Below are 138,489 nucleotides of genomic sequence, written 5' to 3' on the forward strand. Positions count from 1 at the left end.
AGGATTTCACAATCTTTGCAACAACATATATAATAAAAGATCATTAAGATCCGGTTAGCATATGCATTTATTAATTTTTTTTTAAATACAAATCATTCAATTGACATGAACAATTAAGTTCACGTTAAGAGTACTGATCATACCAACTCAATTATTGGGTTTGTTTAATTAACTGAAAATATATGTATCTAGTTATATATTTTTAAAGATAATATCAGATAGTCATAAAATCATTAAATCTTGATCTACCAATTTGTAGATAAGTATTTCAATTCTCATTAGTATTTCTTATATGTACATGCCTAAAAATTCTTTATTGAATTAAAGAATCCTTTTTCTAACAATTTTTCTTAGCTTCTTTGTAAATGCAAATTATGAATGGTAAAAGGAAAGGAAAAATACATTTAAATATTCAAGACTAGAAATGCTTTCAAAATCATCAATAATCTTTCAAGTTCCTTGTAACCAATTGCCTGTTTTAAACAATTCATTTTTCAGATGTGGTTTTGTGACTATCCGCCCTACCCCAATCTAAGCGATGTCTTAAACATCCATGGATGATGCGGTTGCCCCTGGCTGCTAGAGACCATCCGCCCTACCCCCCCATAAATGCGGAAGAAATGGAGAAATCCCACAAAACAACTCAGGTCCTGTTTGTTAAACATGCCAATCTATATTTTATCGAGTTTTTGTACTCTCTTCTTAAGATGGCATCTAGACTCAAAGGAGTTTCTTCGAAATCGCTTAGATTCTTTCTACATCATTTTCAGTTAATCTATAAAATTAGGGACAAATTTAGATGAAATTATTTTAGTGAAATTTGTAAAAATTTTTAATATAAATGATTCAATCAAAATTTTAATAAAATCTATATTGATATATTGATAAAAATTCAATATAAATATTAATAATATGTATAAAACTATTAAAAATTTCATTTATAATTCAAATTTAAACAATATTCATTTAATGGTAAAAATTCTTTCAAAATTTTTACTAAAAATTAATTATCTAAAAATATATTAAAATTTATTAAAAATTTTTTAAAATTTTACACACTTAAATTAAGTAATACAAATTTTCAATATATTGATTTTAATTTTTAATTTTAATTTTAATTAAAAATTTTATAATTTTACTTAAAAATTTTCATTTAAATCTTCCTCGTAAAGTTAACTATCCAATTTATTCTAGTTATCATTTCATTTTGTAATATGTTCCGATGAAATTAAAAAAAAAAATTTCCACACGTCCGCGCTAATAATATTTCTATCCATTTAAATGTATAATGTATACTAACTTTATGCCACCAGTTTAACCGATAACCAACCAAGCTACGAAGTCAACTTCTTGACCTAAAACAATTAAAACTGGTCGTGGTTGGTTTCTTGGTTACGTTGTCTAAATAAAAGAGCTTCATTATGAGTCCATGTTGAGTTTGACATTAATTAGAACTAATTAATGCACTGCCATTGTCCGATCAGCTTCAATCATTACAAAAAAAAAAGTTGAATGAGAACCAGATTAAGTGGGAACAGTGACCTTGTTTTATTTTCATATACTACTGGAGTAAAATTTGTTAGAAAATGGAAAGGATTTAAAATAGATAAATGAAAAAGAACGATTGAATTCAACCCAGAGTTATTGGCCAGCAAACAAAAAGTTCGACCCAAATTTATATAGTCTATGCCATTGCGGGCCATGTTCGATATCCAAAACTAAAACCAATCTAGGTAGTGTGGGCCTCTAGACCAGATTGTAAGGCGGCTATATAACTTTAAGGCCCATTTGAAATATTTGTTGGATTGTAAGTTGCAGACTATGGCCAACCCATATTCATTTACGTATTTTCAATTGGAATATTTGAGAGGCCCATGGTTATATGGTCTGATGATTTAGAGCCAGATAATATTGTAATAGCAACTCCTGATTTTAATTCAGATGGAGATTCTTTCAAAGATGACCACCTTTGAATCCTTTTGTTACATTTTCTTCATTTATAGACTTATAGGACAAATCTCAACGTACCAAAGAAGATTACCAATAAATCATGCGGAACGATGCTTCACGCCTGAAATTTCACTAATTGATGGAGTATGATAAGAAGGCCAAAGATTCAAATAATAATGAAATAAAAATAAGACCAAAAAGAGTGGGTTCTTTACCTGTAAAAACAATATTCAGTGCCTTGAAAAGTGCAAAACCCACTAAGTTCATTATATCCGTTAAACAAATATAAAGGAGCAGTATCATCCTTGCAATCTCCATTGTTTTGACCCTAAGATATTGGGATGGTGCAAATGCAACATATGTTTTTGAGTTAAAGACACATTAAGTTAATCTAAAAAAAATTAAAAAATGAATGATTAATTTCAAGAACAGAATAAATGTTAGAATCAAACACTTTTTTTTATTATTATTATTATTATAATTATAATTGGAATTCCAATGTCAACATTCTTTTCCTTCTTGTAGAGGAATCGTGTGATTTGCTTTCCATTAAAAGCTTCTCTTCTTGTTCCCTAAGCACTATATAAGTCTATAATGGTTGCTTTTAGAATAACTTTCCAAGTCGTCTAACTCTCACTTTTCTCATGTGAGTGATGCACAAGCAAAAAAAAAAAAAAAGCATCGCTTGCATGTTTCTCAAGTCTACAACAAAATTCTTTTTCCCTATTCAATGTAAAACGTTGCCACCAACGGATTAGTCAATCAATCTGGTTCACTTTGCCATTTCAATAAGTCATTCCCCTTTACTCCCCACTTTGTGTCTTCGAGTAAAAGGCGTACTTAATTTGTCGACTGCTGGAAATTTTACTTTGGTTAATTGCTTAACTTCACAGGAACAGAGTAGGAATTTTTTTGAGGGGTCAAATTAAATTTCATATAAATAAATATTAAATTATAATTTATAATGCACCAAACAAAATATAACTAATTCTAACAAACTTCTTTTTCAATATAAATAATCAAACAATTATATAAAAATAATAAAATATAAAAACAAACATAAATAATTAATAAATTACACGCTTCAAATTGTAATCACAAATTAAAATAATACATCACAACCCTTACATGATAAAAAAAATTTATACAAATTTTTTTCTCTTTTAAACTACCCGAGAAGGAAGAAGGAGCCTATACAACCCTTTAATATTTGTTTTTTAATGCTTGGAAATCAACCTAAGTAGTTTTGTTGTTGGCTTGAAGTTGAGGATTTGAAGTGTTGGAGAAGGGAATTTAAAAAGTTAAAAAAAAATGTATTGTCCAAGTTCTCAATCTAACCCAATCTCAATGGGTAATTGGTTTATTTTTGAAGTAATTAAAAGTCCAAAGATTAAAAAAAAAAAAAAAAACAACCAAAGATTACAAAAACCCTTATTATTATTATTATTATTATTATTATTACATTTTAATCATCCCCTGCCCCCAGCCCCTAACATTCTTTTCGTTCCTCTTCGCCATGTACTGAATTGAAGTTCTAAAACTTGAAAAGTAGAAGCCATTAAAATATTTCATCAGAATTCATCTATATGTATATATTATTAATGTTTTTAGATTAACAAATATTGCAATGTTAGTATATTTTAGCATACTTATGGCATCAACAAAGACATACTAACAACAATAAGATTATAAGACAAAAATTAAAACCCCGATTATTTATATGTTTATTTATATATATAATTTGTTTTTTTGCCTGCGTTGATTGTATAATTTGCACCAATATTTAATCCCACTGCCTCCCGGAAGTCTATTTCCTAGCGTTTGGTCAGCAATTTCATGTCCAAATCTAGCACCTAACTTTTGTTACTAGTAATGCATTAGCATATATTTGTGAGAAACTCATTCAAATTTTTTTATTTTTCGTCCATGAAACAAAAATTTATGACTGTTCAAAGCTAGATCGGTACTTTAATATTAATCGGGCAAAACACAAGTGATATTTAACGTTTAAAACTAAATTTTAAAAAATGTATGATTAAGTTCATGATCATGACCTTTCACCTTATAGAATCTTAATTTTTATTTTTGTAAAATTGGAAGTGATTATTAATGATTTGGAACAATTTAATAAAGCATGGAAGTAATCAACACGATGAGAACAACTTATATATATTGTACAATAAATATGTAACACTGAAAGCAGGATAAAACCAGCTTAAAAAATATTATACAACTCTTAACAAAAATTATATAACAAATAGAAGTATATATAATGTAAACTGAAATTTATAAAAAAAAATTAAAAATTTTTTTATTCAATTCGATCTTCAATATTTACAAATTTTCTTTTATTATCCCCAAATAGCTATTTCTTTTGTATCAAGAAACTAGTTTCCAGCTCTAACAAAAATATTATCAATCTCTCATCAAGAATAAGTTAAAGATGAAGAAAAATGATTTTGTAATTAAATCTCTATAGAAATTGATGCTATATATTGAATTATTTTGTTATTTTTAATTTTTTTTAAAGTCAATTTTTTAAAATTTATTTTGATGTGGAAACCACCGTTTCGACGGAAGAATAAGTCGAAATCTTAGGGTCGAAGGCACCAGTAGACTAGTAGTACCATCCAAGCAACGGCTCCGAACAAAAAAAAAAAAAAAAACTGTGAAAGTTCTGGAGAGGCTGACTCTGTTTCCAGAGTCAACCTAAAATGACTGCTTCGTTCCAACGCCTAACCCGATTAACGTCTACTTAATCTGACGGACGCCACCATGACTGCTTACTCTTCTGTAAAAAGAAAAAAAGAACATTTCGCAATGTTAAATGCTGACTGTCTCAGTCAGGCTCTATTCCTACAGAGATGCATTGATTCCAACCTTTTCCTCTACCTATCGCCATTCATGCATTTTCTTTCTGGGCTAATCAAACACGATACCACCACTTAACTAAAGATAACATGATTTGCTTGTTAGATAAATTTAGAATTATGAGAGTCAAAGTCTTCTGGAATCATGCAGACCAATGCTTATATATTGTTATAAACCTTCGCCGTTAAGCTTTGTTTTCCATGTGAAGGACATATATTTAAGTCTACATTATAAATTGTAGAGTTGGTGGGGGTTGAGGTGTGTAGTATTACGAGTATGACATGACAGGGGCGTGATGAGTGATGACAAAGAGGAAGTAGTTTGTGTTGTATTATCATATATATATATATATATATATATATAAAAGTATTTTAAATATTTTTTAATAAGTGATTGTTTTAATCGGTTAAAGTCGTTTTTTTTAATAAAGAGATCTTGAGTTCGAATCCTGTTGATGATCGAATGCACGACTTATAATCATTTGTCTTAAATTATCAAGTACGATAAATCTTATTTTGATCTGGATGACTGAATAATCTATCTAATTCGAATTTTTTTTACTTAAAAAAAAAACAATTAAAATAGTACTATTTTTGAATAAATGAATATTTAAAAGTTGATAAATAGTCTTCGGAATGAAAAATAAGCAAAGTAATTTGAATGACAAAAGCTTAATAACAATTTGTTTTGGACATTCCAATGTCATGAGATGGGCAATTGAATGTCATACAGAATTTTACATTTTTTTTTGGTGAAAATTTACTTACGGTATCCGAATATCATGGCTTGAGCACTTGAATGTCTGGTGAAAATTAAAAAAATTTATTCCTTTTACATAATATTTTATTCAAAAATTTGCGATTCTTCGCTTATTAATACCTCTTGAAACCTATAAATACTTCTATTAATATTTATTTTAATATACATTTACATTAAACAAGAACCATATCATTTTTCAATCTTTCAAAAATAATTTTATTTTCTCTAAACTTATAAATATTTTTATTAACGTTTTATTTTAATATACATTTACATCCAATAATCATTTTATTTTCTCTCATTCTTATTCTCTGATTAGGTTCAAATATGTTTAATAAACTTTTAAAGTACAATTTTTAATTTTTTTATTTAGACATTACATTTTGGTTTTAATGTTCGTATAAGTAAAATTGTTATCATAAAAAAAAATATCTAGCATAAATTCCTTCTCTTTAAATTAGATTACATTAATTAACCCTAAATCTCTTTAAACTCTAACCGAAACTCAGTTTTCAGGTCATTATCTGAATGATCTCAACCTTTTCAACGAGAGACAGTTTTAAGGAAAAAAATAAAGTATGTTCCACAAATGTTGGGTGAGAAAGGTCGCAGAACAACTCAACTGAGATGGAACGAATTCGAAACAGTCACATTTATGAGGTACCTGTTTTTACGGTACAAATTTCTGGAGACCTTTTATTCCCCTTTATGGCCTTTCTAATGAGTTTTCATACTCGTTAATGTTAATATTACTAACAAAGATCCTCTATTGTTGGAGATATAATATTTTTCTTTGTTTTAAGTAGGATAATAAAGTGGTTATGATAAAAATAAAAATAAAAATAATGAAAAATATGGATTTATTAAATAATATCATTTAATCAATTCAATGTTTTGATACCCGTAAAAATTAGAATTAAAAAATCATAATTTTTATTATAAATATGTGTATGCGTATGTTGTACATAAGATTAAGAGTTAGATATGATAATTTTTTAATAATTAATAAAAATTATCCTTTTTATTGATAATGTATAATACATAATATTTTGAGGGATAAAATAAGTAACATGATAATAAGATATCTAACAATTCATCCTACCTAATAAGATTAAAATAATCTTTTTTTCTCACTAAATTAAATCATTCATCTTGTTTGCATTCATTTTTTCTTTTTAAGCTTTGCTTCGTTACATGAATGAAAGGGGATAAAAATGAAAAGTTTGTTAATGCATTGGTTACATTTCATAATAATTTTCTAATTTTGTAGCTTATCTATGTGATTAACAAATTTTTTATCCCTAATTTTTTTCCATAAAAAACAAAATCTTAACCTTGGAATAGGATAATTTTATCCTAACCTTGTCCACGACCACACGCACCAAATTGATATTTGAGTTTTCTAAATTGATAAAAGTAAAATAAGATTTAAATACAAATTTTGAGTTACCATTAGTGCCATTATTGTAAATGTGTTTATATATGAACAATGCATGTGAGATTAATAAATGATTTTTTTATAATTTTTAAAATATTTTAAAACATTTAATTTTGGAACATCGTTTTGAAATTGAATATTAATTTTATGAATGAAAATGGGGTAAAATTTATAAAGTACTACTCTTACCGTGTGTTTACATGTTTAATTATTAAGCATATATTTTGTAAAAGATAACAAGGAATGAAGGAAAGATTGATTGTGTTGATAAAATTTAAATATTTAATATATAAGATTTAAATTTGATTTTAATTATCAATATTTTTTTTATAAAAATTGATTATTGTTGAGAATAATCCTTATGGTAAATTATATGTAAATCAAACATCTATTCTAACCTGTACAAAGGAAATGTAAATCAGCCATCTTTTTCTAACTCTGAACCGATGAAATGTCGCTCGCCCTAAACTTTCTTTAAAAAAAAAAAAAAGAGACTAGAGAGGAATATGTGCATTTTTTTCACCAATACGTTTCATTTTTTCAGTCAATTAGAGGGTTGAGTGAAATGGTTTCCCCAATTTGATACAAAGTTGGGTCCACGCCTGACATATCGATAATCCAGTGAATCTACCCCTAGCTAGTTCTAGATCACAATCGGCTACAGGCGTCTAACATCAAGACATGTGAATCCATATCTTGGAAACCCGAATACCCGATCCGCATATAATAATGTCTGGTGAAGTCAAGTGGATTCCAGACTGGAAAAAGCAATACTGTTGTACGGACTGCAGTTGAGCTCACCGAGGCACACGCTTTACAAAGCAATTTAGTAATCATACTGAATAGCGTTGGCAGGTAGGCAGGCAGGTAGGGACAGCTGTGGTGGGCAGCGCCGTACCGGGTACCTCCACAACGCACCGTTGCGCCCTCAACGTGGACTTGATCATACAGTTCTTGTATGCTATCCACTTGGCTGCTCACCATTGGCTTTAATGGGACTCTGTGTCTGGGGGCTCTCTGGTGTTTTCTGATCTGAGAGGTCAGAGCTCACTGGATTTTCTTTGTTCATCTTTGCCTTTTTAGCCACCTCATTTTCGTGTAATTTTAAATTTTTATATCTACGTGTTAAATGTGGAACTAAAGGACAAAGAACGGTCGGATGGGCTCCATAGATTTGGCGGGACGCGGTCCATCTAGGACAATTTTGTCGATTAAAAAAAACCTTAATTATTCGAATTTTATCAATAAAAATTATCCGTCATTATTTTAATTGTGCATCTAATAAATCAGTCATTTGACGGAAATTTTGATTTTTATCCATATTAGAGTATTATTTTGGAGACAAATTAAAAAGTAAAATGTGGGGACATAGCAATAATTCTGATCACGGCTAACTATGAGAAAGAATATGTCACATGCCAATGCCTGATTTCAAGAGCCTTTTATGTTTTTTCCATGCTACAAAATGTTAAATCAATACAGGCAGCTGTGTTTTTTGAATCCTAGTTTGGTACTACAACCGTACATATATGATCTAACATTACCTCTTTCATGATTTAAAAAAAAACTAAGTTTCGTTTGTTTCAAAAAAATAATTTTTATATTTTTAAGTGTTTATTTAATAAAAAATTAATTGGTTAAAAAATTATTTATCAGTAAAATTATTTATTAATATTTTTAGATATAATTTTACTTATAAATAATATTATATAAATAAATAATACTATATTAATAAATAATATAATAATAAGTATTATTAATTTAATTAATAAATTTTATAATAATTTTATAATATATTATTAAATAATACAAAGAATAATAAATAATTTTGTTTTAAATATTTTTATATTAACGTAATATTTTAATATTAAATATTATTATTAAAATATAATTATTTTTAATATAATAATTTTAATAATAAATAATTTTAATATATTTTAATCAAAAATAATTTTTAATATTTTAATAGTTATATTAATATTATTACAAAAAATTTCAAAAAACAACGAAACAACGAAAAATTTTTTTCATTAATTCATCCCAAAAACATAAAATATCTTTTTATTCAAAAAATATAAAACCTTTTCGGAAATTATTTTTTTAGAAGTTATTTTTTATGAAACAAATGAAGCTTTATATTTAACTTTTTAAAAAATAATTCTAATTTTATTTTTTCAAAATATAAAAATCTATTTACTATAAAACTATTAAATAATGTATTTGTAAAACTTTTGTGAGTAATCAAATAAATGAATTATGAAATTTTTATCTTTTATATTGCTTGTGATACTTTTTATTTTCATAAGATTAGTAGATGAATATGTGTCTAATCGAGTACTTAAACATTTGACTACTTACTTTTTTTTAAAGCTTTTCTCAATCCTTAAAGAAAAACTGAAAATAGTATTACATGAATTTATGTTTTTGCAGGACAGATTTGTCATTAGGAAACTAATGTACTGTGAATGGCATCAATTCTTCCACGGGAAAAAAAAAAAAAATCAAAGAAACGTAATTCAGAATTTGAATTAATTAGCTTGTTCCAATTAGGAGATTAACTCCCATAAAAAAATATTTTTTTTCTCCTATAATAAATATTTTTTTATAAATGAGACAAAGCGCTTTCTCAATCAGGATAGCTGCCAATACTTTGATAGCTTAGATATACATGATTATGAATCTATAGTCAGTAACATCCTAAATCATTACATCAATCACAGTTTTAACCAAAAATCGTTTTTCTCTGTTGCCACAATTATAAACCATTTTCATCTACAATACTAGGCACATTTTATTGTTCAATTTCAAAGTCACACTTACATGCATCTCAAAATATAAGAAAATAAGATGAACAACATAAAATATATATATTTTTTAATTATGATTTAAGTTTAAATTTGAGATTTTCATTTCAAATTTTCATTTCAAAATCAATGATTTAACAATTTATTTGAATTAATATTAAATATTAATTGCTGTATTTTTCACAAAATTTTCATTTTTTTACTTTAAAAGCAAGTCCCAAGTCATAAGAAATCTGTGCTAGGTCACTAGTTTTTAATCGCTTTAAGTGTAAACATAACCATAACTACAAAAACTCGAAGGAATTATTCTCGTTAAGTTAATATGATGTGATCCATTGGCCCACTTTTTAAAGGAAATAAAACAAAGGTTAAAAGATTAAAAAATTAAGAAATTTATGAATTATAATTAAAAAATATCTAAATTTATATATTTTTTATTATAATAAATTAATTTTTTAATTTTTTTTACATACAATTAAATTTTATTTAAACATTAAGTTTTTTATTAATAAAAATAAAAATTTCATATAATATTAATAAAATAAATTAAAATTTATTACGTGATACAAGTAATATATATACAAATTAAATAAAATATTTATTTATTTATTTTCTCTTTTTTTATAAAATTTTTTTAAAGACTTAACTGATTAAAATTGATTAATTAAATTTTATTATGTAATTAGATATTATCCATTTCAGGATTTAATAAAAAAAGTTAATTAATTATAATTTAAAAACAGTTTTAATTCTTTAATCTAAAAAATTTGGAATTACCCGATTAAGAGTAAGGACAGAATCAATCGGGTTACAAAGTAAAGGCAACCCACCGAGTGGGCTCAGATTGTATCCATCCACATTTGTTTTGTTTTTTGTTTTTTTGTTTTTAATTAAAATCGGATAGTACTAAACACTGATAGAAATAAAATGACGTTTGTAAATTTCCGAATTTACAAAATGAACTGCAAGCCTTCGGGACACAATTGTCATTCTAATAAAAGGTAAGAACAGCTGGATGCTTTTCTTATTGGAATCTATGCCAGAATATATTACTCAATATAAATTTTATCTTTTAATTTTTAAATAGATTTTTATTTCTAATTCTGTTATTAGTACACTCTTTATCCTAAATATTTATAATTATGTTTGGCCGCTGGATTTCTATGATGGAAAAGGCGAAGCCAAGAAAAATTAAAGAAAAGAAAAACAGCTTTTCATCTCACCTTCATCTTTCTCTCTCCCTCCAGTCTCTACCTCTTATCTCTGTTTTTGCTGTCCATCAGCTTCTCTCATAGAGAAAGAGGAGGGGACGGAGAGGGGGAGAAGTGAAGGAAGTGAGACCGTTACACCGGCGGCGCACGGTAGCACAGGGCCCTTTATTCTACGCTCTGTTTCAATTTCCACTGATTCCTTCCTGGTATTGCTTTCCTAACAAAGGTCGCTTCGTTCCCACGGCAAATTCCACTTTGACACGGAGCCCAAAAAAATCGATTCTGAACTTTGCTTCTGACTCCATATTTAGTCGGTTGCCCTTTTGAACTCTGGCGGACCTAAAAGGAACGCTATCGTTCTACTGGTCCTCCCTCTCGGTAATATTAGCAGATCGGTTCGATTTCGAATCTTAAAAAAAGTAAAGGAGAGGGATTTTCAGTATTAAGATGCTTTGGATAATGCGACTCTCGGGGTTCTTTTCAGCTGCAATGGTGATGATTGTTCTCTCTCCGTCGCTCCAGTCTTTTCCTCCGGCTGAAGCCATTAGATCCTCTCACCTCGACAGGTACCTCCGGTTACCGTCGTATCAGATGTCCACTTCACCACACTCAATAGAGGATCGATTTTCTTTTCGAAAAGCCTCCGAATCTCGTAATGCCGACGAATGTGGTTTCACCAACCATAAAATCTCCGGCGTTTGCGATCCTTCTTTAGTCCACGTGGCTATCACTCTCGATGTCGAGTATCTCCGTGGCTCAATCGCCGCCGTTCACTCTATTCTCCAGCATTCATTGTGCCCGGAGAACATTTTCTTCCATTTCCTCGTCTCGGAGACCAATCTGGAAACCCTAGTTCGGTCCACGTTCCCTCAATTGAAGTTCAAGGTTTATTATTTCGAACCTGAGATTGTACGGAACTTGATATCGTCCTCTATTAGGCAAGCGCTTGAACAGCCGTTAAATTATGCCAGAAATTACTTAGCGGATCTGCTAGAGCCGTGTGTACGGAGAGTGATTTATTTGGACTCTGATCTAGTCGTTGTTGACGATATCGCTAAGTTGTGGAGTACCAGCCTGGGTTCAAGAACAATCGGGGCACCGGAATATTGCCACGCAAACTTCACAAAATATTTCACGGGCGGGTTCTGGAAGGGCGAACGGTTTTCAGGGACTTTCAAAGGGAGGAAGCCTTGCTATTTTAACACGGGGGTGATGGTGATAGATCTGGTGAAATGGAGGCGGGTCGGGTACACGAAGCGGATCGAAAGGTGGATGGAGATCCAGAAAAGTGACCGGATCTACGAACTAGGCTCGTTGCCGCCGTTCTTGTTGGTTTTTGCGGGGCGCGTAGCGCCCATCGAGCATAGATGGAACCAGCATGGGTTGGGTGGGGACAATGTGAGGGGAAGTTGTCGAGACTTGCATCCGGGTCCGGTTAGCCTCTTGCATTGGTCCGGTAGCGGTAAGCCATGGCTTAGGCTGGATTCGAAACGGCCGTGTCCACTCGACGCTTTATGGGCGCCTTATGACTTGTACGGACACTCGCATTGATATCACAGCAGGGATAGTCGCCGGTAAATTCCTACCAGGACTGTTTTTTTTTCACTTATTTTTATTATTTTTATTTGGACAATTTTTTTTTTGCATCTTCTTTACTGTGATGATGACCTACTCAATTTTTTCTTCACTTTCAATTTTATTTTATTTTTATTAACTCGTCCATTTCTATTCTATTGTTCCTGCTTCTGAAAATAAAACCAAAAAGAAAGGATATATTCAATTTGTTACAGATTGCATAAAACTCTTTATTCCGAGTGTTTAATGGAGTTGTGCGTTCGATTTAGCACTCTAGTTTTAGAGTTTCAGTTGCTTTCTAGGTCCAAACAGAAAAACAAAGTTTATCCCTTCCGTTGAGGAAGCAGTCCACTTAGTTGCAACCAGGTGAAAAAATATTAAAATGGCCAAATTCTACTTTCTTAAATTTTTTGTTGTACTTACAATTACAAGCAACTGGCAATAACGTATATTAGATTAATGGCGTCCTGGCTGGTATCGGTCTAGGCAATTTTGGGAAAATGTGGAGAAGTGTTTTAGGTAGGGTCTTAAAATAGGGCATAGCTCTATGACTGGGCATATGAGTATTTGCACGCTTGCCTGTTGCTTATATAAATATATATAAACACACCACCTTACTTACCAAATTGAAATTAAGAAATACGAAAATTGAGAAATGAATGAGAAGAAATTTATATTGCTGTAGGTGGAGTGCAATTAGCAAGAAATGGGCTTGGATTAAGTGGGAAAGGACATGTGATCTTTTATTGCGAGTTAGTTGTCCATTTTCAATGGTGGCCGAAAGGGACCGAATGAAGGGGCGAGGGGGCCGCGGTGCCGGCTGGAGAACTAATCTAGGCATTGGAAGAATCTGAAAGTTTTGGATAGCCGCTTGCTTAGTTCATGGGGCTGTAATTTTTATTATTATTTATTTATTTTTGGTGGCTTTGTGCTTTGGTGGCAGCGGCGGAAGACTTGTGAGCTGCCTCCTCTCACTGTTCATTTGCGCACTTAGGTGGCAACGCATATTCTCCCTTTGGCGTCAGATTTGTGTGTGTATAATGTATTTCTTGGTAATTTTTCAGTATTTTTTTAAAATTTTTTTACTCCAAATAAAGTGATACATACACACATGCATGCATTTTATTATAATATTTTATCCACCAAATAAATTATAAAGTAATGATTAATAAGGGGCGATTGTTTAAATGAAGCTAAGAAAGTCGAGCTGCCAAACTAAAATGGTGGCATCGACAGAGGGACCCAGATGTCATTGTAGTGTATGAAATGTCCAAAGTAGGAATGGGGACCGATTCCTTTTGCCCTGGCATCCCACGTGGCCAGGTGTTGGATTTTTGTAGAATCAACGAGTCATCTTACGGTTAGTCAGCCCCATATGATTTGTTCCATTTGGGTAAACTTCGAACTTAATATTGTGGCTAATTGGCTATGTAGCATCAACCTACATGCGCCTGCTTTGCTTCGTAACTATTTCTTTTTATTTTAATGTTTATTTATTTAATTCTTCTAAATAGGACATTACGTTTAGATTTGTTTAAAATTACAGTCTTTAAGAATTTGACTAATATACATTTCACCTAATACTCAACTGATTTCGTAATTACTCTTTTTTTTAACTATAAAAAAGGAATTTATATAAGATACTTTAATTAATCAATTAAAATAAAATTTGACCTGGACATAGTAACAGCTGCTACTGGGCCTACATAGTTTTTGGTGGTAAAATCATAAAAGAGAGATGTGACGCTGGCAGCTTTTGATTCAATTATTCTAAACATATCCTAATCCAGTTATTTTTAATCATTTGGTGAGGTTAGATGATTCCAGAACGAGTGGAGGTCATGGCTGCCGGTGATCCCGCAAGCCAACCCAGATTCATGTAGAAAACCCTGGACTTTATAATAAGGGTTTTATGTAATTTAAGTATTATTGCATAAATATAGGTGAAAAGCTATTATTTTCATACGTACCTGAAAAAAAATGGATTCGGTCGAACTTTCTTTGAGTACCTTGGTCCTTGGAGTAGGTTATACATGTGGATGGAATTACTGGCTGATAATGTGATATGCAGATTTTTATTTCCTCTATTGTTTTCTAAATTCCCACATTGACGAAGAAGTATGTCATTTCGCTGGGGCTGGAATGCCAAAAGATTACATTTTACAAAGCTTTTACAAGAGTTAGCCGGGCCCATAAAACCATCGCAATTGATTTGATTGGTCCCCAGTGGGAGCCAGCGCATTTCTTCCTCATGTAATGATTTATGTAAGGCCCTGTTACACTTGTATCTGCAGTGAAAACGCATGAAAATTGGTTCTTTACCAGAAACCAAAACCTCCAATTTCTACGTACCTTGATTTCGTTTGGGAATTGAGCATTATGCCATCATACAAGGTGCCTGGCATCTTAAGTTGGGTGTGGAAGGATCTGCTGGGAACGACAAGAAACAATTTATTGGCATGAGCTTGTCTGAGAAACCTGCAAACTACGTTGCGTGGTGTTCTTTGTTGCTATAGAACTGTCCTTTTATTCCATGTGCACATAAAACACACCAAGTGTGCATTGAATATGAATGTTGACAGTGATTTTCATGGCTGCCTGATATTAGTAGAATTAGCATTTGGAATCATGTTAGCAGATCAAATCAAGTTTTGCCAGTTACGCAAACAAAGACAAAATAAGTTTGAAAGCTGCTATTCTTTCCCCTTGGAGAGGTTAAAAACAAAAAGACATGTTCTAAAACTATTTATCAGTTGACTGTGGCATGTGAGGGAAGGCCACAAAAGAAGAAAAAAGCTATGTGTAAAATGAGTGTTGAAGCTCGTGAGATCCTGAGAACCTTTACAGCTAGAAACAGCCATTGGTTTATTCTGGGGGTAAAGAGGAAACCATTAGCAATCATTGGTCCACCCTCCCAGTGCTACAAGTACTGGCTTTCCTGCCTAATCTCGAATCAAAGACTCCTGCTTCATTCAAGTGGCGCATATTTATTAGCTGTGTTTTGTACCGGAACATCATACGCGCGCTAATCGAACGGAGGAATAAACTTGAACTATCGTCTTACCGGAATCCAATACGTGGTGTTTGGTTTAGACTTACCAAGGTAAATTTCTTTGTTTGGGTCCAGAAGAAAAAACAAACCAATCCCAAGAACGGGGTGCCATTGACTGTCTACGCCACCTCTACAGTTTGATGGAAACTTCAACCACATATTCCCCATAGAAAAATTTCAGTGTCACCGACAAAACTCACCAAAGCATCATGCAGGCAACTTTTTTTTTTTTTTTTAGCTTTTTTATTATTGGAAGGAAAGTAGTGTTAGACTCAAAATTTACCATCTTAATCGAAGTGACCTTTAATCTTTTTCTCCACCTAAATAACTACAGAAAATTGTAATGACTGAGGCCAGAGCAAAGAGTTCAAAGGAATTTCATTGTCTTGGATTTTAATCATTAACATTAGTAATAGGTTTGCTTGCATGCAATTAATATGGTAGGATCAAAATGCTACGCGGTCTTTTTCTCCAGAAAGCAACCATTCCTTATTTTATCTAGCAGTTACGATGTCATATTCTTCAGTACTTAAAAAATTTTCTGTTCTGCGTTCCAAAAATTAGATGCCTCTCCTTTTTAGAATAATTTCGTCAACTTCTAAAAATTTTATACCATTGATGTATAATATTCAGAATCCAGAGGTATGAGCCCTAATGAATTAGTGATGGTAATTATGATCTATTCAAGAGGTAAGATTTGTTAAATTCTTAGGAAGAGAGATGCCAATACAAGACTCCCCCATCATTATATAAACTGTATGGACTAATATTAACAGAAAATTTGATGATCAAAAGTTTCTTCAAGTTCCATCTTAATCTATTCAAGGAGAATCCTGTAAATTCAATGGTAAAGAGGAATAGACAAAGAAATAGAAATGACAGAAACGTTTTAAAACTGGCTAATAAGGAATGAAGTGACCCAAGCAAGATTTGGGGCTATAGCTGCTAGTAGAGAGGCAAGTGGGATAGATTACACAAGAATGTCCTTGCCACCCCCACCTAGATTATGCGATGTTTTCTACCCCGATTGTGATCAATAGGACCACTTGAAATTTGATGGGACATGTAGCCTTGACTTTGATGGGAGTATTGGCAAGGTACAACTTCAGAATTTATTGAATCTATATCCATAGATGTTCAAACAGGAGATAGCTTAGTGAGCCGGATTGCCTTTACTCAGATTGTAGGGAGATAAGAGCTCATTTCGTGTGGGCATACCCCTTCCATTATCAATTAATTAAGTGGGGCATTATAGCTCTTGTTTCATATTATATCAATGTCCAATTCCTGCAATGGAAGAAATATTCCTTGAAACCTCCTTTGTCATGAAATGGAGAGAAAAACACCAATTTGGCAATTGGAATTGTTCACATTCTAGAAGAGGATGGATCCACCATTCTGTTGTCTTGGTGTGGACTAGAAGATTTATCTCATTGGCGTGCCTTGTTTCTGCCATGTGGATTCAGCCAAGCCATGAGAGTTCTCGGATTCAGTGGAACCATTGAAAAGCATTGACACAATGCAATCAAACAGAAGATAGGACAGTGGTTAGACTAGATTCTTGCGGGCAAGCATACAATAGAAAGAAAACTGATGGCACGATGAATGAGAACAGGTGCCCAGCTTCATATTGGATCATATTTAAATGATAGGCTTACATCGTTAAACAAAGGTGTGGGGCATCTGAAAATCTATTGGAAGGATATCAATCAGTGTGTTAAATCAGGATTCACCCCGGTTGAAATGAAATGATCACAGGTGGGAGTAAGAATCGATTTTCTGTCTTACGTTAATTGAATGCATATATATAAAGTACTCGCAAACAATTTTTGTTCAAGAAATCAAACCAAATCAAAATTTTCATAATGCTGCTTTCTATCATATATATATAAGTACACGAAATCATAAGAAGCCTGAAACTCAATTTAAACCAACAAAAACTACGTCCTGAGACTCTTGAAACACAACCATTGATTCTAAATGCAGAGATGTTAGATAAGAACAACAAAATCAACAACAACAAGCTATTACTGTAAATTTATAATTTCAAATGAATACATTCCATTTCAAATGAATATATCAAAGTAACAAATCTCGAACCAAATTACATTCAATGTGAAAAGGCAGAGAAAATAAACTACAGAACGAAGTTGAGTAACTTCATGCTTTGTGTTGTTGCATGTGCACAACAGCAACCTATTACAGAAATACATCAAGGGAACTGGAACTTCATGTAATCCTGCCTTCCAGATGGAGGACTTATATACACCCAAAGCAAGGAAATAATGATGGAGAGCAAGCCAGACCACACAAAAACAATGGTTGGAACTTTTCCCCTCCTTCCCATCAAACCCTTTGCAAAAGGATAGAGATGGCACAGCACCCAGAAGCTGAAGAACACTCCTCCGACAAGCTTGCTCCACTGTGGAAAGGGGCTGTACATGGTTCTTGCTACACCCACTGCAATTGCAATCGAGTTTACCATCATAATTGTGATTGGAGGAACCATTAAGAAGCTCCATTTTACGATGTATAACTCAGCAAACTCATCATCTCCATCATCTGAGGTGGCAGATTTGGAAGTTAATGTAAATGAGATATCAACTCCTGCTATAACCTTTAAGAGTCCTTGTAGCACAGCTGCAGGATGGGCACTGGTTCCGCCAATCAACCAAAACTGTTCATTTCGCCACCAATCATGAAGTGTGATTCCTGACCATTTGATTTCAAGGACAGCAAGCAGGCATAATGTGATTGTGATGGCCAACAAGAATATCAGGAAGGTCACACTGAGGGTTTGCACTATGAACTGCCCAGAGAACAGAGAAACTGCAGGTAGGATGCAGTAGACTAGGAGAAACATGGAAGTGAAAGGGTACATTCCCACATTGAAATATGCTACTCTTTGCAAGAATTTCATCCGACGACTAGCAAATAGTGCATTGTTCCTCGAAAAGAATATCTCAACAGAACCAGTTGCCCAGCGAAGGACTTGGTGCAGCCTATCTGTTAAATTGATTGGAGCAGTCCCCCGGAATGCATCCCTCTTGGTTACACAGTACACTGATCTCCATCCACGATTGTGCATTCTATAACCAGTCACCACATCTTCTGTGACGGAGCCATATATCCATCCTACTCTTTTTCCCCACTCAGTTTTATCCTCATAGAAGCAAGAGATAACACTTATTGCCTCCGCAACAGTTGCAGCATCCAAAGGTTCACGTGGCACTGCAAGAGAACCTGCTGGCCTGCCTTGGTTTCCCTTCCCTTGCAAATCCTGAAGCAGCCTTCCTTGGTACTCAGCAACTGGGATGGATGCTGCAAGAGAAGTAGAGTTCCCAAACCTTTTAGGAAGAAGCAAACATTCAATATCTGCATCATCATCATCATTGTGTTCCCCATTAATAGGCAATACTATCTCATCTTCTGCTTTCTTTGTCACCTTGGGTTTCCTTAAGAATAACTTGATTTTCCTTCGGCCAAACCACCCATGATGTTCAGTGGCTCTAGGAGGACTAAATCCATAGAGTGCAGTTCTCCTGAAAATGCAACCTGTACCTACATACATTGGACCCTGTAACCCATCAAGAGCTCTCATGCTCACATCAAAGAACACGGTGTTATGATTTGCATATCGGTCATTTGGGTCAATCCCCTCAAACCTTTGTGGGAATTGAACATAACAGATCCTGTCACCACCTCTGTCAAGCATAAAGCACATTCCTTCCCTGAGAGCCAAAGAATTGTGAATGTAGTGATCACAGTCAAGATTGAGGATGAATGGCCCATTAGACATGATAGCACTGGTTCGAACCAGAGCATTCATGGCTCCAGCTTTCTTGTTGTGATCATAACCTGGCCGTTTCTCACGAGACACATAAACCAGCATAGGCAACCTTGTATCAACTTCTGTTGTGTCAATCAAGTTCTCTCCATCTGCTTCTGCACCATAAACTGGTTCTGCATTTGGTGGAGCGAGCATTGCCTGCAGAGAAGAATAAATTTTAGCATTTGAAAATCACACAAATGCAATAACCATTAATTCCATAAATTGAATTCTGAAATATACCTGAATAATCCCAGCATGATCTCCTTTTGAATGGTCTGTCTCTGCAGAAGCCCATGTTCCGGGCCAGTGAGAACCATCTGACATCCAAGTAGCCTTGGGGAGTTTAATAGGGTCTGAAAGATTGCCGCCCACTTCCATCTGTTTCTTCTTTGCTCGAAGCTCTTCATGGGCATTGTAAGCATCTGATCTCCTCCTAATAGAGTCAGGCAATGAGTTAATCCTCACTTTAAATTCATCATATTCTCTCTTCACCCTCCTTCTCTCCCTAACAAAATCAAGCCTCACTTTGTTCTTAAGAAAATCACGCTTTTGCCCAAAATATGCCTCAGGATTTCGAGGTTCTATGTTATGTTTCCGGCAAAATGGAACCCAAATTCTAGCAAAGCTAGCAGTCTCCGCTAAAGCTTCAAACGTCAGAAGAGATCCACCATCATCTGAAAGATAACAAGCAAGTTTTTCTACTGGATAGTCAACAGCTAGGATTGAAAGGATGGTGTTTGCAGTGACAAGAGGGGGTTCCTTTTCTGGGTCAGCCGTGGAAACAAAAACATCAATGCCTGGAAGGTCTGATCTTCCTTTTGGGTTACGAAGGTTTGGAGACTCAAAACGCTCCTTAAGAACCGAGAGGTCAGTTATTCTGTTTACAGGACAGAGCTTAGGAAGCTGATCTAGAAGCCATGAAAAGGCAAACCAAAGCTCACACGTTATGGACATTCCCCATAGCCACATTGCATCACGGTTTGGGTGCCTAATCCTCCATGTAAGAAAGAAACCCAGGGCAACAAGACGTAGTATAATAAGCAGTCTGCATACAAACAAATATAAATTCAAGATGTAGCACCAACCATAGATTCAAAACTAACTTCAACGTAAGATATAGATCACTGCAACATTACTATAAAGAGAGAAAGAGAGAGGTTAAAAACTTGAAGTCACATTGTACTTAATCAACTTGTTGATACTTAAATTCAGATCATTATATTAACATAAGATTTACTATATTTGAAATTAGTTCACTGTTCGTGCACAAACGATCTATAAAGCAAGAAATATCGGTTCACATTCCAATAACCCTTAGTAAAAGAGAATGACCAACGTTACAAAGTAAAATTAATCAACTCGACGAAAATTAGTAGGCAAATAAGAGCTGTTGAATTATAAATTGAATTACCTGTATGGACTGAGAATTGCCGCAGAAACTCCAACCTTCCTAGTCAAAGGCCTCTTACTTCTCTCTCCAAAATCCGGTGGATGCTCAAAGCCATTAGCCCCCGATCCAACCCCATAACCATCTTTAGGCCACACGGCATTTCCATACCCATAAGTCCCTTTAGTCTCAAACAACCACCTCGTATGATCAAAATCCGGTGGATGGTTCTGCCCTTTAAATGATTTCACAAGTGAAAGCCTTTTATCCAACTTGAAATCTGCCATTGAAGGCAAGGGCAAAGCCTGATCTTCTGCTTCAGACCTAACCTCATCTTCATCGTCATCACCATCACTAACATCCTTGTAAGGCTCTTTACATCCAGGACAATTGCCTCCACCACTTCCCACACCATCCAAGTAACAGTCTCTACAAATTTTAAACCCACATTCACATTTGCCTTGAATTGCTTTCTCATCACACCCTTTCATTCCACAAATCAAGCCTGATTTCAACGTCTCAGGTCTTTCCAAGGAGCAATCAATGACATGGCCACGAGTAACGGAATTGTACCCTCCTGTGAAAATAGTACCCGAAATGAAACTCCTCTCAGGCTTCAGCTTCACCCCATCTTTTCCATCTTCATTAAGGCTTGTCTGTGAGGCTGAGATGGATTGGTGATCAGGAGTTGGAGGGATATGGACAGTGTAGGTCACGAATTCTGAGTTTATCTCTTCAACAGGATCGTCTTTTAACATTGAGCAATATCTTCCTCCACTTGAAGCCCTTCTATTTCCTCTGCTCCCGAGAGGACTAGGGGAATTTGGGTTGTTTGAAATTGAAGCACGTGGAACTGGACTAGTCAAGCCCATGCTTCTGCTCCCTGTTTCTTTGCCTCCCGAAGAAACCGTTATCGTCACCGGAGAAGAAGATGGAGACGAGGCCGTTTTCACCATCTTTACTATGAATTTCACTTCTCTAAAAAGACAAAAAAACCCTCAAAAGATACTAGAGAGAAACGCGGAAACGGAGAAAAACCCAGAAGAAAAAACTGAAAGATTCTAAAAGAAAGATGAAAAATTTTTTTGGATTGAGAAATGAATGTGGTGCATTTGCAAGCAGCGGTTGCATTTGAATTTTGAAGTGAAAGGAATTTCTTCTATTAAGAGCCAAAAAGGTTTATATTAACGGTCGGCTAATTTGGTCCGTGGATCTGATAGTATCGGACGGCTACTTTTTAACTTGAAACGGTCGAAAATTTTTTGTTCAGGGCCCAGGAAGAAAAGAAAAGTCAAAAAGTGGAGGGCTTTTAACGTCCAACGGTCGACTTATCTAAACGGTGCAAAAAGATAAAAATTGAGTCACAAATAAATTAATGTCACAAAACTTGTGGGGTCGATGGTTCAAACTTTTGGGATCTGCACTTCCTTTGCAGCAATAATTTATTCGACCAAAACTCAGCGCCAGAAAAAAAAAAAGAACTGATTTTGAAATCATATCCAAAGAAAAACAGTGACATTTTGCGAGAGAGAGAGAGAGAGAGAGAGCGCAGGTGGGCCATACAAACGATTCCTCTAATAATAAGAATAATAAAAAAAAAAGTTACTAAAGTAGAAACATAAAAAAAGACGTAGCATTAGTAGTAGTATGTGAATCTGTAAACAGTTTTTACATATATTTATTAATGGCCAAAAATTAAAAACTAAAGAAGAAAGAGACTTTTACAAAAAAGACGTCCACGTTCCAAACAAAATTAAGACTTTGAGATTGGGATTTCATCTTAATAAATTATATATATTTTTTCCAATTTAGTTAGACAGGTAAAGGATACTGGGAAAACTTGTTTTTCCCCTCTTGGCAAATGAATACATATGTGGAACAACAAATTGCACCCCATTATTCTTTGGTAAGTTGTCCTAGTAAATAGCTTTATGGTACAAAATTAACTAATAATTTCTTTACTCCCAATACATACTAACATATCTCCACAATCATATCTAGGCACCATACTTAAGTTTTCATTTTTTAAGTAAATTCTTTTTCAGGCGAATTAAATATATAAAGGACTATAGAGTTAAGATAAATTAAGAATTAAAAAAGATTATGTTCTTTATATATATATATATATATTTTGCAGAAAAGAGACTTTTCCACGTAAATATTTGTAGATTTAGCCAATCAAGTGTACTCGTCATCAACTAAAACTCGGTCTTCTTTATAAAAAAAAAAAAAAGTGAACAAGTAAAACCAAGTCTTTTGAAAAAATAAAAGGAAATGTAGAAAAAGAAAATCAAAGAAGAGAGCAAAGACCAGTTCTTGCTCTTTGCTTATGCTTGCAAAGTTGCAATGAAGAAGAAAAGAAACGGAATCGGCACTCCACAGCCATTCACCATTTCCATTTCTTTAAGCTCATCTCCTTAAAAATACCAACTTCCCAACCCCTTTTCAACAATTTTCTCTTACATAACCCATCAACCATGGCTGAGGCAGCTGACAAACTCCATCACATCATCATCTTCACCTTCTTTTTGCTTTCAGTTTCTCTCTTTAACACATCACTTTCTCAACCCCAAACCCCATCTCCAGCTCTAGCTCCAGCGCCAGCTTCTGACCCATGCAACGGCATATTCTTATCCCACACGTGCACTGCAGGCTATCGCATCCCTCCCACCGATCCAACCAACCAAGCATACCGTTTCGAGTCAACTTTAAATGTTCTAAACAACGGACGTCACGAGCTCAAGTCTTGGAGAGTGTTTGTCGTTTCAACACAAGGAGCTTTTAGTCTCGGCCTGTTTTTGTTAGGAATAATGACTTAAATATCATAAGAGATTTGTTTGAAATTTATTAAAAATTTGTTATATATTATTTGATGGATAAAAAAATTTATAAAAATTTTTTTTTAAAAGAAATAAGATTTTTAATAGGCAAATTAGACTCGTAGAAGAAGAATTTTAAGAGTAAAAAGATTTTTAATAGGTAAGTTTATATAATTATAGATAGATAAAATCTTTGCAAGATTAGATATGAAAAAAAAAATTATAGAGTTTTATTGGTAAATACCTATATTACTATACAAATTAGTACTTATCGAAATAAGTGAAATGTAAATAAGATTAATTTCAATCAATAAATCTTAAAACGAACAACAAACAAACACATAAATATGATATATGTGTGTATATTAATATGTATTTAATTATATTAAAATGGTACACATGAGTATGCATTTGTTTGAGTTTTAAAATTATCTTTGACTTTTAAAATTGTTTAACCCACTAAGAAAAACTTTTAATAAGCCCTAATAACTTAGCTCACTCCAACACTTAATTCAATTATTTAAATAACATAAGTAATTTCTTTTAAATCATATATAAGTGATATTTACATCATATTTTAAACTACCAACAGTTGCTGCAACGGCAACCCAAGCCAGACCTGCAGTGCTACAAAGCCAGCTCTACTTCTATGACCTGATGCTCCTCTTATTCCTTTGGAGAACAGAACTGTTGAAGCTTTGGAGTGGGCTGATATAAATCAACGAACAGTTCCAAATCCAATGCCATGTGGAGATAACTGTGGAGTTAGCATATACTGGCACTTATTATGAGATTACAGAGGTGGATGGAGTGCAAGGATCACTATTTTTAACTGGGGTGAAACTAGCTTTGCAGATTGGTTTGTAGCCGTTCAATCGGACAAAGCAGTATCAGGCTTTGAAGAAGTCTACTCCTTCAATGGAAGTGTGCTACTTGGCTCCAACAATACAATATTCATGCAAGGTCGTGGGGGATTGAATTATCTTCTGGCAGAAACAGATGGTCGCAATCCAAAAAAGGATCCATGTGTTCCTGGTACTCAGCAATCGGTCATCTCGTTCACAAAGAAGTCTACACCTGGTATTAATGTGGCAAAAGGTGATGGTTTTCCATCCAAAGTATTGTTTAAAGGAGAGGAGTGTGCACTTCCCACTATACTTCCCAACAAAGCTCCAAGGATCTTTGCAGCAACCAGCTTTTTTGGCTTTCTAACACTTGCTCTTCTATTGCTAATGCAGTGATAGCTATTGGATTGGCTTAGTGATTGGATGAATTTGTTATTATAGCTGCTTCAAATTCATTTTTTTCTTTTTTCTTTTTCCATTTGTTCTTCTTAAGGCCAATACATATTTGGGCTTTGGGTTTAGAGGGTGGATTTTTAGCATTAATTGAACTATTACTGCATATAGTTGGATGTACTAGCATTTACTGCATGTATTCAATTATTCATCCATTTTGTTAACTGTATAATCCTCCAAATTTCTGAAGACTTATATTGCGATGGATTGACAGGCAATTTCTTAAAAAGTTAATATAGTTTTTTATAACAATAATCCAAAAGATTTGAGCAAGTTCCTGGCTTTTCAAAGAAGTAGTTTTCACAAGATAAGAAGAAAGAAATGGTAAAAAGAAAAGGTATGTACTCTGCCAAGCAGTGTTTCATAAAAAGTATTACTAAATGGAAATAAAAATTTCAGCACTGACAAAAACAAGCCATGACTAGCTCGGTCCAGAGCTTCCAAATTTCGATGAAAATTTTGAACTTGAAAACTCGTTCCAATATAACCTACTCGCTGCATGTTCTAATTTAAAGAAACAACAAAATGTACCCTTCAAAGAAAATTTTGAATCTAATCTTCTGTCTGACACTCCGTTTAAAACAAGAGAAAACTGCAGGAGAAGTACAGATCGTAGGGAATTAAAATTACTTTTATGAAGAAGAAATTTTTACGGCTAGCCGTCGGGGTTGAACTGATATATATCAGATATCCGTTGACTGCAATCTCTTGCTGCCAAAAACATGAATCAGTATTAACTATTTGATTAGATTATTCATAACCATAAAAAAGTAGCCATAAAATACTGAATGGAAGCAAACCTATACAAATGGTCCACGAAAGAAGTCGTCCTGATCATATTGTCTGACCAAAAGCGAGGGCTCATAGATCAACTGATTATCCACAGCTGAAAGGGGATGTGAAATAAGCTCATTAACATTTCCTATGTTTCTGTACAAATATTCTTCATTTGAGATGGTAACATCACCACCAGGAAAATCATTTTGATATAACAAGTTGGCACGAGAGAGATCATGCAAGGAGAATTCAGTTGGGAGACAGCGACTTGATTCTGAAACAATTGAGTCAAAAACATTGCCCCCTTGATCATGACTTGGACCTGTACTTATTAAATTTTCATTTGCTGATCTCTCAAAACTACTTGATTGTGGGGTGATGTGATTTTGAAGTGGAAGTTGACATGAAGTGCCTGTGGGTTGGAATTGTAGGTTGTGCTGGCGAAATGAAGAGGCTTGTTCGAAAAAGGAATTGGGATCTCTGTTATTAGTCGAAGGTTCACCTCTCTTTTGAAGATGCATGCGGTATTTCTGCAAAATATAATTACATATTATGAGTCTTTTTTTGGTCAGAAAATGACAACCAAATTAGTGAATTTTTCAGGCAAAGTTTAATTAATCTTGAATAATATTGGATCTGTCAAGAAATTTCATTGAAAATAAAATTTTACCTGAAGATGACTGGCAATATTTGCTCTTGTAAGACCATTAACATTCATAGCTTGCATTCGTTCCAAAATTTTCTTAGGAACAGCCTCTGCAATAACATGCTCAGATATGAAAACAAAAGGATGATACTAGTTAAGACTAGAAAACAATTTTTTTTTTTTGTTGGATAAGTAAAAGAAAACAAATTTTGCAAGCAATTGCAGATAAAGAAAATTAATTTACTAATTAGTGGCTACGTTTAATTTCATTAATATATGCTAAAAATAGACAAAAGAAAACTATGCAGTAGAGAAGTTCATACTGTCACGCCCCAGTTGATTTACAGCAGCTACAAACATGTCATGGAGCTCTTGTGTCCAAACCATCCTCTGCTTCTTTGCAGTCGTCACTTCATCAGAGGATCCCCCATCATTATCTTCATCTTCTCTTGTCCGTTTCAGGCTTTGCAGATCTCTTACAGGCATTTGATCAACAGCATTGTTAGCTTGTTCTAATAGCAATAACCTGTCACTAACATTAATGTTCCCAGGCTGTCGAAACTCTCCCAAGGTACGTTTTTTCTTGCGGACCACATGCTGCCAAATGAGTCTAATTGATTCCATGCGAACTGGTTTTATCAAATAATCACAAGCTCCATGGATTATACCTTTCATAACAACTCCCTTTCCATCATCTGAAGACATCACTGTATGACATAAACAGGCCAATTCGAATCAAATATATTAGTCGGATAAAATCGTTCACGTAATTTCGAATGAATTTGCTTGACTTAAATAAATTTATTTGAACAAACTCGAAAAGAAGATGCATCGGACAAAATCCAAGAATCCATTATGGCTTAATAAAATAACATGTTTTAAAGCATGGAACTAGTAAAATCTTATGCAAGTATTTTACTTACTAACAACCGGCAAGTCCGTCTCTAATCCAATGATCTCAAGAAGCTTAAATCCGTTCATATCAGGCATATGTAAATCACATATGACGATGTCAAATCTGTTTTTGTCTTCTCGAACCAAAGCAAGGGCGTCCCTTGCTAGCTGACACTTGGTAACTGAAAATCACCACATGAAATTAGAAAATCATGAGATAAAACATTAATAGTTTCTCATATATATATATATATTTGATAGATATTAACCTAGGAATGCAGAATCAAATCATGTTTTTCATTGAGATTTCAAATATATAAAGAATGAGTTATTGACAACAAAAACATATAATCAAGATATAACCGTGATCAGTTTGCAGTATTTAACTGTAACCCTAATTCATCGTCTAAAGAAAAGGTGAGAGATTTTTTTAAAAAAACTTTGTTGTGTTTTACTTTATTTTATGAGAAACTCTCCAACAACCAGCTGTAAAAATTAACCCCCACCCTCTAAAAAATTCTAAAAATAATCTAAAGTGATATATATTTTTCGCTTTCTGAATTAAAAAACCAAAACACTGAAAAAATAACCCTAATAATTATGAACAAGATGAATGAATAACAAAAAGTCTTTGAAGAAAATTAAAGAATATGGAGTACTGTTTTATAGGAAAAAAAATATATAAAGATTATAAAAATAAAGTCAATTAAACCAATTGTACCTTCATATAAAAGCTTTCGAAGCATTCTTTCTAATACTAGAAGACATGTTCTATCATCATCAACAATAAGAATCTTCAAACCAGCAGGAAATTCACCAACAACATAATTTCCAACTTTATCCATTGCACTACTTTTCTCCAAAACGGATTTTTGTATTTTCTTTTCACCCATTATTCAAAACATCCGATAATAAATTGAAGGAAATAAAACAATAAAAAAAAAGGAAGCAGACACTACTGTAAATACTAATAGCAAGCAAGAAGCTGGTGGCCTAAACTTGTATCCACTCTACAACTTTTGATTAGTGTATTAGATAATCTCCATGTTCTTCAAAAACTTTTTCCTATCTGGACTGTTGATGATCTTCAGTCAGGCAATCGGCGTCTCTATAGGGTTTGTTTGATTTGGTTTGTGAAGGAAGGTGGGGACGAAATCTAGAGGTTTGTAACCCTATGGGTTTTTTTAGAGTTTGAAAAAGAAGTTGCGGTATAGTCTTCAAGGAGCGAAAAAATCTAGGGTCTTTCGTATTATCATTAATAAGAGTAATATTTTCTTATCTTCATTATTTCTTGAGTAATTATCTGCTATATTTAGTTTCACAGCAGGCGTGTTTTCAACCAGCACATGCTCTATATTATTATAATAATAATAATTATTATTATTTATTTATATTACTTTTGATGAATAAGTATTCATTTACTGTTATTCCCAATTATGGCGAAAATATAATAAACATGACTTTTACAATGGAACCGTGCCCATGGGATAGATTCTCATGACATTATTGTTTTACCTATTCAGCAAACTCGTGCCTTTCGGAGGTTTGATTTACGAATACACATACATAGAACTGGATTGTTTATTTCATCTTTGTAAATTAATTAAATCTGGGATGAACTTGACCGTTTATAAAAATTCTGTATAGTTTTTTCATTTGAATGTGTGGATAACTTAAAAATAAATTAATTTTAAAATATTTAAATTCTCATATTAAATGATAATTTTATCTTTTATTTTATATTTTTACCATGAGATAACTTGAGTATTGTGTCATTTTCTACAGAAAATTGATACCTCTTGATTCAGTGGCACCAAACTCAGCCAACGCTTGCTAATTCAAACTCAGCTAACACTTTTATTAAGGCTCCATTTGGATTCTACCGAAGGCATGGTAAAGTGCGATTGAAGCATTTTATGAGTTTAATCGCATCATTTTTTGCATTTGGATAACATGATGAGTCAGTGCAATTGGTGTTTATCAACTGCACTGCATCTTCAGTTTGTGACTGAACCCTTTAAGGTGCAGTGAAAATTTTCAAACTCACCGTAACATTTATTTCCAAAAAATATCTCTATTTAAATTTTTTTGTTTCTTTTTTATCCTTAAAAGTATAGTGCAAGGACAAAAATATCCTTGACATTTAATGCCTTATTTATTAAAAATAAATAGATAAAAATAGTTTTTAACACTTAAAATTTTAATTATTTTTTAATATAATTTAATATATATCAATATTTTGATTGAATACATTTTTAATATATTAATGTTAAATAATATTAAAATATAAATAAAAAATAATTTATTAATCATCTTTAAATTAATATATTTAATAATTATTTTTTTTATTATAATTCATCTTACCACTACCGTAACTCTTGCATCCAAACACATATCTCACTATTAATTTTCAAAATTACAGTAACTAATTCACATCTATCACTATTTTCAATCTCATTAAAATTAATTTCATTGCTCATCCAAATGAACCTTAAATCATACAAATGAACCCTAAATCATGTTTTAGTAGTAAGAGGCCCACAGGCCACAGATAGAGGTGGACCACCTCCAAACAAAGCCTGGCTTGGGAGCAATTTCGTTTTGTTGACAGGCACCAGTCCAAAATATACACTTAGCCCATTATCAACCCCTACTTACAGGTAAGATTAAAGGCTACAACTATGTAGTTTTGAATCAAATGAGGGTCAGCACAATCATGACGCCAGAACATCAAGATTTCAAGACAACCCCAGACTGCCTTCTGCTTTTTCATTAGTTATGAGAAAGTCGCACAAAGAATTGTTACGAGTAAATCTCACCTCATTACAATGTCAAAGATAATACTTGACAATCAAAATTCTAGCACCTATTTGAAAACGTTTTCTAAAATATATTATATACAAGCCTCTTAAGAAAAAAGTGCAGTACAAAACTTTGTTCGCATTCCCCACAGGCCACGACCAATGTGTGTTTATAACACCCTATCAGGATCATCCTCAGGAACATCATTGGCGGTCTGCTGATCTGAATATATACATGATATGATTATGAATCATGTCAAACTAAGATGCTAAGCTGCTGTCAGTACTGTACGAGAACACGATCACAAGAATAATGCTTTGAGGATCAAAAGGACAATCATGATGAAGCATAAAATTACAAGCACTGTCGCACACATCACCATCCCTCCCTTATTCTGTGTTCGTTCAGCCTGCAATTCCAAACATAAGCAACATGATTGTCTTATACGTAACTCTGAAAATTTTCCAAAACCACAACAATCTAAGACTACAGTATCCAGGGGTTGTGGAAGCGCAATTGGTTCAGGATATGGGTGCAACATAAGGGAATGAGTTTGTCCATGTGTGTCCACGCATGAGTGAGAGAGAGGCAGAAATACAGAACCTTCTGGAGCTCCTTGAGTCCCTCCTCAACTGACGTAGCAACATTTTGAATGTTGTAGTCTATCCGATCAACAATTGTGCCCTGATAGAAGATATTAGAAAAATGTATCAGCAAGCATCAAATAACAAAAATTAATAACATAATACAAGGATCCACTCAGACCTGGTCTATCACAAGAACTGAGAGATCTTTCATGATTTGAGCAAGCTCATTCACTGACTTGACAACCTACAAAATGACTATATTCATTAGAAAAGAACTACCATTGAAAGCATAAACAAAACGCATCCAGATACCTGAGTGATCTCTCTTTCCCTTTCTACAGTTGAGAACTCACTCTGCTGCAGCTTGCTCATTTGGTGCTCATTAAAACCCTGCATTAGTCAGCCATCGTGTTATTTATATTAGAACATGAAATTGGTTTAATCAAATCATAAATGATCATAAATGATTCAGGCCTTGCAATCCATTACATACCAAAACATTCAAAAAAACATGTGAAATTTGTTCAAGCATACTACAACGCCTAAAGTATCCATAATTTATGTTTCGTATGAGTGTGACATCCTTCGGATCCACTCAAATTCAAATCACCTAACACCTAAATCCTAGTTATAGAAATCAGTCCACCTATCAAAAAAGTTGTAATACGAAAGTACAAATTAGAAAATGGCGTACCACATCACTGAATTCACTGTCTTCCAATCTATATCTGTTCTCATTCAAGTTCAACTCCACGTCAACACCATCCTGTCCCTACACCACAAAACAAATATACACACAGTTAAATAATGCACATAACAATCAGAGTCACAGAAAGCTTCATAGAGATTAACATCGACCTAAGCAAAAATCAATCCAATCAAACCTCTTTTTGCTGTTGTAGCCGTTTCAAATAAGTTGATTGTTTTCGCCGCAGGTCCACCGATAGGCTCTGAAGGTCTGTAGCAAGTGAACGCTGCCCCAAGAGGAATTTCAAAATAAATAAATATAAGTAGTAAATCAGTGAATAAAATAATCAGAGATTAATTTATACCAAATTCTCATAATCTTCAACTGAAGCTAGAAAAAAATTAACATTGTTGGAGAATAAGAATTAGTAATAATTACCTGTACATTTTTTCTGAGATTGGAATCCTCGGAAGATCCGTTGCTGGAAAGCGTTAACAATCGCTTTTCAGATTTCCTTAATATATCTGTAATTTCTTTGGTTAAAACCTCAATCGCGCGTTGATCTTCTTTGCCGTCTCCAAACGAAGGCATTAAAGCCTTGGAATGAGCTTTGACTAACTCCGCCATCTTGATCTTGGCTCGTTGAATATTTGCCGCAATTTCTTCCGAATCGTCAACCCACGCTGGCGGCAAACCAACTTTAAACGCACCGTTACTGCAACACAAAATAAAACAAAATCAAAGTCGGTAGTAATTATTAAGCAAATATAACAATTTTTTCTATTAAAAAAAAAAAAAAGAGAAAAGAAATGGAGAGGTAGGTAGTTACCTTGAAGGGCAAGGGTCTTCTTCGGTGCTGAGAGGAGTGTAAGAAGAACGTTTGGAACGAAGGAAAGGAGCGTTAACCATTTCAATAACCGGACCGCCCGAACCGGAAGCTGAGTAAGAAAGAGGAGCTCGAACGCTATTTAAGGCATCTCTATGCTTTTTGTATTGGACGGTTCGGTTTCTAGTCGCCATTGCGAAAAAAAGAAAAACGGAGACAGTTGTCGTTGGGAACCAGCAAATAAATTAGAAAGAAAATTGGGAACTTTTTAGGGTTTTGGGTATGACAAAGTGGCGGAATAATTGAAGCTTGAATTGAATTATTATAAGATCAAAGCTTTGAATTGAAGCTGGAAAAAGCTTTGAAGCAAATCCTCCTCTTCGAAAGATGGATGCTGTTCTACTCGTTCCCATACACCTGGGCCAACTAGGAACTGGAACTGGATGCAAACGAAAAATATAATTAGCCACTATAAAAGGCCAACACCCAGTACTTGGGCCGTTCTTTCTGTAGACCTTGGGTTTTATTTGGGCCTCATTTTGGATCTATCCATGTTTGTTAATAATAATTAGGTTTCCTTTGGCAGGGACGTTTTGATGTCGTTTTAGATTCCGGTTATAAAAGGTGGCTGTGACGCTGCCAGATGAACCTTTAATAATATACGAACTGTGTTTTTTTAGGTCATAATATCAATTTCATGAACCAAAATTTTTTTAAATTAATGCTTTATTAGTTATATGTAGAATCAAAGTACTATTCTGTTTAAATAGAGACATACTAATAAGTCTTCAAATATTTAATCTAATGATTAAAAACACTTAAAAAATATTAAAAATTTAATTTCGAACCAAATTTAATTTCTTATATTAAGGTTTTACTCTTCTTATATAACAAAAAAAAAAAAAAAAAAAAAGACATGCTAATGCCAATGACACAAATTTTGTACCATTACTTCTTATCACTACACTTTCCTTTTTCATTACTTAAATTTAGTAGCAATGATGAATCGACAATAACATATTATGGATTGAGTTTTACCTCATTTTCACGTTTTTAAGCAATACATTCATGCTTCCACTTTATAGCATTTAATTATGTTTAAGTATATTTTATTTCTATAAAATTACATGTATTAAAATAAATTATAATTGAATATTTTTGAAGAAATATTATAATTAAATTAAATACATATTTATCCTCTATACTCTATCACTTTTTTACTTTGGTATATAAAATAAAATTTTCATTAAGTACTTAAATTTCAATTCCTTAAGACATATTATCCAAATAACTGTTACTTTCAAACGAAATTAAGTTAAAGTATCTATTGAGAATTTTTATTTTCTAAATATCAAATTAAAAAACGTGACATGAGACAAATATGTATTTAATTATAATTCTCTTTTTTTTTTTTTCTAAACCCATTGATATTTAACACATTTAAGTGGAAGAAATAAATAAATAAATAAATAAAATAACGTATCATTAGACAAAACTTTCGTATAACAAAAAATGAATTTGAAATAAAATTTTCATCTAAAAATGAATTTGAAAATAACAATGATAGTTCTTTGAAGACTAAATATAGATTTCTATCTTTCTGTTTTTCAACTAAAACTGTTATCTTATCCACTGAATTTTTTTCGTTTCTTTTATTTTCTTAACTTATCAAAAGGGCAATGCAGTTGTCACTTTCACCACTCCGAGTCCAGTCCAGTCCTTCACTATGCTTCCAGGAAAATGAATATGTTACAAAGGAAAAGACCTTTTTGCCTTTAAAAAATACATAAAAAAAAGGAAAAAACAAAAGCAAAAAGACAATAACAACCCCGGTCGGAAATCGCACTTTCATGAAACGAACCTCAATATGTCAGTTCGGTAATAAATCAAAATATAACGGACAGAAAAGTAATTAAAAGATTAATAAAATAAAATAATAATCCAAAAAGGTGTTTTTACAACGTGGTTTTTGGGGGTAGTTCTTGATAAATATGCGGGAGTTGCTGGTCATTTCAGAAAGTAGGAATTTGTGTTCGCTATGCATACGGCTCTCCCCCTTGCACCCTTAAAAACAGAAACAAAAGTAACCCAGCTCGTTCCCCGATTTTCATTTCCTCCTCCATTTAACTTGCTCTTTGTCCCTAACCAGAAAGGCGAGAGGTAAAAAAGAGGAAAAATCTAAGAAGCATCCGTGTTAGATTCTTTCGCTTTTAGACACAAAGCCAGCTGACAGTTTTAGAGCGTGATCAAGTTTCTATGGAGGATGATACTTGGAGCTTTGGTTTCTCAGCTTCATCAAGGAGCTACCAGTCCACTCTTAAATCCCAAAGTGGTTAGTTTTTTTTTTTTTTCATTTTGGGTTTTGGTTTTATGGGTTTTGTTTGGTTAGTGAAACGGTGTTTTCTTGTTTTTGAAGCAGATCTTTGTATTGATTTTGAAGAGATTGAAGAAGACGATGAATTGAAGACAGAATACCCCTGCCCGTATTGTTCTGAGGATTTTGATTTACTTGGATTGTGCTGCCATATTGATGAGGAGCATCATCTTGAAGCTGGCTATGGGGTACGCACTTCCCTTCTGGATTTCTTGTTTGGCATAAAAGTTTGTTATTTTTGAAAGATTGTTAGAATTGATATTTAGGGAATTTTTCTGCTCTTCTTGGATATGCTTTACTTTGGTAATTGTGGATAATGGTTAGAGTTAGAAAAGATGGAATCTTTTACTAGCTGTGCATAAGTTGACTCAGCCCAAGAATGCCTTGAATCTCAGCTATGTGAACTTAGCTGATTGATCTTTTAATGCTATGCGTTTTCCACTTGGGGAAAGAGGAATGGCATTTGAAGGTGTTTGGTAATGCAGCTAGAAAGCTTGGTTTGATAAATACATGTTATTAGAACTGAAATAATTTCAATTGTTTTTCTTCCCCCATTATTATTCTAGTGTCACTCATTTGATGAACATGTTAAATTTTTTACCAGCCAACATGTTCTAACATCTTGCATTTTTGTATGGCTCAAATTGTTCTTGTTTACCCATTCTGACTCATTGAAGCTTTTCAAGTGTTTATCGACTTCATCCATCTTGCCAAATTATATGACTTGTATTTTCTTCTGTCACTGGTACTGCATGGATGATTGCTAGAGCTAATGGACAAATTTGTTTTTTTCCTTCACCCTTTTAATGGTTTTTTGTCTTCATTATCAGTCCATTATGCCCATTTTCTTATGAAACTGACATTCATTCATAATATTCTAGCACCATTTTGGTTGCCCTACTTTGGTTTCATTGATTGAAGTTAAGATGTCACAGCATTTTCTCTCTCTCCCTCTTTCTCTCTTTCTTGTGCATGTGTTGGCCTGTTGGCGGGAACTGGGGCTTTTTACATTGTCAGGTTATGTTCTAGCTTATAGAATTTTTTCTAAATATGCCTCATTACATAATATGAAGTGTTCTGTTTGAGAAGAGCAAAAAGGAAGTATTCTTATCAAATATCAGAATAATCAGGGTACTTCTATATAGCTTAATTTTAATTGCATTTTAGACAATCAGCTAATCATTATTGCTTATAATTGCAGGTATGTCCTGTTTGTGGTCTGAGGGTAGGGATGAACATGGTTGACCACATAACAACACAGCATGGGAATATTTTCAAGATATCCTTTTATTTCATTTGAGTTGGAGGTGTTATTCATTTTTCTTTTTTTTTTCTCTTTCTTCAACTCATTTTCCTATTCTAGATTATGTCATTTTGCTTGAAAGGTTTGTCATCACCTCCTCCTTCTATTATTGAATCTCTCTGAAATAGTCCCTTTTATTTTGTAACTTAAATTGCGTGACTATGATGATGGTTTGAGATTCATGACTTGTGTCCCTTGACCTGTGATTACAGTAACCACAAATTAAAATTTTGTAAAGGCGACTCTTATGCAACTCTTTCTTCCTCGAGAAAGGAGTTGCCCAATGCGCATTATCAATCTCTTCTTTCCAGGTCATGGTCTTCAATTTCTTCCTCCAATACAGCACCTGATCCATTGCTTTCATTTCTTTCCTATGTACCTCCAGCTGATTCATCTGAAAGCGTAAAGTCTGCCTCTTCTACTGAAGTGACCTTGGAAGAAAAATGCTCAGATGAGAAAATGTTAGAAAAGTAAGTTATTCTATCATGTTTTAAGATGTTGTCTTCAGTGGTTGAGCTAAGCTAAATCCTTTTGAAACTGAGCTATAACAGCATGATTATGTTATTTTCTTTTCAAGAGGCATTTATATGAGAAAATAAGTGTTCATGAAAAATAACAATGGCAATGAAAAATTTTTGTTTTTCAAATTTCTGGAGCTTAAACAAATGACCACACACCGAAATCACTTTGACTTATATGCTGAGGCAGAAGAAGGGACTAGAAAAATAACCAACAATGGTTGTTGGGAAAATAAGAATGCAAACAATGTGTTTTGAGGTTTTACTTCCATTTAATATTTGACTTAATGCAAGGCTGATAGCAAGTTTTAGGCTCATATAGTCGAGCAGATCTTGTATTTTCTAATTGATTTCATTTGCTTCACAACTTTTGGGACATATAAGAATGACGATGCCTTCTGCTTTTAATGGTATCAGGATAGGAGCATTTAAACTGCAATTGTCTAATCACAACAAAAATTATGCAAGGGTTTACAGTTTATAAATGTGGACTTCTTACAAAATTTTAATGGACCCAAACAATTATGAATTGTGAGTGGTTAATTGTAATACAATAATTATAGATGATATATTACCAGTCAAATATGGTTTTACTTTCTCTTTTTTCTTACTTAAGATTTTTCCCCTTCACCGAATGCGAGTTCATGATAATCTTATGGTGGACAGAGATGCTCAATCATCCCCCTTGTCAGATGTGGAGCACTTGGAGAAGGCGAAGAGGTGCGAGTTTGTACAAGGACTATTGTTATCCACCATCTTTGATGGTGACTTATGAACAAGACAGCACAGAATTGATGGTCCTCTACTTCAAATTTTAACAAATTTGCCATCATCCGTGTTTCTTGTGTTGAACGAACATGCCGATCGTTTAACAGAGAAAGCTAGGATAGATTCAAGAATGTAATGTAATTTATTTGGCAGGGCAATCTTATCAATTAGGCCACAACAGAGTTAAAACTCTTGTATTTTTGCTGTCGTTAAAGCATTAGTGCATAACGTCAATATCAGCTCTGTTTACTTCCTTTTCCATCCTTAAATTGGCTAGTTTATCTGAATTTAAAGCTTCGTAGGCACTAACAAATGTAAGCAGTGTTCAGTAAAGGCGAACAAATTCTTGATGTTGACTGAACACATGGAGTACGGACATGTTGGAATGTATTAACAGCTAAAGCCATTTTAATAAGATTCTTGTGTGTGTTAATGTGCTAAATTGTTTACGGACAACTTTGCCCAACTAACTTAAATTTACATTCACTATGACACAAATCTAAATGATTCCAGTCAAAAGTTCTCAGCTGATTCTGAGACTCAGCCTAATCTGCTAAAAAAAATCGAATTAAACTCTATTAAACTCACTTCTGAGGACGAAGCTTCCTTAACAACCACTTCTTTCTTAGTTTGACATCCAGCGCAAGAAATGTTTTTGCTTTTATTTCATCCTCCAGGAAATCACATGCATCCAATATAAGGTCTTCATCCACGTCCGGTAATGCCTGTACGGCTGTAATTACATTCTCTATTGAGACGGAGTTTGAGTTCCCATCATCCTTCTTCTCTGTTAAAGAAGAAACAGCGGTAGCCATCTCACGGAGAGCAGTGGCCATACGGTCATCTTCACCTCGTGATTTTTTTGAATGAGTAGCATTTAACTGGTTTTCTAATTGACGTTTGTACTTAAGATTAGACCCAATTGTCCTTGAACCCACAGTTGCTGGCTCCAGCACGTCACCAATTTCATCTTCACTGGAAACTGATGCCGCACGAGACTGAGAACTCTTTGTTGCTACCCGAGGCTTCATTTCTAGGACCCCATTTTGTGGTTCTACACATTGAAGGGAAAAGCGGTCACTTTCATCAGGATATAGATCACTGCATATCAAACACAAGTCTTTATAGTATGGCACTGGTCGGGTCATGAATTGTCGTGCATCAGTATGCCCCTGCATGTAAGTACACCAAAGCTTTTGAAATCCCATAGAATAAAGGGAGGGTTACAATATGCATCAAAAGTCTCCATTACTTCTCAGAAGGCTTAATACTTTACCATACAAATAGATAAATAAAATGAAAATAGTAATAATTAAATAAATAAATGAATATAAAAATATATATAATTAAATAAAGGCAGTACCATCTTCCACTTTACCTCTTTATCCTAACAAAACAAAACGACACCATGAATTCTTGATGGTGGATATTCTCTGCCAAAGTCCTCAGCTACATGTTACACTGATTCTATGTAGCTTCTAAGTGTAATTATGTAAGCTTCAGGTATAATAGAAGATAACTGAACATCTTATGGATAATATGGCCTAGACTAGAGGAACTGGTGCAAAAGGTATATGTAACAGGACTGAATTATTTTGCTATAAAGGCACAGTTTGAGTTTTACACATAGATACATACCTTGATGTACTCTTGCCATACACTATCATCAGCTGTCACCATTTGACGAGTATCATCCCAGGCAAATCCATCCAGTTCAAGAAGATTCTTTATGACATTATATTGCCTTCTTAGAGTTTTATAGCGATTCTTTAGTATATCCATGTCATAGTTAAAACCAAATTTTGCATTAAATGAAGCAATCATCTCAATCCATGCCTGCTTGCGAAATACACCATCAATCTGATTGCCTTTCTGCATTTGCTCAAGCATAAGATCAAGGAAAAAACGGTCCATTGGTGGTTGCCAATTCGTCCTAGTACGACTATACAGTGAATTTGTTGTTGCATTTGGCATAGCCTCTGGCGTGTCCTTCAATTCTTGGGGCACAGAGATACATTCTTCATCTACTGCTGCAATTTCATGAACAGGCTCCACAGCTCCCTCATTGACACATTCTGGCTGACTGGCTGATCCAGTTTTGTCCTCACCCAAGTGTGATGATGTCTCAGGCACATTGTCACCTATAAACCAATCATCAACAATATATGAAACCTTCCAACAATTAGATACACCAGACAATAAAGTTAGTAGCATCAAGGATGGAATTTATTACCGGTTTTCCCAGCTATCCTATCTCCATAGATAACACACAAATCATTATAGTAGGGAATAGTTTTTACTCTGTAAGAACGCACATCAGGGTGTACCTATGAATAGAAAACCTGTAAGACCCTATAATGTAAATGTAATACTAAATCCATTAAAGTTATCACATAAGAATTAAGCATTGCACCTTGATATATTCATCCCAGACTTTATTGTCAGCGATCACCATTTGCCGCGTTGCATCCCAGGTAAAAACCTTCTGATTTAAGAGATTCTTAACACCTCTGTACAGATTTCTCAGTGTTTTGTGCCGATTTTTTAGAACATCTGTTTCATATTCAAAATTGAATTTCTCGTTGAACAATGAACTCATGTTCTTCCATGCTGTTTTGCTGAACACATGATCATCAAACCTATTACCTTTATTGACCTGTTCCAACATTAGATCAATGAAATATCGGTCCATTTCAGGAGTCCATATCGTCCTTAGGCGATCCATATTGCCTCGGGCTCGGATACCCATACTTCAACAATGTAAAGATAAGACATTATCAGAAACAACAAATATTTCAAAATTGGGCATGGTGAAATCAATGCAAGAATTATGAACGAACAAATTGATAATTTCAATCTTAAAATTTGGACATGATAAAACAAACAGGGAACTACCCAGAAAAGAAAAGAGAATGTATAACAGAAGAAGGAAGAGGAAGATCAGATAGTTGACCAAAAAATTATACCTTGAATTCGAATTGTGGAAAGGGGGGGTGCTGGGTTTTCTGCAAGTTTAGGGATAAGGTTTTCCAGGACAGTGTTGCGATTACTTCGCGGGCAGGAATAAGACGCTAAGCTTGATCGTAACCAAATTTCAATCCTGATTGGGCTTATCCCAACTCTGGAGTTTTCGCAATTTTCAAGGATAAGGTTGCTTTTGACTCTTTTTTATCTATTACTATTAGATAAGCCGAAGAACTACAAATGTTCTTTTTATAAGTTTAGGCCCAACCCAAAAGCACGCGGCTGATTGGCGGGCCTTTGGGCCTATTTCCTATGGAGCCAGGAGGCAGCGACTTGTATCTTCTGGATTTGTTTAGGGAACAGACTCAGTTCATTTATCCTGCAACCGATGGTAGGTTTTTGCATGCAAACGAAAACGAATTTCCTTTATCACTTATTAGTTTTTGACCGAAGCTTTGGGATTAAATTTGCAAAATACCATATGCCGCCATCTGTTATTAAGCGAGTCACCTGCACGCTGCTTTTTCTAACGTGTGTTTTGGGGAAGAAAAAAATATTGTCCAAAGAAATGGTAAGGCACCAAATGTAGAATTTCAGACTTTTGAGCCAGACACCTAAAGATGAGATACTTCAGCAATATCTTGGGAAACTTTACTGCATAAAAGTTGTGAAACAAACTATGGAAGTGCTCATAACTTGGTTACTGGGACTAGAAACAACAATCACCGGCACTCCAGAATTGTAAAGCTCAAGAAACATTTACGAATACCCAGATAACTTACGAATATTTCCTTTTTTGGAAACTACAGGTATGGGTGCATATGTGCAGATATGGTACAGACATTCAAATTTTGGTCAGTATTTCCAAATGTTCGTAAAAAAGTCATGTTGATGAAGAAAGACAAGGCTGCTTGGCTGGCAATTCACAAGCGTACCAAGACCATAGAACTTGAACTAGCCAGTAGCCACACAGCAAAATAATTGAGTGGTGATATAAATTCCAATGAGCTCATCATAGCTTCTTGGGCCCTGCTCGAGAATATGATAAAACAGCTGCCTCTTGTACCTATCATTTCTGACAGCTGGCAATTTCAATAAACGCAATCTAGTTGCAAATTTTGACCTCCTTTTCCCTTATGGCGCATCTCTGAAGCGACAAGCATTCTCTGTTCTGTTCAACTGAGCCTTTGGACTTTCCTAAACAACTGAAAGAGCTGTTATAGAAAGTTTAAGGTACCTTTGTTATCTCCACTGTGAGTTATGTGATACAAAAAACTGGAAATCAGGAAGATGGACTTGTAAAGGGCGCAGCCAATTGTCAGCTTCTTGTAACAGAGAGCTTGCTTGCTGCCATTCTTTGGAACCATTGAGAGTCAAAATTGAACCTCTCAACTTATAGGAAGCAAGGCCAAAAACAGGTAGAGAAATCTTTGAAGATGCATCAACACCAAAGACTTTCCTACTGCTAGAAGCAGGATACTGCAGCTGACTTTTTCCTGTACCAGCCATAAAATAAGTGATAAGATTAACTCAACAAGGCACATAATATAGCCTCGTAACATAGGTTTATGCCCCATGAATATAAATGAAAGATAAAGGGATATACTTCGAGTACGTGTCGACAGAAAATGGAAGGTCAAGAAAGATGCGTCCAGATTTTGTAGCGTTGGACCCATAGGTATTCTGTATATCGGGTACCTAGCCCAAAAATAACATAACCAAACAAATAGCACGGTAAGATAAAAATAACACAGACTTGGTCAATCCTCAGAAGTAAAAGATGTCCTACCAAGCCACCGAAATCCAACTAGCTGGCAATAGATCACAGCTCCTGTACAACCTGATCTCTGGAAATTGAGATGCAAGACTTGAAATCTGTTGGGTCAGAAAAATGTGCCACAAGCATCCAAGTGAGGACACAAGCAAACATTTGAAGAGAAAGAACTTAATATTCTAAATCACCACTAACATGAACTTGCCTTGTCATATAAAGGTTTTCGATGATGTGGCTGTTCTTGCTCAAAGTATTCAAAAACCAGCAACCCAGGCGACTCGTCAACCTCTACTTCATCACTGGATGAACTCATAGGAGGTCTACTCATCCTGTGGGAGTTGTGCTGCCCCCATACTCCATCAACACCACTTTTCACTCTACTGTCTGTTTCACAGTCACTACTTCCAGCACTATTAGTCTCCCTCGAAGGCTCACCATCCCTATCCTCACTAGGCCTTCAATAGATTGGCAATTTTCAGAATTATCGGTAAGGCAGCTCAAAATCTCCACAGTTTATACAAACATATTATGTAATACCAAGCATGCAGCTATTAGTTGCAAGCAGGTCAGCCAGTGCCCAGAATAAGATTTAACAAACCCAGTATTTCTTATCGTAGATTAAGTGCCTGGATGCAGCTGGAAATAAAACACTTATATTCACAAAGCCAATGATAATGTCTATTAAGCTAACTGTCACAAATACAATTCTGTCAAACAATAATGTCATGATGGAAGAGTGAGAGCAAAGAAAAGCCGTAGTTGTTGTGCAGATCAGATAAAGAGGTTAACAATTAATGAACCATTATTTCAAGTCAATTTGTGTGTAAAAAGTATAAACTTTCAAAATTCACAAGTGCGAAGCATATTCCATTGTTGATGACATCAACATGGCAACTAGGGAACATGTCAAATGAACATTAAGAATCAGTAAGCCAGGAATATTTGAACAAAACACAGGCTTCAAAATAAGTAGATTCATATAATGTAGGAAAGCCAATCAATAATGATCAAAACAAACAGGTAGTTTAAAGATAAAATTCAAGGTTTCTTGTTGCCAGACAATTTGGGAAATTTTTTTTATATATCAACAATGAATTTAAGTAATCACATCATCGCAATATCAAGAGGAAACATAAGAACCAGCAATGTATAAAAATCTAGAAATTTGTCCACTGCCATGTGGTTAAAAGAACACAATGAAAAACATCCAATCCAACTCTATCATATTTACAGGACTTTATGAGTTGAGAAGAGGAAATTTTAGTTAGGAAGATATGGTAGTAAGAAGCTCACCTAGGCCTATGTGGATCAACGTACAATTGTATGCCTGACAAGGATGGAACGTAGTATTGCTTGACAGAATCACTTCCGTTCAACAACAGTGGCACTCCAACTCCATATACACTCCACTCACTAAAACATTCCCATAGGTCACCGAGACAATAATATGGGGATAAATCAACTTCACGAGTTCTCCATCCCCTCAATATTGCCTATAAAACCAAAAAACAAAAGAAAACTCACAAAGGAACGCAATGAAATCAAATACAGAAATTCCTGATTCCAACAGATTGCTAAGCGAATATATATGGAATTTTCTTTCAAACTCTAACTTAAATGTAAACTGAGCAAACGAGAAGCGCCAAATGCCAATTAAACTATTCTACTATTGATAATTAATGCAAAAGTAAATATCTGAGAAAAAGAACTAATTCTTTTATTTCCATGAACAAGACTCTGCAATGTTGTTCTAAAGAAGATGAATCTAAATCTTCTTATCACATTAGGACAAAAAAATGAAAGCAATAGTAAAACCCCACACCATTAATTAGCCTAATAAAGCCAGTTCTCCACAAGATAACGCTTATCTACTATCTCAACTAAATCTCACGTTCCGCCAAACAAAAACAGTACAAATTAGCTCTCCAAGATTTTGCCTTTTTTTTTTCTCAAAAAATAATTCTCAAAAGTTTTATTTAGTTACAATGAAAGTAAAAAAAAAAACAGCTATTTCCTTTTCACAATACCTCAGGGAAGCACTGAGCCGGAACAAAAGGAGTGACCGATTCCATGAGCCGATCCAAATTTGTCAAATTGGCATTCTTCGGCGACGACGGTGAAGAAGGGCAGACCGAGTTAGGCCTCGACAATGTAGACTCGTCCGAATCCGTCCAAGCCTCAGTCATTAAGTCGACCGAGTCATCTCGGCTCTCATTCTTTAACGGTCCCTGTAGCTCCTTTTGCAACGGTCTGTGTAGCTGCTGCCTCTGAAACTGCTGCTGTTGTAATAACTGTTGGTGCCGCCTCACCGCCGGCGGGTTGTAGAATCGGTCCCCCGTGTGAGTTCGGGTCACCGCGAACCCGCCGGAGTTAGACATTCTACTACTATTAATCTTTTATTTTAAACGTTAAATTACTAAAAAGAAAGTTTTGCAGCTTTTGCTTGATCAAGGAAATTGATGGGATGGAGAAGAGATTATGGACTTTTGGAGGGGTATTGAAAGGTAAAATTTTGAAGACGAAAATTAAAGGGAAAGAACCACGAGTGTTCTTGTTTGCTTGATTTTCTTCTTGTTTTTGTGTTCTCGATGATTTTTTTTTTTTTTTAAAGATTTGAAGAAAAAAAGTCGCTTGACTGAGAGAGAGAACTGAAGAGACCTTTACGTTTTGAATTCTGATTTCTCTCTTGTTACTGCTTTTATTTTTTTTGCGGTAAAAATTACCAAAATGACGATACTGGCCTCTTTCTCATTACTTGAATTGACTCGTCCAGATACTTTTTATTTTCAGTACTAATAATTTTAATGTAAAATACTAACAATAAAAATCTTACAGACGTAACACACGAGTCATTTAACAATGGAAGCAATAACGATCGTCCGATCTCAGTATTTACCCTTTTATTTGCTTTGATGGTTTGACCGTGATAATAATGCTATGATGAAGGATGAAAAGGTGATTTCCGATTTTGATTCCATAAATGGTGAAAGAAATTTTGTGAAAGCAACATTCTTAGGGTATTTTGGGAAGAACAGACAAAATCGAAAAATAGCCAAATTGAACATATTCGCCGCCGCTGGTAGCAATAATTTTTGAATTGGAACGAATCGCCTCAGCAGCAGTCATTAATGATAAGGTCGAGCCCACAGTTTTGGGGGTAGGCCCGAATTGCCCATCAGCTTAAGCGACAGATTTGACTTTAACGAATCTCCAAACTTTAGATCTTAATCTCTTGATATATAAAATAACAAGTGAAATCACGTGTTAATCTTACATTTATTGCTTTGCCCCCCAAATAAAATAATGCATGCTCTGTATAAGTATGATGTTTGCTCTTTTTCTAAAAGATAACATCAATTAAGACGAAGTTTTACATTCGTATGATTTGTTTTATCTATTTCATCGTCTCAATATATATATATATATATATAAATTAAGATGAAGAAATTCATTTGGATGATGCTTGAGACAGCATCACCGGTTTGATCTTTGGGTTTGAGGCAGATATTTTGATATTTTTTCATTAGGATAGCTTTTTGTCCAAAAAAGTAACTTTCTTGTTTGGAAAATTATAGGTTTATTTTTTGGGTACTTGTGTGTTTATCCCTCGATGCATTGCACTGTCCGTTGTATCAACCTTGTTTGTGTGCGTAGTTAATGTGAAAGCACAAAATTAAACTGTAGATTTTATTGATTTATTGAATTATGTAGGTAGAAAAAAAGAGGATTTAATTAAACAGAGAAACGAGATGATCATAAAACAATCAATGTTATATCAAGTAGCTATGAAAATTTTGTAAGTCAATATTTATATTTACGACTTTGTTTGGTAATGACTAATGACTTTTTTAAATTCATAAGTATAATTTTTTTTCTTGCACAAATAAGTTCCACCTTTGAAAGTTGGGTTGTTGGGTTTAGGCGAAAAAATTATATTCTCCGCATTTAGGAAGTTAATCAAAGTAAAAACAAACTCTAATTATCTTTGGTGTATTTTTGTTTTTATTTTTTATAATTAAAATTATAAAAACTGAACCTTTATTATTAAAATTAAAAATTAAAATCTTTTATTCATAAATCACATAAATATTGTAAGATGAACAGATGAAACCGAACATACATTGATGTTGTACCAGTCCATTGGGCACCCAATTCCTGCATTTTGTTCCTCATTTAAAAGCCAAGTTTTTATTCGTGTACCCAATTCATACAAAGACTTGTACTGTTAAACGTCATTGCTTTAGGCGATATTATTGCTAGCTCCTAGTTGAAGTGCGTTGTGTCGTAGTTCCTTCCTTCCAGTTGTTTTGTGATTAGTAGTAGTATTATACATCCGGAGTTTCTGATTTGCTTCAGGATAAGACAGTGATCATCGCTTGATGTTTGAAGGCATTGGGACAAGAGTCCCCGCACGTAAAAGACTGTCCCAAGGCCTACAAAGCAGATGGGTGTGGCCCATTACCAAAGCGGCCATGTGAATCCAGCTGGCATTGCTGATTGAACTTAGTGTTCATAAAGTCAGCTGATAGCCGTGGTACATGACCAACGCTCCATTCTGCAACAGCATGTTTTTTTTCACATTTTTAGTACTTAAAAAAAAAAAAAGAATCATTTGCCTTCTAATCAGCTACCAATGGGCTCTTATACTATTATTTATCGTTTATAGGCATATCAAGGGTGATTTAAATATATAAAATAATAATATAAATACGATTAAATTAAAATATTTTATTTTATTTTATATTTGATATATATATATAATTTAAAATAAAATAATGTTATTTATTGATCAAAATTATTTTTTATCAAATTTTATATAATTTAAGTTATTTATATAATTTTTAAAGATATAATAAAATATATAAATTTAATTTAATAAATTAAAAAAAAATTTATGTTAAGAGGATTGGATAATCATAGTTACGATTAATATTTTTATAATTTTATATTCTTTTAGATGTAAATAAAATATATTATAAGATGATTATTATTTTATTTTATCTATCATCTTATAAATTGATTTAAATTTTAAAAAACTAAATATGAGAAACATATATTCTTTTATTTTGATAAAATTTAGTTATCAATAAAAATTACGAAAATAATCAATTAATCTTTAACGTAAATAAAAAATAATAAATAAATAAAATCAATACCAAAACCTTTATATAAATTGAAATCCACGTGTCTTATGAGACGTATTCGATTTCAAATAAAAATAAATTTTTTATTTAAAAAAAAAAAAACTAGAGCTAACTTTTATGCTTTGTTAGTTAGATATAATAGTAAACCACATGTTTGAGAATAAACCAACAAACTCATCCCTTGCGAGATAGAAAATATGCTTGTAGAGACACATCTGATTTCTAAGGGAACATATTCAATTTGCTCTGCATGATTATGTCTAAGGGTAAACTGGACATACCAAAATTTAGCATATGCAACAATTGTAAGAAAATGAACAGAAAAAATAATTAGTCTGTACGAGGACATTGATTATTTTCCAAAATACATTATTTGACTTTTTTGTTGATCACCATGCTTTGACAAATTTAGCTCGTTTGGATTAGAATTACCTTCTAGGGAGGAAATTGAAATTATCAAAATTATTCTATTTTTACTTGTCAAGCTTGAACGACAATCCCCCTACCATATATGTCACATGGTAGAAAAAATTTCTATTCAAATTAATGAAATTACTTATTAGTATAAAGTATAAAAAGTTATTTAATTTTGATATTTAATTTAAACGATTCATTTATTTTTAAAATTTGATATCCGACATATATATATATATTTAAATTTTCTAACCTTTATTCTATATAAAAAAAAAAAAAATCCAACTTCAGTTATTAACTTGGTTTAGGAGTTGGTGGCTTGCAGCCACCGTTACCAGCCAGTCCTGGTTAAGGTTAGGTGAGCTATCCAATTAGGTCAAGGACCAAACATCACAGAGACCCAGAGAGGCCAATCTGCCAGAAGTGTAAAATGTCGTGAGGGTTTTCGTGCACAAATTACTTATTATTATAATAATAATATCATTATTATTATTGGACTTAGAATCGGAGACTTTTTATTCAAATGGGTCCCATGTGGGGCGAATCGTCCGGCTGAGATCTGATAGGCTGATAATAGCCAAAACAAAAGCCCCATGTTTTAAAAATTGAAACCAAAGCCACTCTTTTGTCTCCACAGATCTCATGGCGATTTCTCGATCTTATCGTGTAACACATAACCTCTGGAGCCAATCCTCTCCTTAACAGTTCCCCGATTGTTGCGCCTCCTTCGGATAAAAAAACCAAAAAAAAAAAAAGGATACAAGCGGTGAAGATCGAAACCCTAACTCGGGCGATTCGACTCGTTTGTTCACAAGCCAACGCAACTCACATCCAAAGAGCTATATCCTTTGGCAATGCGACTCTGGTTCTCGGCGATATCCCTCTCGAGAGAGGACTCCTTTTTTTCGGCTAAAATCTTCGCCTGTTTTCAGATTCATTTAGAGAGTTCTAGATATGACGAACGATTCCCATGCCCCTAATTCAAGGGGTCTCCTTTGCAATGCTGGTGCCGGCGCCGCCGCCGGTATGTCAAATATTTCCTCCCCTTTTCCCCTACGCCGTTTATCTTAGTAACTGAATTATGGAGCTCTCGTTTGCACGTGCAGGTGTTATTGCTGCAACATTCGTGTGCCCTTTAGATGTTATAAAGACTAGATTTCAGGTTCATGGGCTGCCAAAACTCAGTAACGCTACCGTTAAACGTATGCGATATTGATTCACTTTCATTCTAAAGGAAGAAAAATACAAGAATGTTTAAGGTTTTTTAATTTCTAACCTTTTGCTTTTGTTTTTTGTTTGATTATTTGACCAGGTAGTCTTATAGTTGGTAGCTTGGAACAAATAATTCAGAAGGAAGGCTTGCGTGGCATGTACCGTGGGCTTGCTCCTACTGTACTCGCTTTACTTCCTAATTGGGCAGTAAGTGTTGTATTCCCTGTTTCTATTTAAGCTGTTCCAATCCTGTTTATAAAGTCTCGAGGAATTCTTGGATGTTATTATCGAATTGGAAAAGTCAGCATTTGTTAACTCAATGGTCTGTGAGGAATGAAGTTGGTTTCTTGTCGGTTTGTGTTGACCCTAAAGTTTATATCTAGGTAACTAGACCTTGAGGAATATGAGAAATGAATATGGATTTTGAGGCTTCGTTGCATTATCAGTAGATTATTTAAATTAAAGAAACAATCCTTTTGCATGTTTGAGTTTTGACAAGCTGAGAATTTCATCGATCTGATTCTTTACTTGCCTGCAATTCCAAACTTGATCAGAAGATAAAGGTTTCTAAGCTTCTTTGCTGTTTACTGTCCTCAATTTTCCCACCTAATTTACAAATTGGGTTAAGTCACAGCTTGTATATACATAGAAACAAACTAAGCCTTTTCCCTCGACATGGGTTCATTTATGTAATTATTCTACGTATAATTTCTCAAAATACACAAAGATGGCCTTATAGAGAAATGTAGATTCAGGACAGAAATGCTCATATCCAGCAAAGATTTAATCATCAATGCTTTTTATTTTCTTTTGCAACTCTGTATAGCTTAAAATTTGAGGTGCCTGTTTGAATACTTTAAGTAAATTATCTAAACAAGCAGTGGCATTACAGCAGTTTTTTTGTTTGATTGAGTAATTGAGCTATATTGAATCTGGAGGGGCAACATTTTATTTGCTATTGAAGCGTTAAGTATCCATTAACAAGGGTGAACCACAAATGTAAAAATCTGGCTTCCTCCTCAATGCATAATTTTGATTTGCCACATAACATGATAATTTTTATACTTGCTATTTCCTATCCCAACAATGCATAATACTGTTAGATTTGATTTTTGAGGAATTTATGGTTGAATTAATTGAAACAGAAAGCCTAACTACTTGTTTGGTTGGATTTCCATGGGTGATTTTGTTATTCCGTATGAAATTATTCTCCTTAATGTAGATGTGTTTCACATGCCTTGCTTACTGAATTTAGGTCTCCCTTTTTTTATCTATTTCTCTTACTCTTGCTCTTTTGGTGCTTGCTTGAATTGATTTAATCCATTCCTTTTGCAGGTATATTTTACAATGTATGAGCAGCTCAAAGACTTTCTTTGTTCTAATGGTCAGTTCCTAAACTATAGGATTCACAATTCAGTCTAAATTTAGACCATTCATTTCTTCCTTTTAGATTTTTTTTTGCTGTGCTTATCATCTTGCACATTTTCTTTCGAATTTCTGACTTAATTCTCCTTCTGGGTGCATGTGTAGATGAGAATCACCAACTGTCAATAGGTGCTAACATGCTAGCTGCATCTGGTGCTGGAGCTGCAACAACCATTTTCACAAATCCTCTTTGGGTTGTGAAGACAAGACTTCAAGTGTGTCTCTCAAGTTTATACTTTATTGTTTTACCATGTAATGACATATGCTGAAAGAAATGAAAATTCTAGATAGTGTGGCATGTTCTATGCAGCAATAGTGACTTATATTAAATTTCTAAGTTATCTTGCCTGGTATTTTATTCCAATTATGGTTTGTTATGGGATATAGAAACTTTAATCTCTATTTTCTCTTTTGTTGCTTTTGATAAGTACCTCTGTCCATGCCCCCTACCAACCCTCAAAAATGTAAAGGCACTGGGGAGCCCATACCAGTCAAGTAATAACCCTTAAGAAGGAACACAAATAAACTGTGGAAAAAATTGATAGGAGAGTGCATCAATGATTTAGGTGCACACAAGAAAGTGACTACCTGCATCAAGTGGGTGGATGACTGATTAGTTTTTTTTTGGCCGTTTGACTTTGCTTTATAGGTGACAGATTGTTTTATGGTAATATCTTTTTGTATTTATAATCAAGTGTTCTTGGTTTGATTTTTTTTTATTTTAACTGTATTATTCTGCTATTTATTTATAGATAATAAATTTAGAGCTGTTGACTTTTTTATGCATTGACATCTGTCCCTTTTGTGTTTTATAGACTCAAGGAATGAGAGCAGGAGTGGTTCCTTATAGGAGTACACTTTCTGCTTTGAGGAGAATAGCCCATGAGGAGGGTATTCGGGGTTTATACAGGTTTTGTATCACCATTCATAAGAATTGATAAATTCATCTGATTTTTTAGCTAAGTTGTTTTTACCTGTTAGGATTTGAGAAATGATTCATTGATGTCTGATTTTTGCATGATGAACAGTGGTCTCGTCCCTGCATTAGCTGGTATCAGTCATGTTGCCATTCAGTTTCCAACATACGAGAAGATCAAATTCTATTTAGCCGATCAAGGTTAATAATCCACATGTTTTTAGTTGAATATACTCATTGAAATATTTTTAACTTAATGGGGCCCTAGCAGATAACACTACAATGGATAAACTCAGTGCGCGTGATGTTGCTGTTGCTTCATCAGTTTCCAAAATATTTGCATCCACATTGACTTACCCACATGAGGTATGATGAATAAATGTTTACAACTCATTTGTTAAGTAAGAAACTCTCAGTTGTTCTGAATGAGGTTGCATGGCACTTTCATGTAAAAAAGGTGGGAAGTGGGAATATGTTCTGATTGCCATAGGCTATGCTAAGAACTTTATTTAGATTTCTTTATCATTAGCAGCTCTTTAATTATGTAAGCTGATGAAACTAACACGGTTACATTTACTCTTGCGTGACATAGGTGGTACGCTCAAGGCTTCAGGAACAGGGACATCACTCTGAGAAACGTTATTCTGGTATGGTTGATTGCTTCAGGAAAGTATTTCAGCAAGAAGGCCTTGCAGGATTCTACCGTGGGTGTGCAACAAATCTTATCAGGACCACACCTGCAGCTGTTATCACCTTCACAAGCTTTGAGATGATTCATCGATTTCTCGTTGACCTTTTCCCTCCTGATCCACAGCCTCACCCATTGTGAGGCATCGCGCTCAAACATGGATATCGCCACTGACGCCTGGCCTAGGACCAGGCAGCTTATACATCATCTTGGTAGTGACACATTTTCACAGTTTTTTTTTTTTTTTTTTTTTTATTTTTTATTTAATTCTTCTGGTAGCTTTTTACCAATATTTATTCGGTCCTCATCTAACCCCTGTAAGATCGAAGGTTCCGGAGGAAGGTGTGGACATGTTATACTGACAATGATAATGACGAAAATGGTGGATCGTGAGCTTAACTTAGCACATTCTTGAAGGATAGGTAGATAATTACAATTATTTATCTTTGCTTATCGTTTACTACTTGCTTGTTATCCCTGTCTTGTTCTATCATCATATTGTTTAACTTTCAAAGTATATAAACTATGTAAAATTGGGGTTAGGCTCCCCACCATTATTTTTTTTTTATCTATTACTTTTCAATACAATTTTGATCACCATCCACGACTTTTACAGTTCTTAAGTGGAACTGACACATGTAAATGGTTTTGATGAGTGTATTGAAAAAAATGGACAAAATAATAATGAAGGGGAGTTTAACTTGTAAAATTGAATGAAGATTGCTGCTAGAAAGGAACTTAGGTTGTGCAGGTACCATGGCTTGATTTGAGGTGGAGAAATTTATTTTTTTTCTGTGAAGGATTCCACGGTATTGATGTTTGATAGTGCCTAAGGTTTGAGCTATTTAGAAGAAATTGGAAGTTTGCTTGGCATTCCAGGAAATTGACCCCAAAATCTAATTCATTAACAGCTGTGTCTAGGAATTAGTTGGAAGGGTGTAAGGTTTTGCATTTGGGTCCTTATATTCAAACTGCAGAGGGCTGATATCACTAGATTGGTACTGCAAAATTATTCTTTCATATATTGTCTAAGCCTGCAATCTAGCATTATATATGATCAATTAGTTTCCTTTTCTATGTTCCGTTGTTCCTTTCCTCAGGGTTTTACTGGTGAACCTTTGGGCTTGGCCCGTATCAATGATCTGATTCATGCTGTGTAGCTAAGACTAAGACCTTGCTTCATTGCTGGTTAATTTGGGATACTCACCCCAACTTAAAAGAGTAACCAAATTTGTCTGAATTGCCGTGTAACTATGACATGCAAGCATATTCAGTCCAGTTCTTAATTTGGGCTTTTGTTTTGGAGACGAATTCAGCTACTTACCCAAGGTCTCGAACTTCCTCCTCAACTCGCTCCCAGGAATGAATGGTAGCTAATTAAGCATTCAAACGCGTTTGCTTTTCTGAGCAAGTTTAAGGAATTTTGGATGGGGATTGCAAATTTGCAAGGATAAGAGTTGTTGGTATAGGGATTTTCTGATGGAAACAAGATACTTATAGTCTGTTACGAAATCACAAAACAAACCATAACAGAAATGCTTGGCTTTAAATACTAAGCCTGAGCCTATAGGTCAATTGTTTGTGTTGAGACTTGAGAGTTCATACTTCAAGTAGAGATCATAAACTCTAGTAAGAAAAGAGAGAACTTTGGCATCATACAAAAAATCTAAGCTCCTGGCTCCCATTCAATATAAATCTCCCCTTAATGCAAAGGAGACTCACTCTCTATTTAATACGTGAGAATATTCATCAGTCATGATCGATCTAATTAATTCCTATTTATTTAACCAATAACTAAATGCAAGTTTCAAAGAGGGATAACCATTTCCTGATCAGCTTGGTTTTTTCATGCGTTGAGCTCAAGTTCCGGATGAGCCCAGCCAACCGTACGTGTTTGGATCATGTTTATATTGTTTATTGAATATCACTCAAAAAAATAGTAGATATATTATTTATTGACTTCTGATGAAATACTAATCCATTTTCTTGCAAATATATTCAGATTAAAATGGATAATCTAAAACGTTATACAAAGGATCATGTATACTCTTAAAAATATACTTCACTTGAAAGCTTTAGGACTATGACAATGTGCTTGATTAATTAGAAAAATCCTCTTACATCTCCATCTCCATCTCAATGCTAGTTATAAGTTTAGTGATAAAGGAGAAAGTGGGCATATATAATTTGACAACTCATTAGCCCTGTAAAGGGAATCCTAAGAAGCTTCATCTTCTCTCATATCAGAAAGACTAAGACAACTTAGAGGCCCCCAATTAGTGGCTCTCCTGACATGCATTCTTTAAAAGGGTATTCTTTCCCTATTTTTGGTAGACATTATTAAGTTATGAAAAGAAACCAAGATTCAAATTGGATGTGATTAACAGTTCATAACATCACATTATTAACACATGGGATTGAGTTAAAAAAAAAAAAAAAAACCCAAATCTCAAGTGTAGAAGTACTGGAATAAATTAGAACACTGATAGCTGCTAGGTCATTGATTTCACATTCCTCTTGTACAATGCTCTAGATTTTTTCATTCTCAGGTTTGTGGGGCTTGGTGCAGGTTTGACACTTTTGAAAATAGAAAAAAATCTACTTATTGTTGTTTCCTTTTTGACATTTTTGTGATGGTACTGTACTGAAATATCAGCAGATTAACATTGCAGCAAGTGCCACTACCACAGTATAATTAAAGGACATGGCTTGGCAGAGGTAAGGGAAGGGAATGTGAGGACAAAAGGACTGCCCTTTTGACCTCTCATCATAGTCTGTTTGATGAAAAGTATTAGGGCTATTAATAGATATAGAGGAGTGCAATGCTTTCATGATTTGTTTGAGAATGCTGGTTACCCCACCCAAAGAAATAAAGGGCCAACCTGTGAATGTGATGATCTTTCTTTATTTTAATTTTTTTAAATGGTTTTCATTAATTTTTTCCTTTGATTAAGGTTATTAAACCAAACATTGCAACAACAAGCACTTGTTTAAAATTTTTTTAGGGCTTCAAAAAACTTAAACTACCACCTACTGGCAAGTTTGGCTCTGTTAAAGAAACTGGCTTTTCTTGGAAACAAAGTCTTCTTTTCTACTCACCCAACAGATAATATTAGCGTTGCTGTTGAGTTTTAACTGATGTGTGTGGTTAGAAATAGGGGCTGGCGTTTGCTTTCCAGATGGGATTGGGATCCAAAATTTCCTTCAAAAGACATTCTAATATCGTGGCCAGCCAACGACAATAATTATCATGATGGTGGATACTTTAACTTTTCCGATATAACATAGGGACTGTTTATTCGTTTACTATGAGGACATAATCCCTAATGTGATAATGGGAAATACCCTAAAGTTTAGCCTTCAAAAGTAACTGCTATTATTAGAGCTGTAAGTGGCGGTTTTTATAGCTTTTTTGGGCAATGGATGAAGAGATGACCCTAGGTGGAAGAATTCCACTCTTTTATTTTTAGAAGATGATCAAGAAAAAGAAATATCGTTCAGTTGAGAACAGTATTTTGAACAAAAAATTTGATCCATCAAATAATAAAAATATATGAAAAAAAAAAAAAAAAGCTAGGAAAAAAGTTGAGCATACCCATATTGAATACATATACTCATATCCTACACTCACTCAGCCCGAGTAACATATCAAGAAAAAAACATGGGTAGTTTAGGATTTCAGGATAAGGTGACGCATGTGGGTGCATTATATGATGTGGCCTCCCATCTTCACAGCATGAACCTGCACATTCCTGCACCAGAAAGTGATGCCCATTTTACATTTCTAATCCATGAATATAATCATGGCTTTCGTTGCCAGCGTCACCAATCCATAGTTGGGTTCGCTTAACATGTGAATCTGAAGGTGTTAAAGAGAAAAAAAGCATTCATCCCACATCATAACTTCAGCCTGTCAAACATTAACTGTAAAGAGAACTTCTTGTTAGTATTGTAATTATAGTTTAACTATTAAACTACAATTTTTTGCTTATTCATAATTAGGAATGGTTAATCATTTGTTTTGCATCATTAGAATAATGCTTTGCTTTGGGATTTGCATAATCTCACACTTTGTCCCAAAAAAATTGGGCCCTAATTCATTCAGAAACAGTATAGCATTGCTTTCACCCCACTTATGAATATTTATCTTTTTTTTTTTTTTTTATGTAGAGGACTCAAGGGCATGATGAACCTTTTGATTTCGCTTCATTTTTAGCAATTCCAGCTAGAATATTCCATTTTGGCTGAAATGAAAACATGGAGTCCCCCCTCCCCCCTAATTGACATTATTCTGGACTGTAGCTTTGTTTCTGTCTCTCCATTTGCGAATTAACTTTTTCCATTTTTTTTTATTTTACCATTTCTAAATAGTAGTCGTTTTATCTTAATTGCTTGGCAATAAGCTTAAGCTGATAGGGTTTCGGTTATGATCGAGGCGTCCGAGTCAACAGGAAATCGTGAGCTGCACGCGCTCAAAGCTGCGGGTGGGTCTGTGCATAACTCAATTTAGCTCAGAAAGTGAAAACGTGAAGCTCTAACTCATGGTAACGGAACTACTTAAAACTATCATGAGGAGCATGCCACGTAGCTACTACGAGGTGGCGTATGCTAGACGGCGACGTCTTATTCGCCTGTCTTGAGACAAATACTAAGATCCTGGTGAATTAAGCAGGACCCGATTCTTGAAAAATAGGAGTAAATAAATAAAGGCCTGCCGAATGCCGGTGAAGTGGGACCCGATAAAGCAGCGCTAAGTGGGCCTCGCCCGTATCCGGACCTGTTCGGTTTGGTACCAAACCAAGGATTTGAATTTTTTGAACGTTGAAGCCTAAGGCGGAGTGAACGTGAACATTAAGCTATACAACAGTTGTATTTTATATTGACCATTTTCTTTTGTTTTTTTCCTTTCCTGTCGGTATCTTCCTTTTCATAAATCAGCCGTACCCAAAAAAATTCAGCTGATATATTTTTTTGAAATACTAATTTCAAATTTCAAATATTGTAGCAATTGTTAATTTATTATCTACCTGCAACATAATTTTTCATATCTCCGTAAAAAAAAATTGGAGAGTTTAAATTTGACTTAGGATTCTCTAATATCCGCACCGCACCGACCCACATCTCCAATAGTGAATTGGAGAGGAATAGCACTAGTGGGCAACTGGGATGTTTTTTTTTTTTTTTTTTTTTTTTTTTTTTTTTTCAGTTTTATCCCTGATCAAATAACAATCGCCAATGCCTTCTTGCTTTTTTATTTAAAAAATTATGAAATTATTTGTTTTAATTTAATATAACATGCAAATTTTATCATTATGCAATAAATTAATAAATAAATATAAATTTTATTATTATATTATTTTAATTAAAATAAATAATTATGTTATAAAAGTGAAAAATAAATAACCTTTAATGTATTAGTTTTTTATTATATTTTAATTATTTATTAATAAAAATATTATTTGATATAAAAATAATTTAATATTCTTTACTTATTTATAAATTTTATAAATTTTAAATAGTTTAAATTTTTTATTACATACAAATACTAATTATTTTTAATCGTTATTTTTTGTTTCATTATAATTTATTTCACGTTATCGTGGTATTTAAATTTAAATATATATTATTATAATAAGTAATCTCATTTTTATTATTATTTTTAATTTTATAAGAAATAATCTTACCATTTGAATTCAAATGGACGCGACTTGTTTACTTAGTCCTCAAGATCATTACGCCCAACATATGTAGTGGGATTTGGTTAATGTTTTCGTTACCTCCTAGTCCTAAGATGACACAAAGTTTATTTGGTAACTGATTTCAACAACCACTTCCATCACGAAAGCTGCCCGTTGCCGGCCAATTGGGGGTGGCCCATTTTTCACGAAAGTATATATTGGATTTATTAGAAAATTATTTTGAAATGTTTTGCTTTCAAACTTTTTAACTAATATTGAAAGCCACATTGTTGGTATGCAAAACAAATAAAGAATATATTTGTGTGGGGGCAAAATGGCTGGTAATTTTGGTGGCTTTTAAACTCAGCAAAGATGTCCACGGCCTCCGGCATGGTTAAATTAAGTGGATCCATAGCATAGTTAAGTTAGGCCAAATTTGTTCCAATATTAAGTAATTTTGGGTTTGAATATTGTCTATGACCTTTTTTTTTTGTTGGCCAGTATTGTTATGACCTCTTATTTGTCTTAATCTCGCATACACATGCTTAAGAGCATCAAAAGAAAGTAAGAAACCGACAAAATTACCAACATCCACCCAAATTTCCGAATGTTTGAATGATCTCTAAAACTGGGGTGGAGGGAATTTTCTTTAAAAGCTAAGCATTTTATTAAACAAAATTTAAAGAAAAAAAGCTGGAAAATACGGGAAGATTCAGTCCACAATATGGGCTCAAATGCAGCAGCAGCAGCAGCAGCGTGTGGAAGAATATAGGAACATATCGATCAAACATGATATATTCCAGCTCTATTGCCTTTCTATTTTCATATTATTTTTTCTTCTAGGTTAGATTTTGTATAAACCCAATTTATTTATTTTTTTCAAATCAATTCAAGTAGTGAGATTGTTGGCTTCGCCTGGTCTTTGGAGGTGAGAGTCTAAGCTTTTACAAGTGGTTGTTGGACCTCGCTGGAGTTTACTTTAAGGGGGGCCATTGCCATTGCCCATTGGCCAACCCAACCAAACTTCCCCATTCCCTCGATTTGCAGAATTTAGTTGCAACCTTAATCATACTTGTCCTTTCCTTATGCTTTGTATTCCACGCGCCCAAGGGAGCACCTAAACACCGCCCCAGCGGCTATCTCCCGCGTTGGATTCAACGACAAAAAGGAGTTCGTTTCTGAAGGGGTGAGCTCCGGAGACAGGTTCGGAAAGAGGTTTGGAGTATGTGAGAAAAGCGAGAGAGGGAGAGAGATTCAAAGAAGAGTGAGAGTATAAAGCAGAGTAAGCTTTCTTTTCTACTTTGTGTAGAGAAAAAAATAAAAAGGGTAATGGAGAATGTGATTGTGTTGTAGAAGTTATGTGTTAATATCAAAAAGGAAACTTCAACTCCAACTTCCCCACAAAAATATCACAGCAAAAAAAACCCACCAAACTTTGCTTTCTTTTCTCTTTCTATATATGTTTTCTGTATTTGTTTTCTTTGTTTGATCTCTCATTTTAAGTTCCATTTTCTGTCATTCGGGTGGGATTTTGGTTTTTGATTGTGAAGTTGTGAGATTTTGTTTTCTTCTTCTTAGAATAATTTGTGGAAGAGAAAATGGCGGCAGAAGGAACATTGTCGTTTTCAGTTGCTTCAGTTGTGGAACATGTACTGCAACAGCATGGAAATCGCTCTAAAGATCTTGATTTGGAATCTAGAAAAGCTGAGGAAGCTGGTACTTTATTATTATTTTTTAAATCGGCGTCTGGGTTCTATTGAATGATGATGAATTTATAATTTTAACTAGTAAAAATGATGAAATTCAATGGAAAATGCTGAAAACTTTGGGTTTTTCTTCTAATTCCGTCTCTGATTCCCCACTTTTTCAGAAATAGAAAAAGAAAAGCTTTTGATCATTGATCATTTACAGTTTTTGAAAATTTAGATGAATTGTGCCATGTTAGTGAATAAAATTGGTGAAAATTAAAAAGAAAAAGAAGCTGAATGTGATGATCTCTTGTGTGGCAGCATCAAGGAGGTATGAAGCGGCTGGATGGCTAAGGAAGATGGTAGGAATAGTCGCGGCTAAAGATTTGCCTGCAGAGCCATCAGAGGAAGAATTTAGGCTTGGTTTGAGGAGTGGAATAATCCTCTGCAATGTTCTCAATAAAGTTCAACCTGGAGCTGTTCCTAAGGTGAAACCTCTTTTTGTTTTGGTTTTTTTAAATTGATTTTCCTTTTAATTATGGTTTATTTCATTGGGGGTGGTTGGTTTTAAGGTAGTGGAAAGTCCATGCGATGCGGCTCTCATACCTGATGGAGCGGCATTGTCAGCATTTCAGTACTTTGAAAATGTAAGGAATTTCTTGGTAGCTGGGCAAGAATTGGGGCTTCCTACTTTTGAGGCATCTGATCTAGAACAAGTATATTTTCCATGTAATTTTGGTTTTCACGTCTATTTTTATAATTCTATTCATTCAAAAGGTTTTATTGACTAATTTATTTATTTATTTATTTTTAATTTGGTTAAAATTCTTCAGGGAGGCAAATCTGCAAGGGTTGTGAATTGTGTTCTAGCGCTCAAGTCCTATAACGAATGGAAGCTCACAGGTGGAAATGGAGTGTGGAAGTTTGGTGGAAATATAAAACCTACCACCACCACTTTGGGAAAGTCATTTGTAAGAAAAAACTCAGAGCCTTTCACGAACTCCTTGCAAAGGACTTCATCGATGGACGACAAATTATCAAATGGTCACTCCAATGAAATTGATCCTAATAAAATGGTTGGTAAGCTTTAACTGTTTAAAGTATTCACTGGTTTTATATTCTACTTGAACAATGAGAAAGAATTTTATGATTTTCCTTATAGTGCAAGCAGGCCAGTTCTGGTTCGTTAAGTATGCTGGTTCGTGCCATTTTAATAGATAAAAAGCCTGAAGAAGTTCCAATGGTAGGTTTTTATTGGCTCATTACTTTCAATAAACATATTAAACTTTATTAGTACTTCTTTGCTTATATAAACTGGGATAGTGGAATGATTGTTCTTACTGTGGTCATCTGTTGGTTTTGCCCTGATCATATGAGTGCAAATCCAGGGATGTCTAATTAACATTCGGGTGCCTTCCACCTTGAGGATTCTTTTCCTCAAAATTCCAATTTTCCTTACTCATTGTGTGTTGACTGCTACCATCTTGCAGTCATTTCATGTCTGCCTGATATTCTGTTAGAACTTTTTGCACTCTTATTATATATCACCACCTCTGTTAAATTTTTATCATAAATGATAGTCATCCTTTTGCTATTTCTGCTACTTATTCAGCACATCTTTGGTTTTTAATAGCTGGTTGAATCTGTGCTCAGTAAACTTGTAGAGGAGTTTGAGCATCGGATTGCAAGCCAATATGAAGTGGTATGTTAGTTTTCATAATTGTAAGCTTCAAAATTTACAGAAGAATAGAAGTCATTTACTTTGTAATTATTGATCTTAACCAACTTTTGGTTTATTATTTTTTTCTCCAAAATGAAAGATGAGGATGACTTCAAAAGACATCACTCCTCATTTCAGCAAGTCTCTATTGAAACAAACTCCTGGGGATAAGAAGGTATATAATGGATCCTCATTTACTTCACAGGTCACTAGATGACTTTTCTTAGATGTCTTAGTGATTTAGCTCGTGTTTCCCTAACTTTTTTTTTTCGTTATTGAAATGATATAGATTGAGGAAAAGAACATCAAAATGATGAAGAAGGAAGATTGCTTTCATAAGAACCTCATTGATGATCAGGAATTAAAAAAGCGATCTCAAAAACAGCAAATGATCTTTGATCAACAACAAAGAGATATTCAGGTGGGAGCTACTTGTGCCGTGTCTTCTATTTTCTTGTCAATTTGCTTACATGACTAGAGCACTTGTATGTATTATAAATTATGTAGGAACTAAAGCATACTATTAATTCCACAAAAGCTGGCATGCAATTCATACAAATGAAATTTCATGAAGAATTCAACAATCTTGGTACGCTGACTGTGCCTTAATAGAAGTATTTATTTGTATTTTCTTGTTTTATGGAAGCATTAAGCATGGTATTTGTCTCTAATTTTAGTTAATGCACTTTTTTATAGGTATGCATATTCATGGGCTAGCTTATGCCGCTTCTGGTTACCATAGGGTTCTAGAAGAAAATTGCAAGCTCTACAATCAAGTGCAGGACCTTAAAGGTAAAATATTGATTTGTCCTTTGCATTAGTTCTAAATTTCATGCTTGTCCTTGTGTTGAGTCCCCAATTGATTAGAAAGGGTTATCTACTTTATCTGACCAGGAAGTATCCGTGTTTATTGCCGTGTGAGACCATTCTTGAGTGGATCAAGTTATCTGAGCACTGTGGATCATATAGAAGATGGAAACATCACCATCAACACCCTGTCAAAGTATGGTAAAGGATGCAAGTCCTTCACCTTCAATAAAGTCTTTGGGCAATCTGCAACTCAAGGTTGCTTCACTAAGAGTTTAATTGCTTATTGATAAGTTTCTGCAATTTTAGCATTCTTTACTTAGCTATATCATCTTGCATTGCAGCGGAGGTTTTTTCTGACATGCAGCCACTGATTCGGTCAGTTCTTGATGGATACAATGTTTGCATATTTGCATACGGCCAAACGGGGTCAGGAAAAACTTACACAATGGTAAGACATGGTTGGATTATTCGCTAAAAGTATGATAATATATTCACTCATATTTGTTTAATGAAATACACCTTTTCCTTTGAACTTACTGGTTTATTGGTTTACACATCCAGGCCGGACCTAAAGACTTGACGGAGAAAAATCAAGGTGTTAATTATAGGGCTTTGGGTGATTTGTTTCTTCTAGCAGAACAAAGAAAGGATACCTTCTGCTATGATGTCGCTGTTCAGATGATTGAAATTTATAATGAGCAAGTCAGGGATCTCCTTGTTACAGATGGAAGTAACAAAAGATATCCTTTTTCAATTTATTTGATTTTACTATCCACAAGGTTATAAAATTAGATCACGTTATTAGTTAGAATCTATTCTTCAGACAGATTGGTAATTTAGAAAAGCTATCTTACTATTCTAAATCATCTAGAACTTGATCAAAAGTTGGCTGATGCTCTGAAAATAAAAGACGAAAAAAATTGAAATTGGTTTAAATATGAAAATGGATGTTGAGTCTCTTAATTTCATATTGTTTGGATGGTTGGTCCTTGCTATTCAATTTTCTATTCAGGCTTATCCTTAATCTATTAATACATTAGAAATATACAACAGTTCTCAGACAGGTCTCAATGTACCAGATGCAAGCCTCATGCATGTTTCTTCAACATCTGATGTTATTGATCGAATGAACCTTGGACAAAGGAATCGTGCAGTTGGTGCAACAGCCCTAAATGACCGTAGTAGCCGTTCTCATAGGTAACTTCTTATTTCTTTACACTGCTTGATCCTGAAATATTTCTTCATTCTGAAGCTAAATTCGGTTTTTATCACTTTGCAGTTGCTTGACTGTCCATGTTCAAGGAAGAGATTTAACATCTGGAACTATTCTCCGCGGCTGCATGCATCTTGTTGATCTTGCAGGAAGTGAGAGAGTAGACAAGTCCGAGGTAACTGGAGATCGACTAAAAGAGGCACAGCACATAAACAAATCTCTGTCAGCTTTAGGAGATGTGATTGCTTCCCTTGCCCAAAAGAATCCACATGTTCCATATAGAAACAGCAAACTCACTCAACTTCTACAAGATTCACTTGGTAAGTTTAAGCTGTCAAAATAATTGCTGTTTCAGTTCTATTTAGAGCTAAATTACTACAGAAGTTTTAATTATATTGGGCTGGAAATGTATTGTCAGGAGGGCAGGCCAAGACACTAATGTTTGTTCACATAAGCCCTGAGCCTGATGCCTTAGGTGAAACAATAAGTACTCTCAAATTTGCGGAGCGTGTGGCTACTGTTGAACTTGGTGCTGCCCGAGTGAACAAAGACACTGCAGACGTTAAAGAACTCAAAGAACAGGTTATTGTATTCTTAGTCACCTCTACATATTGGTTGAGATAGTTGGCAAATGTTCTACTCTCCCTTTTCATAACTTGCTGGAATCATCTTTCAGATTACTAGCCTTAAGGCAGCTTTGGCAAGGAAAGAGGGAGAAACAGAGCAAAGTCGGCATTCTATATCTGGCAGCTCTGGAAAAAACCAAACAAAGGCTAGTGACTTATCGCCCTTTAATCCTAGTGAGCAGATTGGAAATATGTTGGGGGCCAGACAACCCATGGGTGATGTGGGCAACATTGAGGTACTACTTATTGCTTCCCACATTATGATTGGATGGAAATTTTGATTTCATTAATCATGTTGAATACTATCCGTCAGAAGTCCCATATTCTTCCTCATAATTTAAAGATGATATGAATGGTGAAGCGTGAATGATTTTGTTAAATTTAGAATCTCATGACAATATGCCGTCAAGTGATTGAGACTGGGGATAGTGGCCTGATGCTAATTGACATGTGCAAGTTTTTCTATTTCCTTTTTCTCTCTATTAAAGTTGGTTGGAATGGGAGAAATTCTGCAGTGATTATCTTTTTGAAATTTCTTGGCAAATTTTACGAATAATATTAGCACTTAAATGTATCAGGTTTGGTTGACATGCTCTAGAAAGCTTGACTGTTCATATCATCATCATGCATTCTCCAAAGAGACACACATACACACCCATACTCTGTATACCTAGAGGTTAAATTCGAGAACTTCTGCTTTTGCAGGCGTGCACCAACTCTAAATTGAGGCAAAAGAGGCAAAGCTTTGATCTTGATGAGATATTAGCAAATTCACCTCCCTGGCCTCCTGTTATCAGTTCTGCCCAAAACTTTAGGGTTGATGATAAAGAACCGGGCTCAGGTGATTGGGTGGATAAGGTTATGGTGAACAAGCAAGATGCCATTAACAGAGTAGGAAACCCCCTAGGATGTTGGGAAGCAGAAAATAGGAACTTGTCTGATGTCTTTTACGAGAAGTATCTGCAAGATTCTTCAAAGATTTACCCAGAACAATCATATAATATGTTCATGGGGGGTAACAGGTTCAACATGGCTGGTGCTGATGGCATAGATGATCTTGATGCTGCTACCAGTGACTCATCCGAGCCTGATTTGCTTTGGCAATTCAATCAGTCCAAACTTAGCAGCATATCCAATGGGATTGAGTCAAAGACCAAGAAACCGACTTCAAAGTCAGCAAGGAACCCAGAACTGAGGTAAGGCAATATATACTCTCATGTTGAACTGCCAGCATTTTAAGTTCTTGACATGTTACTAAAAGCCAGTTAACTTTTTGCAGCAAAAATTTACATCCTATGTCAGGGCCATCACCATCTAGGAAACTAGCGAATGGAGTTGGCCAGCCTTTGCATCGAAATGGGAGGCAGCCAGCTCCTGCTGATGGGAAACGCAAAACCGCAAGTAGAAAATAACAAGAAAATACCATTATAACCACGTTGGAGTGATTTCTGATTCTTTTTCTTTTATTTTATTTTTTCTTCTATATTTGTTAGAAAGAGAGAGGTATTCAATATACAGAAAAAATTTTTTCTTTTATTGTAATTTTTATGGTGTAGTTAAATGCAGCAATAACTCCAGTTGCTTCTCGTTTTCTAAAGACAAGTTGTGTAGATGCGTCCTGCCTGCTTGGTTTTTTGACGTATTTTGTGTAAAGACTGTTTTCCACCATTCTTTAATGTTAAAAGAACGATTAACCATTCTTGTGGCTGTTTCAATTCCTACATTTCTACCTCAAAGAAAACAGCATATACTGAGTTTTGACTAGCAATGATGAAAGACCATAAACGTTCTCAGTTGGAACTCAATGAGCTTTGAAGTTGCGAATTCACCGAGTACTTAAAAAGTTTGGTAGCTTCATTTGTTTTTTTGAGTGCTGAACTCTTAGTTTTAGTATACTTATACTTGCATAAGATATCTGTGCTGCAACTTACAAGAAGAAAAAAGTTCTATTCTTTAGTTCATACTACATGTAAAAGTTTGAAAAAGTTGCATGAAAATTTTTCCTAACTTAATATCTTAATAGAGACAATAAGAAATTAATAATTATGATTGCAAGTAAAAATTACATTGACATAACTAATAACCTATACTAATGGAGTTGGAGAAAATATATATTTTCATATAGAGCAGTCTTTCCAATTTCATGCATTGTTGTTTGACCATTAAAATCGCTCACCAAGTGGTTTGGCTTAAAGTTCTACATGGGTCCAGAGGCTGTCCTTTTTAGCTGTTTCCGAGTCATGTCTGAGCCTATGCTACTTTCTACGAACTGAGTTAAAAACAAGAGAAAATATCAGTCTCTACATGCATATGATGTATATTACAATTTACAAAAGCTGAATACTTGAAAATATTTGACAATCTGAGCTATGCATGTGATTGAGTAACAGAGGACTTTGGATTGAGTGAAGTAAACGTATTGCAAACAGATCTATTACTTCCATATATAGAAATTGAAAGGCTTTGTTTTTACCATTCTGTCACGAGTCACCTACTAAAACAAAGCCAATGTAGATGAATGGAAAATGGGAAAATAGAATTTAATTACCAGAAGCAACTTTTTCAGATTTGCATTCTTCTTGCGGAATTTCTGCACCTCTAATTCTAGCCCCTGGATATAAGCCTGATGAAGACATCAGATATAAGTAGGGAATGCAAGTAATAATCTTGTGTTTCACCAGAATAACAAAGAAACAAAATTGTTGCATATGGGAAATGGTTCATTTGGAACTCTAAAACAGAATCAAACTGATATTTTCAAGCAGATTTTTTTTAACACTAGAAGACAGTTGTTAAGGTTTTTCGATTACAAGTTGTAGTCATCAGTAATCAGCCACTCAAACGATAAAAAAAATCTGCTATATGCAACAATTTAGCTCTAAGTTACCTTCTTTTCTGCAAATGCACGAGCTGCAGCCTCTCTATTTCTGATTTTATGTAGTTCCTTCATTAGAGCAGCTTCTTTAGAACCCTTTTCAACCCTCTTTCTTCTCTTCCATTTCTTGACATTTTGTTCATCTGTTAGCTTAACATTCATTAATTCACCATTATTGACCTGATCGGTCGTCACCATGTTACTGCCATGGCTCCCATTAAGACCGCCTTCATTTCCCACAACAAAATTATCCATTCCCTCGTTTAGAATTTCATGCAGTTCGTTGAAATCAATGATTTCATTGATATCCATGGGATTGTAGTCCATGGAGATTGGTGGAAAGAACACATTTTCACAAATTCCATTTGTTGTATTCAATTTCTTCACATTTTGTTCATCCGTTAGCTTAACATTCATTAATTCACCATTTTTAATCTGAGTCGCCTCCATGTTACTGCCATGGCTCCCAATCTCTTTAAGATCACCTTCATTTCCTAAAACAAAATGTACTCCCACGTTTACGTTTTCCTCGTTTAGCAATTCAGGCAGTTCGTTGAAATCAATGATTTCGTTGATATTCATGGGATTGTAGTCCATGGAGGTTGGAGGAAAGAACACATTTCCAAAGGCTTCATCATCATGTAAAAATACTTCAATGTCAAGCTGTTGGGTGTTTTGTCCAGAAAACTTATGATCTTCATTTCTCAATTGGTCCATACTGTTCAATTCTTGATTGCAAAAATTTGATTTTAGATGAAGCAAGAAATAAAATTGAAAGCTCAAAGTATGGAATTACTTATTCAAAATTTCAGACGAGAGAAACAGTACTTATTGTTCTTTTTCCTCCTATACATAACCAAAGTTAATGTCCGAGGAACAATAAAAAGGGCGAAACCATATATAAAGCCTTTTGAAAGTAGACAAGACAAAGTTTTGTTCTTTTTTCTGTTTTTAAAACTTGAAGATAATACGTGATGTGGCCAAAAAAAAAAAAAAGCCTTGAAGATCATCTAAGGACTCGAAAGGAATGAAAGGCGATGAAGCAAAGAGGGAACCGGAAGCAGTCCTTTCACAATTGTTGCATGAATTCTTTGCTTTAGAGTTTTTCAAGTTCATGAATGACAAAAGGAAGGCATCTGTACGGCCAATGCCTCGTACAATCCTTGGTAGAGTTCTAGAGCCCAAAAATAGGTTGCCTTGTGAGCCTTTGGATAAAGATGGAAGAATCCTACACGATTAGAGCTTTAAAAATAAATATAGTTTTAAAAAAAAATTATAGGGGCAACAATTATTTACTGGACCAACCAACCAGGTGAGGAATTAGTTTTTTTCCTTTTTTGCTAAAGAAAAATGAAGATAGTCTTTATTCTTGGACCATGAATTATTAACAATTAGTTACAATGAAAAATGAAATATTAGGGAGAAGATTAGGTAATGGTAATTTTGATTTTGGGCCGTCTGCATTATTGTGGATTTCACTTCTCAGCAAAAAGTTGCTGCAGCCCGCCAGGACCAGCCTCTTTCTCCACTTAATAGTGGGTTAAGGTAAAGCCCTAAAGGTGATCATGGGTCAGATTAGCAAGTTAATCCTTGGGCCGGTTCAAGAGAAGCCCTGGTTTAAGGCCTGCTGTCCAAGCAAGGGCTGGTTGGTCCTCTTGGAGGCTATTGCATATTTATTTGGGAAAAAAAACAAAAAAGGTTCCGTAGGTTTAAAGAAGGTATGAGGATTCAAGTTATTCGCGTGTTAGTCCAATAAAATAAATTGTGGCTCTATTGTACCCTAAAGCGACTTTGTCCTCCTCTTTGAAATTGTTTTTAGCAAAAAACTGAAAGAAAATAAAAAATAAAAAGGCAAACTCGAATAAAGAAGAATTGAATGCAATAAACGTAGGCCACAAAATGGTTTACTAGCGCGGACCACCGTATCTTTTCAGGCAGGGGATGGGGAATGCAAGCTTGTGGCTCGGCGCCAGTTGCTGAAGTGGCCTGCAATTCTCACAATTATTGTGTGAATATCTAACACAGTACCCTTTCAACCGAACCCTCTCGAAGTTTCTCCAAAGTCCCATCTGCGTACCTTCTAGACCCACCAGGCCTTTTTGCAGAAATTCATGTTTGCTTGCATCGCATGTTTATAAATCTGGACAAATATAATTTTATTAATCACAACGGCAACCTCTTAAAGTGCCTAACCCCAAAAGCCAAACGCCATAACAAGCCTGTCTGAAAACTAGTTTTTCGCCTTATCAAATTAGAACCGAACTACCTACGTTGTTTTATAACTGCATTACTCTGTTTCTATTCATTGGCATCCAACTTATCATTTTCAGGGCAGCTTTTTGACAGTTTCATTGCTGGTGGTGGTGAAAATGTCAGAGGCTGGAACTTGCTATTATTCTGTGCTTGGAATTTGTAAACAAGCATCTGCTTCTGAAATTCGTGACGCTTATCGCAGGCAGGCTTTGGTACTATATTTATTTTTCAATTTTGTTTTCTTGATTCCTCTTTAAATTCTTTTTTTTTTTTTTTTTATGTAAGCTAATGAGTTCTCTTTCATTTATATTTGTACATTGGTTTGAAAGAAATGGCATCCTGACAGATGGATGAGAAACCCCAAAGTAGCCGGAGAAGCTAAAAAACGATTTCAGCAAATTCAAGAGGCTTATTCAGGTGGAAATTTGTGTTGTCTTTTTTGTTGTTTAAATGTATTGGCTGTGTTCTCTCAGAAATCAGAGTATGATCTGATAAATGAGCTGTTTTATTATATTTATGCAGTTTTGTCAGATAAAGGAAAGAGAAAGATTTATGACGCTGGTTTGTTGGGTTTACTTACAGACGATGATGATGAAGTGAGTCCTTGTTAATTTAATTTCTTTTTAAGTTCAGTGGAAGATATCTGCTTCCTCCAACTCCCCTTTGCCTTTTCTTCGTTTCTGTTTCCTTTCTTTCTCTTTGTCGTAAGAATTTCACTGTGATGTTATAATCTAGTACCGAATTATGGAGTTTCTGGAAACAGGGATTTCTCAATTTCATGCAAGAAATGGTTTTAATGATGCAAAATGTGAGGTCACAGGTACACTCTTTTCTGATCATGTTCATCAATTTTCCTAGCATACCATATTCTGAATTAACGAAACCCTAAATAATTTGCTGTATGTCTATGGAGTGCAACGATTATTTCTTTGTAGTACAATGTTAGTCCAACATGTTTTAGCAATTAAGGTTCATGGGTTACTAAAAAATTCTAGGGTTTTGTTTTGTTTTTTTTAGGAAGGAAACACTTTGGAGGATCTTCAAGGATTGCTAATGGATATGATGGCAGAAGATGAAAGACATAAATTTGGATATGACTGGGATACTTCTCAAAGTGCTAAGAAGAAAGCACGATTTTGCTGATGCCTGATGCTTTATGTGATTTCTTTGGTGGGTCTCGAAGGTTGCAACTGGCTCAGCAGTTTTTCCCCACTCTAATTTTACCTGGCAAATTAAGGTGGAGGCCTGGAGTGTCGGGCAAATCGGAAAAGGCGTTCATTTGCCCGCCCTTGTCTCACTAATTCCTATCTTCGGGCATGATTTGTATAGTGGAGGAAAGCAAGAAAGTGAAGAAACCATCAATATGAGAGGTTTTACGTAGAATTTTTGTATGATAATGGATTAAAAGGACTAAACAAAGATCATCTATGCTACAATATCTCCAAGTGAGTTTTATTCGTGTTCTTTGATGTTTTATTTGTATATAAAATGTTCTTCTTAAGCTAGCTAAATAATTATATGCAAATATTTAATGAACCATCCAATAGGATATTATTATATTAATCTAGCTTTTAAACCAATTAATTAATTGGGACTAAAGAACTAGTATTTCTGGAGGGTGGAGTCACAAGACCATATAAACCATCCAAATCAGAATTGTCTAGAAGTCCTCTTCTCCATGTCTGTCACAGTAGCAGCTTTGGTTTTTTAAAGGCTATAAAGAAAAGGAATTTTATAAAATGGTACATAATTAATGCGAGGAACATTCAATCAGGAAGGGAAAATGATTATGACCAACCTGATATCCACATTTTTTTGTTATGCAATAGAAGTTGTAGCTTGAAAAGAGGGGAAGTAGATATGGATTAGATTTTAATTTAAATTTGTTAAATGTTATTTTTTAAATATGATTGTTTGAATCCATTAAAAATAAATTATAGATACTGACATTTAAATTTTAAAATTTTAAAATATTATATTTTAAAAATAATTGTAAGAACTAATTACACTAACCTCCAATTACTATAGTCCACACTTTAGATTGGCCCAAGCATTTGCTATTTCGCTAGATTCATGGATTTATTCCGTTCATTCAATTTCTTGTCGAAGCTACTTCTGATTGTATAAAGTAACCGAAATACTATTCAATGGAAATAGTTGCACCTCCCCAAAATAATAGACATAGGCACTTTATTTTATTTTATTTTATTTTATTGTAAAAATAAGAGGTGTTATTTGTTTATGATCTCTGGCAGCAAATCCATGTGCAAATCAAACAAATCTATGTTCACATTCGTTCTCTCTAGAAAAATTGTCAATATTTATGGAATCTTATAGATTATTGTTGAGTACGACAAATTTCATATGGTCATGTTTTGGTCACGTCCGACTGCTTTCGTTTGGTTTCAATATCACGACGCTTTTACAGGTTGCATGTGAGAGGGACGTATCCTCCAAATAATATAGGCAGCCTCTAGAACTCGAAAAAAACTGGTTGAGAATACCTAGTTTTAATATTTTTCATAGTTTCTGACCACTTTCAGTGAAAGAGAAAGCTACTTCAATTTAGACAACCAAAATAAGCTATCGCGTATGTGTTTGCTTCGTTCAGTAAAATGGGTTGTAATTTAGTTTACTTCTTTTTCTTCCCGCTAAAACATTCTTTCATTTATCATGCTAATGCTGACTAAATAAATTTTAAAAGCTAATTAAGTCGCAACTAATGACAGTCCAATAATAAGTATACTTGTTTTTATACATTTTCTTATGAGAAGCCCAGAGCCCAAAACAATCACAAAAACAAAAATCCAAAATAAACTCATCTCCGTACACCCAAATGCAAAACAGCCCATTTATTTCTAGCCCACTGCACATCTTTCAACTCTGCCCATTACTCCTTGTAACATTTCTTCTGAGCAATAAAGAGATGACAAATGTCAATTAGACAAGTGTCATCCATAGGAATAATAGGATCCCTTTGGAGAAGTTTGTTAACCAGAAAGGTCATAAAACAAATGTCAATATATAATAATATCATATTATATATTGGTATTGATGAGTTTGTTTATGATTTGCAATTTTTTTAATAAATTTAGATGTGCAAATAAAAAGGATAATAATAAAAAGTAAAGTAATTAACAAATTCAACCTAAAATTTAATCAAATTTACACATAAGTTTCATAACGTTTTTTTTATTGTTGAGATTAATTTAAGTGATGGTTAAAGGTTACATTAACATTTATTAAAATGTCAATTACATTGAGATGGAATAGTTTATTTTGTCTTCAAATTTTTTTTGTCCAAGAGTAAATTTTTGTTGTTTAATTTGATAATAATAATTTTTGGATTATTACCCACACTTCACTTATGATATTCTTACTAGATAAAAGTTATTTTAGAATAGATATTTGGTAAAAATTTACAAATTTTTTCTTATCAATAGGAAAAAACCAATACATATTTTTCTAAAAGAGTAACGTGTGACTTTTAATAAAAACTACCTACCATCAACAAATTCATTCGATTTCAACTCTTGATGCATAAATTTAAAATAAAATTTTAATTTTTAATTATTCAAAATCAACAATTTGCACTTTTATAAAGTATTAAAGCATAAAAAAATTTGAAATATAATTTTTAAATGTATAAAAAAAATTATAATTTATATTTATTTTTTAATAATTTAAATGAATACACTCAATGAGCATATATTGACAAAAACAATCAAATTTATGGGTATTTATACTACTCAATAAATGACACTAAATATTAAACATATTTATTTACAATTAATTAAATTTATAAATATTATAAATTCATAAATAGTTAAGTTTATTGACATTTTTATTCATCTAATTTAAAATTAAAAAAAAATTAAAGAATGATATGAATTTGAATCATGTATATTTATATTATTCAATAAATATGAATTCAGATTCAAAATATTAAACTTAAAAAACATTAAACATTAAGTACAATTATTTACAATTAATTAAGTTTATGAATATTAAATATTATAAAATTATGAATAATTAAATTCAAATAACTTAAAAAAAAAAGAAAATTAATTAATAATATAACAAAATTGTTCATGATTGTCATACGGCAACAAATGAACTTCTCTCGAGAATGATTTTAATTTAATATAATAGATAATTAGATTTATGTAATTTAAAAAATTAATTACCAATATAAATAAATCAGTTTCTGATTTTAATGTGGCGATAAAATGAACCTTCTTCAAAAATAATTTTAGTGTAATGTTATAAAAATATAATGTATTGATTAGAAGTATCAATGTATCATTCAGAAGGCCATTCAGTTCGGCCCAAAAAGAAGCCCATTATGATTACTGAAGGATTTGCCTATAGTGGAATTTGGGAGATATATTGGCGTGATATATAACAATTAGTTACCAAAAAAAGGAAAAATAAAGAAAAGAAAAATCTCCGTTAAATAAAGTCGTCACAGCCTACCTTTGACCCATTCCACAGCAATTCAGCAAAAGCAAGCTACCCATCAAACGGTTCTTTTTCTGCTCTCTGCTTGATTTTGTTTTACCCTCCAAAAACAAAGCTGGAAATATCCCACAACTCCGGCGTCACGTGTAACCAATTCCCATTAATTGACCCAATTTCCATCTCATCCATCCCTGTCCTTCTCCAAAAACCTTGATCAGGTTTTTCCCTCTCTTCTCAATAACTATGGTTTTTTTTTTTTTTTCTTACAATTCAATTATTTGAAAATCTTAATCTTGAATGTCTTGTTTGTTTATTATTATTACTCAGGATTTGATCTTTTTGAAGTAAAAGCCAAGTCATGGCGATGTATATCGTATATCGGCGACTCTCCGCTGGATCCACCACCTCTCAACTGGTCAATTCTCTCCGTTACGCCACTTGCTGGAGATCCTACTCGACGTCGTTTAGGGAGGAACGAGACACTTTTGGCCCCATTAATGTCCCCACCGATAAGTTCGTCTCTCCCTCTCATCACTTCTTTTTTTATTCTTTTTCCATTTACACCATTAATATTTGTTGTTATGGACTTACGATTGATATAGATTGTGGGGAGCGCAGACACAGAGATCGTTACAGAATTTTGAAATAGGCGGCGAGCGTGAACGAATGCCTGAACCTATTATTCGTGCCTTTGGTGTTCTCAAGAAATGTGCTGCCAAGGTTCATCTCTAATCTGGTCATTAAATCCAATTAATTGTTAATTTTAAAGTAATTTGTAGTGATAACTTTGCATATTTTTAAATGTATTTGTTTTATTATTATTTTTTTGGTTTGGTTTAGGTGAACATGGAGTATGGTCTTGATCCAACCATTGGGAAAGCCATAATGCAAGCAGCTCAAGAAGTAGCCGAAGGGAAACTCAACGATCACTTTCCGCTCGTTGTTTGGCAAACTGGCAGTGGCACTCAGAGTAACATGAATGCCAATGAGGTCGGTAACCCTTTTTTTGATTGATTAATGATTGAGTGGAGTGAAAATTCTTGTCATTTGAAAATCGTTATTATACTTAAATTTTAGTTTGTTTTGTAATTGTGGGTTTTTTCCAGGTTATTGCGAATAGAGCAGCTGAGATCCTTGGGCATAAACGTGGTGAAAAGTTTGTGCACCCGAATGATCATGTGAACAGATCTCAATCTTCTAATGACACATTCCCCACTGTAAGCGGGACTTACCTATCTTACTTTATGGTTTCTTTATCTGCCTTTTAGATTAAACTTTCTACCATGGAAAAATTCACCCATGCTAATATATATGGCCTTGCCTTAACATGGCAGGTTTTGTGCTTTCGATTTGCTTATTTTACATTTCCTTTTTTTTTTTTTCTCTAGGTAATGCACATTGCAGCTGCAATGGAAATAAACTCAAGATTAATACCCAAGTTGAAGATTTTGCATTCCACTCTACATTCAAAGGTTTTCTGTGCTTTTGCCACTAGTTTAATGCATTTTTTATGCTTAATCTCTCTTTCTCTCACCTTTCTTTTCTTTTTATCCTTTTGAAATTGGAGATCTCTGCCTTGTATGCCACTGTTGCACCATGTCCTTATTCACATCAATTATCACATCACCATCTACTGCCAGAAAAGGGTTTTTTTTTTTTTTTTTTAATGCCCATGCCCGATTTTATTGATGTCAATTTTTTCTTATTTGAATCGTACCTCTTTGGTACCTTAAGTTAACTTGACTCCTGTCAATGATGTTGTGCTGCATCTTTTAGTCTTTGTAATGTTATTGTCTCCGGATTCATCTTTGTGAATCATGTGTCTAGCCACAAAACAACCATATTCCTTTTTTACTTTGCTTGTAAATCTATATATATATATATATATATATATGTGCTACTGAGTCTAATGTCTCTTAATTCTGTCATTGTGTTTTTTGTTTGCTCCTATACCAGCTTACTTTTAATTTGGATGACTTCGAACTCAAGCTAAATTTTGCTTGTGTTGTTTTCACCAGTCTATTGAATTCAAAGATATTGTTAAAATTGGTCGCACTCACACTCAAGATGCAACACCTTTGACTCTTGGTCAAGAGTTTAGTGGCTATACTACACAAGTAAGCTCATTATCTAGCACATGCTTTTATTTACTTTGGGGTCAATTTATGTTACTGGAGGGATGGCAATGAGGGATAGCTTATAATTATTTTGTGGTTTGCTTATAGGTCAAGTATGGAATTGATCGGGTTTTGTGCACCCTTCCACACATGTATCAGGTTTGCAATCATGTTTGAATGTATGGTATTCTTTTTAACCTTTTCTGACTACTGACATATAGATGTTTTATGACAGCTTGCACAAGGTGGTACTGCCGTGGGGACAGGATTGAATACAACAAAAGGGTATGTGCTGCTTTAGGGTTGAAGCATACTTCTCTGATTTTGTAATTACGTCTATTCTCCTTTTCCAGTTTTAGATTTTGTTTTGTTCTAGTATCATATTCTTGATTTATTTTAATTGGTTTGCTTTGATTTCACTATGATTTATTAAGATCCAAGACTTTTATGATTCATACTTCCCTTCTAAGCTGTAATTCATGTTTTATCTTTATTATTTTATACTCAGAGACACTGATTGATCTGTGAATATTTGTTTAAAACTTATTACCTCTCTAAACTTTCTACTTGTTATTTTCATATTAATAGATGTCTTAGCTGTTGCCCCATGAATTGAAGTAGTTGTCACCGAGTTTGCAAACTGTGAATCTTAAAAGGAAAATATTATGAATAATGTTTACCGTTATCTGAGAGCATTATATATAGTCATAACCATGTTCCTTTAGATTGTCTCATTCTTAATTTGACAGGGCTCAATGTTAAAATTGATTTAGGTTTGATGTAAAAATAGCTGCCGCAGTAGCTGATGAAACAAACTTACCATTTGTCACAGCAGAAAATAAGTTTGAAGCTTTGGTTAATCTCTTAACTCTCTCGATTAAGCATTTTTTTTTATTTTGTTTTAGGTTGAAGGAATTGATCATTACATTAGGTCTCTTAACTTGTAATGAAAAATAGTTTCACATGCACAAATATTTCTTTTTCTTTAATCAGGCTGCACATGATGCCTTTGTTGAAACTAGCGGAGCCCTAAACACTATAGCTACATCCCTGATGAAGGTTGCAAATGACATACGCTTACTGGGAAGGTTTGTGTGCAGCTAGGATAATCACTTTCTTTACCTTGTCATTTAGCATTAATCTGATGGTTTCAGCATTTTCCTTATTCAGTGGTCCCCGATGTGGCCTTGGTGAGCTCATTCTTCCTGAAAATGAGCCAGGCAGCAGTATTATGCCTGTAAAATTCTCATCTTAATTTCCATGGATTTATTTATTATCAAAGTCCAACTTTTTCTATTCTATTTGCATTTCAAAGATTTCTCTTCCCTTATAATCTTGTTATTTTGACCGAACTTATTCTGTTTCAGGGGAAGGTGAATCCTACCCAGTGTGAGGCTCTTACTATGGTCTGTGCCCAGGTAATTTTGTTGCTATTATTTTTTTCATATTCAGATGGTATTGACCAACTGGAGAGTTTATCTGCTGGCAGTTAAATTGTCATTTTCTTTTATCAGACTGTAACAAGATGGAAAAGTTCTTTGCAGGTTATGGGTAACCATGTGTCTATAACTGTGGGCGGATCAAATGGCCACTTTGAATTGAATGTGTTCAAGCCAATGATTGCTAGTGCACTCCTACATGTATGTTCTGTTGTTACAAAAGTTATAGAGAAATTTCACTTCTTATAATTTCAACGCTTTCTAGTTCCTTGTGTATCATTTATCTTAACAATGCATGGTTAGGCTAGCAACTCTTCGTAGATGTATTGGTATTTTGGCTGTTTAGTGATGGTTAACACAGTTTTTACCTTTGAAAGTTCTAAAAATTATATCTAATTTCTGTAAATTAACTGCTCATTTGAAAGGCCAAATCTCTTCATTTCCTAAGATTTCATAAAAGTTTTAAAAAATACTCTTAGAATTTGATATTTGATTATCATGTGCTTGACCTTCCTTGAGATTTTGTTCCCACTTAAGATGCTGATAAGATGGCTATATTATTGAATGTGTTCATGCTCATTCAACTGTTGTTCTTGATTCTTTGTTGTCAGTCACTAAGATTGTTGGGTGATGCATCTGCTTCCTTTGAGAAGAACTGTGTGAGGGGAATTCAAACTAATAGGGAAAGAATTTCAAAATTACTGCATGAGGTCAGTTGATGCTACATACTGTATATTTAGGTTTATTTTGATACCATTGACTGATTCCCAAGCTAATGATCATATGTTGCTGCCTTGTGACATTTTGCATGGTCTTGCAGTCTCTAATGCTCGTCACATCCTTGAACCCTGTAAGTTTTCATCCCTGTTTCTTGTCTGTGATCAGTTGTTCCACAACAGTCTTTGCATTTTGAATGCATATCTACTCACCTCTTTGCTTCCAGAAAATTGGTTATGATAATGCTGCAGCAGTTGCCAAGAAAGCTCACAAGGAAGGGCGCACTTTAAAGGCGAGATTTGTTCTTTTCCCTTGTGGTTCAGTTGTTGAATATCTTTTGATGCAATAGTAATTAGCAATGACTCATCACCTAATCTGATTAAATGTCTGTCATGCTTAACTACAACTATCTTAATAAATTATCTCTTATTGTTAATTGCTTGAAATTGGATTTCCAATGGAAATTTGACCTATTTAGGTCTCATAATTTGTGCTCATACTGGCACTGTTCAATGTTTGTCCTTAATCCTTACTTTGGATGTCTGCAGTATTAAATCAAACCGACTTTTTTTGTGCTTATCTTTGCAGGAAGCAGCATTGAAGCTTGGTGTTCTCACAAGCGAAGAATTTGACACTCTTGTGGTGCCTGAGAAAATGATTGGCCCCTCTGACTGAAGCTTTTTTGTTAGAGGAGACTTGATTCCCTGACTTAAAAATCAATTACCCAGATTTTAATTTAGAAACCAGTTTTCTTAATCAGTTGGAATACGAAATAGAATCCAACCGGGATTTTTTTCATGTTCTGAATATGGAAAACAATATACTTGAGGTTTCCCATTGGCTTCAAATTGTTGATGCCTTTAATGTGGTGAAAGAGTAGCCATAATTAATTCGCTAATAAGGGGAAAGCTTCCCTCATTTTGTAAGGAGACTGTTACATAGTCAAGAGAAAACACCCTTGTTTATACAGTGATACATACGGAATTCGTCTTTCACCTTTTGGCTTAGTGGTTAAGAGGCTTTAAGAAAGACATGTGGCGTGGGTTTTAATCCCGTCATCCTCTTTCCCTCTCGTATTGGCGTTTGTCTTCTTTTGAATCAAAAAAAAAAAAGAAAAGATACATACGGAATTCTCTTGAATCTTGATGCATAAACGGGTGTTTTCTTCCATTTTATAAAGCAAAGAAAGAAGGGCATCCATTTGGTGACAGATGTATAACCAAGGGTGTTGTCTTCATATAATTTCCTTTTGTAGGAGAGCAAAAAATGTACGTCTTTCCTTAACCAAAAAAAAAGAAAAAAGGGAGGAAGAGCATTCATTTGGAGATACAGGATATCATTAACTAGTTCAATAATTATTATGGGGTTCTACATGGCTTTAAACCTAGTTTTAACATTCCTTGCATAAATCTGTGATCGAGCTTATCCCTTCATAAGAAAACTCAAGTAGCTACTTTGCAATTCAAGCTACTCAGGTCCCAGATAGGCGGAAGAAGAAATTTCCTACCATTAACACCATAGGCATTATAACTAGCTTTGCTCATTTTATCGACCAACAAAGTTCCAGGATACCCTGGATAAGCTCCAGGGCCAAATATTCCAGGGCAGGCTGTGACAGCCTCCAACGGTGCCAAGGCATCTCCTTGAAAATAACCGGACTTGAATGGGTTACTGGCAGCCCCCGCAACAAGGGTGGCAATGTTTATAATCATGCCATCGGTTCCAACACCGTTAGGTGCCACCAAGGCTTGGCCTGGAGGGCCATAAGCAGGCAGAGCATAAGGCCATGCACAAAGACCAGGGCATTGGACCGTGGGGTCTCCGACGTGGGCGAATACCACTCGAACCATTGCCCCTACCATTATGCTCTCATGGAAACCGCACGATCCCATGCAGAAGCGCTCTACTGCTACATCTTTAGCAGTCAAAACCAAGTATATTCCATTGGAGTCTAATGGAAAGATTTTGCTATCGATCTTGCTTTTCACAAAGTTGGCTATTTGGGCGCGCTTCAGGGCCTTCCCTGAAGAATATAGATCACCAACTTGTTTGACAAGTCTAACAGTGCTGGAAACTGGTTTCCCCGCTTTGTCCTTGTATGTACTAATTGTTCTCCACCATGTCGAAACAGAGGGTCCTTGGCGAGTAGCAGGGCTCGTGAAGGAAGCGAAGAAATCAGTTATGGAGTTTCTATCTTTCTGAGAGAATCCTCCATACCATATCAGGTAAACATTAATGCCATTTGGCTTGGTTAAGAGAGGGCCTCCATGGTATTGGAATGTGGTAGATGTAGCAGCTAAAGAAGGTAGCTGTTGCCCTCGGCTCAGCCCGTAAGACCATGGGGCTAGGGCCAAGACAAAGATGAGGGGCAATAGCAGAGACCTCAATAACATTCTGGCGCCCATCTTTCAATTGAAATCCAGCTTGGAGAATGATGAGTTTCATAGGCCAAAGGACGTCCCTTTTATAGATACTTGGAATCCTGATACGGAACTAGGTTAGACCCTGACGTCGGATATCTATTGCATTATTGCTATGAATGGTTGCCTAACTTGACCTCAAATTTGCCAGAAAATACATCGAATTCCTGTCATGAAAGTACTATATATTTTCCAATCAAATTGTATGAGAGATAGATGATAAAGACGTCAAAAATGAATATCTTGAATAAATGAATTTCTAGCTTTTTAAATTTGCATGGTTAAGTTGATGTGTCAGCCCAATGATAATTGTATAATTTTTTAATCAATAAAATGGGCCAACAAGTTCCCACTAATGGTCAAACAGTACTAATTCACACATTCATAAAGTATTCAATTGACTTTCTTAGTTGGCCTTTCGATATCTTTTGAAACTCTGTTCTGCTTAACTCGAGTCATAAAATCACTGTTCCACACCCTTACATTGAACAGATGAGATAGTTGGGCTCCACCTCACGCAATCAAGAATGAATCTGACCCTAAAAGGGTTTTATATCGGTTTCAGTTGTGATTAATAAGGACAATAATGGATTATGATCAATAATACGCCTTCGCAATTTTGATAAAATCCTATGCCACATTTGAGGATGAGGACAAGCATTTTGGTCGTACGCAGTAGATAAGCATACAACGAAATAATACAATCATTAAAAAATTTCTTGCAGTCAGTATTTCTTCCTTCTTAGGTTAATTGTTGAACTATACAAACTCTTATCTTAGTTAATTACTTGATAATACAACCAAAAAATCTGAATAGAACTCAAGCATCCAGGGCTTTCTACGTATGTTGAAATGAAGTTTGTATTAATGCATGAATCGGATGGTTAATTCCCTAGATTCGTACATTTATTCTCAAAAAATAATATTTAATGAGTAAAAAATTTAAATTTTAACATTTGTAATTTCTTTTTATTTTCAAATCTCTTTGAAAAAAAAGTTTGCATAATATCCTTCACCAAAGGGAAAAAAGAGGAAAAGGGATAACAAAATCCCTCTGGAACATACTAAGAAACGGAACAGAAGGTTGGGAGTCAGGTTGAGATAGAAACAGTGGAATTCTGGAAGACATATTTTCTTCCACCATATCTTGTCTTGTGGTCGACATGGGTTCTAACCATTCAAAGTTTATTAATCATTCATTCACTCCAATTTCCAGCCTGTATTCATTTCTAAAAATGATTAGATACAAACTGTTAAATGGTGTCGATGTTGCCAATAGCCATGCAAAAGAAAAAAAAAAGTTAAGACGACAAATTTGCAATGGGCTCCATCTGATTAATGTTAAAGATAAGCACAGTTAGCCCTTAGCTGCCAATGATTAATTGGAAATGCAAGATCAACATCTAAAGATGGTTTCAAAAATCCTGTAACTTAAAAAAAAAAAAAAAGAAGAACAATAAACAAACTTTGCGACTGATTTATTCATATGCCCTCGTTTTTCTAAGCGGAAGACGTTGAAGCAGCAGCACACGCGAGTACGTGTGCTAGTTAGAGCCAAGTTTTGTTGACACCCTACCAACTAATGCGTCAATGCCAGTAGGCCTTTTTTCCGGATGATTTTGCTTAGCCGACATAAGAATTTACTTTCTTAATCTCAAAAATTATTCTATTCTATCTCAAAATAATGTAGTATTGACTAGGCAACATTTATTTTGATGCTCTAATTGCTTCTTTACGTTGCAATAAGTCAAACGGGCTTCATCCTAAACCTTTGTAAAGGCAGATGAATTTTAGGTAGAAAATTTTGGAGATCATGAATTTGTTTAATGTTATACCCTTTTTTTTTATTAAATATAATTAAATAAAAATAATAAGTTGAAAAATCAATAATTTCAATTCCTCGGAAGTAGTATTGAATCATTAATAAATGATATTTATTGATGTATACGTTTCAACTTCAAGTTTATTACATTTAATTGTAATTAAAAGTCGTAATTATTTAATAAGTATTAAATTTTTATTTTTAATATTTAAAATTTAAATTTTAACATCTCAATTTTTAAGTTAAAAAACCAATTCATATGTGGAGTTATGGAGAGGTAAGATTTATAGACTTGTTTTCATAAAAACTTAAATCATGATTAACAGATTATTAGTCCTCAATCTTAGTATTATGGGGGAAAAAAAGGGTAGAATTTCGACTAGATTTGTATTTTCTACATATTTTTTGCAATAATTTTATAATTCATGAAATCTTTCTTTTTTTTTGGGGGGGGGGGGGTGGGATAGTTAAAGCCCGTCAAAAAGAACAATGGATAAGATCCAAATGCTGAACAGCCGCCTATTTTCTTCTTAGTTTGGGCTCTTCTATTTTTTGGTTATGATTTTTGGGCTTTAACCAATAAAAGGCCCAATAATTTGGGTTATTTATGGCGCCCAATTCAGGTTTAATTATTCATTAGACGGAAATCACGGTCAAAGCCTAGGGTTTTCGACATTTTTATATGTAACGTCTTAAACCTCAGCGGGGCTTGGTTCGGCTAGGCGGGTGCAGCCCCTCTCTTGTTTTCCGGAAATAAAAGTCAGTAAATTATTTTTCTCAGCGAAAGTAATATCTTAAGATAACGCAACGATTCTTTATTTTCTAAAAACAAAGTCACTTATCCCCGACGTGGTGTACATCTGGCGTCGTCTCTGGCCACCGCCTCAGACGGGTTTTCTGCTGTTGTGAAGGTACCGGACATTTTGATTTGGTTTTGATTTTAATGTCATTCGCGTAATCCAGTTATGAGTATTTCAAAATTTTTTGTTTTGAGTTTATTCTTTCAATTTTGTTCTCATATGTATTGAAGCAAGTCTATACTAGTTATTTATAAAATTATGCTAAAATTGTCAAAGGTACTTTGCTAAATATCTTTACTTCCTTTCGGTTTCTAGAAAATTTTTTTGTCTTTTTTATTTTGTTTTGAGCAACTAATCAAATTTAACAACATTAGAAAGTGGATATAGAAATTGAAGTGGAGGAATTGGATATAATTTCCAAAACTCAAAGGTACCTTCTTTTTCTTATCCAGGCTTATTTGAGCTTATATTAAGGAGGAAAAATGGAAAATTCTTGCCCACCTGTAGAGTTGATGACGGGACACGATTCAGTGAGGTATATGAACAGTTTAATCTTACTCTGTTTATTTGCTGCAAAATTATAGAAAACAAGTTTCCTATTTTTTTTTTTCATTACTAAGGATTTTTTATGTTTAAATATGTTTATTAGGTAAAGTGCTTGTTTACATGCATGTCAAAATATTTAGTTTGGATAGTTCTAAGTTATTTTTTCACCCCGCTTTTAATTTCTTAGTGTTTGGTAGACATTAATAGAATCCTGTTTGCATGCATTTCTAGCTTGGAAGTCAACGATAGCAATGCATTAATCTTGCCTACGAAAAGAAGCAAGAAAAGGAAAGTGAAGAATCAGGTATAAATAGTGATTTTTCCATTAGCCCTTATTTTTGTTTTGATCATATCAAGTGAGAACTTGTGGTCAAATACTTATGTCTACAGGGGCTTGAAAGGGTCAAAGAGAAACAAATCCCCAAATTGAGTAAATCTCAGATAAGAAAGTTGAAGAAGTTGGAGGTTCTTGTTCTTTCTTGATAATTGATACCCAACTTCCTTTCCTTCATTTTTTTTTTGTTAGGGAGATGACTTTTATTTTGTTGGTATAGGAGGAGAAAGAGAAAACACTTTTGCTATCAAAGAGCATTGAGACATTGGAGTACTTTTTCTTGCTTTTTCTAAATAATGTATCCTACTTTGTTTGTATTTGTTGAGAAAAGTTATTGAATGTTTGACTATAACATTTACATTTTCAGGAAATACAAGATTCCGGAAGATGCATATTCTTTGCTGCAGTCTTCAAAAACAATTGGTTGGGTTTGTATCATTTATTCTATACCAAATTTTAATCATACAATATAATGCTTAATGTTAGTTTGCTTTATGTAGGCTGAAACAATGCGGGAAAAACGTAGGAGAGCTATTCAATTTTCGAAAGCAGGTTTAGAAGTTCCACATAGTGACAAATTTTCTAATGGGAGGGAGGGCGATAATTTGTGTTCTTCTTCTGAACCTGAACTTGAGTTGGAGGAAATAAAATCATGTAAGGATATTAGTAAGAATCACATCGGGCAACCGATGATGATAGAGAGAGAAGTTGCAAGCCATGCATGTGACACATTGGCATCATCTCAGGAGTTGGTTTCTGGTAAGGACCTAGGCCTCAGCTGCAGTCCTGTTCATACCTTGCCAACTATGGAGGTTACCCTCAAGGACAACGGTGCACCTTTAGAAGAAGGCATTAAAACCTGTATTCCTAAGTTGTCTGTCAATGATGGGAGAAAAAGCTCTATGGTAATGGTAAGTTGGATTTGAGTTTAATATATCAAATCGAATGAATAGCTGCCCTAAAGGGACATTGTATATATATCATGCATATATTAAACTTTGTGCCCAGCAAGGAAAAACTGCCCACAAATTTACTGTTTACCAAGCTTTGTCCCTTTATGTATTTAGTTGCTATATAGATCATAAGTTAGAAACATTTAAACTTTTGGCTGTTATGAAAAGATTGAAAGCATAAGCAAGATCCATTGTGACTTAAAAAACGTTATTTTCAAGTTTAATTTCAATTAAATTTCAAACTTAGTTTCCTCATATTTTCTTGATGTTTGTTTGCTATTTTATGTTGTTGGCTTATTTGCTAAGGTGTTTTTACATGAGGTAGGGTTCATCAAATAGACCTAACACTGATCTCAACAGGGCTTGTCATACTCAACTTTGTTCTTTGCAGGGACATGTTTCTGTCCCAACCGTAGTGCATGTCTCCAGGCCAGTTGAAATTGAGAACAAAAGGAAGGATCTTCCAATAGTCATGATGGAACAGGAAATAATGGAGGCTATAAATGAGAATTCTACTGTTATAATTTGTGGAGAGACTGGATGCGGTAAAACCACTCAGGTTCCTCAGGTGTGGTTGTTGATGCATGATTCTGTCTACTTACTGGGATATAAAAACTAGTTTTCTGTTCAATAATTCTTTTTTTTTTTGTTATCCTATTTGTGTTCCAATATTTCAGTTTCTTTATGAAGCTGGCTTTGGTTCAAACCGGTCTACTCTTCGAAGTGGTGTCATTGGTGTTACTCAACCTCGTCGTGTTGCTGTCCTTGCTACTGCCAAGCGAGTTGCTTTTGAACTTGGTCTTAATTTAGGTAAAGAAGTTGGGTTTCAAGTTAGACATGACAAGAAGATTGGGGACAGATGCTCTATCAAGTTTATGACTGATGGCATTTTACTTCGAGAAGTTCAGGTTTTACTTCCAATTACTGTTGATATATATCTTTTCTGTGATACTGCTGATGACTGTGCATGAAAAATAAATATCTTTCAATCTTCCTTTACCACCTTCACTTTTATATTCTTATTCTATCTTCACATAATGTGGTGCAGAATGACGTTTTACTAAAGCACTACTCTGTCATTATTCTGGATGAGGCTCATGAGAGGAGCTTGAACACAGACATACTTATTGGAATGCTTTCTCGTGTAATTCAACTTCGTCAGGTGAAACTTGAACGATGTTGTTCTACCTTGGGCCAATAAACAGAATTTATTCTCTTCTATGGTCACCTTTATCCTTACTGTATAATATTGTGCTTGATGGCAGGATTTGTATGAGAAGCAACAGCAGATGGTGCTTTCAGGACAAAGTATAGGCCCTGAAAACATGATACTTCCATTAACTCTTGTTTTGATGAGTGCTACACTGCGAGTGGAGGACTTCATATCTGAGAGAAGGTTATTTCTTGTTCCTCCTCCTGTAATTGAGGTTCCTACTAGACAATATCCAGTCACGATACATTTCTCGAAGAGAACAGAGCTTGTGGATTACATTGGTCAAGCCTTCAAAAAGGTAATGTCTATAAATAAGAGACTGCCACAAGGTGGCATACTTGTTTTTGTCACTGGACAGAGAGAAGTAGAATACTTGTGTCGAAGGCTACGCAAGGCTTCTGGGAAGGTGACTGCTAGTATTTCTAACGGGGACAAAAGTACTGTGGCCACTGCTTCCTCTCAAATCAACTCGGTTGAGGACATTGATATGAAGGATGTCAGTGAAGCATTTGAGATTAATGGAGACTCAACCCACCAGCAGACTGACAGGTTCAGCTCTTATGATGAAGATAAGAATGATTATGACGAGGATGATTCAGATGCTTCTTATGATTCTGAGACGGAGAGTGAACTGGAAACTTTTGCTGAGGATGGGAACAAATTAGATCAGAAATCCATGGAAAATGGTGATAACTTGGTTGATGTATTAGGAGGGGATGGAAGCCTTGCTTCACTTAAGGCTGCTTTCGAAGCTTTGGCTGGGAAAAGCAGATTAGACTCTAATCCTGAGGGACAAGAGGCTGTCCCTATTAATCCAGAGAGCAGCCTAGAGCAACCCTCTGCCCCCATTGAAAAAATTAGTGAAGGTAATAGAAGCCTTAATGCTGGTCCACTACGAGTTCTACCTCTTTATGCCATGCTACCCGCAGCAGCACAACTTCGTGTATTTGAAGAGGTTAATGATGGAGAGCGGCTTGTTGTTGTGGCTACCAATGTGGCTGAAACCTCTTTAACCATCCCTGGAATTAAGTATGTGGTTGACACTGGGAGAGAAAAGGTCAAGAATTATAATCCTACCAATGGCATGGAATCCTATGAGATACAATGGATAAGTAAAGCATCTGCTGCTCAACGAGCAGGAAGAGCTGGAAGAACCGGTCCTGGCCATTGCTATCGTCTCTATTCACCTGCAGTCTTTAATAACATACTTCCTGACTTCTCTTGCACTGAAATATCTAAAATACCAGTTGATGGTATTGTTCTTCTTATGAAATCCATGGGCATTGATAAGGTGAGCTTTGCATTTGTTTTGTTGTTTGTCTTTATCTCTTTACAAAAGTTTCATATTGAGATCCTTATGGTGCCTATGTCAGATAACTTATGTTGAGGGTTAATATTTTGGATCAGTAGACACGTAGATATTTCTTTTCTTTTGTCAAAATTTGGCCTGTGAGAAATATTTTTTTCACCCATTAGCTTCTGCTGATGCACATTTATGATAAGGGATCATTTGTGGTTCTGTTAAATAATCTGAATTCGGTCAGAGGTGGATATTCAAAAATATTTTTGTTTATATTACCCCTCTAGGACGGCCATTGTGTATAATTCTGCCTTGTAGAGCCAATTGTTTCTTTACTTTGTTAACTGGCAGTTAGTAATGTCCATTTTGGTTTCCCTGTAATTCTTGATCTGTTAATGGACCTTTTGATAAGGTCCCTTAAAATTGTAGGTTTTGTGGTTACTAGTCCAGTTGACCTACATTAACTACTTCTCATCTAAAATTTGAAGTTGTTCAATGAATACTTATGTCCTGTTTTCTGTACTTTCAGGTTGCAAATTTCCCATTTCCAACGTCTCCAGGGCCCACTGCCTTGGTTGAAGCAGAGCGTTGCCTGAAAGCCCTTGAAGCACTTGATAGCAATGGAAGGTTGACATCTCTGGGAAAAGCCATGGCTCATTATCCAATGAGTCCTCGCCACTCAAGGATGCTCCTTACTGTTATCCAAATAATGAGGAGGGTGAAAGATTATGCTCGGGCAAATTTGGTTCTTGGATATGCAGTTGCAGCGGCTGCAGTTTTGAGCTCAACAAATCCGTTTGTCATGCAGTATGAAGAAAGCTACACTCGTTCTGATGAATCAAAGCGGGACGATGTATCTGATCGCATAGATAGTGAGAAACTTTTGAACAAAAAAGAAAAATCAAGGAAAAAGAAACTCAGAGAAATGGCCAAAATGTCACGTGCTAAATTCTCTAATCCTAGCAGTGATACTCTTACTGTTTCGTATGCATTACAGTGTTTTGAGCTTTCAAAAAGCCAAGTAGAATTCTGCAATGAGAATGCATTACATCTGAAAACCATGGAAGAAATGTCAAAGCTAAGAAAGCAGCTTCTTCAGTTGGTTTTTAATCAAAATGTTCATCGTGATGTTGAACGGGATTTCTCGTGGACTCATGGAACTATGGAAGATGTAGAACACTCTTGGAGGGTCTCGTCCAGTAAGAACCCACTTTTACTGAATGAGGAAGAGCTCCTAGGCCAAGCAATCTGTGCTGGTTGGGCTGATAGGGTTGCCAAACTCATCAGAGGAGTTTCAAGTTCATCTGAAGGAGATGGAAAGGTAAATACAGTTAGGTATCAAGCATGCATGGTTAAAGAAACTGTCTTTCTCCATCGGTCTTCATCCCTTTCGAGATCTGCTCCGGAGTTCTTGGTGTACAGTGAACTATTACATACAAAACGGCCATACATGCACGGGGCGACAAGTGTGAAATCAGATTGGCTTGTTAAATATGCCAAGTCTTATTGCACTTTTTCTGCTCCTCTTCCTGATCCTAGGCCTTATTACGATCCTCAAACAGACGAAGTATATTGTTGGGTAGTTCCCACTTTTGGGCCTCACCTATGGCAACTTCCAATGCATAATTTGCGGATCAGTAGCAATGCACATCGTGCTACAGTATTCGCATTTGCTTTGCTCGAAGGCCAAGTATTACCATGCTTAAGTTCTGTTAAGCCATTCATGTCAGCCTCTCCCGATATCATTTTAAAGCCAGAATCATATGGTCAAAGACGAGTTGGAAATCTTTTACATAAGTTGAAGGCATTGTCAATCGACAGTTGTGCTCGGTTAAGAGAGACATGGGAGGAAAATTCCAGGGCATTACATTCAGAAATTCTTGACTGGTTTCGGGAAAGTTTTCATAAACAATTTGCAAGGCTTTGGTCAGAGATGCTCTCTGAAGTCCTTCTAGAGCCTCAAGAACGTTTCCCCAAGAGAATTAAGAAAGAGAAAAGGAAAAAATGAAGTTGCTTATTTGAAAATATCTCTTTTTTTTTTTTTTTTTTTTTCTGTTTGGCAGAATCTCAAAGAGCTTAATCTAACTTGTAAGAGGAAATAACTCTTCATGTTATAAAGCATTTATAGATGAAGATGAAAAAACTTGATTATGTACTAATATTCAGTGAAAGCATTATATTCTTATACTGACTTGCAACTCACGCTGCCGAATTCATTTACCAAATTGACTCTACGACCTTCCTTAACGGGTAGGCATGGTTAAAAATAGGGATTGTGAATCAAATGTGACATCTAAAAAAGTATAATTATATGTTTGGTGTGAGCTCCCTCCAATATCCAAATGCACTGAATATGCCCTAAGTTTGTAATTATGAATTTTGTGGTCCCATAAAGACAGCAGATTAGTTGTTGGCTTGACTTGCCATTGGGATTTTTCAAGAAACAAAGGCATGTGGGGTGCAACATTAATCAATTATTAGCATTACGTCCGCACGTTGCTATGAATTTAATTTTTTATTTATAATTAATAGTATTTTATGATAAATTTAATAAATTAATTAATATTTATAATTTTTTAATAAAAAATAATTAGTAAAAATTTATCAATTAATTTAATATATACATTTCATTTTTATATCTTATATAATAAATTAAATTCATATCCATTCTTTTGAATTTATCTTTACAAACATAGTTAAAAATATTAAACTAGTAAATTAAAATTTAAAATTAAAAAAAAAGGACAAATCCAAATATATATATATATATATATATATAAATAGAGTTATAGAAAAGTGTTATATAGATATCTCAAGTTAAAAATGATAATGAGTCACGTCACGATAGGTTTATAATCATCTTGACTTTGACCCGCGATCGATTTATTATTTTTTACATCTAATTTTGACCTATTATATATATAAATATAAATATATAAATTGCATTTAACTTGAAATAAAAAATAAATTTAATAATATAGAAACAGAGTCATAGAAAAGTATTACGTAGATACCTCAAGTTAAGAATGACAATAAATCAAGTCAGGATAGGTTTATAATCATCTTGACTTTGACCCACGATCGATTTATTATTTTTTACATCTAATCTTGACCTATTATATGTATAAATATATAAACTGCATTTAACCTGAAATAAAAAATAAATTTAATAATATAATATTCATAAAAATATTATTTTTAATATAAATTATATTTTAATTATATATAAATAATAATGTTTTAATAAATTAAAATATTAAATAATAATTTTATTAATATAATACACATATATAAATATAAAATTAAATAAATAATAAAATATATATTTTTATATATACTAGGAGGCAACACGAAACAAAGTACCTTAAATCCTCAAACATAATTTTTAAAAATATATATACCTTAATTTTTTTAGGTTATTGACATATGTATTATAATAAGTTAGTTTTATATTTTTTATTTAACATACATATAATATGTTTTTGGGTACATATTACTCTTTTCGTCTTAATTTATTTGTCTTATATTGACTTTTATCAAGTTTAAAATTTTTTTTGACTTTAATATATTTAATGTTAAAATTAAAAAAATATATAAAATTAAAGTTTCATGATTTTTAATATTAAAAAGTAAAAAAATAAAAATAATAATTTTAAAATATAAAAAAGTAAAAGTTTTAAATGTTTAAAAAAATGGATATAATTTTGAGACATCTCAAAAAAAGAAAGATAGATAAAGAAAATTAAAAAAAAAAAGAGTATAATTTTATATTTAATTAAATATTAGGATAAAAATAATTATATTTTTTATTAATAAAAAATTTGATATTTTTGTGAAAATTTTATATTTTTTAATTAATTATTTTTATCATAGCATTGATTAATAAATAATTTTATTTTAATATTTTTATTGAAAAATATTCTACTGATATTATCATCTCTATGTTTTAAAAAATAAAAAAAAATTATGACACATGAAAAAGCTAAGAAATGATCAAAGTTTTGGTCAAAATTAATAAAATTAAATGCATGAATGTTTTGTACTTGTGTTCATTTCATTGTGACAGAATAAGTAGCCTTCAATCTTCCTTTTCCCCACCACCACCACTCTAGTGGACCCAACCCAGCAAAAGGGCATGGATATCGTTCATCTCATGTATATAGCTTATCTTTTTTTTTTTTTTTTTCTTTTTTATGGTTTTGGACTTGGAATCTGAAAATAGAAATATTCTTTACACATTTCTTTATACATTTCTGTTGGTTTACCTATTAGTATTATCTTAAATCCTAACCATTTTTTTTATACATAAAAGTTAATAATTTTAAAATTTTTTAAAATTATGAGTATTAAAATTCGAAATTCCCAATGCCAACAATTTTCTTGTTTGCTTATAGAGTTCAATATGTCAAAATCATTTTTTTTTCTTTTAATGCGGGAAGACTATCCGATCCACATTCTCCACTAGTTGCTTTTCAAATTTTGACTTTCATGTCGGTGGGTGAGCGACTAATTAAACCATTTGTCAATTGCAAAATTGACTTGAAATACTCCTTCTTAAGTAAATTGTATGCCTCATGGATGATGGGGTAATATCGGGTCCACCGACTGAAATTATCATCATTTTTCCTTCCAACTTCAAAATAATCATTATTTCTATGTCAAATTCTACGATTCTTTCATGCTTTTCCTTCATATCACAATTACCATTATACAAAGTCATAGAAGTACATAGTGTTCAACGTAGATGATTGAGACGATTTGTTCCTTTTTTTTTTTTGTACCAAAGTTTCTATTTAGCTATTATGATTGTTGATTGTTGATTACTCTTGCCAAAGTAAACAAATATATTTTTTCTTAAATTTAATAAGTTTTCGGGATAATCATTTTAATAATTTGATCTCAAAAGTAAATCAACCCAATGACAGAAAAAAGTAAAGTTTAAAGTAAAATCGTTTAAATTATTTCTATTTTAAGTTATTTCATGAAAATAAACCTTTTTTTTTTTGGTTCAATGAAAATAAACCACTATGTTCAAACCTAAAAACTTGGTTATAACACATAAAAAATTATTCTAATGAATAACAACTTATAATTTTTGTCATAACGATTTTGTGTCCATCCGACGAATTTGAAAACGAAATAAAAAATAACGAAATTACCATCAATTTTTTTTAATTATATGCGATTGGTCACCTATTAAAACATATCCTTTTAATAAAGTTTTAAAATTAATTAAAATTTATTAAAAAGATAATTTTACGATCTACAAAACAGTCTGAGTTCGAAAGTCAGTTATACGTAGGGAAGGATTAGCACCCCACAGCACCCATAAAAAACGGTACCAATTAACTATGTGTTATCCTTTGATTTTGATAAAAATAATCTAATTTTCGATATTTAAAAATAATTTTTCTTGATTTTTTTATTAGAAAATTTTTTTTATTCTTGAAAAAAATAAATTAAAACTTTTTTATTGAAATAATTCTTAAAATGTTATAGTACGTTAGTAATATTAGAAGAACTTTTTCTCACTTAAAAATTTTTTAGGCATCGCTTCTCGGAATATGTAAGAATCTCATCCTCGGAGGCTCGAATTTACTTTTCGTAAAAAAATGTCATGCATGTAATACAAAATGTTATCATGTTTATGCACACATTTTATTCTCTTTTGTTAGAAATTTTATTAATTATTTTATTAATATTTATTTTTAATTAAAATTTTGAAGAAAAAAGAATTTAATTATGTTGAAGATTTTTTATAAATATTCCAATATATTGATAATATTTTATAAAAAATCTTCTCACCTAGGGATTTTTTAAAACATCTCTACTCGAAATACTCTTAGAATCTTATCATCGGATAAAATTTCTTTTCTTCTCATTTTTATTACTTCTATTTTTTAATTTATTAATCAATTTTTATTTATTACTTTAAAAAAATTTATTGTATTGAAAATTTTTTTTTATAAATACTACAATACACTGCTAGTATTTTAAAAAAATCTTCTCACCTAGAGATTTCATAGGCATCACTACTTGAAATACCTTTGAATCTCATTGTTAGATAAAATTTTCTTCTTTTTTTTTATCAATTTTATATTATTAATTAATATTATAAAACAATAAAAAATTATTTTGGTAAATTCAAATATTTTTACATGCATAAATATCAATAATAATAATTAAAATAACAAAAATAATATATATAAAAAAATCTTTTAAAAATTTTTTTTTACCTGAATCGGATCGGTCAATGGTCGAGTTAACGCAGGTCTGGACAGGTTCAGTTAGTTCGATGTTAGCTGTTTGATTTGGGTCAGTTCAACGATTCAGGCGCGATCCGGTTCAGATGGATTGGTCACGGTCAAAAGGGAGAACGAGTCATCGGGTCGATTGCGCGAATCCCAGGTCGGGTTGCGGATCGATGCGAGGATCCTCAGGTCTCAAAACGACATCATTTTGGGTATTATTGAAACAACGTTGTTTTGGGTTTAGTCTTCTATATAAAAGTCAAAAAAAAATTTTATTCATTCTTTTCCTTTAGTAGAAAAAAAAAACCTTTTTTTTTTTACTCAGCCAGAAAAAAAAATAGCCGGTCGGCTGCACCTCCACCTTTCCCGTTGCCGTCGTCGTTCATCGATCACCGACCGCCATCGTCGGTGGTAAAAAAATTCCACAATCTCTCAAAAGCTTTTTTTTTTCATCCTCGTTTCAGATCCGACTTTTTTTTCATCAAAAATAGCCTTGATAAGCTTAGATCGGGGCTCAAACTTTTAGTTTTTTTTAACTAAAACTGATTTTTTTTGTAGGTAGCTTCTCCGACGCTGGGTTCCCCGTTCCAAGAGATTGTTTCTACCTTTTTTTTGTTTCTGCAAAATGGCTTTGGTTTTTTTTTTTACAGAAAGTTTTTTTTTTTGAAAATTTTTTTCTTTGCTTTTTTTTTCGATTCCCTCCTCTCTTTTTTTTCGCAGATTACAAGCTCTATTTATAGGGCTTGCTGGGATTCAAATCTTAGATCTTCAGGGATTCGAGTCTCATTTTTTTAACTGACGTGATAAGCTGATATTCACGCGTTGACTAGTGTCGACGGCTACTGATGGTGGTTTTGGATTTTAGGAAGAGTGCACTTAATGCACTCATGCTTAGTCAACTTGAATCGGATAAAAAAGAAGAAGAAGGAAAAAAAAGAAAAAAAGAAAAAAGAGAAAAAAATAAAATAATAATAATAATAATTAAAATAATTAAAAAAAATTAATGTTTACAGTTAACTCTATTTGCCTATTTTTGAGAATCAGGAATAAAGTAAAGACAAACAAATAACCATTTTGTTTGGAAAGATGAAACATTGAGCATAAATTTTTTTTTTTGAAAAAGACTCCTCTAAACAGAGGTTCAATTGATATTTTTAAAAATTTAAAAGGCTCATCTTAGCAGAGGCTCAATAACTTTAAGAATTTAATCTTGAAAAAGCTCCTTTCAACAGAGGCTCAACAACTTTAAAATTCTCTTGAAAAAGCTCCTTTCAGCAGAGGCTCAACAATTTTAAAATTCTCATATTGAAAATAGCTCATCTCAGCAGAGGCTCAATAACTTTAAAATTTTTATCTTAAAAAAAGCTCCTCTCAGTAGAGACTCAACAACTTTAAGAATCTCATCTTGAAGAAGTTTCTCTCAACAGAGGCTCAATAACTTTAAAAATCTCTTATTTTGGAAAAGCTCATTTCAGTAGAAGCTCAACAACTTTAAAATTCTCTTAAAAAGGCTCCTCTCAGTAGAGGCTCAACAACTTTAAAATTCTCTTGAAAAAGTTTCTCTCAGCAGAGGCTCAACAATTTTAAAAATCTCTCATCTTGGAAAAACTCTTCTCAGCAGAAAAAGCTCATCTCATCAGAAGCTCAACAACTTTAAAATTCTCATCTTGAAAAAGCTTCTCTTCGCAGAGGCTCAATAATTTTAAAATTTTTATTTTGGAAAAGCTCTTCTCGATAGAGGCTCCATAACTTTAAAATCTTCATCTTGAAAAAGCTTCTTTCAGCAGAGGCTCAACAACTTTAAAAAATCTCATATGTTCTTGAAACTAAGTTTTTATCTTTGAATAAGTAAATTTTTTTCTTTTGAAATCTTTTGTTTCTTCATCCGAATATCAAAATCTTGTTTTTCATTAGAAAATGGAAAGTCTCTGTCTTTATTAAAACTATTCATGAATGCATACACTGAGTGCTCTAAATGCAATGCATGTAATACAATCAAAATTATCCATTGTAGTAAAAAAGTTCTCAAAATCTCTCACTTTTTACTTTAAAATTCTCAACAATTGCTATATGACCAATATGTTCTTAACTTTTGACCATTGTATTCTTCATTTTTCTTCTTCTAAAGTCTGCAACATCAATGTCTTGTCATGCTTTTCTCATCCTTTTTCATTTACCTTTGTCAACTTTAAAAGTAATGCTGAGATCTTTCATGTTTGTTTTTCTTTTCATCATTTTAAGTTCAAGATAAATAAAATGCAATCACACATTTCTCTTATTTACTTGTATGATGAACAAAAATATTAGATAAGGATAAAGAAAATGATAGGTGTATTTCATTAAGCTGATAACAAGTGCATGGCAAAGTGTTTAAGTTGAAACAAAGGTGCCCAAATAATGATTATAAGATAATTATGAAAAAAATATTCCCATATTTTTTCTCTAAAACTAAATCAAATGACTTCATTGATTCTTCAGAGTTCGTCAAACTATACTTACCCCTGTTTTATGGGATCTTCTTTTTATGATGCTTCTACTTCACATTCAAGCCACATTTTTAGGTTTTCAGCTTAGATAAGTTAACATTTTTTTCTCTCTTTTTTAAGTAAAATATTTTTTTACAGTATCTGAATTTATTAGAGTATGTAAATCACCTTCATCCATCTCCGTCAAAATCAATGCCCCACCAGAAATGGTTTTTTTCACCACATATGGGCCTTCCTAATTTGATGTCCATTTTTCTCGATTATTATATTGATTTGAAAAGATTTTTTTTAGCACTAAGTCTCCTTCCCTAAAGTAACGGGGATACATTTTCTTGTCATGTGCTCTCATCATCCTCTTTTGATATAATTGACCATGATAAAGTGCCAAACCTATTCTGCTTTCTCTAACTCTACCTCCATCAAGACTCTCAGTGAGGAAATTTTTACTTCGATCAGTAGTACAGCTTTCATTCCATATACCAAAGAGAATGGGGTGGCCCCAGTAGATGTTCAGACTGATATTTTATAAGCATGCAAAGCAAAAGGTAACTTCTCATGTCAATTTTTATAAGTTTCAATCATTTTTTTTAGAATTCTTTGATATTCTTATTCGTAGCCTTCATTATCCCATTCATTTTTAGATGATACGATACTGAATTACGATGACGGATCTTGAACTGAGTGCACACTTCATTCATCATTTTGTTATTCAAGTTTTTGGTATTATCAAAAATAATTATCTCTGAAAGCCTATATCTGCATATTATTTCTCTTTTTATGAACTTATATACCACATATCAGGTCACGCTAGCATATGATATAGCTTCTACCCATTTAGTGAAGTAATCAATCATCACAAAAATGAATCTATGCTCATTTGAAGCTTTTAGAGTGATGAGACCAATGACATCCATGTCTTACATAAAGAATGGCCACGAAAGAGCCAAAATGTGTAATGTCGATGGCAGAGCATGAATCTTGTCAGTATAAATCTGACATTTATGACATCTTCTAGCATAATTAATACAGTCACCCTCTATTGTCAACCAATAATAGCCAGCCCTCATAATTTTTCTAACCATCATATGACCATTTACATGTACCCCACAAATTTTATCATGCACTTCTTCAATAGTCTTCTTTACTTAAGTTGCATTTACACATCTTAAGAGTACTTGATCTCGACCTCTTTTGTAAATGGTATCTTCATCAATGAAAAAACTTATAGTCAACCTTTTGATAGTCTTCTTATCATTTTTTGTTGTATATTTTGGGTATTATTGGCTTTTAATGTGTTGCATGATATCATGATACCATGATCTCCTATCAACTTTTTTTTGACACTTGAGTAATGTGCTGATACATCATTCACATCCAGCTTGATGGATTGAATTTCAATATTTGCATCTATTTTAATCATTACAGTTAGAGTAGCCAGTGCATCAGTAATTTGGTTTTCCTCTCTGTGTAATGCTCAAACTGCACTTCTTTAAATTGCTTGACCAATTTAGAGATATATTTATGATACCGGATCAACTTAGAGTCTTTTGTCTCTCATTCACCTTGTAACTGATAAATAACTAAAGCTGAATCTTTAAACATATCTAACACTTTGATCTTTTTTTTAATTGCTCCTTGTAGACCCATAACACAAGCATCATATTCAGTCACATTGTTTGTGTAATTGAAATTTAACCTAGCTGTGATAGGGTAACAATGCCCATAAGAAGATATCAAAATTACCCTAATACCATGACCCAAAGTATTAGCAGTTCCATCAAAATACATCATCCATGATTTTTCAATAGGTTTATTTTCTCCAATTGCCATCATATCCTCATCAAGAAAATCTAATTTCATTGACTCATAATCTTCGACTGCACAATCAACAAGAAATTCAGCTATTGCACTCCCTTTAATAGCCTTTTGAGTCACATAAATGATATCATATTCTAAAAGCATAACTTGTCACCATCCTATTCTTCCTATCAATGAGAGCTTTTTTAAGATATACTTAATAGGATCTAACTTTGCTATGAGCCAAATAGTATGATAGAGCATGTATTGTCTAAACCTTCGAGCTGTCCAGGTTAATGCACAGCACATCTTCTCTAATGGTGAATACTTTGACTTATAATCAGTAAATTTTTTGCTCAAGTAGTAAATTGCTCACTCTTTCTTATCAGCTTCATCTCTTTGCCCTAGCACACATTTCATTGAATTTTCCTGCACTGTCAAGTAGAAAATCAAAGATTTTTTTGGCATTAGTGGCACCAACATAGGTGGATTTGATAAGTGTTCTTTGATCTTATCAAAAGTTTCTTGGCATTCGTCATTTCATTCTCCAGGATCATATTTTTTTAGAAGCTTAAAAAAAAGATCACACTTATAAGTGAGTTGAGAGATGAAGCGAGCAATATAGTTTAATTTTCCTAAGAAACCTCGTACTTGTTTTGAGGTATGAGAAGGAGATAAGTTTTGGATGGCTTGTATCTTATCTGGATCAACTTCGATTCTTTTTTCACTGACCACAAAGCCTAATAGTTTTTTTGATTTGGCTCTAAATGTACATTTGACAGGATTCAACTTCAACTGAAATCTTCATAACCTGTCAAATAGCTTTTTAAAATTGACTACATGATCCTCTCTTTCATGAGATTTTATGATCATATCATCCACATACACTTTTATCTTTTTATGCATCATGTCATGAAAGAAAGTCACCATTGCTCTTTGATAAGTAGCACCGATATTTTTTAACCTAAAAGACATGACTCTATAACAGAATGTTTCCTATATGGTCATAAATATGATTTTTTTCATATCATCTTGAGTTATTTTGATCTGATTATCGATTAAAAAACCATTCATAAAGGAAAATATGGAGTACCTAGCAGTATTATCTACTAGAGTATCGATATGAGGCAGAGAAAAGTTATCATTGGGACTTACTCTATTTAGGTCTCGATAATCGACACACATTCTCAATTTTTCATCCTTCTTGAGAACTGGTACTAAGTTGGTTACCCATTCAGGATATTTTACCACCTTCAAAAATTTTGAATCAAATTATTTTTTTACCTTATCTTTAATTTTCAGCAGCATCTCTGGTTTTATGCGCCTTAGCTTTTGTTGTACTGGTTTAAATTTTGGTTTTAAAGGTAACTTATGTTCTATAATATCAGTACTGAGTCCTGGTATATCCTGGTAAGATCATGCGAATACATCCATATATTCTCGGAGTAGCTTTTCTAGCTTTTACCTTTCAACTGATAAAAGAGATGTACCAATTTTGATTTTTTTTTAATTTTCACCATCTTCCAAATTTACTGATTTGATAGTTTCTTGGTGGGGTTCAATTGACTTATCTTTATGTTCCATTAACTTTAACAAATTAGGAGGCAGTGTGTAATTATATGAATCTTTCTCATTATCAAGTTCATCAATATGAATTAAGTTTTCAAAATCAAATCCAAGATTATTACCATGATTATCTTCATGTTCATTATTTGAGAACCTACAAAAGGGTAAGATGAAAAAAATATTAGCACACAAAAATAAAACGGTAAAAAAAATGATGAAAAAAGCAAATGGAAAGCACAATGAAGATGAAAACAATAGAAAAAATACGGATACATCTTCTAAGTCTTTTATTAAAATGACAAACATAAAAACACCACAAAAGATCACTCAATACTTATAAAAGTAATTAGAGATTTAAAGTTTCACATTACTTTTCAGAAGTTTTAAAGACAACAGGCAACTCTACTACTCTCTAGTTATTTAGCTTAAAATTTATAGGACAATGGTGTATGAACAACTCTTTATCTCAACTCTTCTTTTTTTTATCATCCACTATTTGAATGGCTAGCTCAAAAAAATTTTCCATGAATCCTGCATTTAAGGCTGTAGGTAGATCTGGGTAAATATATCTTTCCAAAAGAAAAAAATCATAGAGGTATGGAATGATCATAAGCTCTGACTTCGGCTCATATTCCCAAGATTAGCCATTCTCTTATTTTTCTTTTCATTCACCATTCTCATTTTGTCCCCTCTTGTTGGCTTATACCCTAAGCCAAATATATCTTTCTTGTCATGTATGGTCGATGGCTTTGTGATTCTTTGTAGGTTCTTCCCAAGTCTAGCTCCAAGTCGTCATCCCATCTTGGTAAGCTGTTTGACAACCATTTTAGTTGTCATAAACAAGTGTGGTGAATATAGTTTAGATCCCTCAATCACATATACTGCCTTAGCAATCTCAAAAAATCTATATGAGTATTCTAGAGCTTCATCTGCTGCTTTTACATAAGGATATTTACTGGTTGGGTGACCAATAAATCTTTTTTTTCTATTACACATATCAATTTTCCATTAACAATGAATTTAACTTTCTGATGTAATGAGGATGGAACAACACCTGCCATATGGATCCATAGTCTACCCAATAAGTAACTGTATGAAGGAGAAATATCCATAACTTGAAATTTCACATTAAAAGTATATGGGCCAATCTACAATGGCATTTTTATGTCTCTCAATACCTCTCTTCGGGTCCCGTCAAAGGCTTGAACTATCATATGACTATGTTTCATATAAGAATCATCAACACGAAGTTTTGCTAGAGTAGTCATAGGCATAACATTGATGGATGAGCCATTATCAATTAAAATCTTAGCCATTATATAACTCTTACATTTAACAGTAATGTGGAGAGCCTTGGTATTTTCATGACCTTCAGGAGAAATTTCTTCATCACTAAAAGAGATATAGTTTGTAATTGTCGGATTGCCAATAAGCTGTTTCACATATTTAACAGAAGCATTATGAGACACATATGCCTGATTTAGCACTTTCAACATAGCATTACGGTGTGACTTTGAGCTAAGTAATAATGACAATAGCAAAATTTTAATTGGCATCTTGTTCAACTGTTCTATCATGCTATACTTATTATGTTTTATTAGCTTTAAAAATTTACAAGCTTCACTCTTAGAGACTGGCTTTTGAAATTCTTTTCCTGGGTTATGACTTGATTATTCTAACTTTTTTTTTCTCTTTTGTTTTTTCTTTTCTGTCTTTCTCTAAATTTTTTGGAGTATAACATCTTTCACTTCAGCTCATGCCTCTTATACCCGTTATGTTTATAGTATCTGGATTGACTATGACATCACAATCATATTTTCACAATACTACTTTATCATTCTAATATGAAAAAGGATCAAAAACTTTAATTGTCACCACTGGTCGGGAGACGAGCTTTCTAGCTTCAATGTCAGCTTTTCATCATAATAGATAGTTACCAATCTACGCACAAACTTATTCTTTGAATCAATGATAGACACTTCAACTTTCATCAACTTTTCTCTCTCTTGATAAAACTTTATTCAACCCATATCCATTAACTTTTGTACTTCTTGACGGAATTGGTGATAATTCTCGATAGAATACCCCAGAACACCTCTGTGATAATTACAGCTTTCAATTGAGTTAATCATTTTAGAGTAATTTGGAGGTTCTATTAGCTTCAACATGTCAGCTTTGACCTAGGCTTCAAACACTTTAGCCATAAGAGTTTTGACCTCTTCTATTCTTTTTTTCACATAGCTTGTTTGCCCATCAACCAAAGCATTTATTGATGGCCTAGTATGATTCGGTAGAGGGTTTCTATTAACATTTGGAGTCTCTTGTTGGTTGGTATCAAAGTTTAACACCCCTTCATTGATTAACCCTTGCACTTTATGCTCTAAAGTAGTATAATTCTTAGTGAAATGACTTGAATTCTCATAGTGATAATCACAATATGAATTGGGACCATACCATTTGGGAAACAAATGTTTCAAAGGTTTAACAATAACGAGAGCAAGTAAATGTTTCTCAATAAGTCAAAGATACAAATATGTGTATGTTATGGGAATGAGATCGAAAATGAGTTTTTATGGGTATTTCTTAGGGTTCTTGGACCACTATTAGGTCTTCATTATGGTCTTGTAGATACAGCAAGATGGTTGTAGGAATAAATGAGTGTTAAAAAAGATGACTGAAAATAAGATGAATAAACTGGTGGTTGTAACGGTTGGTATGATTGATATGGATGAGGGATGGATGTAACATTGTTTATAGAAGGGTAATGGGTTTGGTAGACTGGTACAGAGTAAGGCATGAAACCTCTGAACTATTGCCCTATATAGTTTACTGCTTGGGCTTCATGATCTTTCTTTTTGGGAGCTTCACCTTTGTTTACTCCACTTGTCTCTTCTGTATTGAGCTTGCTATTCTTTATGGTACTTTCGATAATCTCATTCGATATCACCATATCTATAAAGTTCTTAGTTGCATTACCTATCAATCTCTCATAGTATGGTACTTTCAGAGTATTCATAAATAAAATAGTTGTCTCTTTCTCGGTGAGAAGAGGTTGGACTTGTGTAGTCACATCTTTTCATCTTTGTGCATACTCCTTGAAGTTTTCAGTTGTTTTTTTTTTCATACTTTGTAAAGATAAATGATCTTGAACCAAATTCATAACATGTCGATATTATGTAAGGAATACCTTTGTAAACTCTTGTCAATAATGAATACGAGTCCTATCTAATTGAACATACCATCTAATTACAGAACCAATAAGACTATTTTAAAATATGTGCATTAACAACTTCTCATCGCGAGCATGTACTGCCATCTTTTGATAATACATGATGATATGGGTCATCAAGTATTTTGTGCCATCATATTTTTCAAATTCAGAGACCTTGAATTTAGGCGAAATAATCACATCAGGGACTAAACAAAGCTTGGTTGTATCTGTGGAACCATAAAAATTCATTCATTCCACTACTCTAAGCCTTTCTTCTAATAACTTTATCTTTTTCTGGGCACTATTATCTTCCACTTTCTTAGATATCTTTATCCCTAGCTTTTATTTTTCTTTAGGATCATCCAAATCAGGAACTAGGATTGGCTCGGATGGTTTTCCATCATAACAGGATTAACAAAATTTTGAAATTGTCCTAGAACAGGTGTAGATGTCATTCCTGGATAAGGATTGTGATATCTACCGAGAATAAAAATTTGTACTCTAGTTTTTTGAAAAGGTTAAGTCGATTGTGGCTCAAATCTTGAAAGGTAAACAAGATCCACCATGTCTAGCAATTACTCTTGAAAGCTAAGATTTTTTTCTATTACTTTTTCCTTGTCAAGTTTCCTAAGTATATCTATTATTGTACTGAGATCCCTTCTTAGTTCTTATTGAGCTCTTTCGATTCTCTCAAATCAACTGGTATATTCTTGTTTCATAATTCTTGTTTGAGTCCTGATATTGTATGAGTGGCAAGTGGGTTGAGTCAAATTTTTAAAGGGCGAGCTATTCTTGAACCTTTATTATCACAAAATTTTTAGAAAAATTAGAATGCCATTTGTCAAAAATTTTATTTTTTTAAAATTTTTTTTGAAAAAAAAATAAAAATGGTGCAAATGATGTATGAATGTAAGTGAAAAATATTTACTTTTGGACAAATTTCAATACTAAAAATTTTCATTGATTCCATACAACTTTGATTACATGAGATTTATCATCATAAAATTATATATATAGAAGCGTTTAACTTGCTCATAATGGTCTTTTACCTTGTCTAGAAAGTTTACTAGGTGCTGTCCATATTCTCCTATAGGATTGACTTCTTGTCTTAATGCTTTTACCTTTTCAACCATCTTTCATGCCTTTTTTACTGCCTTACAAACTTAACTGGTTACATGCTCTATGTACTGTTACCTCCCTAAACTTTCTACTTTCTATATCATACGAGCTTCTCTTTCTGAATCACATGTGAAGATCCAATCTTTTTTCCTTCTATGCCACTCATCTGTCATTACTGAAATATGGTTCTTGTGATCTTGTAGTTGTAGCTCCAACCCTCAGATTATTCAATGAAGTGATTCTTTCTCATTTAATACTTCAAAGTACTTTCTTTTTTCTTTTGCAAGCATGGTTTTCAACCTTTCCTTTTCTTTTTGGTATTCCACCAATCTTGCTGAGGTTGTAGAGTATAACCCCTTCCAATTTTGGCATTCTTGAAAAATTTTAGTGGTCTTCTCTTACTTTTTTTAAGCTTTGCCTTTCTGTTGGTTTATTTCTTCTTGGAGCTTATCCACTTCATGTTGCTGACTAAGGTAAGACTTAGTGACTTTTTTAGTTTTGAATTGGATTCGTAACCTCTTATTTTTTTGGTGTAGATCTTTCAAATCACTATTAGTCACATCTCGTTCTTTTATGATTTTTTTTAATCTGCTCTCTTATATCTCTGCTTCATACTTTAGTTGTCCCACATTCTCATGAAGTCTCAAATTTTCTCTTTTTATTTTCTTTTTCAGCTTCTAATTCTTTCTTCACAAGTTCAACTTCTGATAATTATACTTTTGTTAAAAGATTAGCTTATTAGTGTGAGCTATCATCAAGATAGAGTACTATATCTCTGGGTCATATTACTTTTTAAATCTGATAATCAGGAGTGACTTTGTCGATGAGAGGCCCTAATCTCATTCTTCGTGTTTTCTTTCATGCTTGGATTAACTGTTTCAAGGTTCTTGGTGAATTTAGTTCTTCATAAATGAACTCCACTTAGGCTAAGCCATGAGTGGCAGGAACAAAACGTTTTACACCAAATTGCCTAAGCACCATCAACGGAGCGTAACTTACAATATCCTATAATCCTAACAATGGTATCCACAGTTCATTTTTACCACGATACAACAAAGGCACTCGAGGCATCCAATGTGCCATCCATTCAATTTCATCATCGATAATTCTTCGTAAAAAAAGACTCACTCTTTCTTAATCTTCAATATTGGCCATTGACTCTTGCAGAACTCTTCAATTGATGCTTTGTTTCATAGATACGACTTTGAAAATATACTCTTCCCTCGTTTAAAATTACTTTTAACCCACACATATAATAGCGGTGCACATCCTATGAACCGTCTCTTTTCATTTCATCAATAGAAATTCAATGATCGAATGGTTTCTGTTAAGATTGTTGGTGCTGGATTAATTGCTTGGGTTTCAATTTGCTCGAAAAAATTCACCACAGTTATCTCAATGTAACCCAAAGTCTTTGGAAAGATTACAATGCCATACAATGATAAAACAAACACATCCATGCCTTTATCATCATTTAAATGCTCCTGAATGAAGTTTAAAAAAAAGTCTCAACTAATGTCGAGATGTTCACCTTTAGGCTTCGCAAAGGAATTAATGATTTCCACTTTAACCCCCATAAGCTTGGCCAACTTTTTGCGATAACTTGATTTTGGCTTTCAGGTGAATACTTTATCTAGACACTGTAATTTTATCCTGAGCAAAATAGAATACTCTTCAATAGTTGACATCAAATCTTCCCGATTAAAAGTGAAGCATCTATAGGATGGATCTCAAAATTGTATAGCTGCCTTGACCAGCTGTTTATCGATCATTATTGAAATGAGAGATGCAATATGTCCGTACTTTTTACAAAAGTTTTATTTTCTTTCTTCATTTAATTTTTTCAGATAGTAGCTAAATCTTTTAAATTATTCTGTGTGAGATCCAAATGTACTTTTTTGGGTAACTTTGACACATAGCCTATAGGCAAGCAATCTTTATTATTTTGTTGGGCTTTTTTTAACCAAACATATACTTCATTACACGGCTCACATAGGACACTAACTGAAGATGAGCAAATCTGAAGTTTTACGGGATCCATGAAAACTTTTTAGGAAGAAATATATCTTAGAGTAAATATCTCGATACAGAACTGTATGATATGATTTATGTAAAAAAACAAAATTGAGTTAGTGTGAGGATGAGGTTGAAAAAAAAAATTTTTGAGATTTTTTTTGTTTTGTTTTGTATTACACACAACTTTTATTCTTAGGTATTTTCTATAAGAAGGTAGATGAGGCTGTACCTAAGGTTGGTTTCCTAGGCTTATTACATGTTGGGTTTGGATTGACACGTGTCTAAAGATTCTCAAATTATTTCTCACTGTCATCCATGCTGGACTAGTAAAGGACTTCGATCCTCATCTATTACAAGCTATGAACGAAAATGATTCAATTTGAGTGAAAGTATTTCGTTTGTCATTACGAAAGTTATCATTTCACAAGGGCATAGGTACTTTACTTCCTCTTATATGGGATAAAGCTCGGGTATAGAGCTAATGCATGAGATGCAGTATATCATTATGTGTGTAAATGTATCCTAATTTATTGAGAGTAATATATAAAATAAAGTATAAAAAAAAACATAGTAAAAGAAATGTCTGTAAACTTTTTTTTTTGTTTTTGATTTGTTTTTTTTGTTATTTTTTTTGTTGAAAATGAAAAATAAAAATCTAAGAAATCAATTAGGACTGTTTAAATCAAAATTTTAGGATAACACGTAGTTAATTTTGGCCTTACTCTTAAAAACAAATATCTCCTAAGTGGAGTCGTCAAGCTGTTGTAACGATTTTGTGTCCATCCGACGAATTTGAAAATGAAATAAAAAATAACAGAGTCGCCACCAATCTTTTTTGGCTAGGTGCGATTGGCCACCTATTAAAATATATCCTTTTAATAAAGTTTTAAAATTAATTAAAATTTATTAAAAAGATAATTTTACGGTCTGCGAAACAGTTTGGGTTCGGGAGTCGGTTACGCGTGGGAAAGGATTAGCACCCCCACAGCGCCCGTAAAAATCGGTACCAATTAACTACGTGTTATCTTTTGATTTTGATAAAAATAATCTAATTTTCAGTATTTAAAAATAATTTTTCTTGATTTTTTTATTAGAAAAAAATTTTTATTCTTGAGAAAAATAAATTAAAACTTTTTTATTGAAATAATTTTTAAAATGTTCCAGTACGTTAGTAATATTAGAAGAATTTTTTCTCATCTAGAGATTTATTAGACATTGCTTCTTGGAATACCTAAGAATCTCATCATCAGAGGCTCGAATTTACTTTTCGTAAAAAAATGTCATGTATGTAATGCAAAATGTTACCATGTTTATGCACACATTTTATTCTTCTTTGTTAGAAATTTTATTAATTATTTTATTAATATTTATTTTTAATTAAAATTTTGAAGAAAAAGGAATTTAATTTTATTGAAGATTTTCTATAAATATTTTAATACGCTGGTAATATTTTATAAAAAATCTTCTCACCTAGGGATTTCTTAAAGCATCTCTACTCGAAATACTTTTAGAATTCCATCATCGGATAAAATTTCTTTTCTTCTCATTTTTATTACTTATATTTTTTAATTTATTAATCAATTTTTATTTATTACTTAAAAAAATTTTATTGTATTGAAAATTTTTTCTATAAATACTCCAATACACTGGTAGTATTTTAAAAAAATATTATCACCTAGAGAGTTCATAGGTATCACTACTCAGAATACCTTTGAATCTCATCGTTGGATAAAATTTTCTTTTCTTATTTTTTTATCAATTTTATATTATTAATTAATATTATAAAACAATAAAATTTTATTTTGGTAAATTTAAACATTTTTACATACATAAATACCAATAATAATAATTAAAATAACAAAAATAATATATATAAAAAAATCTTTAAAAAAATTTTTGTTTACCTGAACCGGACCGATTCGGTCGGTTCGGCACCAACGGTTCAGTCTGGGTCGATTTAGCGGTTCGGACGCGATCCGGTTCTGATGGATCGATCAGGGTCAAAAGGGAGAACGGATCGTCGGATCGGTTGCACGAATCCCAGATCAGGTTAAAGTCGAGGAGCGAATCCTCAGGTCTTAAAACGACGTTGTTTTGGGCATTATTGAAACGACGTCGTTTTGGGTTTAATCTTCTTTATAAAAGTAAAAAAAAAAAATTTCATTCATTATTTTCCTTTAGCAAAAAAAAAATCTTTTTTTTTACTCAGCCAAAAAAAGAAAAAAATTGTCGATCGGTCGCACCTCCGTCGTTGCCGTTGTCGTTTGTCGATCACCGGTCATCGTCGGCGGTGGTCGAAAAATTCCACAATCTCTCAAAAGCTTCTTTTTTTCGTTTTCGTTCCAGATCCGACTTTATTTTCTCCAAAAACAGCCCTGATAAGCGTAGATCGAGGCTCAAACTTTTGATTTTTTTAACTAAAATTGATTTTTTTTTGTAGGTAGCTTCTCCAGCACTGGGTTCCCCTTTCCAGGGGACTGTTTCTACCTTTTTTTGTTTCTGTAAAATGGCTTTTTTTTTTTACAGAAAGTTCTTTTTTTTTGAAAATTTTTTTCTTTGCCTTTTTTTCAATTCCCTCATCCATTTTTTCGCAGATTGCAAACTCTATTTATAGGGCTTGTTGGGATTCAAATCCCAGGTTTTTAGGGATTCAAGTATCATTTTTTCAACTGACGTGATAAGCTGATATTCACGTATTGGTTAGTGTCAGTGGCTGTCGGTGGTGATTTTGAATTTTAGGGAGAGTGCATTTAATACATTCATGCTTAGTTAACTTGAACGGATAAGGAAGAAGAAGAAAAAAAAAAGAAAGAAAGAAAGAAGAAAGAAAAAATAGAAAAAAAATAGAAAACGAAAAAAGAAGAAAAAAATAAATAATAATAATAATAATAATAATAATAATAATTAAAATAATTTAAAAAAATGGTGTTTACAATTTTAACCAAAATTTTTATAATTATTTATTGTTTTGCAATTCAATTAAATAAATTCCATTCATGTAAAATACTAGTGTAAGATTCAATCATGCAAAATGCATAGATATAAGCCCTAAAATAGCGTACCATAATTTTATTTTATTTTTAAAATTAGGTTCAATTAAAGATATAATTGATCGAGTTTGAATTGATATAGTATTAAATTCGAATTTGAGGTTGATTCGAAATATGAACTCAAAATTTGACACAAGTTTGACTCAAGATAAAAATCATATTACTCAAGTTCGAATTCAATATATTTTATTAATTAAAATAAAAAAATATATTTAAATATAAAAATTTGATTAAATTCATAAGATACTCGAACCGAGTATAAAAATATTCGAACTTAACTCGATCGAAAAATCAAATTACTTGAACTTAAGCTCGAATACTCGAATTCAAATTTTATTCAAATCAAATCTAAATAATTTGTAAATACTAATGTACCATTCATGTCTCTAAATCCAACTTCTTTTTTTACCAAATTAGATAAGAATGTAATATAAATATATAACCAATAATCCCCCGCCCACTTATCTTATATAAAGATCAACTTTTTTAAGAATCAATTGTGCATTGATTCTAATGATATCTGTATTAATTAGATTTTTAATGATTAGGGGATTTTGGTTTGGAGTTAAGATTAAAGATAAAATAATGAATTAAAACAAATCAGCCCCTTCGAGATTCAATCCAATATGGACGACTCATCATCGAAATGAACTCACACGTGAGAGCAGGATCTTAAAAGTAAATAAAATACTGAAAAGAAAATCCAAGTCAGTTTCTGCACGTGCAAAACCTCCCATTGAATTCGTGTGTCGCCTTCTCTTATCCGTGAAGCCTTTTGTTTTGCCTTCCTCCACTTTACTCATATTTCCGCCTCCCTGCCCTTTTCATTTTTACGGTTGCTTCTTTCTCAGCTGCAATTTTAACAACTCAACTTCAATCGAAGAAGCTCAAGAGGAAAAGGGAGAGCTCTCTTTCCCTCTCTTTCGTAAAATGGACGCCTTGGATCACGCGTCTGACTTCTGCAACTAATTTTTGGCCGTCCATCCTCCTCTTCTCTCTTCACTAGCCTTGCCTTGGTAATCCATTTACATTTCTATTATTTTTCTTCTTATTTTTCTTAATCTATATTTCTCTGTACATTAAATCTTTGAGATTTAAATTTTTTTATTTAAGATAAATTATGTTTTGATTATAATAAGTCCTAGCTAATGAGTTCCATGCTAAATTGTTTTATGCTTCTTCTTTCTTTTTCTTTTTCTTTTTCTTGTTCTTGTTCTTGTTCTTGTTCTTGTTCTTGTTCTTTTCTTTTTTTCTGCGTGGTTTGAGTGGTTTCTGTTTCTTAAGCTGTGTTTCGTTCGAGGGAAAATATTTTCATGGAAAATATAATATTTTTCTCCAGAAAGATAAGTTTCATTTCTTATCATTAATTTAGCGATTTGATTACTGATTAGCTATGTCAACTTTTAGAAACACTTTTAAGAACAAATTCTCTTCGAAGAGGCAAATGTTCAGTTGTTCCCTGGCTTTATATTTTCTTTCTTCCTTTTTTTTTTTTGTGAATGTATAAAGATGGAGAAGATGACGGAGAATATTTGTAGACAAAAGTATATCATTTTCATACTATTAATAATAAGAAAAAAGTCGTAATAGGATTTTATACTAATGTTTTTATAGGAAAATAAAAAAGTTCTAATGGAATCTCATCAGATCATCGGTTTTTTCTACTAATGTGGCTCAATATTCTGTCAAATGTGGATATACATAAATTTGGAAAAACATCCTAATGGATATCTGTGACCCGAAGAAGTTTCACATTTTACTTTATTGAATTGGAAGTTATAACCCGTTTTCTTGATTTTTGTCAGATTTAGCGCGGTTGTTGTCACATAATGGAGACTTGTGATTGTATTGACTCGCAATGGCCAGCTGAAGAATTGCTGGTTAAGTATCAGTATATATCAGATGTTTTAATCGCCCTTGCTTATTTCTCAATTCCCCTAGAGCTTATTTATTTTGTTCAAAAATCTGCATTCTTCCCGTACCGATGGGTGCTTATGCAATTTGGTGCTTTTATCATTCTTTGTGGAGCGACACACTTTATAAACTTATGGACATTCACTATGCATTCTAAAGCTGTTGCTGTGGTCATGACCATTGCGAAGGTTGCATGTGCTATTGTATCATGTGCAACTGCTTTGATGCTTGTACACATTATTCCTGACCTGTTGAGTGTTAAAACTCGGGAATTATTTCTGAGGAACAAAGCCGAAGAGCTTGACAGGGAAATGGGCCTCATTCTCACTCAAGAAGAAACTGGAAGGCATGTAAGGATGTTAACTCATGAAATCAGAAGCACACTTGACAGGCATACAATATTGAAGACTACCCTTGTTGAGTTGGGTAGGACCTTGGGCCTGGAGGAATGTGCCTTGTGGATGCCATCAAGGACTGGTATTAATCTGCAACTTTCCCATACTCTAAACTACAAAATACAAGTTGGATCTACTGTGCCAATAAATCTTCCTTTGGTCAACGAAGTCTTCAATAGTGCTCGAGCAGTGCGTATACCCTATACCTGCCCGCTAGCCAGGATCAGACCTCTAGTGGGAAGATATGTGCCACCAGAGGTTGTTGCTGTTCGGGTACCTCTTTTACATCTCTCAAATTTCCAAATTAACGACTGGCCTGATCTCTCTGCAAAAAGCTATGCTATCATGGTTCTTATTCTCCCCACTAACAGTGCCAGAAAATGGCGAGACCATGAATTGGAACTTGTCGAAGTTGTGGCAGACCAGGTCATCTTATGATTCATGCGCTTTCTTTCATTGGCTGCTTCTATGATGTCTTAATGATATGCTTACCTTAAGTTTTAATTATGTACTTGGCTATAAGGTTTTGAATTTACTTTTGAAAAGCTATAATGACCGGACTTGATCTTCTTCCTCCTTAGTGTAGTTGGAAAATATTATTTACTAATTAAGAGACTTTGATTTTTAACATGACTCAAGCGCTGAGCTCATGGTAATATTTATACAGGTTGCTGTTGCTCTTTCTCATGCCGCTATTCTGGAGGAATCCATGCGGGCCCGTGATCAGCTCATGGAACAAAATGTTGATTTAGACTTGGCTCGTCGAGAGGCTGAGAAGGCAATTCATGCACGGAATGATTTCCTTGCTGTAATGAACCATGAGATGCGCACACCAATGCATGCAATTATTGCATTGTGCTCACTTCTTTTAGAGACTGATCTAACTCCAGAACAAAGAGTTATGATTGAGACAGTGCTAAAGAGTAGCAACCTTTTGGCAACACTAATCAATGATGTTCTGGATCTTTCTAGACTTGAAGATGGCAGCTTAGAATTAGATGTTGGAATGTTCGATCTTCATGGAATCTTCAAAGAGGTAGCTAATTGTGATTTTGTGCTTTTTTATCATACAAATGGAAATAATTTAGCCTTTGCAGTTCAATTTTGGTATAATGTTGATTTTTTATAATTTTAGGTCATTAATCTGATAAAGCCCATTGCATAATGTTGATATTTTTATAATTTTAGGTCATTAATCTGATAAAGCCCATTGCATCTGTAAAGAAGCTATCTATGACTATGATCCTGGCACCTGATTTGCCAATGTATGCTGTTGGGGATGAGAAACGGCTTATGCAAACTATTTTAAATGTCGCGGGTAATGCTGTGAAGTTCACAAAGGAGGGTTATGTTTCAATTATAGCTACTGTTGCAAAACCAGAGTCTTTAAGAGACTGGCAACCTCCAGAATTTTACCCAGTGTCAAGTCAAGGCCACTTCTACTTACGAGTGCAGGTTCTTGACTGTTTCATTTATTTCATTGTGGTATACATCTATTTAAGTTTTGCAATATGATGTTGAAGGCTTCTCCTGGCAATTTAAAGATGACTGTAGTTTTTAATTTTGAAGGCATCTCCTGATTGTCTATTGGGTATCTAATGCTTTAATTTCACATTCAAATTATGCTATTTAGGATTTCCAATTGAAGGCATCTCCTAGTGTTTGTTTATGATGTACAATCCAATGAATTACCATCCATGCATTCTTGTTATGGAGATTATCTGGAGCTTTACTAGCTATCATATGATGTCCTTGTTGATTTCCTACTATCTAATCTGGCAGGTTAAGGATTCTGGTTGTGGTGTTCTCCCACAAGATATACCGATTCTTTTTACCAAATTTGCACAGCCACGTAGTGGATCCGGTCGAAATAATGGAGGTGCTGGACTTGGACTTGCTATTTGTAAAAGGTAAAACTAGAAATTCTGAATTCCTTCGCACAGAAAATATTTGGTCTTTACCCTTATAATCGAACCATTCACAGTAGCAATCAAAATAATGTTTGCCAACTTGCTATAAGACTATTCATCATGTACTCTCAAACTTTTGAAAGTATTGATTAACTAGCTACCACATTCAGCCGAATCTAGATGGCTTATACCTTGTTCAAATGTTGAATTAGGTTTGTAAATCTGATGGGAGGCCATATATGGATGGAGAGCGAGGGCCTTGGAAAAGGTAGCACAGCAACATTCCTCATTAAACTCGGGATCTGTAACAATCCTAGTGATTCATCTGTCCATCAGGTTTCATCCCACGTTAGAGCTTATCATGGAAGTGCAGATCTGACTGGACAAAAACCAATATTAAAAGATAACGATCGTGGTGCTTCATCCAATGCACGATACCAAAGAAGTCTTTAGATGATAGTGGGAGCAAATGTTGCAATGAAAAAGAAAGGCAACTTATGTTAAGTCGAATTGTGTAATAATTTTCCATTTTTGTATTGTTCAAGGATAAAGGTACAGAGTGCCACTCGAATCTGAAGCTTGAAGATGATCTATTGTGATAGAGTTAAATGAAGGTAGAAAGTTAAACGAGATAGGATTTAGAAGTGGCATTTTCCTTTATGTGCTTCTATTTGGTCATTCACGTAATATGAATTTCAAAAGCTAATATGTATCGTTAAGAATCCTTTTTCTTCCCTGCCAGTGAGAACAGATTTATTGTGCAACGCTGCACATTTGCTGGATCAAATGATACGCTCGCATCAAGTCTGGATTCACCGTAAAACCAAAGTATCCAGAATCGCAATAAAATTCTTAACACTTTTTACCTACATTCCACATCTTAATTTCATGATTGGTTCCAAAAGGGCGCGCAGCAAACATTTCACATAAGTTATAAAACTGGGTGATTTAGAAATCAATGAAACCATAGAGAAAATAAAATTGTCATAATATAATTAAAACAAGATACAAACCAGTAAATTGAGAACAAAATCATGAAACCTTAATCCAACAAAAAGAACAAGTTCATATTAACCAAAAACAGCAAACTGGCTCGACAAAATAAGTTGGGCATACTAATATCTAAAGTTACGGTTGATCAGTAATCTTCGGTCGGGAATCTTACTTCTTGGACTTCTTAGAAACCCTGAATAGATCCAACAAAGGCAAGAGGAAATTATATCATTAAACAATGATCCTATAGCAAAGGAAATATGATCTCAAAGTCGTACTTACTCAGCTGATTGAGTAGCAGCTGCAGGTGGAGCTGCAGCCGGCTTATCTACTCCGGGTCCCTAAGGAGATTAGGGAAAAAAATAACTTGAGAAGGAAAAATTGACCCATAAATAATATAAGCAATCTAGTCAATGTCATTGATAATAACATATGGACAACCCATGATGACAAAAAATTACGAATTATACAAAGGATCACAGAATTTCAAGGCAATAAACATCATCTATAGTTTACACTAAAAAATCACTACGAAAAAAAGAAACAGGTAAAACAATGTCATTATGCCGCACACCAGAAGCACCACATGGTACAAACGTTCTTACCTGGGCCAAACGCTCCTCTCTCCTTGCAATTTTTCTTTCCCTGCTTGCTTTATTCTTAGCCCTCTTAGCTTCAAACTGGTCAGACAACGTCTTCTCTCTGGCCTTCTCAGCCTTAGATTTGTGGATGCTCTCCATGAGAACTCTCTTGTTCTTAAACACGTTACCTTTGACTTTCATGTACATGTCATGGTACATGTGCTTGTCAATCTTCTTTGATTCCCTATACTTGCGAAGCAAGCGTCTGAGAACACGCATCCTTCTCATCCACAAGACCTTCGTAGGCAACCTTGCCTCCCTTGTACCCTTGCGCTTACCTAAAATCAGCATGGCATTAAAGACCCAGCTAATCATTACATACATATTTTTCCCAACATGCATCACAATTTTCTGATGGCTAACAAATGATTCCATACAAGATAAAGAATCTCATCGATACTTCATTTCATCACTCTTAGTATATTTTGGACATCCTACCTCCAAAAACAAGATGAGTAATCAAGATTGAAGAATATAATCTGATTAAACATGGTACTTAATCTGTGAGCATGTAACAAAGTTATTCAACCTACCTACTTTGCATCTATAAATAACATCAAGTCCAGTAAATCTCACAATCATAAAGTACATTAAGAAAACATACCATATCCAGAGTGGCGTCCCTTTCTCTTGGCTTCCTTCATGCGACGTGCACGAGATCGAGAGTGAATCTTGGTTGGCTTCCTGATGATAAAACCATCTTTAACCAGCTTCCTTATGTTCTGGCCTGCAATTCCCAATTCAAATATGAAACATGATGATAATCAAGTAATAAAAGAATAAATTTTGTGCTAAGCTGAAAACAAAATAAACTAAAATAAAATGAATGGGTCTATAGAATATTCTCTTATGAACAACAGATCACATCAACTTGAACTTGCTATTAATTGTTCAGAATTTACATCTAGGGAAACATGAAGAATTTTCTTTATATATATCAGTGGAGCAAACAAGAAACTAACCCTGTGTTCACTTAAAGTAAATTATTCATTTGGCAAAATGATAAAAAATAGACATCTTCCGTAGCACTCCGTAAATTGGAAAAAGCCATACTAATTTGAAATCTTGAATTCCTCAAGCGGGAAAACTCAAGCAAATTGATGTAGTATTCATTACACGTTTTAGTTAAAAACATTATCTCTTCTTTTTTCCCAACATATAAACAAATAAATAATAGCATAATTACAAATTGAATTGTAAATATGCTAAAGCTCATCAAAGCCAACTATAAAAAAAACCGTTAATGTTATAAATCACTAAAAAGAACAAGAGAAAAAAAAAGAGCTTTAAGTGAAATACAGCAGCTAGTATTGATTCACTTCCAAAAAAATAAATAAATAAATGAAACTTCAGCGTCTCAGCTTTCAATTTTCTAGCAGATGCTTAAACCTCGTTAAAATAAATGCTCTGGGTTTCATTTCCACCAATTTATTTGGCAACAAACGATGCAAAATCAAGTCCAAATTATACCTAAACTTAAAACTGATGATTACGGAAACGATAAAAGTTAAGGCAGTGATTAAAAAAGAGAAGAGGAAAACATACGGGAATTGGCCATGGAGATCTCGTTGGCTTCATTTGGATCAAGCCAAACCTTTCCCTTTCCACACTTTAGAACGCTCGCTGAGAGCCGTTTCTGGAGCTTAAGCGAAACCATCTCGCCCTCTTTCTATCTTTTGTGTGCAGCTAAATGCCGTTAATCGGAGAAGGATACGAACGCAGTGATAGCGGCAATTTTATGGGACCGCACTAACCCTAGGATTTGGAGGTGCTTTGGATCGGGTTGTAATTCGGGTATTTGAAATGTTGGCAGTGAATGATTTATACACGTGTCCTTGGTTTATACGTTTATGGGCCAGAGAGCCCAAACAATTTTTTCATGGGCCATTGAAGTTTAAGAAAGAAGGCTTTAGGTTAGCCTTAGCTATGTCCAAAACATAAAAACCAAAAAGAATTTCAAGTCCAAAAAGGGCAATTTTTTTTGGGTTAAATAGAACTTAACAAAATCACCCAATTACAAAGGTTAATTTAAAAATGACTTGAATTTGCAAATATAAACTTACTAGTTGCTTTCACGTTAACCTATATTATTGTCATTAAACCACCTCTTGAATTTGGAAAAGAGTGATGAAGTGGGTCTGAATCTGAAATAGGCTAAGTAAAGTGATATCAACGAAAACTATAATTTATTCACCCATTTTGTAAGTATTCTTTTTAAAGAAAAGAAATTACATGAGTGAAAGTAAGGTTGGTTTTATGAAGAGTAAAAAACATAAATACACTAATTTAAAAATATTTTTTTTGGTATAGTTTTATTTTAAATTTTTATTATCAATTCTCACTGAATTTGAGTTAGTGTGACTTGATCATGTTTGATTTCAGGACGTATGATGCCCGTCTTTTGCATACGAAATGACTAGCTTCGCTGACAAAAATAGTACTAGCACTAAACCCACTGTAACGACGTAATCCATCATCTTGGGCTTTAGGTTCTATACTCAGTAAAGATGTAATCCTTCATATTGGGCTTTAGGTTCCTCCATTAAGAAATTTGGGCCTTGTTTGTTGAGATTGTAACTCAACGGGCTATTTCAGTTGACTAACCAAATAATATTCTTTCTCTGAGCTTAGGCAGAACTGAGATGGCCCGGATCGTTATCCAACTACTTTGCGGACGTTAACAAAGAAGCAAAAAAATATAAATTTATACTTGCACGCTTAATAAAGGTGAGACGTAAGCGAGACGGTGGTTTTTCTAACGAGATTGGAGTTCGATTTTTAGTTGTTATAATTTTTTCTTATTCAATTTTTTTTTTATTTTAGTTTCTGATGAAAAAAAGTCAGACTATTGTTACTTAGAAAAGAACAAACTATGAAAAGATATTAGTAATCATCGAATATTTTATGATTTCTTTTGTTATTAATCAAAAACAAATTGCCGCAAAGATGGAAAATAGAAAAAAAAATGAAAAAAGAAAAAGAAGGAATAATCTTTTCCCGATCCCTCAAGGGGACTTTTTCCTCAACTCAAAATCCTGGTCCAAAGGCAAAGAATTTTCTTATAATATAGAAAATGGAGCAGAGCCTTCACTTTCACAATCACATAAAATTTGTGGAAAAAACTAATGCGTCTCTTCGTGGATAAATTAAACACACACACACATATATATATATATATATATATATAATATCTTATTTATTTTTATTAAATATAAATTATAATTATAATTATAAATTTTATAAACAATAATATCAAATAATAGAAATAATAATATTTTAAAAATAAATAATATATATAATTATATATATGAATACTAAATATATAAATACTAATATATAATAATTAATAATAGATATAATAATAAGATATAACAATAAAATAAATAAAATATAACAAATAAAATAAATAAATTATGAATTTAAAAATAGAATAATATAAAAATAAAAATGAATATTAATAACATTAATAACAAATAATATAAATTAATAATTATTGATAATAATTGATAATAACTTGTAATTTGATTAATTTATAATAATTTGAATAGTTATATAATTTAGATTGTTAATTGGTTTAGTAGTGAAATTTGATAAAATTGCCTTAAACTAAACAAAATATTTGTCTTAGTTCTGATCAAATATTCTTTTGTATCAAAAATCAAGAATGAAAATGCGAATATAATCAAATAATAAAATTTTTTTTTTTGCCAAGGAGAAGATGTAGGTTCGATTCACGCTATCCACCCAAAGCAATTTATCTAAGATAAGAGGATAAAATATTCGTTATAATTGACTATAATTGTAACATAATACACCTTCTAAAAAAAAATGATTACAATTACTACTGCTTATAGCAATGATTTTATGTCAACCAAGATTGCATATTAACATTTCATAAAAGTTAAATTATGCAATTAATCGTTATATTTAGACAATTTAAAATTTAATCGTTATAATATAATTCATATATGTTGAATTATTTTATTGTGACAGTTTATTAATATCAATCAATTTGATAAATAATATGTAACTTGCACATAAATATGTTGATGCGGGGGTTCATCAAATGTGCATTAATCATTCGTAGTGACATTTTACAAAAAAGCATGTGTAAAATATAATAATTGTTATTATTTGGATTTAATTGATAAATTATTATTGTAAAAATATATGATTTATATAATTATACTATAGGGACAATTTGAAAATTTCTCTGAATACAAATATTAATAGCATAATTTAACCTTTGGTAATAAAGAAAAATACTACATACTGACATATTCAAGCAGCTAATACACAATGGAATTTAGAATAATATTTTATTATTTAAATAAAAAAGGGTGAACAGTGAAGCTGGATCAGCGTTAGGCAAGCCACGCGGTTATTCGGACTCTGAACGTAACGCCGAGTGCCAGTGACGTACTTGTAGTACTAGTACATGTTTTGGCAATGAATTTTGTTGGGAATGGGGTAGTACATGCGCGTTTGTGTACTACAACTTGAACAACTAGGCAATCTAGGAAAGGGTGGGAGGAAATAGAAGAGAAGAAGAAGATGAAAACGTACAAGTCTCCAAAGCTCAATCTATGGGCGCCAACCAAATCGTGAGTCACCAATGGAAACTAGAGAAGTAGACATGATAATGACATTATTCTTCAGACAAAGATTGTACGCTGAAAACTGTAACCGCAAAACCACCAGCGCCGCAGCGTGGATAACACGACTACCTGTCCGGCTGTCTCTTTCCCTACCAACATCTCTGGCTTTTAGCCCAACTCACCCACCCACGTTCCATTCCATTCTCAGTTTGCCCTTTTGACATTTGGGACCCACCTCATTTCCGGCGTTCTAAAAATTCTCCCTCATCTTCTGTTTTGACCTTTTAAAAGAAGGCCCAACAGTTAAAACTAATCAAATGAAATAGTAAATGAAAGGAAATTTTATTTTAAATGTATTTATTTATATTATGCGAAGAAAATTTAGACGATTTACACCATCCAGAATGGCTCCCAGAATATCGATGACGTGAAAACAAGCAAGAAAAACATTCAAGTACAATCTTATTTCATAATTTTAAACACAAAGAAACAAATTTGAGAAATATATGGAAGTTCATCTAGTCCTAACTTACAAAATAAAAACTACACATACAATCATTAAGGTGAAAGAAAGAGTAAGAAATAATGACCCAAAGCCATCAATTCCCACCCGATTTACACCACCAAAAGATCAGCCTAAGTTAAAAGTAAAAATAAAAAAGGGCAAACGGACGCCGTCACATAGCCGTTGATGTCACAGGAACAGCAACGCCATCATCATCATCAAAGCTCCAAAGTTCACCAACAACGCTCTCCTGCGGAGCTACGGCATTCTGAGTTGTTGATTGCCCATCCAGATAAGGAATCTGATAGAATTTCATGTAATTCTCGTATGCCATCAGCTCCTCAGACAGTTTCTGCACTTCGTTCTTTTCTTCTTGAACTTCCACTGCGACCTTATTCACTGGCTCTTCGCGTTTCTCTTCTTCTGCCTTTACTGGAATGTAACAAAAATTGATATTCTGATCACCAGAGCAGGCCCCTTCTGAACCAGGCCCTGAATTTTCCTCACCAGATATAACAATCGGGTCAGTTGCATAACCGCCAATTCCATTCGAAGCATAATTAAATCCACAATTACTGAGATTATTGTTCCGAGGCTGTTGATAAAAAGAAACATTTGAATTGGCGCTGGGATCCCAGGCAGCAGTTGAGTTATGGTTATTGTTAATTTGATGGTTGTTGAAGTGGTTGTTAAGATTATATTGGGTGGAGAAAGCGTCATCTTCGTTGGGGAAATTAACTTTGGCTTTCTTGCCCCGGATTTTGCGAGCTTCTCTGTCATAAGCGCGGGCGGCTTCCTCTGCAGTGTTGAAAGTGCCAAGCCAAACACGAACTCCTTTTCTGGGGTCGCGAATCTCTGCTGCCCATTTGCCCCAGGGCCGTTGCCTTATCCCTCTGTACAGGTTTTTTCTCTGCCTCTTCGCTTTCTTCTCCACCTGATCATCACCTGTTCCAAATCAAAGTTCAACAATCAGAAACCAGAAGTAAATGAAAGTTTAAAAGGGCAAATGAAAAACAAACGGGTTAAAGTAGGAAAGGAAATAGTAGTACCCAAGGACAAGGACGGTAAACATTGGGGCCTTTTGAAGTGGGAAAGTGAGTCATCATGGTCGGGTTGGCTCAGATCAGAGTTAAAGCCATTGGTTTTAACGAAAGGGGAGTTGGGCCAGATGTCAGAAGCCGTAACGCGGCGGACACGATTGCGGGGGATGAAATCAGAGATGATAGCACCGCCACACATTTCTTGAAAGCAAATGTAAGGAAGGGAACTATATATCTGACCAGGGCTATGATTGCCTTGCTAGCTTAAAAGCAGTAATTAATATGTCAAAAAAATAAAGGGTTTTAAGGAAGTTTTGAAGGAATAAAAAAGAAGGGTTTAAGGAATTGTTGAATAAAAGTGAAGAGAGAAGAGGAGAGGCTGGGGTTTAAGTAGTTGGTGGAAAACAGAGGATAGTGCGTGACAGTCGATATAAGTCGGGGATTGGAGCTTTCCTGAATTTACCTGCTTTTTTTCCTTCGGCGATAATAATTTAATAATTTTTTATGACGTTTTATTTTATTGTAATTTATATTTATTAAATTTAAAAATAATTAAATAAAAGTTGAATTTTCAGATTTAATTATAATAAAATAAAAATTTATAAACTTCTTTTTCATTTTTATGTAAAAAATTTATTAATTTTTTATTTATCCGTTCCAAAAGGTATTATTTTCTAAGTTTTATTGACGTCACCCGGTGTTGCATGAGAAACACTTTGTTTTTTTAGTTCTTTTAAAACAATTTTATATAAAGTGAGATAGAGCCTAAGAGTTAAGTTTTTTTTTTTTTTTTGAAAAAGGTAGAGTTGAGTTAAACATATATCAATAATGTCCAATATATTGTATCTAAATTTAATTTAGTTGATTTATATTTTTTTTAAAAAAAATAACATCAAATGGATTTGGATTTTAAATTTTAAAATTTTTTATTTTCAAATTACAATTTTTTTGAAAAAATAATCTAATATATTATTTTTTATAAATGTGGCAAAATATGTAAAATGGAGAATTTAAATCTTGGATTTTGAATATTTAAGGGGATTGTTTCTTAATATTCTAATCAAAGAAAATCAGGTCAATTGATCAATTTTGATCTCATTTGTTATATTTGTGCCATATTTTTCTTATTTTAATATTAAATTTAGGGTTTTATTAACGAGTTTCCTTAAGTATTTTTTTAAGTTAGTTTTTTTTTTTTTCAGATTAAAATTTGTTAACATATTATTTGTAGTAATAATTTTATATTATATGCAATATTTGATAACTTTATCTATAATTTTCAAGGCATTAAGTAAAAATATTACTTTCTCTACTAATCTTAAAGAATGCCCTTAAATCTTCCAAGATAAAAGTTGGAAAGCAATAAATATTAGTAAATCTTGATCTCATTTAAAAATGAAGGGATGAAATTCTTTTTGCTCTTTAAATTTTATAAATTTCTCCAGGGCATTTTTTTTGTATAATTAATTGTATTAAGCCACAAAGATTAAAGCTATATTAAAAGGAATGGTGAAAGTAGCAATTGCTTGGAGTTGGAGGTTTGTTTCTAGAAGAAAATTTTCCACATATAATTCGAGACAGGCAATCGAACAGCAAAAAAGCAGGTTAAGACTGGAGTGAACTCCAAGTTTGGTTCGTTAAAGATAAGGCTTAGTTGAGTAGATAAAGATAGAGCTCTTGTCAATGATTTAAGCAAGTGGTCGCGGAATCAATAATGCACATGGAGCTGCATAAGCTAAATTTCTCATCAAAATAGAAAATTAAAGTAAAGATTTTTTTTTTTCACCAGTCTTTCCTATCCTGTTTACTTTTTAAATTTAATTAGAAGAGTTACCTATTCCTTCAAGAACCCACATATACAAACCGTTGCTTTCAAAAACATAAAAGAAAGAAATGAGCCTTCTCAAGGATTAAACTCCCACTTATTATTGTTTTCTTTGATATTTATTTAATTAAATTGGACTATATTAAAAGTTAAAAATTAGATATATAGCTATAAATTAAATGAAAGTTTATGGTTATGGACCTCTTCTTTTGGTTTAAATTAGGTATTTATGTAATATTTCATCAATAAATAATCATTACTATATTCTTGAAGATTAATTATAATATTTCATCGATGGTTAGATATAGTTATTCTTGATGAATAAATACAACTTTTTTTTTATGTACAAACATAACTTTTAATAATCTATATTTTAATTTATGAAAGCCGACTAAAATATATTATCACCACTATTAAATACTGAGTCCACTTATTTTCTTAAAAAAATTATTCTTAGCTAACTTGAAATAATAAAATTCACTAATATTCTAAAGTATCAACATCGATTAAATATTCCAATGTACATTCGAATGTACGGGCAAAATTAGTACATTTGGAAAAGATTACTGGGTTCACCAGTTAAATATCAAGGGCAATGACAATTAATCTTGACAATAACAAAATGGAAAGCATAAACTAATAGGAGTAGTAAACAATATTTCACCCATGAATAATCACTTGTCGTCGTCAATGCTGTACTGATAACTAACAAGCAGATAAAAATGGAAAACCGCTAAGCACATCGGATCATGCCTTAAGTCGGTGGGCAAGTCGACGATAGTTGACTCGCTGGTCACGTATGCCAGGTGATGTTGGCTCTCAATTTTGGACCGCTGATACGAATGATTGTCAAATTTATAATTCCTTTATCCCAAATTAATTTATTGTATAATTCTCATTATAGATTGGAAATATATAACGGAATAATCAAGTTTTGATTAAAAAAATTTAACTTACTAATTAGTCACATATTCATTTTGAGTATGAATACATTGCCCAGCCCTAATAAAAATGTCAAATAGTTTAAATTCAAAATTAAATTCGATGGATGATAATGTATTTAAACTCAATTGGATGAGAAAATTGTATATTTATTTATGGAAATAATGTAATATTTATTTCAAAACTATATATAATGAAATAAATTTTTAATACTTAACTGCCAGCTATAAATTATTGCATAAAGAATTAAATATTAATGTCGTCTATATATATATATATATATAAATATATAAAATAAATTAATTTAAATTTAATTCAAATGATTTACTTATCTTAAAAAATGGATTCCAATCATTCCCAACACTTGGGACTTTTTCTTTTTCAATTCTCTCTAATTATTTATCTCTTTTGTATCAAATATATATAACTTATTATATATAGTTTATTAGTATGAGATCTATAATTATGTTTAGATTTGAGTTTGACAAGTTATATGAGTCTTTATTTAATTTTCTTATTTAGAAAATAAAGTTGAGAAAAGTCGAATTCAAATAGAGTTGCCTGGCTGGTTTACATACCTAGTAAAAGTGCATGAAGATGTTCATATGTAAAAGGGTTAAAAAAAAAATTTTAGTATTAAGAGAATGAGTAACTCGTGTAGGTAGAAATCACGTTGGTACGCATAGATAGGAAGGGAAAAAATGAAAAGAGAATTATTTTTTACAAGATTGAAAATACTTGTTGACGAGCTAGCTCGCAACATTTTCACATTTAAATGTAGAAATTAACTCAAAATAATTATACCATGTGAACAAGGACGATTAATGTTGTACAATATATATATGATCGCTGAATATTGATTTTTTTTTTTTGTACATAGGATACCAAAATTTAAGGAAAATTAAAAAAAAAAATTGTAAATGCCAAAGACCGAACCTCAACTTTAATGGAATCTACTTTAAAAAAAATATTATTCATCACTTCATCCAATCATATTTCTTCTCTTTGTTCTTAGTGCTTACAGTATTACATACACAGTTACAGTTGGAATCATGGCTATCAGCCGTCCCTTGTTGGCTACCTTCTTGCTTCTTTGTTCACTGCTTGTCATTGCTTCTGCAAATGACCATAGTTATATATGCCAATAGCTATCAGCCGTCTCTAAATCATGTCATTTATTTTAAATAAGTCTTATTCGAATAAATTATTCTTTTTATTTGTATTTAATTTCAAACAAAAAAAAATTCATGTTAAAACTTTATTTATATCCAAATTAAAAGGTTAAAATTTTATTTTAATAGAAATTAAAAATTAAAAATCTATTTGGATGTTAAAAAAATATAAAAATTTATTTAAATAAAGTAATAAAATTTAAGAAATTTTTTGTTATTTTAATCAATAAAAAATAACCCAGCAAGCAGGGAAGCATGGCCGTATTGAGCCCAACTTGACGGCTGATTTTGGCAACAAATGATTAAAATAATTTCATAAAATAAAAGAGTAAAATGAAGGAAATTTTTTTTACCAATAAAGTAAAGGAGTTTAATGAGTAGTGGTATAAACTGCAAACAATAGTGTATCATAATTTAACAAAATAAACATCATAAAAAAAGCGACAAATAAATAAATAATCATCAATTACAACCCTTTTTTACATAAAGATTGAAAAGTTCAATAAAATAAAAGAAAACAAGGAAAAAGAGAATAAGAAACGCATTACATAGCCGTTGAAGTAACAGGAACAAGAACACCACTTTCATCCAAGCTCCAAAACTCGCCGACAACACTCTCCTGCGGAACAGCAACAATTTGTGTCATTGATTGCCCATCCAAATATGGAATCTGATAAAACTTCATGTAATTCTCATAAGCCATCAGTTCCTCAGACAACTTCTGTACTTGGTTTTCTTCTTGAACTTGCACCACAGCCCTGTTCAGTATCACGTCTCGCTTATCTTTTTCTTCTTCTTCAACCTTTACTGGGCCGTAGAAACGACCATTGTTGACATTTGGATCACAAGAGTATGCCTCTTCTGAACCTGACACTGAATTTTTCTCTCCAGATATAACAATTGGGTCAGTAGCATATCCGCCAATCTGGTTCAGGTCATAACCAAATCCGTAGTTATCTAAATTGTTCTTGCAGGGCTGTGGATAAACTGATAGGTTTGAATTGGGGTTGGGATTCCAAGTAGCCACTGAGTTATGGTTATTAATTTGGTGATTGTCAAAATGATCCAGGTTATATTGGACGGAGAAGGCGTCATCTTCATTGGGGAAATTAACTTTAGCCTTTTTACCCCGGATTTTGCGAGCCTCTCTGTCATAAGCTCGGGCTGCTTCTTCAGCAGTGTTGAAAGTGCCGAGCCAAACACGAACACCTTTCCTGGGGTCACGAATCTCTGCTGCCCATTTGCCCCAGGGGCGTTGCCTTATGCCCCTGTAAAGATTTTTTCTCTGCCTCTTTGGTTTCTTCTCCACTTGCTCTTCACCTGTTAACAAATTCCACAGTTAGAACACAAAAGAAAATGAAAGAAGAAAAAGACTGAAAAGATACACGGGCAGAAGGAGAACGGAACCTAAGGAAGGTTCGGGTTGTGATCTTTTGAAGTGGGAGAGCGAGTCATTATGGCCAAGTTGACATAGCTCGGACTTAAAACCGTTGGTTTGAGATAAAAGTGAGTTAGGCCAGAGGTCAGAGGCGGTGACACTGCTGCCACGGTTGCAGAGGATGAAATCAGCAGTGATGTCGCCGCCACACATTTCTTAATAGAAGCTAATTAAGAAACTATTGCTAACGGTATTTGAGCTACAAATGTAATAATGAAGCAGATGTCAAAAGAAACAAGGGTTTAAGGGTTTTGAAAAAACAAAAGAATGGTTTGATATAAAAAGAAATTGACAAGTGAAGAATGAAAGGAGAGGAAAAGAGCATGGGTTTAAGTAGTGAGTGAGAGGCAAAGAAAGGCGGCGAGCGACAGTAAATGCAAGTTGGGAATTGGAACTTTCGTCTGAGTTGCCTGCTTGATTTACAGTAAATTTTAATTTATCTCCTTTATATGAATTATCATTAAGAGGATATTTCCTTTTTTTCGGCTGGCACGTTCCCGGTCTAACGTCGCTTGGCCGGCAAGTCTAAAGAATTCGCTTTGATTTTTGATTGGAACAAGTATAAAACGAGGGAACTAAGATTGGAAATTATTGGAAGGCTGGAATGGTATTATGACTTTTACTACGAGTTGCAATTATGCAAACATAAAGAAATGGAAGTTTGATTAAATTTAATAACCAAAATTAATCCTCGAAACTGTAGGCTTTTGGTGAGAAATCAAGTAGTAACTTTTATAATCTTTACCAAGCCAGCTTAAAGTGATGGCCATCTTTCAAAAGATTTGAGAAGATTATCTTGCACTTGCTCTGACCAAGCAAACTACACTAGAGCCCATTGAATACTTTGTGTACTGTTCAAGTTGGACGAATCATTCATGTGCAAAATTTTACAAACTTATATGAATTAGGAAGAACCTTTTTGTTGTTTGTTTTTTCACCATGAATATATCATGTTTTGTCTTATAAGCAAAACCAACAAGAAAAATGAAAAAAATAAAAGAGAGAAAGTTTTCATTGATTATTAAAATAGTCACTTTCAAGAGAATGTGGCGGAATACAAGAAATTTCAATTTAGGAAGATGATAATATTTTTTTTCCATCAAAATAAGGGTTGAAAAATATTTATATACACACCAGTAAATTAAATATTCAACTGTAATAAATGACATTTTTTTTTTTGCCAAGAATAAATGACTTACTTCAACTCTTAATTGATAGAAGAAAACAAAACGAATTTGAAGGTTTCTTCTTTCACTTGTTTATTTTTTATCTTTTTCAGATTTATTAATAGGACAGTCATTTTCATCTTGAACCTATTCGAAGTTACAAAATTTTCCTTTAAGAAAGTGTGTGGAAGGCACCGACGGAAAACTCTATTTTGATCTCTATATCTTAATTATTGAATGAGGCATAAAAATAAACAGTGCAACTGCAATATCTTTAATCATTGAAAATTTTGGATATATGCATCGAAAATTAGTCAAATTAATTTATTAAATAATATTTGAAAAATTACATTTAATAAAATTAAATTTAAATAATCTTACATTTATAATTCCATCTTTTATTCTTGTATTACTATTTTTGTGTAAAATTTTTTAAATAAATGAGGAAACTCAAACCATTGTAGTAATTTAATAAATAAAGTAGTAGTATACAGTTAATACACAAGTGGCAATTAATAAAAAAAAAATTAGGTAGGCAGTGAAGTCAATTAATTTGGCAAAGATTGGTTAGTCCACTAATTGAAGATCAAAGCGAGGAAGGTCGATCTTGAAATAACAATAAAGAATGCTTAAACAAATAGCTAATTCAAATTTCATAACCATTAGACCAAGTAGTTGATGGAAAGGTAAACCCATAAGAACATTGTTAATCAAATTCGTGGGCGTAAGAATCATAGTTGACTGCGGGGCATGTCAGCTTGCTGACGGTGGCTTTTCGAATTTTGGATGACTAATCTGAATCATAGCTTTACATTCTCTCTTCAATTTGTAAAAATTACGTTCTCTTCTAATATCTTTTTTTTTTTCTATTTCACTTTTCAAATTTTACCTAAATTATTATTAGTTACCCAAATTAAAGATTATAATTATTAATCTTAAGTATTCAACTTAAAATTAATCGATAACTATTAGATAATATTTTATTAAATAGGATTATCACGTGATGAATTTAATTTGATATAAGATAGAAAGAACGTATGTATACATAAATTCAACTAGATAAAAAATCATAAAAAATTTAAGATTTAACATATGTATAATATTATCATTTTTTTTTATATATAAAATGCCACAATTTAAGGATACGAAAAATGTTAAGATTTAAATTTTAAAATTATTAGGTATCATCTTTTAAAAATAATTATATGAATCAATTTATCTATACTTCGAATTTAGTGATAATATCTACTTTAACAATTAATTAAGTCATCCTAGTGTCAATAGTAATAATTATTATATTAAAAAAAAGTATAATGGAGTGAAACCAAATCTAAGGTGAAATGAATTTGAAGTTTTTCGACTTCCACTTTAACCCATTTAAATTTTTATTCTAATAAGCTAAGATGAATATTATAAGTAGAAGGTTTGGAGGTACATATATATATATTTTCGAAACGGAAAAAAAAAATTAAGAGTGAAGTTTTCTCTTTTAACAATATTTAAGCTTGTGCTATGACCCACTTTTTATTTTTTAAATTTTACTTTCAGATAGAGTTATAATAATCATAGTACATAGCTAAGTTGTTTATTTGCTATATCTTTTAAACTCTCAAATGAATAAAAAAGAGACTTGTTTTATCAACTCTACTCCCCATCCGTATTTGTTTCCTTTATTATCTTTAAGAAAATTAATCTTAATTTTGAGTTTGTATAAAGAATGAGAAAGATTAATCTCTTGCTATGTATGTACTCCAAAATCAACCTAATGTTTTGCACAGTTTTAAAGATTAGAAATGACAATGAGTTAGGTGATAGATTTTTATTCGTTTCGAATTCCACTCAACTTTATATCTATAAAGTTTAAACTTAATTTAAAGCGAAAATTTTTTTATTTTTTTATACTTGAATCCGAATTCGATTTGATTTGAAATTAATAAAATATTATTTATAAATATAAATTTTTTTAATATAAATATAAAATTAAATAAATATATAAAATATATATAAATAAAAAATTAAATAATTAATTAAAAAATAATTATATATATCAGGATAAATTTACCTAAAATCTGATCTCATTTTTTTTTATTATTATCGAATCTAACTTGACCCAATACTCAATTTAAAAAAAAATCATATAAAATCGAATTAGATCAGAACTATCGGAAAGGAATTGAGTTACCAATCCTGCTAAGATTGCTACGCAGAACCCGACAAAAAAAAGTAAAAAATTTAGTAAAAAGGCGAAAAGAGACATTTGTTGAAATTGGGGCCAACTTAAATATTTTGGGCTCAATTGGGTCATAATTAGTTAGAAATATAGCCATTTAGCTGTAACCCAATGGGTTCTTTGGTAGGCTTCATTACCGAGCCCACGTTGTCATGTTGACAAAAAGAAAAGTGATGCATCTATATATGCTATATATAAAATCCCTGATTGAATGAGTTGATTCTAATTTTCCTGTCTTTTAATTCATCTAATTATAGAGCTCAGGGCATACGAGGATTAGTAAAATCCATTAATCTAACCAATTATAATGCTTGAGGAATGAGGAAAAATTAAAATATTCCCCGCTATGTAATTTTATTCCCCACATCAGATGTATAACAGGAACAGGAAGAACAAGGCTTCGTACTTTTTCCCTTGTTTGCATATGGAGTTGTTTATTTTTAACGAACTTCAGAAAGATATGTAAAATCTGTCAACTAGTTGTTCAGAATGATAAATAATTAATAATTTTAAACTTTGCCGAAGAACAGAGAATCTTCCAACAATGAGAATCTATAGCAAGAACTCTTATGCCTTTTTGCCCTATTGGCTGTGGATTTTCATATCATGTTGTTGATGTTCACGTCCAGTTTGTGCCACCAGATTGCCTATATTTCTTTTGCTGTCATGCAACCAAGTCAATCTCCATTTGGTGTTGTTTGTTCTATGTATAATATAATTGGGATTTTTGTCTCTATAAAGGCTAGGTAGTAATTAAGCCTTAAATCATACTCACATATTTCTCAGTTTGCAATTTCCTATCATTGAGACATGGTTCTCACCCGTTTCTTCTTTGCAGCCACTCTTCTACTTTTTCATCACTTGACATTGTCTCTTCTATTGATTATGGTCAAGGCTCAGAGCCAGAACTTGGCAATTCAAGGCCTGAGGCAAACCAGAAGCCACTGCCTATTGGCGTTGAAGGGCATATTCTATGTAAATCAGGCACTTCATCTGTGCCGATTCAAGGTGACCTCTACATCCATTGTTTCAATATCTACAATCTGAAATCGCTTTCTTTTTACATTTAAAGGCATCACCGTAGTTTAATTTGCAGCTGAGACTGATTTTTCTTTTTTAATTTTCGTGTTTTAGGAGCTATTGGAAGGATAACTTGTCTAGTTGTTGACGAGAGTGATTAGGAGACAGCATCCTTCTCCTTCTTGATTGATGCAACTGATGAAAATGGTTATTTCTTTGGAACCTTGACTCCTGAGATGAACGATAAGTTGAAGGTTTCGCAACGCAAAGCATTCCGGAAAACTCTTCATTAGAGACTTGCAATGTTCCAACAGATGTCAACAAGGGGATCCGAGGTCCTCTCCTTAGCTCCTATTGTGTCCTAAAGCAAAAGGAAATGAAGTTGTACTGGGTTGGGCCTTTCTTTTACACATCAGAGTCACTTCGTAATGGCTATTAGTACTAAAATTTATCCTTCTAAAGAGCTGCACATGGTTTTTCCCTTTCAAATATTTTTTTCAATTTTCATTTTAGGTTTCTACAAGGGAATTGTGGTTGATTATGATAATTATTGGTATGGAGGTGGTTTTATTGTATTCTCTTCCATTTGTGTAAAGCAAATGTAATAACCTTCTGCTTGGTTAACAAGGGTATACGATTCAAATGATGTAGTTTAATTTATTTATAGATAATTTCTGAAATTCTCCATTACTGCTTGGACTGATACTTGTTTCAAAATTTGTTTTGACCATAAATGCAGTTGATCAGACCTCTGATTACCTCCTAATTTAATCCAGGAAGCCCTTCATTCTCTTACCCTCATCAACAAATACTTGCTTTGGGACTTGTTGAAGGACAGGTCCCACATCAACAAATATTTGGAAGGTTGGAAAGGTTTGAACATAAATATCCCTCATTAATCGGGTTGGAAAAAAATAATCGGGTCTTGACTACAACATTCAAATTTTAAGTTTATTTTGATTTGAATTATATAAAAAATATGTTTTTATATATAAGTTATATTATATAAAAATAAATATATAATATTATAGTGTAAATATTAAAAAATATATTAAATTATCTATATTTTAAAACTTAATAAAAAAAAAGGGCAAAAGTACAAATCATTAAATACAAATATGATTATTTTTATTTTTTTTCAGAGAAATAAAGCTATTAAAACTAACATGGATATTGCATCATTTATGAATTTAGATTATCATGAACATAATTAAAAATCCAAATTGTCAAATTGATCAAACTTAAACAAACATGTAAGATATTAATATCATATTTAGTCAAGTAAAATTTTCCTAATTGAGACCCATTATATCATAACATTGACTAAAATTAACGAACCGGGAAAAAAATTAAAAGTATATTCAGTCTAGTATAGTATATAGTATAATTTCTATACCGAATTATTGGCTGGCTTTGCACGTCGCAATTGGATTAGTTTTGAGCCTTTTTTGATGCATGCATGGTCGATTATTTGGTGCCATGCCGATGCTCTCTCCATCGTGCAGCCAAGTCTTCTCCTACCATCCATTAAGATATTTATTTATATCTTAATGCAATGCAATTATTTATTAAAAAAAAATGCATATCTAATATTGTCCCATCCCAACCTATTATATATATATATATATATATAGGTATATGTATATGTATATACTCCTATAGTCCGCCAAGTAAATTATCAATTCAATAATCCTTCTCTCCGCTCGATCAGGACATGAAAATGGCTCTCAAGAATTTCCTCTTTCTCACCTTTATGCTTCTTTTGTCCTTTTCGGCTTCTGCTTTGACTAGTGATGATGAATATAGCCCTAATTCCAACCTTCACAAAACCAATCTTGAATTCAAGGGCTTGTTTATTGCAGATGAGGCAGCAAACTCACCCCCCTTGAAGATAATTCGCCCCTCCCCCTCCCCAGCTAAAATTCTATACATAATTAGAATTAATGACATTGATTTAACAACGTACTTAAGATAAATTGGTAAAACTAAAATTAATAGACATTTTAGTTGGTGCTCACATTCACGGTAAAACATGTTACAATTTCTTCAAACTATACCCACAAATACACTTAATATGAATTGCGTAATCTTTATCATTGTAATCTTTAAAATAATTTTACATTTGAAATTAAAATGATGTAAAAATATGACAAGGTAATATTGTCTTGTATAGTATTAAAAAAATTGTTAATGTTTTTGCATATATTTATATATGGATATTTCTTTCATGGGTAAAAGAGCTGCGGCGAGGATAACATGTGAGGGTGAGGATGAGTATAGGTACGAAACAGTCTTTCTCAATCTTGAGTTGTGCAACGGATGCCAAAGGCTATTTCATTGCTTAAAGAATGCAAGGCTTTCCTAAAACTCTCTCTTTCTCTCTCAGGCCTGCGATGTCAACGAAGGGATTTCTGGTGCTCCTCTTGCCTGAGCCTCTAACCGTCTCCTCCATGACAAGAACATGAAGTTATTCACTGTTGCATCTTTTTTTTTTTCATTCCGCAGCAAGACGCTAAATCAATCTCTGATAGGTATTTAAACAATTGATACATATTATTCAAACAGAAAAAAAAAAATCTTTTTTGTCAAATTTAGTTCTTTTGGGAGTTGGGGTTCTATCAATGACAAAATTGAATAATTTGCTGGCTTTGCTGAGCAATTTGCTTTACAATTATTCTTATTTGGATTGTAGAAAATATATTTAAATCCAAGTCAATTACTCCGGTTACTTTTCCAAGTAGTCCCCAAAACTATACGCTGCTTCGGTGTGCAAACTTTTTTATTGGGTCTTTGTGTTAAAATTTTGAAAATTTTAGATAAATACTATTGCTAGTAATTAATTTAAAAATTATATGATGGAAAGTAGTAATGGATTTAAAAAATTTTTTAAGTGTATACTTATAATATGTGTAAATAACTAATTAACCCATTTCCCCCAAAACTAGGATTAGGATTCAGTTGATCACACAAAATATCACTCGGGAAAAATTAATCTCTACTGCATTGTTGTAACAACGGCTGTTCTTTTTTTTTTTTTTTTTCGATATAATGACTTGATTTCTCGAGTGGTTATGGTTACGTATCGGTTTGGAAGGTGAAAATAACGGAATCTCGAGAGTGGAACGGGTTTGAAGCAAATTAAGATGCGGAATTGCCAAGCAAGACTCTGCCCAAAGAAATGTCCGCTTCAAGCTCCGATTTTGATACTTCACTCCTTCCAAGGTCAATACCCTCACCCTCTCTCTCTCTTCAAGAATAGAATCCCTTTGCTATTGATTAAAGCCCAGAACCAGACAGAACAATAACACAAAAGAAGAAATATTTAAACCAACTCCAAGAAAAAATATGGAGCAGCACAAGAGGAGTTGTCGACAGGGGACAAAGAAAGTTCTGCTAGGCATGAGTAATAAATCCGGTGGTAGCGGTATAGAAGGGGTCGTTGTGTGGGGTGGAGCCTTGGCTATTGCAAGCCTGGTAGCTGCTTTTACGATCAAGAAAGGCAGTAGGAAAGATGGCAATAAGGATACAACGAATTTGGCAGCTATCGACTCTTGCAGGAAGGAAGAACATGAAACTGAAGGGCTATCTTTTATCCTTCAGGAGGATTCCTCTTCAACTCTACATCAAAATTCATGGTTTGTATTCATATCATAAAATTCGACCTTTGAATTGGAATTTTATGGAATTACTGGTATGTTCATGGGATAATTAGAGCCCAAGTTCTTCATTCGAAGCTCTTCATTCTATGATGATAGAAACATTTGCATGTGCGATTTCATTAGACCGCTATTTGCATGTTTCTTTTATGTAAATAACGTGATTTGGAGGGTCATTTATTTGCAGTTGCACAAACCATGGAACATCAGAGATTGGTATCACCCAAATCGAAGCATGCGAATTGGTCTCGATCCAAAGTTTGATCACCTCGGTAACAAGACCCCATTCCATTGCTGCGTTTGCAACTTTTTTTTTTTTATTTTTATATTAAGTCATAAGTAATATGTTCTTTTAATTCATATATAATCTGAACCAAAGCACGTGCAACTCTGAATGGTCGTAACTTTTTAGGTTCTTTATAGCTTTCCGTGTTTTATTCAGGAAGAGAATACGATGATGCAGTGCGAAAGAAGGGATTCTGTAAGTGGTCTCCAAGAGATTCCAGTCCATGATGCAAAGCAAGAAAGCATCGTAATGACTGGTGATTATGGTGATATTGGAGAGATTTCACGACTGGCAAGTGATCATAAATCAATGAACGTGGTCGAGAATGAGGGTAATGACTCTTTGCTGATGGAAACTATTGAAATAGAGATAGAGGTTGAGGCAGTCGATGCAGATGCAGAGCAGTCGACAGCTGAAGAAAAGTCAACAGTGCAATCATCAGTGTCATCAATAGAAGAAAAGAAACCATCATTTTCAACGGGGGAAGAAGATGAAGAAGATGAAGAAGAATATTCACTCATGCAATCATCATTTTCAACAGAAGAAGAAAATGAAGAAGAAGAATATTCGCCTATGCGATCGTCATTTTCAACGGAAGAAGAAGATGAAGATGAAGAAGAATATTCACCAATGCAATCGTCATTTTCAACGGAGGAGGAAGAAGAAGAAGAAGAATATTCACCAATGGGATCATTATTTTCAGAACGAGAAGACGAAGAAGAAGAAGAAGAAGAAGAAGAAGAAGAAGAAGAAGAAGAAGAAGAAGAAGCAGAAGAAAATTCACCGTTGCAATCATCATTTTCAACAGAAGAAGAGGATGAGAAAGGTGAAAATGTTACAGAGATGGAGGAAGAGAGCTCAGAAGAAACATGGAGCTCTTCCACAGACTCTAACATGGAGGCAATTTGGCCAGCAGAGATGATGAGAGTCCTGTCACCTAAATCCAAAGAGATGAATATTAGCCATCCAATATCGGTAAAGAAATCCGAGGAGAAAGACACAACAACCAAGATAGAAGAATATCATTACTTGGCTAACACGTTTGACGAAGGCGGCAGCAATAATGATGAGAACAAGAAAGAAACTCAGGAGCTCGTCGTGATGAATGCTAAAAACGAACGTTCAGCAAAGCGGCATATTTGGTTTTGGTTAAGTTTGGTCTTATTGCTGCTACTGCTTGCCAATTGCTTCCTCCTACTTAATTATATCTCTAACACTGTTTCCTTTGCTTTTCCTATGAAATAAGAACTCAGCACTGACAGCACAAGTGCTAAAAATTAAACCAAGTCTGTACATTTCGTTCAACTGAATTAGTCGTGAACCTTAATAAATTTGCTATGCCCTTCACGAAGTTGAGTTTATAAAAAAGCTAAAATTATTGTCTAGCAACAAGAAACTAACGAAATTGCAAGAAATTTATTCCTATAAACTATTCCTTTCATTCCAAAATTTGTTTCTCTTCGTTTTTTTGAAAAAAATATTTTTAGTTAATTATCCAGGTTGAAATAAATAAATAATAAATTACCCTTTTGATCTTACTCCCACTTTTTTAAAAGCTTTTATGCTGATAATTAATGTCTTTTACTGAAATGAAAATTTGACATTATGCATTCAAGACGAACCACCGAACCAATCAAGACAGGAGAGTTCATGTTAGGCATGACACCGAACCAAAAAGACAGACATTCGCCAGGGTAATGTTAAAAGATGGCCAGCAGAAATTGATGTGTCAGTAACTGAAAGGGGAAAAAAAAGGAATGGTCACGATCCACAAGCGTATAGCGGAATCGACCAAAGTGCCGGTTCCTCCACTGGCAAAATCACCGTCGACTACCATAGAAAAAAATAGATGGATAAATAGATAGAACTAGGATCCCATTCCAAAATATTATAGATAGATAATCAAATTATTAAGGCATCACTAAAAATACAAGAGGCAACCAACGGAAGATAATTAATTAATTTCTATAAGGAGGAAAAATAGTTTATTTATGTGAAATACTTAAGAAATTTGTACAAGTGTTCACCCATGGCTTTCGTACGTACAAGTAACTTTGGGTGTATACTCAACTCTAACCTTTCTCTTTTTCTTCTATATCCAGAGCCAGCTTACTTGGCTCCTGCTTTATTTGGAGCGTTTAACAAGTTTAACAAATAGATGTGAATATTATGGACTACCATCGCAAAATTTAATATAAGAACAGTATGGGGGACAAAACTTCATACCCACGCTTGCAACCGCACCGCTGGGTCAACTAGTTGGATTTCTTGGATCCATTATTTGAATTAGCACTCAAGAAGCTAGTTGTTTTCCGTTGAGCTTGGCCAGCTGCAACCAATAGACCATCCCAAAACACCCAGGATAAGATCGACCCTTGAACAAGCATTAACCTGAGAAAGAACAGAGTAGTTCCTTACATCAGTATGTAATTCATCACATGAAATTTAAAGAGGATAAACTCTCTCTCGTACATGCACACATTCAGACGCAATGGGGCAAATAAAACAACAAGGTAACAGGAATATAAGAAAGAAAATAAAACTAAAATTAGAGATCTGAACACGGTACCAAAATTTCAAGGTCGGCTTCAACATGAAATAACATGACAGCCATTCCCCTTCCTCTATCAATCTCAGCCTGAAAAAAGAAAGTCAAGATGTTATGGAACTAGCAAACACTCATTAGTCAGAAATAAACCACTACATGATAGATGAATTTAAATCGCTCACCACACAGGAGCATATGGTGATGCCTACAGTTGCCAATGCTGTTGTGACCTCAGCCATCATTCCTAAATCATGTTTGCAAATTAAACCATTTAGCCAAAAGAAAATTTTTTGATGTAACTAAAAAGTTTGTAAAGAGATGGCATACTAAATCTAAATGCTCTGTTTAGAATCTTCACAAAAGGCTCTAAGACTAATACTAATGCCTACAGGAACAGGGGAGCATTACACCTACAATTTTTTTACTACAATCTTACAATTATCCAATCACAATAAAAAATTATGTAGGAGTCCACCAACTTATAAATTTTGATAGACCCTGCATAATTTTGAATGCGACTGATTAATTATAGTGCAATGATGGCAGGTGATATGCTCCCAGGAGTAGCTTGATAGGATGCTCCACATTTCCTTTGACAGTCGGCCAAAAAAGGAAACAAGTCAACCAGAGGACTATGATTCAGTAGTCTCATTGGATCCCTCCCTAATCTTCCCATCAATGCTATAACTGCCTACCTCCTCTAATGGTTTGGATTTGTAAGCCAGTTATAATATAAAGCTCCTATAAAAGAAAGTGCAAATTAATCATGATCATGATTACCAAATGATTTACCTCTTCGTTCTATGGAAACAACAGAAAACCACTGGATAGAATGTCCTTCATGATTGTGCCATGAGGCAATTTTACTGGCCTGCCAACTTTCCAAACCAGGCAAGACCTTGTGTGGTGGAATGTTTACGGGTATCATTTTTGCAGCACCATTTCCCAGTGATAACAAGTCCCCATTGGGCTTCAAACTCACATGCTGTACATGTTTGTTATGTTTCCCATTTACCTTAGGGACCCAAATACTTCCATTTTTTGCAGTCAAGGCATCTTCACAACTTCCTGGGGATGAGAAGTCCACAACGTTCCTCAGGATCTTCTCCCATAGAGGTTTGCTCCGTCCTGAAATATGTGGGAGCTCTTCCAATTCACTCTCCTCTTCAAAATCAGCAATGAAGTCATTTACTCTATCTGTTGTTATTTCTGGAGTAGATGGTACAACTTGCTCCCTCAAGAACTAATTATCAGTAGCAATTTAGACAATCAGAGCATTGGCAATTAAGAGAGAATAAAAATTTATATAATTCAACTCCACGCAATTCCACCTACTTTCGTAATTTTGTGCTTGGCACTACGTGTTTTAGCATGTTGCAACCACTGTTTACGCCTTTGAAAAGCTGATTTGTTTGAGAGCGCCTGGAACAAGAGGCAAAGTTGTAAACTATTAAAAAAACAATGTTATTGTTTGTGCACGAATAACCTATAATATCAATTCTGCAACCTGGTGAACTTAGAATAGTGGGAAAATGAGAATGCATATAAGCTTACTCAACAACTTGATTTTTAAATATTTTAACCAGTAACCTAAGTCTCTTACTGTGCTTTCACAACTGAGAAAATAGTAAATACACGTAACCTCTTCAATAATAGCTCCAATAACCTACATCATGTAACAATACTCTGAATTTGGTGGTCCTGACTGCTAATTTCAAATTTTTGAAAGAAAAAGAACCACAAAGATTATATATTTTTATCATGCATAGGAAATTACTGTTATCCCACAATTTAAATATTATCAAGGAAACATCTGTGATTATAAGTTCAGCAAAATGGAAAAGTATTGGGCAATGGTCAATATATACTAACGTTATAGGTGATAATCTCCACAACTTCTGCATTGGCAAGTACATGCATGGGAGAAACAACATTACCATTGACCTGCAATTAGAAGGTTAAGCATTAAACTTGTGCCTTTTGTTTAGGCTGACACCGGAATTGGAAAACTTG

General features: G+C 33.4%; 18 protein-coding genes and 4 pseudogenes across 38 annotated transcripts in view; 12 read left to right on the forward strand and 10 right to left on the reverse strand.

The window, feature by feature from the left end:
• Positions 1-10,945: 10,945 nt before the first annotated feature.
• Positions 10,946-13,685, forward strand: LOC111305028 (putative galacturonosyltransferase-like 7). Its single transcript, XM_022902184.2, has 2 exons — positions 10,946-12,607; positions 13,294-13,685. Exon 1 carries the CDS (start codon positions 11,481-11,483, stop codon positions 12,582-12,584), a length of 1,104 nt encoding a protein of 367 aa, XP_022757919.1. The 5' UTR covers positions 10,946-11,480; the 3' UTR covers positions 12,585-12,607; positions 13,294-13,685.
• A 4,002-nt stretch (positions 13,686-17,687) lies between these two features.
• Positions 17,688-21,989, reverse strand: LOC111305027 (cellulose synthase-like protein D5). The gene is made up of 3 exons (XM_022902183.2): positions 20,904-21,989; positions 19,733-20,537; positions 17,688-19,648 (listed from the first exon to the last, which is right to left on the reverse strand). The coding sequence occupies exons 1-3, from the start codon at positions 21,833-21,835 to the stop codon at positions 17,873-17,875; spliced, it is 3,513 nt and encodes a 1,170-aa protein (XP_022757918.1). The 5' UTR covers positions 21,836-21,989; the 3' UTR covers positions 17,688-17,872.
• A 1,367-nt stretch (positions 21,990-23,356) lies between these two features.
• Positions 23,357-24,939, forward strand: LOC111306408 (COBRA-like protein 7 pseudogene; annotated as a pseudogene).
• An 816-nt stretch (positions 24,940-25,755) lies between these two features.
• Positions 25,756-28,206, reverse strand: LOC111306409 (two-component response regulator ARR2-like). Its single transcript, XM_089751082.1, has 5 exons — positions 28,035-28,206; positions 27,343-27,495; positions 26,743-27,126; positions 26,444-26,529; positions 25,756-26,303 (listed from the first exon to the last, which is right to left on the reverse strand). Exons 1-5 carry the CDS (start codon positions 28,204-28,206, stop codon positions 25,797-25,799), a joined length of 1,302 nt encoding a protein of 433 aa, XP_089607208.1. The 3' UTR covers positions 25,756-25,796.
• Positions 28,207-30,182: 1,976 nt separating this feature from the next.
• Positions 30,183-32,549, reverse strand: LOC111306047 (tlg2p-like protein a; annotated as a pseudogene). The gene is made up of 8 exons (XR_016331525.1): positions 32,220-32,549; positions 31,829-32,105; positions 31,587-31,676; positions 31,397-31,474; positions 31,015-31,092; positions 30,881-30,946; positions 30,719-30,799; positions 30,183-30,524 (listed from the first exon to the last, which is right to left on the reverse strand). The product of XR_016331525.1 is annotated as a tlg2p-like protein a (transcript).
• Positions 32,550-34,259: 1,710 nt separating this feature from the next.
• On the forward strand, positions 34,260-37,448 carry LOC111305032 (protein DEHYDRATION-INDUCED 19 homolog 3-like). 5 transcript variants are annotated; one of them, XM_022902191.2, is made up of 6 exons: positions 34,260-34,548; positions 34,633-34,778; positions 35,792-35,869; positions 36,104-36,363; positions 36,829-36,942; positions 37,078-37,215. In XM_022902191.2, exons 1-5 carry the CDS (start codon positions 34,473-34,475, stop codon positions 36,893-36,895), a joined length of 627 nt encoding a protein of 208 aa, XP_022757926.1. In that variant the 5' UTR covers positions 34,260-34,472; the 3' UTR covers positions 36,896-36,942; positions 37,078-37,215. The 5 variants fall into 5 exon arrangements, with proteins under 5 accessions (XP_022757926.1, XP_022757923.1, XP_022757924.1 ...); XM_022902188.2 differs by lacking the exon at positions 36,829-36,942 and having other exon boundaries at positions 34,261-34,548; positions 37,028-37,448; XM_022902189.2 differs by lacking the exon at positions 36,829-36,942 and having other exon boundaries at positions 34,265-34,548; positions 34,636-34,778; positions 37,028-37,448.
• A 117-nt stretch (positions 37,449-37,565) lies between these two features.
• On the reverse strand, positions 37,566-40,620 carry LOC111305029 (Myb/SANT-like DNA-binding domain protein). 2 transcript variants are annotated; one of them, XM_022902186.2, is made up of 6 exons: positions 40,146-40,519; positions 39,826-39,929; positions 39,593-39,732; positions 39,413-39,506; positions 38,818-39,320; positions 37,566-38,351 (listed from the first exon to the last, which is right to left on the reverse strand). In XM_022902186.2, the coding sequence occupies exons 2-6, from the start codon at positions 39,926-39,928 to the stop codon at positions 37,764-37,766; spliced, it is 1,428 nt and encodes a 475-aa protein (XP_022757921.2). In that variant the 5' UTR covers position 39,929; positions 40,146-40,519; the 3' UTR covers positions 37,566-37,763. The 2 variants fall into 2 exon arrangements, with proteins under 2 accessions (XP_022757921.2, XP_022757920.2); XM_022902185.2 differs by having other exon boundaries at positions 39,593-39,929; positions 40,146-40,620.
• A 149-nt stretch (positions 40,621-40,769) lies between these two features.
• LOC111305030 (uncharacterized) lies at positions 40,770-44,642 on the reverse strand. The gene is made up of 6 exons (XM_022902187.2): positions 43,945-44,642; positions 43,211-43,410; positions 42,123-42,372; positions 41,933-42,018; positions 41,750-41,841; positions 40,770-41,639 (listed from the first exon to the last, which is right to left on the reverse strand). Exons 1-6 carry the CDS (start codon positions 44,293-44,295, stop codon positions 41,386-41,388), a joined length of 1,233 nt encoding a protein of 410 aa, XP_022757922.2. The 5' UTR covers positions 44,296-44,642; the 3' UTR covers positions 40,770-41,385.
• A 3,291-nt stretch (positions 44,643-47,933) lies between these two features.
• On the forward strand, positions 47,934-52,176 carry LOC111305033 (nicotinamide adenine dinucleotide transporter 1, chloroplastic-like). Of its 3 annotated transcripts, none has more exons than XR_016331310.1 (10): positions 47,934-48,499; positions 48,582-48,677; positions 48,788-48,894; positions 50,023-50,071; positions 50,218-50,327; positions 50,928-51,022; positions 51,141-51,229; positions 51,300-51,394; positions 51,621-51,928; positions 52,039-52,176. XR_016331310.1 is itself a non-coding variant. In XM_022902193.2 (9 exons), the coding sequence occupies exons 1-9, from the start codon at positions 48,430-48,432 to the stop codon at positions 51,855-51,857; spliced, it is 948 nt and encodes a 315-aa protein (XP_022757928.2). In that variant the 5' UTR covers positions 47,934-48,429; the 3' UTR covers positions 51,858-52,176. The 3 variants fall into 3 exon arrangements, 1 of the variants encoding a protein (XP_022757928.2); XR_016331311.1 differs by having other exon boundaries at positions 52,046-52,176; XM_022902193.2 differs by having other exon boundaries at positions 51,621-52,176.
• Positions 52,177-57,870: 5,694 nt separating this feature from the next.
• On the forward strand, positions 57,871-65,148 carry LOC111305034 (kinesin-like protein KIN-14I). 2 transcript variants are annotated; one of them, XM_089750528.1, is made up of 20 exons: positions 57,871-58,676; positions 58,973-59,110; positions 59,404-59,570; positions 59,655-59,798; positions 59,916-60,158; positions 60,245-60,325; positions 60,716-60,784; positions 60,903-60,977; positions 61,092-61,223; positions 61,310-61,391; positions 61,499-61,594; positions 61,697-61,867; positions 61,954-62,060; positions 62,174-62,352; positions 62,648-62,809; positions 62,892-63,145; positions 63,244-63,407; positions 63,502-63,687; positions 64,157-64,647; positions 64,731-65,148. In XM_089750528.1, the coding sequence occupies exons 2-20, from the start codon at positions 58,993-58,995 to the stop codon at positions 64,861-64,863; spliced, it is 3,054 nt and encodes a 1,017-aa protein (XP_089606654.1). In that variant the 5' UTR covers positions 57,871-58,676; positions 58,973-58,992; the 3' UTR covers positions 64,864-65,148. The 2 variants fall into 2 exon arrangements, with proteins under 2 accessions (XP_089606654.1, XP_022757929.2); XM_022902194.2 differs by lacking the exon at positions 57,871-58,676 and having other exon boundaries at positions 58,698-59,110.
• A 2,883-nt stretch (positions 65,149-68,031) lies between these two features.
• Positions 68,032-70,048, forward strand: LOC111306048 (uncharacterized). 3 transcript variants are annotated; one of them, XM_022903950.2, is made up of 5 exons: positions 68,032-68,791; positions 68,909-68,996; positions 69,102-69,175; positions 69,343-69,399; positions 69,597-70,048. In XM_022903950.2, exons 1-5 carry the CDS (start codon positions 68,696-68,698, stop codon positions 69,720-69,722), a joined length of 441 nt encoding a protein of 146 aa, XP_022759685.1. In that variant the 5' UTR covers positions 68,032-68,695; the 3' UTR covers positions 69,723-70,048. The 3 variants fall into 3 exon arrangements, with proteins under 3 accessions (XP_022759685.1, XP_089606655.1, XP_089606656.1); XM_089750529.1 differs by having other exon boundaries at positions 68,350-68,791; positions 69,315-69,399; positions 69,597-69,788; XM_089750530.1 differs by lacking the exon at positions 69,343-69,399 and having other exon boundaries at positions 68,350-68,791.
• Positions 70,049-73,064: 3,016 nt separating this feature from the next.
• Positions 73,065-78,288, forward strand: LOC111305035 (fumarate hydratase 1, mitochondrial-like). 2 transcript variants are annotated; one of them, XM_089750531.1, is made up of 18 exons: positions 73,065-73,258; positions 73,368-73,553; positions 73,643-73,760; positions 73,881-74,030; positions 74,147-74,257; positions 74,429-74,512; positions 75,059-75,157; positions 75,266-75,316; positions 75,393-75,442; positions 75,931-76,012; positions 76,151-76,245; positions 76,328-76,394; positions 76,525-76,575; positions 76,702-76,797; positions 77,208-77,306; positions 77,417-77,446; positions 77,540-77,605; positions 77,902-78,288. In XM_089750531.1, exons 2-18 carry the CDS (start codon positions 73,399-73,401, stop codon positions 77,986-77,988), a joined length of 1,491 nt encoding a protein of 496 aa, XP_089606657.1. In that variant the 5' UTR covers positions 73,065-73,258; positions 73,368-73,398; the 3' UTR covers positions 77,989-78,288. The 2 variants fall into 2 exon arrangements, with proteins under 2 accessions (XP_089606657.1, XP_022757931.2); XM_022902196.2 differs by having other exon boundaries at positions 73,386-73,553.
• Positions 78,289-78,647: 359 nt separating this feature from the next.
• On the reverse strand, positions 78,648-79,967 carry LOC111305036 (protein PHOSPHATE-INDUCED 1-like). The gene has a single exon (XM_022902197.2). The coding sequence runs from the start codon at positions 79,716-79,718 to the stop codon at positions 78,756-78,758; it is 963 nt and encodes a 320-aa protein (XP_022757932.2). The 5' UTR covers positions 79,719-79,967; the 3' UTR covers positions 78,648-78,755.
• Positions 79,968-82,259: 2,292 nt separating this feature from the next.
• On the forward strand, positions 82,260-88,888 carry FAS4 (RNA helicase family protein). 6 transcript variants are annotated; one of them, XM_022902198.2, is made up of 12 exons: positions 82,260-82,466; positions 82,808-82,890; positions 83,133-83,205; positions 83,292-83,366; positions 83,456-83,505; positions 83,603-83,663; positions 83,736-84,146; positions 84,580-84,756; positions 84,866-85,096; positions 85,237-85,350; positions 85,454-86,692; positions 87,231-88,888. In XM_022902198.2, the coding sequence occupies exons 2-12, from the start codon at positions 82,838-82,840 to the stop codon at positions 88,707-88,709; spliced, it is 3,963 nt and encodes a 1,320-aa protein (XP_022757933.2). In that variant the 5' UTR covers positions 82,260-82,466; positions 82,808-82,837; the 3' UTR covers positions 88,710-88,888. The 6 variants fall into 6 exon arrangements, with proteins under 6 accessions (XP_022757933.2, XP_089606267.1, XP_089606270.1 ...); XM_089750141.1 differs by having other exon boundaries at positions 83,603-83,658; XM_089750144.1 differs by lacking the exon at positions 83,456-83,505.
• A 20,141-nt stretch (positions 88,889-109,029) lies between these two features.
• Positions 109,030-113,150, forward strand: LOC111305038 (ethylene response sensor 1-like). The gene is made up of 6 exons (XM_022902202.2): positions 109,030-109,213; positions 110,003-110,932; positions 111,174-111,542; positions 111,695-111,961; positions 112,289-112,416; positions 112,629-113,150. The coding sequence occupies exons 2-6, from the start codon at positions 110,027-110,029 to the stop codon at positions 112,867-112,869; spliced, it is 1,911 nt and encodes a 636-aa protein (XP_022757937.1). The 5' UTR covers positions 109,030-109,213; positions 110,003-110,026; the 3' UTR covers positions 112,870-113,150.
• Positions 113,151-113,383: 233 nt separating this feature from the next.
• On the reverse strand, positions 113,384-115,842 carry LOC111305039 (large ribosomal subunit protein eL19y). Its single transcript, XM_022902203.2, has 5 exons — positions 115,596-115,842; positions 114,655-114,777; positions 114,015-114,328; positions 113,692-113,750; positions 113,384-113,602 (listed from the first exon to the last, which is right to left on the reverse strand). The coding sequence occupies exons 1-5, from the start codon at positions 115,705-115,707 to the stop codon at positions 113,578-113,580; spliced, it is 633 nt and encodes a 210-aa protein (XP_022757938.1). The 5' UTR covers positions 115,708-115,842; the 3' UTR covers positions 113,384-113,577.
• A 3,242-nt stretch (positions 115,843-119,084) lies between these two features.
• LOC111305040 (ethylene-responsive transcription factor ERF071-like) lies at positions 119,085-120,553 on the reverse strand. The gene is made up of 2 exons (XM_022902204.2): positions 120,203-120,553; positions 119,085-120,098 (listed from the first exon to the last, which is right to left on the reverse strand). Exons 1-2 carry the CDS (start codon positions 120,390-120,392, stop codon positions 119,326-119,328), a joined length of 963 nt encoding a protein of 320 aa, XP_022757939.2. The 5' UTR covers positions 120,393-120,553; the 3' UTR covers positions 119,085-119,325.
• A 4,002-nt stretch (positions 120,554-124,555) lies between these two features.
• LOC111306050 (ethylene-responsive transcription factor ERF071-like) lies at positions 124,556-125,882 on the reverse strand. The gene is made up of 2 exons (XM_022903952.2): positions 125,540-125,882; positions 124,556-125,452 (listed from the first exon to the last, which is right to left on the reverse strand). Exons 1-2 carry the CDS (start codon positions 125,721-125,723, stop codon positions 124,677-124,679), a joined length of 960 nt encoding a protein of 319 aa, XP_022759687.2. The 5' UTR covers positions 125,724-125,882; the 3' UTR covers positions 124,556-124,676.
• Positions 125,883-129,336: 3,454 nt separating this feature from the next.
• Positions 129,337-130,425, forward strand: LOC149512791 (protein SEED AND ROOT HAIR PROTECTIVE PROTEIN-like; annotated as a pseudogene).
• Positions 130,426-131,706: 1,281 nt separating this feature from the next.
• Positions 131,707-132,785, forward strand: LOC149512792 (uncharacterized; annotated as a pseudogene).
• LOC111306410 (uncharacterized) lies at positions 132,256-135,786 on the forward strand. Its single transcript, XM_089751024.1, has 4 exons — positions 132,256-132,517; positions 133,081-133,621; positions 133,830-133,914; positions 134,085-135,786. Exons 2-4 carry the CDS (start codon positions 133,332-133,334, stop codon positions 135,171-135,173), a joined length of 1,464 nt encoding a protein of 487 aa, XP_089607150.1. The 5' UTR covers positions 132,256-132,517; positions 133,081-133,331; the 3' UTR covers positions 135,174-135,786.
• An 88-nt stretch (positions 135,787-135,874) lies between these two features.
• LOC111305041 (putative GTP diphosphokinase RSH1, chloroplastic) overlaps positions 135,875-138,489 on the reverse strand; it is a 7,885-nt gene continuing 5,270 nt past the window's right edge. The window contains exons 19-24 of one of the 4 annotated variants that reach the window (XR_016331683.1): positions 138,349-138,420; positions 137,812-138,142; positions 137,269-137,719; positions 136,659-136,720; positions 136,498-136,566; positions 135,875-136,319 (exon numbers count right to left, since the gene is read on the reverse strand). Coding sequence is in view for 2 of the 4 variants with exons in the window: in XM_022902205.2 (XP_022757940.2) it covers positions 136,230-136,319; positions 136,498-136,566; positions 136,659-136,720; positions 137,269-137,719; positions 137,812-137,898; positions 138,349-138,420 (831 nt within the window). In the remaining 2 variants the exon portion in view is untranslated. The remainder of the gene's footprint in view (positions 136,320-136,497; positions 136,567-136,658; positions 136,721-137,268; positions 137,720-137,811; positions 138,143-138,348; positions 138,421-138,489) is intronic. The other 3 variants (XM_022902205.2, XR_016331682.1, XM_022902206.2) reach the window with 3 other exon arrangements.

The sequence above is a fragment of the Durio zibethinus genome, chromosome 21, assembly GCF_047325235.1.
Source record: "Durio zibethinus cultivar Kanyao isolate XHJ-2024 chromosome 21, ASM4732523v1, whole genome shotgun sequence".
Lineage (NCBI taxonomy): Eukaryota > Viridiplantae > Streptophyta > Magnoliopsida > Malvales > Malvaceae > Durio > Durio zibethinus.

Bases quoted from the DNA above. Each gene is read 5' to 3' on its own strand.
- LOC111306048 (XM_022903950.2), top strand. From the start codon at position 68,696: ATGTCAGAGGCTGGAACTTGCTATTATTCTGTGCTTGGAATTTGTAAA. The intron at 68,792-68,908 runs GTACTATATTTA...TTGGTTTGAAAG, and splicing joins CTTATCGCAGGCAGGCTTTG to AAATGGCATCCTGACAGATG. The intron at 69,176-69,342 runs GTGAGTCCTTGT...TTCTGGAAACAG, and splicing joins TTACAGACGATGATGATGAA to GGATTTCTCAATTTCATGCA.
- LOC111306050 (XM_022903952.2), bottom strand. From the start codon at position 125,723: ATGTGTGGCGGCGACATCACTGCTGATTTCATCCTCTGCAACCGTGGC. The intron at 125,453-125,539 runs GTTCCGTTCTCC...ATTTGTTAACAG, and splicing joins ACAACCCGAACCTTCCTTAG to GTGAAGAGCAAGTGGAGAAG.
- LOC111305038 (XM_022902202.2), top strand. From the start codon at position 110,027: ATGGAGACTTGTGATTGTATTGACTCGCAATGGCCAGCTGAAGAATTG. The intron at 111,543-111,694 runs GTAGCTAATTGT...TTATAATTTTAG, and splicing joins TTCATGGAATCTTCAAAGAG to GTCATTAATCTGATAAAGCC. The intron at 112,417-112,628 runs GTAAAACTAGAA...ATGTTGAATTAG, and splicing joins GGACTTGCTATTTGTAAAAG to GTTTGTAAATCTGATGGGAG.
- LOC111305033 (XM_022902193.2), top strand. From the start codon at position 48,430: ATGACGAACGATTCCCATGCCCCTAATTCAAGGGGTCTCCTTTGCAAT. The intron at 51,023-51,140 runs GTTTTGTATCAC...CATGATGAACAG, and splicing joins GGTATTCGGGGTTTATACAG to TGGTCTCGTCCCTGCATTAG. The intron at 51,395-51,620 runs GTATGATGAATA...TGCGTGACATAG, and splicing joins CATTGACTTACCCACATGAG to GTGGTACGCTCAAGGCTTCA.
- FAS4 (XM_022902198.2), top strand. From the start codon at position 82,838: ATGGAAAATTCTTGCCCACCTGTAGAGTTGATGACGGGACACGATTCA. The intron at 83,367-83,455 runs GTTCTTGTTCTT...TTGTTGGTATAG, and splicing joins GAAAGTTGAAGAAGTTGGAG to GAGGAGAAAGAGAAAACACT. The intron at 85,097-85,236 runs GTTTTACTTCCA...AATGTGGTGCAG, and splicing joins TTTTACTTCGAGAAGTTCAG to AATGACGTTTTACTAAAGCA.
- LOC111305036 (XM_022902197.2), bottom strand. From the start codon at position 79,718: ATGGGCGCCAGAATGTTATTGAGGTCTCTGCTATTGCCCCTCATCTTT.
- LOC111305039 (XM_022902203.2), bottom strand. From the start codon at position 115,707: ATGGTTTCGCTTAAGCTCCAGAAACGGCTCTCAGCGAGCGTTCTAAAG. The intron at 114,778-115,595 runs GTATGTTTTCCT...TGGGAATTGCAG, and splicing joins GATCTCCATGGCCAATTCCC to GCCAGAACATAAGGAAGCTG. The intron at 113,751-114,014 runs GTAAGAACGTTT...TAATCTCCTTAG, and splicing joins GAGAGGAGCGTTTGGCCCAG to GGACCCGGAGTAGATAAGCC.
- LOC111305028 (XM_022902184.2), top strand. From the start codon at position 11,481: ATGCTTTGGATAATGCGACTCTCGGGGTTCTTTTCAGCTGCAATGGTG.
- LOC111305032 (XM_022902188.2), top strand. From the start codon at position 34,473: ATGGAGGATGATACTTGGAGCTTTGGTTTCTCAGCTTCATCAAGGAGC. The intron at 34,779-35,791 runs GTACGCACTTCC...TTATAATTGCAG, and splicing joins ATCTTGAAGCTGGCTATGGG to GTATGTCCTGTTTGTGGTCT. The intron at 36,364-37,027 runs GTAAGTTATTCT...TTCTTACTTAAG, and splicing joins GATGAGAAAATGTTAGAAAA to ATTTTTCCCCTTCACCGAAT.
- LOC111306410 (XM_089751024.1), top strand. From the start codon at position 133,332: ATGGAGCAGCACAAGAGGAGTTGTCGACAGGGGACAAAGAAAGTTCTG. The intron at 133,622-133,829 runs GTTTGTATTCAT...ATTTATTTGCAG, and splicing joins ACTCTACATCAAAATTCATG to TTGCACAAACCATGGAACAT. The intron at 133,915-134,084 runs GTAACAAGACCC...TGTTTTATTCAG, and splicing joins TCCAAAGTTTGATCACCTCG to GAAGAGAATACGATGATGCA.
- LOC111305027 (XM_022902183.2), bottom strand. From the start codon at position 21,835: ATGGTGAAAACGGCCTCGTCTCCATCTTCTTCTCCGGTGACGATAACG. The intron at 20,538-20,903 runs GTAATTCAATTT...GTTTGTATGCAG, and splicing joins GCAATTCTCAGTCCATACAG to ACTGCTTATTATACTACGTC. The intron at 19,649-19,732 runs GTATATTTCAGA...TCTTCTCTGCAG, and splicing joins ATCATGCTGGGATTATTCAG to GCAATGCTCGCTCCACCAAA.
- LOC111305034 (XM_089750528.1), top strand. From the start codon at position 58,993: ATGGCGGCAGAAGGAACATTGTCGTTTTCAGTTGCTTCAGTTGTGGAA. The intron at 61,224-61,309 runs GTGGGAGCTACT...TAAATTATGTAG, and splicing joins AACAACAAAGAGATATTCAG to GAACTAAAGCATACTATTAA. The intron at 62,061-62,173 runs GTAAGACATGGT...TTACACATCCAG, and splicing joins CAGGAAAAACTTACACAATG to GCCGGACCTAAAGACTTGAC.
- LOC111305040 (XM_022902204.2), bottom strand. From the start codon at position 120,392: ATGTGTGGCGGTGCTATCATCTCTGATTTCATCCCCCGCAATCGTGTC. The intron at 120,099-120,202 runs GTACTACTATTT...GATTTGGAACAG, and splicing joins TTTACCGTCCTTGTCCTTGG to GTGATGATCAGGTGGAGAAG.
- LOC111305035 (XM_089750531.1), top strand. From the start codon at position 73,399: ATGGCGATGTATATCGTATATCGGCGACTCTCCGCTGGATCCACCACC. The intron at 75,158-75,265 runs GTAAGCTCATTA...GTTTGCTTATAG, and splicing joins TTAGTGGCTATACTACACAA to GTCAAGTATGGAATTGATCG. The intron at 76,798-77,207 runs GTATGTTCTGTT...CTTTGTTGTCAG, and splicing joins TTGCTAGTGCACTCCTACAT to TCACTAAGATTGTTGGGTGA.
- LOC111305029 (XM_022902185.2), bottom strand. From the start codon at position 39,928: ATGGGTATCCGAGCCCGAGGCAATATGGATCGCCTAAGGACGATATGG. The intron at 39,321-39,412 runs GTAATAAATTCC...ATTGGTTTATAG, and splicing joins TAGGATAGCTGGGAAAACCG to GTGACAATGTGCCTGAGACA. The intron at 38,352-38,817 runs GTATGTATCTAT...ACTTACATGCAG, and splicing joins TATGGCAAGAGTACATCAAG to GGGCATACTGATGCACGACA.
- LOC111305030 (XM_022902187.2), bottom strand. From the start codon at position 44,295: ATGTCTAACTCCGGCGGGTTCGCGGTGACCCGAACTCACACGGGGGAC. The intron at 43,411-43,944 runs GTATTGTGAAAA...TTGGTTTTATAG, and splicing joins CGGCTCAGTGCTTCCCTGAG to GCAATATTGAGGGGATGGAG. The intron at 41,842-41,932 runs GTAGGACATCTT...TTTTTGGGCTAG, and splicing joins AGTTGGATTTCGGTGGCTTG to GTACCCGATATACAGAATAC.
- LOC111306409 (XM_089751082.1), bottom strand. From the start codon at position 28,206: ATGGGTGAAAAGAAAATACAAAAATCCGTTTTGGAGAAAAGTAGTGCA. The intron at 27,496-28,034 runs GTACAATTGGTT...GGTGATTTTCAG, and splicing joins TCGAAAGCTTTTATATGAAG to TTACCAAGTGTCAGCTAGCA. The intron at 26,530-26,742 runs GTATGAACTTCT...ATGTTATTGCAG, and splicing joins AAATCAACTGGGGCGTGACA to AGGCTGTTCCTAAGAAAATT.